General features: G+C 49.2%; 4 protein-coding genes across 6 annotated transcripts in view; 2 read left to right on the forward strand and 2 right to left on the reverse strand.

Moving 5' to 3' along the window:
- Nucleotides 1-30,200: 30,200 nt before the first annotated feature.
- GPX3 (glutathione peroxidase 3) lies at nucleotides 30,201-38,236 on the forward strand. The gene is made up of 5 exons (XM_029216276.1): nucleotides 30,201-30,335; nucleotides 35,039-35,192; nucleotides 36,104-36,221; nucleotides 36,655-36,754; nucleotides 37,176-38,236. The coding sequence occupies exons 1-5, from the start codon at nucleotides 30,249-30,251 to the stop codon at nucleotides 37,395-37,397; spliced, it is 681 nt and encodes a 226-aa protein (XP_029072109.1). The 5' UTR covers nucleotides 30,201-30,248; the 3' UTR covers nucleotides 37,398-38,236.
- Nucleotides 38,237-38,773: 537 nt separating this feature from the next.
- TNIP1 (TNFAIP3 interacting protein 1) lies at nucleotides 38,774-90,606 on the reverse strand. Of its 3 annotated transcripts, none has more exons than XM_029216274.1 (18): nucleotides 90,559-90,606; nucleotides 69,345-69,516; nucleotides 68,035-68,169; nucleotides 66,337-66,422; nucleotides 64,578-64,658; nucleotides 61,732-61,923; nucleotides 57,110-57,204; nucleotides 55,369-55,489; nucleotides 51,599-51,688; nucleotides 49,912-49,977; nucleotides 49,632-49,763; nucleotides 46,912-47,040; nucleotides 44,592-44,723; nucleotides 43,312-43,437; nucleotides 42,700-42,765; nucleotides 42,128-42,319; nucleotides 41,234-41,324; nucleotides 38,774-39,537 (listed from the first exon to the last, which is right to left on the reverse strand). In XM_029216274.1, the coding sequence occupies exons 2-18, from the start codon at nucleotides 69,478-69,480 to the stop codon at nucleotides 39,503-39,505; spliced, it is 1,905 nt and encodes a 634-aa protein (XP_029072107.1). In that variant the 5' UTR covers nucleotides 69,481-69,516; nucleotides 90,559-90,606; the 3' UTR covers nucleotides 38,774-39,502. The 3 variants fall into 3 exon arrangements, with proteins under 3 accessions (XP_029072107.1, XP_029072108.1, XP_029072106.1); XM_029216275.1 differs by lacking the exon at nucleotides 90,559-90,606 and adding an exon at nucleotides 84,548-84,742 and having other exon boundaries at nucleotides 41,234-41,320; XM_029216273.1 differs by lacking the exon at nucleotides 90,559-90,606 and adding an exon at nucleotides 84,548-84,742.
- An 11,508-nt stretch (nucleotides 90,607-102,114) lies between these two features.
- ANXA6 (annexin A6) overlaps nucleotides 102,115-113,489 on the reverse strand; it is a 53,213-nt gene continuing 41,838 nt past the window's right edge. The window contains 3 exon segments of the mRNA XM_029215849.1: nucleotides 102,115-102,898; nucleotides 109,496-109,618; nucleotides 110,970-111,028. Coding sequence (XP_029071682.1) covers nucleotides 102,839-102,898; nucleotides 109,496-109,618; nucleotides 110,970-111,028 — 242 coding nt within the window. The 3' untranslated portion in view covers nucleotides 102,115-102,838.
- Nucleotides 104,553-107,674, forward strand: LOC114891638 (N-acetyllactosaminide beta-1,3-N-acetylglucosaminyltransferase 2-like). Its single transcript, XM_029215850.1, is given in 2 exon segments — nucleotides 104,553-106,000; nucleotides 106,036-107,674. Coding segments are annotated over 2 exon segments (1,188 nt in total). The 5' UTR covers nucleotides 104,553-105,049; the 3' UTR covers nucleotides 106,273-107,674.

Consider the following 113,489-nt stretch of genomic DNA (forward strand, 5'->3'; position numbering starts at 1 on the left):
AACCCAGGCCATGGCAGTGAAAGTGCAGAGTCCTAACCACTGGACCACCAGGAAATTCCCTATTTTTTCTTCTTTTAGCAAAGTATGAATTGTAACAAAACATAGGGCATCCTAAATAAGAATTCTAAAGTATAAAATAAACTTTTTTCCTGTTGTTTGTTGGCATATATAAAAGACTCCTGCTACTTCTTGATCAGTGATAAGAGTATGTAAATGTATTATTATTTACATAAAGTATATATGAGATAGATATCATATGAGAGTGAGCAAAAGAAAGTAGCCATGGTCTCTTACAACACTCACTACAATTTAAATAGTTGTTTTTGGTGACTAAATTACCCCCTTTTTTTTTTTTTTTGGCGGTACACGGGCCTCTCCACTGTTGTGGCCTCTCCCGTTGCGGAGCACAGGCTCCGGACTTGCAGGCCCAGCCGTTCTGCGGCATGTGGGATCTTCCCGGACCGGGGCACGAACCCATGTCCCATGCATCAGCAGGCGGACTCAACTACTGCGCCACCAGGGAAGCCCAACCCCTTTTTATATACTGTTATTGTCCCCCCAGATCCATATGTTGAAGCCCTAACTCCCAGTGTCTCATAATGTGACTGTATTTGGAGATGGGGCCTTTAAAGAGTAATTAAGTTAAAATGAGGCCATTAGGTGGGCCCTAATCAGTCTGACTGGTGTCCTTATAAGAAGGGATTAAGATACCAGGGATACAGATACAGAGAGGAAACGCCATGTGACGAGACAGCAGGAGGGTGGCCTCAGAGGAAACCAACCCTGCCTGCCCCTTGATCTTGGACTTCTAACCTCCATAACTGTGAGAAAATAGATTTCTGTCTTTTAAGCCAGCCAGTCTGTGGCATGTTTTTTTGGCAGCCCTAGCAAATTAATATACACACTATTATTCATTTTCACTGGATTACTTCATAAGTTTGAGTATACAAACTATAAATACTACACAATCTAACAATATGATTGGAGGCTTGTTGTACTATGCACCATTTCTATCTATTTGGCATTTCCTAATTCACCTGTGATAGAATAGTAAGAAATACTTTTCATTAGGATTTTACAGTTCAGAAATATAGGGACTTTTTTCAGAGAGAATTATTCATTTAAAAAAATAAAATCCATTCAATGGTGGTGGGTAGATACCCTGTAAATTTCCATGTAAACATCCATGGCATTAGAAATCAACTTCTCCCTTATTTATTAATTTTAAATGCAGCCTCATTTTTTCCTAACGTGAGTTTTAACAGAAAATTATGTACACATGTGAAAAACATACAAGAGGTGGTATAAGAGCTCTCGTTCTGCAGGCAGCCGGATTCTAGATTCTAGATCTACTTTGAGCCTTATTTTCTCTTCTGTGAATTAGAGATAACAATGCCCTAATTTGTTGGGTTATTGCAAAGATTATACAAGATGGTATATGTACAGTATTCATAAGATGTTAGCTATTTTTATGTTTTTCAAAGGTACAACTGGAACTTTAATTCTAATTAGAGAGATAGACAAGGAAATGATTCACTGTAATCAGGGCTGTGATAGAGGGAGATAGAAAGGACTTGGGGGAGGGGGTGTCACATGCATCATTCTGTTTCATTCTCGCAAGAATATGAGCCTGGAACCACTGCCCTACATTGCCCCTATATTAAGTCACTGATTTAGTGGTTGGTCCTAGAAGTGTATTGCCTGTGTAACAGAAAATAAAATATGTGACATTGGCCTAGCACTTGGGCAGTGAGAAAACATGTCAAAGGCTGAAAAGATGATGACAAACTGGCAAAACAATTGGTAAAATTGTCTCCTCTACATACACCTACTGTGCTAACAGCTCTAGAAGATATTAGAAAACAGAGTGTTAGTAATATTTGCTCACTGATATTAGCTGCATTTGGCAAGCTTTTACAAGAAAGAGATAAACTCTGGAAAAATTAGTGATTGACAAGCCAAAATAAAAGCAAATAGTCCAGAAATTTGGGGCCCTACAGAATTTTTTTTTAAATTAATTAGTTTATTTATTTTTGGCTGCGTTGGGTCTTCGTTGCTGCGCGTGGGCTTTCTCTAGTTGTGGCGAGCGGGAGCTACTCTTCGTTGAGGTGCGCAGGCTTCTCATTGCGGTGGCTTCTCTTGGTGCGGAGCACGGGCTCTAGGCGTGTGGGCTTCAGTAGTTGTGGCACGCGGGCTCAGTACTTGTCGCTCATGGGCTCTAGAGTGCAAGCTCAGTAGTTGTGGCACATGGGCTTAGTTGCTCTGCGGCATGTGGGATCTTCCCGGATCAGGGCTCGAACCCATGTCCCCTGCATTGGCAGGCGGATTCTTAACCACTAAACCACCAGGGAAGTCCCCATACAGAATTTTTTTTTTAATTATTTCTAGACTTCTAATAGTTGAGAACGATTTAAAAGGTTTTGAGAATCAACAACCTGATAAACCTTTCAGTGAAATAAGTGACTTAGAAAAAAGATCTTGTTGAACTCTGATATCTTCAAAGTGTCTCATCTGCCCACCCCAGCTCCATGTTACAGGAGCTCAATTTTAGTCAGCTCCAACTGAGAAGACTTGGGCTCCCGTTCCCAGCCTAGCTCTTTCTTATGCAGTAGCTCTACCCAAGACAAGGTAGGCCAAGAATACTGGGGCCCTGATCCACCCCGCTCCAGGCTTTATGTTTGTAGGGCAAATGTTCCACACCAGGGGGTGATGGGGGACCGAAAGCTGAAAGGACAGCAGGCTATTTTCCCAACCCCCATTTATAGAACAGAGGTTCCATACGGGGAGGAGTAAATCAAAAAGACCTCGGGCTTCCATTTCTCCTCCCAAATCCCGCTTGCAGGGAGGAGTTTCCATGCCAAGAGGAGAAACCGAGAAGCTTCCTCAGCTCCAATGCAATAGTGTAGACATCTGTCCAGGGAGAGAGGCAAGAGGAAGGACTGGAAGCTCCAGAGCTCCACAGAGGGACCTGACTTTATTTAGTACACAGTGTGGAGAAATGCTTGACTTCAGACATTGTTGAAAACAGAGATCTTAGTGGCAAGCAATTAGAATTCTATTCCATAAAATAAGTAGCAACAAATGAAATAGCAGGCCACCCGAAAGTTTAACAGAGGGAACCAGAGAGATAGCTTAAAAAGTGCCCTGGAAGATCACAGTTATCCCTGTCTGGAAGGCTGTGCACACATCTAAGTTTCACACTCAGAACCAACCAGAGCAGGCACTTGAAAGGTATAGTCACTAACTGAACATAGGCCAGACTTGAAAGAATTCTCTAAGTCACACACAGATCCATTAGCAGAGAGTGGAAGCTTTACTGGCTCAAGGAACTTAGGGACACCTCTGACCAATCACTGGCTGAACATTACAATAATTTGGGCCCAGGGGTGACTTCTTGGAAGCCCGGCTTGGGGTGGGAGATGGGGGAACTGAGCAGTAACATCAGAGATTATACACGGTGGAGGAAAATAGACGTCACAAGATTAGTCCAGGCAAGGTACTTTAAAAAACTAACAAAATAAAACAGAGCAAATTCACAAGCTCTGAAGGGGATGTATCAGAACCCAAAGTTCCTACAATATAGTATCTCAAAAACTATGAGAGATGCAAAGAAACAGAATAGTATATCCCTTGTACAGGAAAAACAGTGGCAATAGAAACTACCTTTGAGGAGGCCCAAATGTTAAACTTTTAAGGCAAAAACTCCCAAAAAAGCTATTATAAATATGTTCAAAAGCTAAAGGAAACTATGTTCATGAAAGTAGCTCATGAATAGAGAATGTCAATAGATAAAATTATTTGAAACAACCAAACGAATTCTGGAGTTGAGAAGTACAATACCTGAAATAAAGATTCACTGTAGGGGATCAACAGTAAATTTAAGTTGGCAGAAGAATGAGTGAATTTGAAAATAGATCATTAGAGATGATACGATCTGAGAACAGAGAGAAAAAAAGAATGAAGTAAAATGAACTGAGCAGACTTCTGGTTTCTTATCTGACAGAAAAATCTTAGAATTTGTCACTATCATCTTCACAACCAGAAAAAAAATCTGAACAAGTTGGAAATCAACAATTCTTCTCACTTCCTGTAGAGAATTTAGGTTACAGGACAAACTCCTTCCCTGAAAACTAGAGAAAATGGAAGATACTGAGAGGTTACTAGGAGCAAGCTCACCAGAGGAGCCAGTATAGGTAGGAACACTTAGATTGTAATTGATGAATGGCTGGAGACTCTGTGTGAAGTAGACTGAGAGTTAAAAACTCTGAGGGTTCAGTCTTACGGGGACCTCCACACTTTCATGAGTCATCTCCAGGAACCCCCCCAAGTTCTTCAGGTAACGATCAGAAAAAAGTTCCTTCCTGCCTCTGACGGAGGGAGCAGAAATGTAACCATTTTGAAATATACCCAGAGGATTCTGTTCTTTTTAAGATAGGACTTGCATCCAAAGAAACTGTTTTCACTAGAGCCTAAGGGAAGAACTATTTTTAAGAAGGGGTTTGCATCAAAAGAAACTATTTTAACTTGAGGGAAGGAAAATATTCCACTCCTCCCCTCTCTAGTCTTTGACATGGAGGAAAAGAAATATCCCACACGGGCCCCCTTTAACCTTCATGTCTCACCTGGGGGGCAGGAGAAGCTAAGAACACTTGTAAAAGTCACAGCCTCAAATCACAGCCTCACTAAAAGACTGGCGCCTAATCATAGGATTATAGAATTCTCCCCTCCCTCCACATCTTACCATCACATCAATCAACCTGTATAATAACAGGGGGTTACAGCTAAAATAACTGCAAAGCTCAGATGCTATTTGAGCAGAAGTGTTTAGAGAAAACTAAAGATAACACAGGAGACAAAAATAAGGACACTGGAGGAAATTTTACCTCTCACATCTACAGCTACAACAAACAAAAAACTCAGCCAAACTGCTAGCCATGTAAACATAAAATTGGTGTTGGAGAATTGGTGTAGAAAAAACCTGCACATTTGGCGTCAGGAGTCGTGTCAGAAAAAAGATACCAGACCCTTCAAAAGTTTAAGGAGAAATGCTCTCTCAAACAAAATTTGAGGGAACTTGTTGCCAGTAGACCTGTCTTGCAAGAAAGGTTAAAATATCTTCCCAGAAAGAAGGAAAATGATATAGGTCAGAAACTCAAGATCTCGGGACTTCCCTGGTGGCACAGTGGTTAAGAATCCATCTGCCAATGCAGGGGACACGGGTCCGATCCCTGGTCCGGGAAGATCCCACATGCCGCAGAGCAACTAAGCCCGTGCACCACAACTACTGAGCCTGCACTCTAGAGCCCATGACCCACAACTACTGAAGCCCGCGTGCCTAGAGCCCTTGCTCCGCAACAAGAGAAGCCACGGCAATGAGAAACACGGGCACCGCAACAAAGAGTAGCCCCAGCTTGCCACAACTAGAGAAAGCCGGCATGCAGCAATGATGACCCAATGCAGCCAAAAATAAATAAATTTAGAAAAGAAAAGAAACTCAAGATCTCCATAAGGGAAGGAAGAGTGTTGGAGAAGGAATAAATGAAGGCAAAATACAATTTTTTATTTTCCTTAGTCTTAATTGATCTAAATAATAAGTTTGTTCAAAATAATGGCACTATATTGGTTGATTATAGCCTATGGGTAAGTGAAAGGAATGACAGCAATGTCATAGGGATGGGAGGGAGGAATTATCTTTTAATCTGTGTCTTTATATTTAAGTGAGTTTCTTGTAGACAACATGCATTGCTTGCTGGTGGGAATGTAAAATGATGCAGCCACTTTGGAAAACACTCTGCAAGTTCCTCAAATGACCAAACATAGAGTTACCATAGCACCCAAAAACTCCACTCCTATGTATATACCCAAGAGGAAAGAAGACATATGTTCATGCAAAACCTTGTACACAAATGCTCAAAGCACTACTCTTCACAATAACTAAAAGGTATAAACCACCTAAATGTCCACCAGCTGATGAATGAATAAGCAAAATGTGGTATATCTATGTAATGGAATATTATTCGGCCATAAAACAGAATGAAATACACAACACAACATAGATGAAGCTTGAAAACATGCTAAGTAAATGAAGCCAGTCACAAAAGACTACGTATCACATGATTCAATTTATATGAACTGTCCAGTATAGACAATTCTGCAGAGACAAAGAGTAGACTAGTGGTTGCTTAGGGTTGGAGGAGGAGATAAGGGGATTATGGCTAAAGGATATCAAATGTCTTTCTGAAGTGATGAAAATGTTCTGATATTGACTGTGGAGATGGCTGCACATGTCTGTAAATATACCGAAACCATTGAATTTTATACTCTAAATGGGTGAATTGTGTGGTGTGTGAACTATATCTCCATAAATCTGTTTTTAAAGATTGAAGTGTTGGGCCTATAACATATAGAGGTATAATATATTTTACAGTGCAAAGGAAGGGAGAAAGAAAGAAGTTCTAGGGGAGTAAGGATGTGACAACAGGTGGTAACTTGAAACCACAGGAAGAACTGAAGTGTACCAGAAATGATAAATGTTTGGGTTTTTTTTTAAAGATTATTTGTGTGCCTCCTTTCTTCTCTTGGTTTCTTCAAAAAACATAAAATTAGGGACTTCCCTGGTGGTCCAGTGGTTAAGACTTGGCACTTCCACTATGCCGGGGGCATGGGTTCGATTCCTGGTCGGAGAACTAAGATCCCACGTGCCCCGTGGTGCAGCCAAAAGGACATAAAATTATATAAAGCAACAATTATAACACTGTACTGTTGGGTTTTAACATACATAGACAAAATATATATTAAATAGTAGCACAAAATTGGGCAGAGTGGAGCAAATTTTCTATATATCACTGGAATTAAGTTAGTATTAATCTGAAGGAAATTATGATAGAGATTGTCTAAATCCTAGAGCAACAAATAACAAATAGTTTAAAAATCAATAGATACTCAGCCCTCAAAAATGGAGAGCCCAACTTCTCAGTCCTTACGTGTATGCTATGCCTAGCGATTTCCAAAGTGAATAGTATGGAAAGAAATGGGGAAATAGTAACTTTACAGTGGAGAAACATGGACCAACACTACCTTAGACAGATGACCAATGTCAATATCAACACTGATAAGTCATGTTGATAGCATGAACCCTTGATATAATATGATGAAATGGTGCTTTACCTCTGTGGTCTTCCTCCCTTTGCAGTCTAAGCATGAGAAAAACATCAAGAAAATCTCAACAGGGGGACATTCCACAAAATCCCTGACCAGTACTTCTCAAAACTGTTGAGGTGTGGCTTCCCCGGTGGCGCAGTGGTTGAGAGTCCGTCTGCCGATGCAGGGGACACGGGTTCGTGCCCCGGTCTGGGAAGATCCCACATGCCGCGGAGCGGCTGGGCCCGTGAGCCATGGCCGCTGAGCCTGCGCGTCTGGAGCCTGTGCTCCGCAACGGGAGAGGCCACGACAGTGAGAGGCCCACATACCCCCCCCGCAAAACAAACAAACAAACAAAAACTGTTGAGGTTATGAAAACAAAGAAAGTCAGAGAAACTGCTTCAGCCAAGAGGAGCCTAAGGAGACATGATGGCTAAATATAATGTAGTATCCTAGGTGGAATCCTGGAACAGAAAAAGGACATCAGATAAAAACTAAAGAAATCTGAATAAAGTGTGGACTTTAGTTAATAATGATGTATCACCATTGGTTCATTTATTGTAACAAATATACCCTAGTAATGTAATATGTTAATAGTAGAGAAACTACTTAAAATAATGGAATCAATGGTCTATAAAGTCTTGACTTTAGATCTACACGCTAGAGAATCCACAAATGGAATCACTCTCTAGAAGTTGCAAAGACAGCCCTGTAGAGTGGAACAAAAGAGGCAGGGTAGGAGGGTGCTGGGCCCCTTCCTTTTTCCTTTAGCAGAAATTACTTGAGAAGCATCCTGACACCTCCCCATACACAGGACATGATGGATAAAGAGAGTTGGCAGGATTGGGGAGACCTAAGTGTATGAAGATTAAAGCATGATACACCTGTAGAAGATGGTATGAAGAACGGCATGAAGTCGTTGGGGGGTTGATGTGTCTAGGTGAACGCATGAGCAGGAAAGGTTTTCTGTGATATATTTCTGTTAGGTTAGAAGATGGAATGCACATGTGAAGGGGGAGGCAGGGGAAGCATGTGGTGGTGGGAGTGCATGAGTCTGGGATTAGAGTGATTTTAGAAATAATTTGAAGCCTGGGTCTTACCCCGTGTTCACCTGTTAGAACAGAAAAATCCCTTGGGGTAGGACAAACCTTGATGAAAGACCCAGACCTCCATCTCTTTCTCCCCCGAGTGACTAGTTTTCCTTCTGGCCCTGGTCTGCTGCAGGGCAGAAATCTGCTGAGTCTTCTCCCCTCCCAGGGAGTTATACCATCATGCAGCCTTGGCTCTTGGAAAGAGTCACCATCTTGTATTCTAATATGGGTCCCATATATTCTAATATGGATAAGGCCATATTGACCACTCCGTTCATACTTGCATCTCTCCCCACAAAGGCATCTGCGTCTAGTGGCTAATAGACTATTTCTCTTTCTAAAAAAAAAACTTACCCAGGGTACTTTATTCATGTCCTTTCTTCTCACTGGAATTTGCCTGCCTTATGGAACACAAAGATGGTTTTTGTGGTCTTCTTATAAAGTAGGTCACGTAGACCTACAGGTGGGCTGTATTCACTTTCTCTAAGAAGATGTCACTTGGCTTGGGAATACCAACCAACCATGTCTGAAATTCCAGACACAAGAGAGCCCAGAGAACTGGGTGAGGCTGCCTATAACTGCCTTGACAACTAAACCACCGATGGATTAGAATTTTTTAAATCACAGCACCGTGGAAACAGAATCACAGAATTTTGGATCTGGGTGACAGAAATCTCACATAATCCAACGCCTTAACAACAACGAAAAATCCTTATTTACTGATTGGAAGAAGTTTTTGCCCATGGAAATTGTTTGTTTGTCTGAACTTGAATACACAGGACAGGAATAGAAATATCTTTTTGGTTGCTTGATGAGAAAAATAAAATAATCTTGAAACCCTGACAAACAGAAGCTATGCGGGAAAAGGAAAATTATTTGATCATAAGAGTCAAAAGCATTTACTCTATCAGGGTTTGAAGGTGCTGAAAGTGGAAAATTGAAGGTGAATGAGGTGGGGTGAGGAGATCAAGACAGCTACTTCCTTCATCTCTTCCCTTGAAATTTCTTCATAATTAAGACTTTCATTCATCTACCTTTGGATTTAACATATGAAGGTATGAACTTTATTTTAACATGGAGGTGTGAATACCTCTACTTCTGAAATCAAGTTATAATCCCAGTCTAGTGGCAGCTTGCCTGGTGTGTCTCATGACCTTACGTAGACAATGGATACTTAAATATGACACCAAAAGCACAAGCCACAAAGTGAAAAAGTAAATAAATTGGATATTATCAAAATTTTAAAATTTTGTGCTTCAAAGGATACCATCATGTAAGTGAATAGATACGGAAGAAAAGAATGGGAGAAAAAATGTTGCAAATTATATATATGATAAGGGACTTGTATCTAGAGTATATAAAGAACTCCCGTTGAAAAGAAAAATAACCCAATTTAAAAACAGATATAGAATCTGAATAGACATTTTTCCAAAGAAGATATACAAATGACCAATAAGCACATGAAACGATGCTGAACATCACTAGCCATCGGGGGAAATGCAAATCAAAACCACAGTGAGGTACAATCTCATATCCACGAAGATGGCTATAGTTGAAAAGATGGACAACAGTAACTGTTGGAAAGGATGTATAGATATTAGAACCCTCATACACTACATTGCTGATAAAAAGGTGAAATAGTGCAGCTGCTTTGGAAAACAGTCTGAAAGTTCCTCAAAAGATTAATTCACTTCTAGATATATATCCAAGAAAAATGGAAACATATATCCACACAAAAACTTGTACACAAAATATTTATAGCAGCATTATTCATAATAGCCAAGAAGTGAAAGAACTTAACTGTCCATAAACTTATGAATAGATAAATAAAATATGGCATATCCCTCCAACGGAATATTATTTGGCTATGAAAAGAAGTAAAGCACTAATGCATGGATGAACCTTGAAAAATTATGCTAAGTGAAACAAACGAGTCACAAGGACCGCCTGTTGCAATATTCCACTTATGTGAAATGTCTAAATTAGGCAAATCCAGAGTCCAAGTATATTGGTGGTTGCCTAGGGCTGGGAGGGCTGGGGAGGTATGGAGAGTGACTGATAATGGATACAGAGTTTCTTTTGGGGGTGATGAAAATATTCTAAAATTGATCATGGTGATGGTCGCACCACAATACACTAAAATATACTAAATATGTATACTAAAACCATTGAAATGTACACTTTAAATAGGTGAATTTTATGTATGTGAATTAAAGCTCAATAAAGCTGTTATATAAAAATGAAACCAAGATCTGAGTGTGCTTGCTGGTATTGTAGTGTCACAGCTTCTAGGCCCTCCCAGCTGAGAGAGCAAGATACATACGTGTTTATACTAACCCATGGATATACACATACCTATAAATATCTGTATATGTACCCATCTCTACCTCCATTAAGCTAAACATGATTTCATACTGATGTCTCCAACTCTAATCCAATATCACGTAGATCATTCTAGCCTTCCCCACTAGCTTAACTGTAACCTCTCACTCCTGGGTCGCACCATCTGCCATCCATTTATTTAATTGTTCAGTTCCAGTATGCATGTGTAGTAGTTCTAGGATTATTAACCTGAACCCCTGTGGAAAACAACTTTAGCAACCAGAGTACAGTACTTGTGTGTAGTTTACTTGCCTTTGGTCTTACTTCTCCACTCATATCCCAAGTTTATTATTTTTCCATCACCCCCTACAGTGAAGTTATTTCATACAGAGATTCTTTTATCAAAGTTTAAATTCCATCATGAGATCCCCCTACTGCCTAAATTATTTTTTTTAATTATTTATTTATTCATTCATTCATGGCTGTGTTGGGTCTTCATTGCCGCACGCAGGCTTTCTCTAGTTGCGGTGAGCGGGGTCTAGTCTTCGTTGCAGTGCGCGGGCTTCTCCTTGCCGTGGCTTCTCTTGTCGCAGAGCATGGGCTCTAGGTGCGCGGCCTTCGGTAGTTGTGGCGCACGGGCTTAGTTGCTCCGCGGCATGTGGGATCTTCCCAGACCGGGGCTCGAACCCGTGTCCCCTTCCTTGGCAGGTGGATTCTTAACCACTGTGCCACCAGGGAAGTCCCTGCCTAAATTATTTTTAAAAATTGATTACATAAGGTTCAATTCTTGTGCTGCTAAGTTCTATGGGTTTGGCAATTTCATAGTGTCATGTACATCCATTATTATAGTATCATACAGAATAGTTTCACACCCTAAAAATCATCTGTACGTCACCTATTCAACTCTCTCCTCCTCTTTCAACATCCCTGAAAACCACTGATGTTTTTACTGTCCATATAGTTTTTCCTTTTCCATTATGTCATATAAATGGGATCATACAGCATATTACCTTTTCAGATTGGCTTCTTTCATCTAGCAATATACATTTAAGAGTCATCCATGTTTTTGTGTGGCTTGATAGCTCATTTCTTTTTGTTGCTGGATAATACTCCATTATATGGATGTGCCAGTTATTTTTTTTTAACTTAAAAAAAAATATTTATTTGTCTGTGCCGGGTCTTAGTTGTGGCACGCGGGATCTTCATTGCCGTGTGTGGGATCTTTAGTTGCAACATGTGGGATCTTTAGTTGCAGTACGCGGGCTCTTAGTTGCAGCATGCAGGATCTAGTTCCCTGACCAGGGATGGAACCCAGGCCCCCTTCATTGGGAGCGCGAAGTCTTAACTGCTTGACCACCAGGGAAATCCCCAGGTGTTTTTTGTTTGTTTGTTTTTTGCTTATTTTTGGGTGCGTTGGGTCTTCCTTGCTGCACACGGGCTTTCTCTATTTGCAGGAGTGTGCTACTCTTTGCTGCTGTGTGTGGGCTTCTCATTGCGGTGGATTCTCTTGTTGCGGAGCACGGGCTCTAGGTGCTTGGGCTTCAGTAGTTGTGGCTCACAGGTTCTAGAGCACAGGCTCAGTAGTTGTGGTGCACGGGCTTAGTTGCTCCTTGGCCTGTGGGATCTTCCCGGACCAGGGATCGAATTGCAGGCGGATTCTCAACCACTGCGCCACCAGGGAAGTCCCCCAGTTATTTTTAATAGACTTGATGCTTTTGAGTAATTTCAGGTTCACAGCAAAATTGAGAAGAAAGTACAGTTCCGCTACACAGGCACAGCCTCCAACACTATTAATATCCTACCAGAGTGGTACATTTGTTATAATTGATGAACCTACATGAACATATCATAATCATTCAAAGTCCATAGTTTCTATTATGGTTTACTCCTGATGCTATATATTCTGTGGGTTTTTACAAATGTATAATGACATGTATCCACCATTATGGTATCATATAGAATAGTTTTACTGCCCTAAAAAATCCTCTATACTCTGCCAATGCATCCCTCCCTCCCCCTAGCCCCTGGCAACCACTGATCTTTTTTAAATGTCTCCATAGTTTTACCTTTTCCAGAATGTCATATAGTTGGAATCACACAGTATATAGCCTTTTCAGATTGGCTTCCTTCACTTAGTAATATACACTTAAGTTCCCTCCATGTCTTTTCATGACTTGATAGGTCATTTCTTTTTAGTGCTGCATAATATTCCATTGTCTGGATGTGCCATTTCTCTTCAGTTCCTTTTTTTTTTAAATCATATATAGGTATTGAATTTTGTTGAATACATTTTCTGCCTCTATAGATATGATCTCATGGTTTTTCTGATTTAGTCTGTTAATAGGATGAATTACATTGATTTATGAATGTTGGACCAACCTTGCATTCGGGAATGAAGTCTATAAGATTTCCCTGGGGCTTCCCTGGTGGCGCAGTGGTTGAGGGTCCGCCTGCCGATGCAGGGGACGCGGGTTCGTGCCCCGGTCCGGGAGGATCCCACGTACCGCGGAGCGGCTGGGCCCGTGAGCCATGGCCGCTGGGCCTGCGCGTCCGGGGCCTGTGCTCCGCAACGGGAGAGGCCACAACAGTGAGAGGCCCGTGTACTGCAAAAAAAAAAAAAAGATTTCCCTGGCTTGCAGATATTATCTTGATTTCTCAGTGCTCTGGACAGAAGCAAAGGGCAGGAGGACACTATGTCGTAAGCTCTGGAGAGTAGGCTAACTCCGCTGCTTGTACAAGTCTGTGACTTGGAACTCTGAGATCACACTTCCTGTTTAATGGGGAATGAGGTTCTGTTTGCAGTGAAGACACCAAGCACCTACACTTAAGCTTGCCTCATATATTCATGGCTCTATAAATGGCTGTTCTCCCTGAAGCCACTGAATGTAACTGTCAGTTATGACATTCACTGGCCCTCTGGTACTACTGGAATCAGCTTTTGTCATTCAAGTTTTAAAAGCTCTCTGGACAGCTGGGAAGGTAGTATTGCTCACTGGTTAAGAGCACAAGTCTGAGTCCCTGCATCCAGTTCTTTTAGGTATACACCTAAAAGCGGAATTGCTGGATCATATGGTAATTCTGTGTTAAATTCTTTGAGGAACCACCATACTGTTTTCCACAGTGACTGATGACCTACAGTTTTAAGTTCAGATTTTTCTAATATAGCAGAAAGAAAAAGAAAACAACCAGAAGTAAAATTGACCTTCCCTCGTGGAGCCAGATATACACACTTCAGTTAAAGACTAAAAGTAGTATCGTCCCTCTCACTGATATGAAAGTATTACTTTTATATAATTTAAATTTTGTTTTAAATAGTGACTAACAAAAAACGTAAAATGTATAATCTTCATATGCTCTGGCTATCCATTAGGTGGCCCTTGGGTGCTGAATCTTTGAAAAACCCTGGGTAAAATGCTGAACAAATGTGTATCCAACTTATTTGCAACCTCCTCCAGGAAGTTCCTCAGCTGCCTGACTCCCAGGAGGTTCTTTCTGTCCCCTGAGCTCCAAAGGTCCTCCTGGTCTCCAACACTTACCACATTTGTCCTCTTCATGCTCCAGTGTTCCCCCACTCTAGACTAGAGCCCTAGAGGACACACTTGCTCACTGGTCAGTGTCTCCAGCAAGGCCTGGACAGTTCTGGAATTTTGTCTAGGCTGCATGTCTGACTGGGGCTGGGAACAGAGGGTCAGATTCAGGACTTCAGATCAGCCTGGCCAAGAACCGTGGATGCACAGCTCCCATCGGCCCACTTATGAGAGGCTCCCAGAACTCCAGCCCAAGACCCTTTATTCCCCTTGGCTTGCTGTTCCCACCCTCTCCTGCCCAGGCTCTCTGCATGCAGCAGCCCAAGGAGCAGATGTTTATCTGTTACCATTTGACTGTTGATGCTGCCTCTCAGTGGGATCCGCATATCTGGGGTTGGCTTCAGCATTAGTTTGCTGTGTATGAGCATGCACTGCATTGGAGCATGAAATATTTTTAGAATCCATGACTCAGACTACTCCCTGATTCAGATTGGCCTGTCACAACAGGTAACTAAGGGGTTTCTTGTTTTACAGGTAGTTTCCCCCACAATTAAAATTTTCTAATAGCAATAAGGTCATTGTTAACAACTCAGACATACAACAGTAGAGAAGGTGAAAAGCAACTGAATTTCACTACCCAACATAAGCACTATTAACATTTAATGTACTATCCTTTCACATGTGTGTAGACACTTACAAAACTGTGCAAAGTTTGTGTTTATAATTAGGGTTTTACTTAGAAGGACACCCTAGACATCTATTTCATTATACTCAAATGGCTCGATAATTTCCCCCGTGTGCATGTATATGTAGCCAAACTCCTGTTTGAAGGCCTGGTTTGTTTTCAGTTTTTCAGTGATATAAACAATGCTGAGATCAACCTCTGGCTCCCAGATTATTTATATTGACTGATTTTAACATGTAATTTGAAATTTTTCCACAAGGGGGAAGCAGGCTACTGTGAGAAGACAAACTAAGATTCAAAAAACAAAAACAACTAAAAAGTTCTTACTCTTTTGCTTTCAGGAAAGAAAAAAAAAAAAAGGAAGAAAGAAAGTTCTTTGGCACACAGAAGCTCACCCCAACCTTGTGAGGCCGGTGGTAGTATTTTCCTCATTTTATGGATACGGAAACTGGGTGATGTATATGGATTCTTACCGACCAGTGAGTGCCAAGGTGGAATTCAAAGCTGACTTCTGGTTCCATATAGCTGGCTCTCTTTCCTTCACAGCACTTCCAAATTGACACTGGCATTCTCCTTACATTCAGTTCAGGTCTAGGCACTGTGCTGGGGACACTCTGAGGCATGCAGAAATGAATCAAAGGGACTTCCCTGGTGGTGCAGTGGTTAAGAATTTGCCTGCCAATGCAGAGGACATGGGTTCGAGCCCTGGTCTAGGAAGATTCCCACATGCCATGGAGCAACTAAGCCTGTGCGCCACAACTACTGAGTCCATGTGCCACAGCTACTGAAGCCTGCGTGCCCAGAGCCTGTGCTCCACAACAAAGAGAAGCCACCACAATGAGAAGCCCGCGCACCGCAACGAAGAGTAGCCCCCGCTCGCCACAACTAGAGAAAGCGCGTGCACAGCAACGAAGACCCAACGCAGCCAAAAATAAATAAATTTCTTTTTTAAAAATGAGGGACTTCCCTGGTGGCGCAGTGGTTAAGAATCTGCCTGCCATTTCAGGGGACACAGGTTCGAGCCCTGGTCCAGGAAGATCCCACATACCACGGAGCAACTAAGCCCATGTGCCACAACTACTGAGCCCACGTGCCACAATTACTGAAGCCCACATGCCTAGAGCCTGTGCTCCACAACAAGAGAAGCCACCGCAATGAGAAGCCCACGCACCACAATGAAGAGTAGCCCCGACTCGCAGCAACTAGAGAAAAGCCCGCGTGCATCAACGAATGCGGCCAAAAATAAATTTATTTAAAAAAAAAAAGAATTAGAGGATCCCTGATCCTCAGGGGGTCATTATCAGGTGTGAGGACAGACTTAGACATAAGAAACTGAATGACTAGATGCCCACTAGAATAAAGAGAGCGCAGGAAGTCAAGAAAGTCCCTTTGATGGTGAGACCAAGCACAGCTTTATAAAAGAAGCATGATGCCAATAAGAGTTAAGGTTTATTTAGCATTTACTCTAGGAGGCACTGTGCTAAATCCTTTATATGCATAATCTAACTAAAAGTTCCCCACAGATCTGGAAGGTGTTAATGTCCTTTTTATAGGGAAGAAAATGGATGCGTAGAGAGGTTAAGAAACTGGCTACTTGTGTCAGAACCCTGGAACCCACATCCTTAATGTGTATTTGGCAGGTCCTAGAAGGAATGGTAGACCTTCAATAGGCAGAGCTAGGAGAGAGACTTCTAGGAGGGGAAACAGAGAAACAAAGTCTTGGAGGCAAGAAATACGGGCACATTTGGGAATGCAAGGGGATCGGTATGCCTGGAGTGTGAAAGAGGAGGGATCTGCAGAGATAAATACTAGAGGGAGAAAACTGAGCCAGATTGGAGAAACCTGTGAAGAGCAAGCCAAGGAGATCCTACTGTGTTTTATAGTGGGGGGAACCAACCAAAGAGAATGACATCACCTGTGCTTTATGAAGATAAATTTGATGCGTTGCATAAGGGAACAAGGAGACTATTAGGGGATTGTTAAAATAATATCCTGGCCAAAGGTAACCAGAGAAGAAATGAGAACCGAAAGACATTACTGAGATAAAATCCACAAGATATGACATCTCATTAGACAATGGGGAGAGAGGAGAGAACCATCATTACGGTTTACACGTTTGGGCAACTGGGAGAATGTAAGCGTGTACACCAGGAGGGGGCCATGGGGAGAGAAGGTGTCTTTTCCTATATAGGATTGAGGAACCTGAGGGACTCCTGGGTAGAGATGTTCAGTGGGGAGTTAGGAGCAGGAAGCTGGTGATTTAGGTGTGGTACCCGAGAATCAGAGGAAATGACTGGGGGCAGGCCAGGGAGAGTCTATACCTAGGATTCAGCAGGGGATGTTTGTACCCTGATAACCTGTAATTCCACTGTCAGGTTTCTGTTGTAGAGAAAAAAAAATCCCAAGTGCACAAGAAAGTGTGTGAAGGATGTTCACAGCAGCATTGTTTGTAGCAGTGAAAGGTGGGGTGAGGGGAGGAGTGAATAAATAAACCATAAAACAGCCACACTGTGCAGTGGTTAAAAATTAAATCGATAAAAAAATGCTAACATGGACAGTTTTCCAAAACAGAGAGTGGGAGAGAAAAGCAAGTTATAGCACGATAATAATAATGTGTAGTGCTACTTATGAAAAAAGAAGAAAAGAAACTAAACAAAAAATGTTGTCACATATATTTTAAATATTGTGTGTGGGTGTGTGTGCACACAGAGAAAATTCTGGAAGGATAAACATACTGTTAATTATGCTGGAGGAAAAGAGTTGCGAGGAAAATGAAGAGCAAGAGGTGACCTAAATGGGAAGGAAATCCAAAAAAGAGGGGGTATATGTATACGTGTAGCTGATTCACTGTGCTGTACAGTGGAAACTAGCACAACATTGTAAAGCAACTGTCCTCCAATAAACATTAATTTTAAAAAATGAAGAGCAAGAGGGGTGAAATGGGATTTTAGCCTTAGTTTTAATTTTATAAGAAGAATGCAATCATAATGACTTATGTGAATAAAAGTACTAAAAAATATATAGATTCAATGGGAATAAGAGAGAATGGAAGAGATGGGGACATATTCCAAGGCTATGGGGGGTAGGGAAATATTATTGGGAACACTGGGAGAAGTTTCTGGAAGTGCAAAGCGGAGGGGGGGATCACAACACGTACCGACTCTGCAGAGGCAACCAGCAGGATGAGCGCTGTGAGCTCAGCTAGTTTTCAACACCTTTCAATTATCGCCACAAGCTCCTGTGTCCTGGAAAGGTCACCGTGTCCCACCACTAGCCTTGGAATGAGCCGGTGTTTGTTGTTCTTTCCTGAGTTGTAAATGTCCTATGACTTTTCATCCAATTCTTGTGTTTGCACGTGCCCTCCCTTTCCCAGAAATCCCAGCATTCTTGGTGTTCTCATTCCAGTCCTTCAAGCTACTGATGAAGTCCACTTCCTCCTGTTCCAATCCCAGCCAGTTCCTGCCTCATCTCTTGTCCCCCATTCAAAAATATTCCCACTCCAGGTTACTTACAAGAACATTGTGGGAGGCCTTTTATGGAATTTTTCAAGAGACACCTGGCAATAGATGTTGCTAACACTGATTGAGCACAGAGAGGTGCCGGGCGTGGTACTAAACTTTATAGAAAGTATCTCATTTGATTCCTCCAGCAACCTAGTAGGTCAATACAATTATAACCCTCATTTCACAGCCGAGACTTGGTGTGTAGTGGTAAGCATGTAGTGGGTGAGGGTTAGGACAAAATCCATAAGCGATTGAATGGGGGTCAGAGAGATGGGGGAGGTATAAGGGACTGGGTGAGGGAACAACTTCTCAGGTGCTGGACTGGGGGTCGGGGGGGTTCATTTTGCCAAGTGCCTTTATAGCCATGATTTCATTTGGTGTCACCACATTGATCTAATGATGGGGATCATTAGGGAAAATAAAGAGTGAATCAAACTTTAATTCCCTTAAAGTGGCAACCATTGGGTCAAGGGCTTTTCCGGCCTATTAACCCACCGTGCTGACTTGAGCAAGTCTGCAAGGGGGTGGAGGACAGACAGAGTGGGGACTGTCTGTGGCTGCTTTTGGCACAGTTCTTTAAGGATCATCAGGTTCCTAGCAGCTGCTCCTCCCCGTCTGGAAACTCTTGGCCAGGCAGCCCCTGCTCTCCAAGCCTGCCCATTCCAGGAGATAAAGCTAAGTGGTGGAGGAGCCAGTTTCCTGGGGTTAATAAACAGGCTGTTTATAGCCAGAAGCAGTCACGGGGCAGGGACAGACAGGCTGGGAGGTCACGCTCCTTCGCAATGTTGAGGTTTCTCATAAACATTCTCCCAGTGAGCCTTCTGGGATGCAAGGACAACTCTGGGCCCGTTGTCCTTGCTGGGGGCAGAGTGCCAAGACACCCACACCTCACTTCCTCCTCCTTTCTCCCCACTCCCCTCCTCTTTCCTTTCTCCTGTCATTCCTTTCCTATCTTCTATAATGAAAAGAAAATACATTTTCACAATAGACACAACCCATAACTTTGGGCAGGTAATCCATCCCTCTGAGTCCCAGTTTCCTCCCTTACAATATGGGGGTAATGACAGGGCCCTCCCTGCAGGAGGTATGGAAAGGTCTCTAGCACTGTGTTTGGCACACACAGTAAGTATTTAAAACACATTTGTCTGGACTTGAGGACACGGGGAGGGGGAAGGGTAAGCTGGGATGAAGTGAGAGAGTGGCATGGACATATACACACTACCAAGCGTAAAATAGATAGCTAGTGGGAAGCAGCTGCATAGCACAGGGAGATCAGCTCAGTGCTTTGTGACCACCTAGAAGGGTGGGATAGGGAGGGTGGGAAGGAGACGCAAGAGGGAGGAGCTATGGGGATATATGTACACGTATAGCTGATTCACTTTGTTATACAGCAGAAACTAACACACCATTGTAAAGCAATTATACTCCAATAAAGATGTTAAAAAAAAAAACAGCACACATTTGTCTTTCCCTTTTTCCCTCTCCACCCCATCCCTTCTCCCTAACTCTGGTCCCTGCCCTTTTCACTTTCTAATTTCCTGCCCCAGTCCTGCCCCAACTAACCCCCCTACCCCCCCACCCCGCCCCCGGGCACTTTCGGCCCCTCTGACTGTGCTTCTGCTGCCTGGGCGGATGGGAGAGGCAGTCAGGCTTGCCCTGAGGAGGGCGGCCCACTGTAGGGCCAGCCAGCCAGCCTTGGCACTTACCACAAGGCCACACCCTAGCCTCTCTGCTTTTAGTAAATAGCCCACAGGATTTGGGGGTGGAGGGAGGATGTAGAAAGGGAGCGTCGAAGATGCTTTACTCTTTGGCTTATTGTTGCCGTCAATGTGACTATTCCAGTGGCTTAATGGTCAGAGGTCATTGCGTAAGTTACCATGGGGTAACTTTTGGGCATTACCGAAGGGGACTTTGGGCAAGTCCCCTTCACTCTCTGGACTCAGCACAGCGTGCAATAAAAGTGGAGAGTATCAGGCCCTGGAGCCAGATTGTTTGAGCTGGAACCTTGTCTCCACCACTTACTAGCTTGGGTTACTAACCTCTCTATGCCCCAGTTTCCTCAATTTTAAAATGGAATTTATATGTATTTTATAGGGCTGTTATGAGGATTAAATAAATTAGTCTGTTTAGATCACTTAGAACAGAGCCTAGCCCATAGAAGGCATGCAGTTAATCTTAGCTATTCTGTGTAAATGGGGAGGTAGAACAGGGTGGGAACAACATTATGTCAAACATATTTCAATTATTAAAAAAAAAAAAAGCTTTAGTATGTTAAAAAAAAAAAGCAAAGAACGGGTGGTGTGCACGTGGGAAGAGCAGGACATCCTCTCAGAGTGTTACAAAGTCCTGAAACCTCACATTCCTCCCCTTTGTTGACCTCTGGATGAGAACAGATCAGACTCTTGTACACAAGATTCTGCCTAAATAAAGGCAAAGTACAAGGATTAAGGGACATTCCCAAATCTATGTCTCCCCTTTCTATTTCTCATTCATTCATTCACTCATTCATTCCTTTTCTTTTTTTTTTTTGTTGCGGTACGTGGGCCTCTCACTGTTGTGGCCTCTCCCATTGCGGAGCACAGGCTCCGGACGCGCAGGCTCAGCGGCCACGGCTCACGGGCCCAGCCGCTCCGCGGCATGTGGGATCTTCCCGGACCGGGGCACGAACCCGTGTCCCCTGCATCGGCAGGCGGACTCTCAACCACTACGCCACCAGGGAAGTCCCCACTCATTCATTCTTAAATAACTATTAATTAAAAACCCTCTGTGTGTGCCTGGTACTTTTCTAGGGCTGGAGTTGCAGCAGAGAATAAGACATAGTCTCTGACATCATGCTGCTTACATTCTAGGTACACAAAGTACTTGACTGTCCCAGAGAGACCCTAGGAAACTAGTCAAAGACTTTCAAAGCCAGATAGAGCCCTTAGAGGTCATCTGGTCCAACTTCTCACGGGGCAGAAAGGGCAGAGACGACCAGAGACACTATAAGGACTGGTCTGAGATCACAGAGCAGTGCTGAGTTGTAGAATTGCAGATGGAGATTTGAGGGGACAATGGGATGGTCAGAGTCTGAGGGTCAGAGCCCCAGCCTCCATGCCCTCAAGGATGCTTGTTTCAGGCATCCCCTGCATGGCTAGGATACTTGGGGTCACCACTGGCATCTTTAATAATAATAACCAGGGGAACATATTGCACACCCTGCACCAAATGTGTTCACAGGCATTCTCTCAGTCCACATAAAATCTCCATTTTACAAATGAGGAAAGATGCCTTATCCAAGGTGAAATAACTAGAAAGGGGCAGATCTGGGGCTTGCATACAGGTTTCTCTGATGCCAAAGCCAGCAAGACTCTTTTATGCTTCCCAGTGCCTGGGGCTTAAACCCACAGCCCAAAACAGAAGAATCTTTCATTTGTCTGACTGAGCTGGCCAAGCAGATAACACCAATGGATGAGCCTGGACTCCCAGTCATCTTTCCAACCCTGTCCACCCTGACCCACAAGCCACAGAGAGAGACCAAACCCTGTGTGAGAGAGATATGTCCTTTCTTTTGGAGGCCCTGCCTTAATGTCATCTGTCCCCACTAATTGTTTTTTCAACTTTGAAAGATTATAATATATTCTCTGGAAAACATTCAGCAGTAGGAAAGCCCTCCCTGGGCTCTCCTACTCTCTCACAGGTCCAAAACTCGTGGATGGTTCCAGAGATCCTTGTGTTCTGGAAAGTTCCCTGGTCAGTCCTTAGGGAACACAGGTGGCTACAGAGGAAGACCCTGCTCAAGCATGGTTCTTGATGCCTGGGCAATTTTGAGGGGAAGATCACTTCAAACTCAGTCACAAGGTTCCCACATTTCTTGGGAGAGGAAGAGCCCTTCTCCAGGAACTTTTTGCTGCATGCCAGGCTTGACATCTTTGAACACGACAGGTATGGTCCTGATGTCTAGAGTTGGGGGAGAAGCCAGTAGCTGGTTTTGGAAGAGGCAGAGAAGTAAGGCTTAGAGCCGGGGGTGAACCTTCAGGACCTGACTTGCCCAGACTTCATCCAGAGCCTTGACTTGGGAGGACCATGAATAGATGGAAAGTGGGAGGAGAAGCAAGGCAAGGTGTAACCTGAGAAAGAACTTCTACCTCTCAAAAACATAAAGTCTAAAGCTGAATTCGTCAACTTAACGTTGTATAAGAAGCACCAGGAGCAGGGTAGGCAGCAGTGGGAATGTCTGTCAGTGGAGTCTAAGGACCATACACTTGGAGTCGAAGGAACTAGATCATCTCCAAGGACCCTTCTGGGCTGATAGTCTAATGAGGTTGAGAGATCAAAGCCTGAGAAGTAGGAGAAGGCCGGATTCTGACCCAGATGCCCTAAAATGTTTTGGAGTTCAGTGTGAGGGCCAGGTTATTTCCCATGGACCACAGAGCCTTAAGGAAAAGGAATTTGATGTCCAGACCTCAGTTAGGCTTTCAACTCCAGGGTCAGGCATGATCCTTCTCCCTAGTCCATTTCTCACCCTCACCTGCACTTCACTTCCTGAAGAGACAAAACTTTCTGAGCTGCAACCCTCCCCTATGGAGGGTGGGGAAGGGGAGTACAAGGGACACTCCCAAACCTATGTCTCCCCTTTCTTTTTTTGCATTCATTCATTCATTCATTCACTCTTAAACAACTATTAACTAAATACGCTCTATGTGTGCTTGGTTCTTTTCTAGGGCTGAAGTTACAGCAGAGAATAAGACATAGTCTCTGACATCATGCTGTTTACATTCTAGGTGGAAGGAGAATGGGATAGACCATAAGTAGGTAGATAAATAAATGAATGAGAGCACTTAAAATTGTGGAAAGTAATAAAAGAATAGCAAAACAAAATGATGGAGCGGGGAGTTTTCTTCTGTCTATTGTCCTCAAAATAAAGTCCAAGGCTGCGAAAGCCCATCTCCATCTGCCCTTATTTACCTCTCCAGCCGTACCTCTTGTCACTTTTCACCTTGAACTCTTTGCTTCAGCCGAGAAAAACCTGCGTATCAAAGTTGGAAGGGGCCCACTTGACCCTTGATCCATTGGCTCTTTTAGCCCCAAACACGATCTCTTTTTCGCTACTTCTTTCATGTCTCTCACCCAGCTAACTCTTGCTCCTTCTCAGTCACTAGTTACTTCCACCTGGAAGCCAGCCCTGCTCCCACGAATCCAGGTGAGGTGCCTCTCTTTGTGCTGTGCTTTCTCCTTCAAGAGCATCTGTCACCCTGTGTAGTCAGTTTGCTGTTGTCCCTGCACCAGATCGTGAGCTCCTGGAGGGCAGGAATCACATCCTGTTCTCCCTGAATCATAGAATCCTCAACAGTTGGCACAGTGCATAGTACGTAGTAGATGCTTAAGAAACACCTGTTGGGCTTCCCTGGTGGCACAGTGGTTGAGAGTCCGCCTGCCGATGCAGGGGACACGGGTTCGTGCCCCGGTCCGGGAGGATCCCACATGCCGCGGAGCGGCTGGGCCCGTGAGCCATGGCCGCTGAGCCTGCGCGTCCGGAGCCTGTGCTCCGCAATGGGAGAGGCCACAACAGCGAGAGGCCCGCGTACCGCAAAAAAAAAAAAAAAAAAAAAAAAAGGAAGAAACACTTGTTGAATTAATTAACACTCAGTTTAGTAAGTTTTAAGAGCTCATTAATATGAGGAAAAGACATGGACAAGGCATGGCTTTGGAGACAAAGAATTAATTGGAAGAAAAAAATTATAATTTCTCAGTCCTTTATGGAGTTCATATTCTAGCATCTTGCAGCTCTAATACTCCACCAGAGCCTCCTAAAAGGCTTAAGAGCAGTCAGGGCAGAAATTATTGACCCCACTTAACAGCTGGAGAAGGTCAAGCCCCAGAAAGGTGAATCTACTTTAGCAGAAGTTACCCAGCCTGGTGGCAGTAGAGTGCATCTGAACAAGTTTAGGGCCCCAGAGACATCAGGCCCAACCTCTTCATCGTACAGGGAACATGGATGGGGGTGCTAACAGGCAGACTCTGAACTAAGTGTCCTGGCTCATCTAAAGCTCAAAATAACTGCTTGAGGGTGACAGTGGTGGTAGCCACAAAGGAGGAGACAACATGATTTACCCACAGTCCACCCTCACCCTGTAACCCAACCCGACTAGGCAGATTCTCCAGGCCACCACTCCATTTGTCCTCAGGGACTCCTTCCTGGGGTCAGTTCATGAGACACTGCACAGTCAGAGACTGACTAGGATGGACAAAACCTTAGAATTCTAATTTGTTTCAGAGTTGGGGACGGCAGGGCTCAGAGAGATGGGACTAGCCTATGGCACCTACGGAGATAGGATCAGGACTCCAGACTCTCAGTCCAAAACTTTCTCAAGTATACCCCTGACGTGAACCTCTGAGTTGGGGAAGGGGTGACAATGATGTGGACCAGACCTGGCCATTTGTTATCTGCGGTCATGTTGGGAGAAGTGAGGGAGGAGGGGTGATGGGCTACCCACTCCATCTGCTTGTCCTACTCTAGAGTTTATTAGTTCCCACTAGTCCTCATTGGTTTTGTGCATTGTCAGTTAACCAGAGGAAGTAGAATATGGGTTGTCCACTGTTTAGTGACTGTTTATGAGGGTCATTATTGCTACTCCAGCACAGTAGTCTCCCAGCCAAACAACAACATAGAGAGGATGGAGGGCAGGAAAAATGAGGCCAGCAGAGGCATAGGTAGGGCTCCCTACTGCTAAGAGATGGGGAAAAGGGTACACATTTTAGGTTCCAAGAGAAGGGAAGGGACATTTTGTCTGAAAGCTTGGAATTGTATGCAGCATAGGTGTGACTCTTGCAGATGCCTGTCTTTGCTGTGGGTCCCTGGACAAATCACTCAGCCTCTTGGAACCTCAGCCTCTCAAATCAGAGGGTTGAATGAGATAGTTTCTAGGGACTCTTCCCGTTTTTTATAATTCTCCCTCCAATGACGTGGGCATTAGAGGAAGTGAGAGTCATTAACTCCATTTCAGGTAAATTCAATAAACCTAGTATTTGCCAGGCCAGGTCCTGCTGAAGTTTAATTGCAAGATCTGAGGAAAAGAGTTAACATGCAAGCCTGAAATTGTTATGCTTAGAAAGATCTGCTTGCACAATTGGCCCTGGGTTGATGTTCAGCGACGTTGATTTCAGGAGGATTTCCACCATTCCCAGAACTGATAAGAGTGGCTCACTATGCCTAAACTATTTGGACAAACAATGTGGCTTGTGCTGAATTCCTGCTCTCCTTCTGGGAGTCTGGCATCTTGGTACATGCTAGGCAGAGGATGCCTACATGGCCAGCCCCCAATAAAAACTGAGCACTGAGTCTAATGGGCCTCCCTGGTGGACACTTTACATGTGTTGTCACACTTTGTTGCTAGAGGAATTAAGTACAGCCTGTGTGACTGAACTGGGAGAGGCCTCTTAGAAGCTTGTGCCTGATTTCACCCAGTCTTTGTCTCATGTACCTTTTCCCTTGGTTGATTTGTTCTGTAACCTATTACTGTAATAAATCATAGTGTGAGTATGATTATATGTTGAGTTCTGTGAGTGCTGATGGAAAAATCATTGAACCAGGAGGTGGTCTTGGGGACCTCAGACAGGGGATAAGCCTAGATTTCACAGAGACAACTATAATCCTATAGCAATGTTTTATGAATATACAGCTTAAACCCAGCACGAGCCAATAGAAACATAATGTCAGTTGTGTATGTAATTTAAATTTTTCTATTGGTCACATTTTACAAAGTAAAAAGAAAGAGGTGAAATTAATTTCAAGAATATAGTTTCTTTAATCCAATATATAAAAATATTAACGTTCAACACGTCATGATATAAAAATTTATCGAGATATTTTTACATTCTTTTTTTCTTACTAAGTCTTCAAAAACCAGTGTGTATTTTACATTCACAGCACATCTCAGTTTGGACTAGCCACATTCCAAGTGCTCACAAGCTACATCCAGCTATTGGCTGCCATGTTGAACAGCACAGGCTTACAGATAATGACAAGGACTCTGGAAACAGGACATCTGGGTCAGAATCCTGGTTTTGCCACCTACCAGCTGCATGACCTTAAGCGAAGTGATTTAACCTATGTGTTAGTTTCTTCATCTCTAAAATGGGGATAATAATGTTAGCTACCTCATGAAGTTACAGGGATTTTTCCACAAGTCAATAAATCTAAGGCAGTACCTGGTACATACAGGATGTTGGGTGAATGCTGGCTGCTCCTCTTATTATCCAAAAGGTTGGCCTTTGAGGTCAACTTGTCCAACTCTTTGTTCCATAGATGAGGAAACTGAGGCCCAGAGTTTGGAAGGCACTGTTTTGAAAAGCAGAGGCTCTAGCCACCTCTCTTCCTGTCCCCTGGCTAGCTCTAAGACAGCACCTGCCAATTATTTAGGAAACCAGCAGCTTCAGGGTTCCGCCTAGGTTCTGCAATCCTGTCTTGATTGCAAAACAGTGCCACCATTTGAGTTGGCACTGAAGTGGTGGGGCTGGGCCTCCCTTCTGCCACCGCCATCTGGACCCATCAGTTGGGCTGGCTGACTCCGTCACTGAGTCCAGTGCTTACTCAGCACCCATAGGGCTGGCTTCCATTGTTTTCACTTTTTACGCCCTTCTTATTTATTAACTCATGTTCTATCTTCCTCAAAGACTCAGAGCATCAGCACTTTTTAAAAAACCTCCTTTTAATCATCTACAGTCCCCATCCACCCACCAAGCAGGTAGATAGGGAGCTCCCCAAATATGTCTAAAAAAGAGAGAGCGAAGGGGTACTGGGTGCCCACTTACCTGGGATGCAGTAGGGCATGTTCTCAGGCTGGGAACAAAACTGGCTTATGACTCCTCTAGAGTATCTGTCTCCACCCTTCCTTTCCTGAGACCCAGATGAAACCATCTGCTCTCCTCTGACAAACTCACACATCTCAAATCTTACTAGCAGCTGTAATCAGACCAGTTCCGTGGGCTCAAACCTGACAGCACATGCTGACCTCAAGATCTGTTTATTCCGTTTGCCAAATAGTGTTTTATTTGGCATTTGTTTAATTGATAGATAGTTACTGAGCATCTACTGTGTATTAAGCCCTCTGCAAAGTGGTGAGAATGAAGCCTTTGTGGACCTTATGATTTGTTGTAGAAAACAGAAAAAGAAGAAATGATGGTAAAGTACAACAAAGGCTTGATGCAGAAAATGTCAAATACTCTAGGAACTATAATAGAATAAAGCAAGGGGACCTGAATAAAACTCTTTCCACGGTGTTGACATGATGCTGAAACCTGAAAATGGTGGGAGAGAAGCAGTAAAAGAGAGAGAACATGGAGAGTTCCAGACAGAACTCAACAACATAGACAAGACCTGGAGGTGAGAGAGAACCGCATGTTGGAAGAACTGGAGAACAGTCCAGTACAGCTGGGTAGAGAGAATAAGAGGAGTGTGGCAAAAGATGAGGAAGTGGCTGGATTTGGAGGATACTGTCTGAAGCGCTAAGGAATTTGGACTTTAACCTGAGGGCAAGGGGAAACATCCTGGTGGAGAATAACATCTTTCAAAACATAGGGTTCCTGGGAACAAATCAACCAAATGTGCTAGAAAGGCTTATGGTGAAAAGACTGGCAAGTGTTGTTTTCAACCTTGTCTTCATGATCTTTGTACTGAGGCTCAGACCTCCTTTGAAAGTAGTCTGCAGCATGAAGGCCCAACCCAACGGCAGGCCATGCTCCCTCAACCTCCCAGCCCACTGTCCATGAGATCAGTACTCCCGAGTCTGGTGCAGCACAGGTCTTCCTTAGACCCTTGGAACTGTAGAGCCACAGAGACCACCATGGAGAGATTGTCAAAGACTCTTGTCTAACAGATTGACCAACTGAGGCCCAGAGAAAGAAGGTAACTTGTCTGTGGCCCCACTGCAAGCCTCAGGCTCTGACTCCTTCTTGTCTCCCCCAGAGAAACCAAACAGCAGGGCTAGGACTAGGGTGAGGCAAGTCAGGCACTCAGGGTGCACCATTTAAAGAGGCACTCGCTCGCGGGTGCCAGCTCTGCACTTGCCTTACCCTTGTCCTGGCTCTGTTGGACACACTTCGAAGGCAGGGATTGTAACTTTCAGAAATCTTTTTGACATCTTTCATCGTGTTGACATGATGCTAGGCACAATCTTTTTTTTTTTTTTTTTTTGCGGTACGCGGGCCTCTCACTGTTGTGGCCTCGCCCGTTGCGGGGCACAGGCTCGGGACGCGCAGGCTCAGCGGCCATGGCTCACGGGCCCAGCCGCTCCGCGGCATGTGGGATCCTCCCGGACCGGGGCACGAACCCGCGTCCCCTGCATCGGCAGGCGGACTCTCAACCACTGCGCCACCAGAGAAGCCCCTAGGCACATATTTTGAGGGATCCTAGATGCCTGCCGATGCTAATGAAGAATGGATTTCTGACAAACTGATATGTATACAGATGTTTGTATCTTTGGTTAAATATGACCTTCAGGAGACACCAGAACAAAGTCAAGAGGGCCTGAGAATGGAGTCTAGACCTGGATTCTGGTCCCCTGTCTGCCATCAGTTTGCTTTGGGAACTTGGGTAAATTGTTCCCCGTCTCTAGGCTTCAGCAAAATGAGGTGGTGGAATAAATAGCATTTACTGCCTACATGCTCTGTGTCAGCCCCTGTTCAAATGCTTCTGTGCTTTAACTCATTCAAAGAATTCCCGGCCTTCAACACTCCCTTCACTTCAACAGGCTGTGGTTTGAGGTAAGGAAGGCTTCCCAGAGAATGTGGGATTGAGACAGACCTTCCCAATTCCCACGGGGATAATACTATCTTAAATCATAGTAGAGGCATGGTATCTCAAGGCACTTCTCCATCAGAAGACAGAGAATCACCTGCCTCAGAATCACCTTTGGAACATGTCTGAAGGTGGAGCCTCAGCCTCTGCCGCTAGAGATTCTAATGCACTGGCTCTGAAGAGGGACCTGGGAATCTGTATGAACATCTTCTCAGGTGGCTGGTAGTCTGATGTGGGAAGCACTGATCCCAACGCAGTCCCCTATCGGTGGAGAGAATCATACCTAGACAGCACAGACCCCGAGCTCCCTGAACTGATCATCAGCATCTTGAAGCAGAGAAACGAAGTCATGGATTGATTAATGCTGCAAATATTAAGCACGTGTTGTGTTCTAGGCCCTGTGCCAGCGGGTGATTATGGTCCCTACTCTCAAGCGACTCCTGGTCTAGGTCTGTCACTTATTTTTAGAAACAAGTCATCTAGCCAGAACCAGAAGAGACTTAGAGAGCATCAGCCAATCCCATCATTACACAGTTGGGGAAACTGAAGCCCAGAGAGGGAAAGCAACATGTTCAAGGCTACACAGGGAGCAAATGTATTTTCTGCTCTCAAATCAGCTGAGGGATCCCAATGTTCTTCCCAGGAGAGGGCTGCATTCAAAATCCTAGGGCATTCACCCTTTGCTTTTTAAGCACTAAACCTACATAGAGTAAATAAATGTTCCTGGAAGTCTCACTTCAGATCTTGCTGACATTTTAGGTTCTTAATATCCCTTCAACCAGAATGGAGGCAGGAGGGAACAGGGAACACCTTGCGGGTGCCATCAACTCTTCGGTGCTTTTCAAAGCCCTTTCCCCGGCTGTGCTGAGGACACTGTGCCTGCCTCTTCCAGCACTTTAGAGTCTAAAGAAGAAGAGGGTCCCGCCTCACGGGTTCACAAGGAACTGGCTCCCATCTCTCTGTCCAGACTTGCTTATGTCACTGTCGCCCAGGGCCTGGGGAGGGGGAGAAGCGGAGGGTAAGTTGTGTCCGCCCCTGAAATGCCAGACGCCCTGCGATTGGCTACAAGGACTCCGGCCCGGCCGCGGATTGGTCATCGCTGAGGGCTTGAAAGGTGGATGAGAGCGGACGACACCTCAGACGGACTGTGGCCCGGGATCAGACAGCGTCTCCGGCGAGTCCGAGACGCGGCCCCCGCCCACCATGGCCCGGCTCTTCCGGGCATCCTGCCTTCTCTCCCTGCTCCTGGCCGGCTTCGTTCCGCCGAGCCGAGGACAGGAGAAGTCGAAGGTGAGTGAGCCTCGGGGATGGGTGGCCGGGGGATCGAACGTGGTCCGCAGGTGTCCATCTCTCGGTGGTGAGGCACCCTTCTTCCCGGGCTCCCCACCAGTAGGGTGACACCTAGGTGCGAGAGACGCCCTAGCTCCCGTTGCCTCCCTCTTCAGCATACCCAGACCATCGTCAGACTCTTCGCGGTTCCACCTGTTGGAGACCTGGGTGCCCCGGGTGGGCAGAATGAATGAGGGAGCAAGGGTCTTCTCTCCCGGTCCACACTTTCATCCCCACGGCTACCTGCGGGTCGCCTTGCTACCTCCAAGCCACCGTCTGTTTCTGAGATGTTCCCCTCCAGTGGGGCCTGAAGGGGGTGGGGGGCACAGAAAATGGCCTGGAGACTCAGCGTCTGGGTTGGCTGCAGAGGTTCCCAGGGAGAATGGCTGGCAAGGTGAAAGGGAAGGAACGCGCGGCTGTGTGGTCCCCGTCTAGCCCAAGCATAAACGCAGGTAGAATTCTGGGATACTGGTAGAAGACGCAGAGGTCTGTGACAGAAGGAGCTCTGAGCTGGCGGCACAGACGCCCAGGATGCTGACTAGATTCGCTTTTCCTTTGTGGACCTCAGTTTCTCCACCTGTAGCAGGTGGGAGGACAGGGCACAGTGAGGCTGATGATTTCAGAGGGGTTGCTTGGAGAAGCTGCAAAATCCACACGCTGTTCTCTGAAGTGTCTCCTGTTCGGGGGCAGCCTCACTACTAACCACCCACTGCCCATCTTGGCCTGAGCGAACCTAGTAGTTGGAGAAAGCTGGGGACTGCCAGCTCGATAGGAGGGGCAGAATTCTCCTGAGCCTCAGTCTATCCCCAGCAAAGTGTGTGGCCCTTAGCTAGAGTGGAGATGCTGAGGCCGGGAGCAGGGGTGACCACACATGCTTATCTCTTTGGACAGTATATGCCAAAGTGGGTGCTGTAGATCTCTCCTCTTCCCCAGGGTGGGGAGGCAGAAGCCAGTCATAGACCCAAAGAGAGAGATTTATGTCTCCAGCATCCCAGTACACACACACACACACACACACACACACACACACATAACACTTGTATAAGCTGAAGAAGAAGCTTTGCACTTGCTGTGTTTCTCAAATCTTCCAGATCTTAATTCTAAGATCTTATGACTCCATGATTCTGTTTCCAAAATCGTATCTACTGTTCAGGAAGCCCATTCCAAACACAAGGTTTCTTCTGTCTGTTTCTATCCCCTGTCCTGTCCTCAGCCTAAATTCCAATCAGTCTGCTCCTGCTTGGAGTCAGCCTTGAGACTGGATGGTTATGGGGCCACTTCCTCTAAGCCTCTGGCTTTGTATCCAGTCCTGTTCATAATCTCCAACTCAGAAGGTATTTTCCAGGGCAGGGATGGTACTGAATTTCAATATTGGGGTGTGGAGTAGAAGTGAGGGTAGACCATGTGTAGGGCAGTATCTTGGAGTCCTATAACCTCAGTTTGGGGAGAAGCAGAGAAGGGAAGATGGGCCCTGCTTCAAGAAGGCTGGAGGTAAGAACATGGATCCCACGAATAACTCATCATAGCCATGTGTTCTCTGTAGAACTCTGGGGAGTAGATGGATTCAGAGAAAACAGGATGGGTATGGTCTAGAAAAGTCTTAGGGTGAGGTGTGATCATATCAGATACAACCAGCTAGGACTTGCTAGCTAATGACAGTCTGGGCATGCCTATTTCTCCTCCAGGTCCTGAGAGGGCTGAAATGTCATAGCCCTGGGTTCTAGGACTCAACCACTTATCCTACCCCAACTCCAGGGCCAAGCAATGGGGCAAGGGGCAGGTGGAGACTGGGATGGACAAAGGGTGAGAGCCCCAAAGGGATGTTTGCCTCCTCCCAATTCAAAGGGAGGGGCTGGGTAACAAAGGGAATCCTCCTTTCCTTGCCGTGTCCCCTCTCCAGTCCGGTTTAAGACTGCCCAGCCTCCCTGTCCTTCCTCTACAAAAGGACTTTGCAGAGACTAGAGAGAATAACAACCGCTGACGTGCGTGGGATCCTAGTAACCGCTGGTTTCTAGGTGACTAAACCAGGCAGAGAGAATCATGGAACCACCGGCTGACAGTCAGGGCTGAAGAGCCCTCAAGACAGCACTGAATCTGACCCCACCTCACAGCTGTGGAGCCAGAGCCCCAGAGAAGGGACAGGAGTCCTCACACAGAATCAGAGGCCCAGCCAGGCCCAGAACTCAGGTCTCCTGCCCCCAGCCCAGCTCTCCTCTCACACTTTCACACTGATGGGAGTGGGCAGATGGGTGAGGAGAAAGACACAGGACCAGCAACCCAAGCCAGCTGGGGTCCTGGCGGGGTCCCCCCCTCCAACTCTCAAGCCATCGAAACTCTCCTGTCTTGTGCAATTGTGGGAGGATAGAGGCACCCTCACTCCCTCTCCCCCCCTCCACCCACAGCTCCTCTGACATCCGGGTTAAGGTGCAGGGTTCTGGGACTCCATGGGCCCAGAAAAGGGGAGGGGGCTTCCGTAAGGACTGGACGTGTGCTCAGTGGTGAATGCAGGCCATGGCTTCCCCCACCATAGGCGCTCTCTGACCCCTCTCGGTCGGAACTCACAGCACTGGCTTCACTGGCCCAGTAGAAAGGATGGAGGCTTTGTCACACATCCCTTCTCCTGTAAACACCCTGCCCAGTGCATCATCTTCGTCATACTGGCTGGGGGACATCAAAGCCCTCTTCACAATAAGGTAGGAACGTCAGCACCCTTTACCCTATCCCTTGATGGGTGGGTGGGGCAGGGGGTGGGTACAGATTTCCCTCTAAGAGGCTTGCAAGACAGTTTTGACCTGCTAGTAAATTCTCGCAGCCATTTTGGGAGGCAGGTGGTATTATCCTCTCCCATCAGCAGATGGAGGCTCAGACTGAATGTGACTTGCCCAGGGTCACACAGCCAGCAAAGACTCAAATCTAATGAGAGGAGATTCCCACCCTGAAACTGGTTTCATTAGCTGATCCTCCCGCTGTTTACAAGCTTCCATTATTTAGACAACCTCTTGGCTGTTTTTCTCCCCATTTCACAGTTTGTTTTCAGACTGGGGTGGAGTAGAGAGGCAGGCGGGAGGCCTTTCCTTCTGGCTGCTAGACCTCTGTGGCCAGCTAGGGTGTGTTTGTTGTGCCCTGGCTGTTTGTATTTTGAGGTGGAGCTGACCCCAGCTGGGGCCCACGAAGCCCAGGGGCTGAAGGAACGTCAAGCTTAGGTCTCAGGCCGGCCTCCAGCAGCCACTAGAAGTCACGGGGCATGGAATATTAGACTCACGTGTAGCAGGGAATTTGTACCGGAGCCAAGAAGAGAGCTTGCAGCTGTCAGGGAATGGCCGCGTGAAGGGAGTTCCGGCTCCCCTGGTTCAGTAGGCTACGGAGTCTTCAAGACAGAGCCTGCTTTTTTACACCCTGCCGGGGCCATGCCCTGGCAGCCCAGACGGCTCTCTTCACGCAGTTGGGCAGAGGTATAAGTGGCTGCAACAGCAAGTCTTCCAGGATTGGTGGGAAGAGAGGGCGTGAATTCGCTTCTCTAACTCCAACCACCTGGCTCTGTCTCTCTGGTCTATAATGCTAGTTTGCATTCGATTTGTTTATTGTCTTCTCAGCTCTTCTCAGATGTCCAGGCCAGGATGACCTGCCCAGCTGCTAATTATGGTAGTGATGCCATGACACTCTTTCAAGAGTAGACCCAGATTTTTGTAGTCTGTACCAAAAATTGGCAGAGATGAGATGGGGCAGAGTGGGGTAAATGGAGCGTCCCGCTTGCCGGCAGTAATCCATTCCCTCCTCTTCCCCTGAGAGTGACGCTGTCAAGCCATGGTGGTTGAGAACAGCGGATCAGATTCAAGGTTCTCATTTTATACATGAGGAAACTGAGGCCCACAGAAGAGAAAGGGCTAGTCCAAGACCACACGGGGAGTTAGTGGCGGAGTTGGTCATGGAATCCAGGCTCCCCAACTTGCAGCCCATTTAATGTTCTCTCTACTAGTTCTGGAGGCTGACCGTGGAACAGCTTGGGCAGAGGAAGGTATAATGGTCATCGTCACAGCTGCTCGCCCCCAGGGAACACTGAATCTATGCCAGGCAGTGGGGCATTACCCTGACCATCCCATTTAATCCTCATGGCAGGCCTTGCCCCATTCCTGGCTACTATCCTACTTCCCTATTTTCTAACAGCCTCAGTTTTCCAGTCCCCCAGATCGGGAACCTCTGAATCACCACTGTCCATACTGCTGCCTCCTCATTTCTGTTCAGTTCTTCCTTCACGATGGTCTAGTTCAGGCTCTCATCACCACTTGCCTGCATTATTGCAATAGCCTCCCCGTCTCCACCAGCCCATCCAATAACATAACACCAGCATTGGGGGGAATCTCCCTCAGAGCCTGCCCAGTGACTGTTTATAAATTGACATGTGATGCAGAAGTAATGACCAAAGTAAGTATTTCTCCAAGTCTCCATAGCACCCACCAGCTCATTAAGTGCTTTCAAAATTATCGTCTTGTACAAGGAATTAGGAGACCTCACTTCTAGTCTGGTTCTAATGCTTGGAGTGGTCTTGGGCAAGTCAAGACCACTTGGGCAGATCAGTTCCACCTCCTCCCTGTTATCTTGCAAAGGGTGGAGTCCAAGTTCCCTTCCAGCTCTAACCGCTCCCCGGCACTGGTCTTCTCTTCCAGATGGACTGCCATGCTGGGGTGGGCAGCAGCATCTATGAGTATGGAGCCCTCGCCATTGACGGGGAGGAGTACATCCCCTTCAAGCAGTACGCTGGCAAATACATCCTCTTTGTCAACGTGGCCAGCTACTGAGGCCTGACGAGCCAGTACCTTGGTAAGAGCCCATCCCTCTTCCCCTGCTTTATTTGGGGCTGTTTCTGCCAGTTGGGCACATTCCAATCAGAGGAGCTTTCCCCGTGCAAGGGGGACGGGGCGACGGTGATCATGAGATTCCAAACTCCATATCTTAATCCTACTGTGTTCCATGGTTCTTTGAAAATGATTATATAAGCCCGAGGTCTGATCACCTTCAAACGTGTTCTGGAAGATTCTCAGTTATCCTTCATCCCTGGGCACCTCAACTGCTCTAAAAGCAGGAGGAGGGAGGAGATTGGGTTTGTGCCTGGAGTGTCCTTTCACTGGAGTAAGAAATAATAGCTTTGTCTTGCTGAGAATTCCTCACCTGTCCTCAGCCCCATCTGCCTTAGTGCTTCTCTTGGCCCCTGGAAAGCAGGCAACTGGCCTGAGTCCCCAGAGTACGGGTGTTAGTGACAGAACCAGGTGTTGCACCCAGGTTTCATGATCCCTTGTATCCTCACTTCTTTCTCCTTAGCTGGGTGAGAGTCAAGAGCCTGAAGGAACAGGCACGCGAAAGGCATCTGACAGCACCCACAAGAAAATGCTTTGGGGCCTGGGGTGGGGTGTGAGAAGGAGGCATGGGCAACCTGACCTAGAATGTTCTGCCTGGCAATCATTGGACCTTGGCAGTGGGTGACTGATTACTCATTTGATGAACCATATTGCTCTCTTTTTCCCCAAACCTCCAACCTATCCAGATTGGAATCCATAGCATGGGACTTGAATCCCAGCATTGCCACACTCAGTGGATGATCTTGGGCAAGTCCCTTCCCCTGTCAGCCCTCAGTGATTTCAGCTGTACAGCGGGTGAGCAGGTGGAGTGGTACACAGGCGGGAGGGCTCCTCATCAGGCTAGCCCAGTCTCTTCTCTCTCTCTCCCTGGCCCAGAACTGAATGCACTACAGGAAGAACTTGCACCATTTGGTCTGGTCATTCTGGGCTTCCCCTGCAACCAATTCGGAAAACAGGAACCAGGAATGAACTCGGAGATCCTAGCCACTCTCAAGTGAGTGCTAACTCAGTGTCCTGAGAAAGCACCCCAGCCTAGCCTCCAGGCATCTCTTGCAGAGGCCCCTACTCATGATGGATATTTATCAGCCTCCAAGAACTACTCTCCCCTTCCAGGAACCCTGTTTAGTGGAACGAGTGGAAGAGGGGCCAGGAGAGGGACAGAGACAAGGACAATGGTTGTGAGCACATGACCGGGGAGGGGGAAGGGGAGTACAGGTGGAGGGCAGGGGTTATTGAGAAGGTACCAAACTGGAAAAAGACTGTAGACCCACATTATGCCTGTGCCCATTCAATATTCACTGGCTCCCACTGCCCACTGTAGAATAAAATCCAGACTCCCAACACCCCCTCCCCTGTTCTGTCCCTTCCTCTCATTTCTGAGCCCTGTGCCCATTTCCCTGGGACCCACATAAAAACATTGCTCTTAGGTATGTCCGACCAGGTGGGGGCTTCGTCCCCAATTTCCAGCTCTTTGAGAAAGGGGATGTGAACGGGGAGAAAGAACAGAAGTTCTACACATTCCTCAAGGTGAGTACACAGCCACCTCTATCAGAGCCTCTCTCTGCCCAGCTGATGCTGGCTCTGGACCAGGCTGCAGCCGCTCCTGTCTCCAGCCCACATAAAGACAAGGCCTGTGCAACCCTCCTCTGCTCCTGCGCTCTTGGGGAATTTCTTGGCATCTGATTATTACTCCAACTAGAGGGCTTTGCAAACCCTAGGGTCTCATCAGCCCATTTTACAGATGGGCCCCAGAAGGGACAAGATTAGGGTCTCACAATCTGCTAGAGCCAAAACTGGTTCTGGGATTCAGTTTTCTAACTCCCAAACTGGTGCTCTTTTCTCAGTGTCAGGCTATTCTCCTTCCTCCAAGAAGGCCTGGGAGGGGGGTGGGATAAGAGGGTGGGAGGGGTCCCAAGCAGGGTTGACTCTATTCTCATCTCTGCTCCAGAACTCCTGTCCTCCTACCTCGGAGCTCCTGGGCTCACCGGACCGCCTCTTCTGGGATCCCATGAAGGTCCATGACATCCGCTGGAACTTTGAGAAGTTCCTGGTGGGGCCGGATGGTGCTCCCATCACGCGCTGGCACCACCGCACCACGGTCAACACTGTCAAGATGGACATCCTGGCCTACATGCGGCGCCGGGCCACCCTGGAGGCCAAGGGGAAGTAACTGAGGCCCACCCCACCCCACGTCCACCACGCAGGGGCTGGGGAGGACTCTGTTCAGGAAGGAATCCATTTCTCCACCCACACCATACTCCCACGCTAGACCCCTTATGATGACGCAAGGCCTCAGCTTGACACGAACGTGTGCATACAATTGTGTCTGTACTGCTGTGCACGTGGGTGTTTGCACGCATGCCTACAGCTGTGTGTGACCAGGTATGTGCACACACTTAAGTGTACGGCCACGTGGGCTGACCTGCATGAATACCCAGGAACGTGTACCGTGTGTGTGGCGACAGCTGTGTGCCGTGGAGAGTGCCAGAGAGTAACTCCCCTCTTTCCAGTTCTCTGTTCCAATGACAATTCACTTCCTTATGAGCCCAAAGAAAAAAACCAGCGCTAGATTCAACTGTTCTGCTCTAACCTGGACCTCAACCCTTGGAGCTGGCACCTCCCACTGCCTCCAAACACCACCCCTGAAGTGCCCAGAAGTTTCTGGGTCTGTCACACTGCCCGACCTCCCTCCTCTCCATCACACAGCCTCCCTCCTTCCTGAGGGCCCTGCCAAGCCCCCTACCCCACCCCGCAGTGTTCCCTGAGAGTAGCCAAGGCAGATGTGAGAGCAAGGGCCACGTTCCCCGTGTCAGGGGTGGCATCTCCATGAAGGAGGGGCCCAAAGCCCTTGTGGGCGGACCTCCCTTGAGCCTGTCTGAAGGGCCAGCCCTTAGTGCATTCAGGCTGAGACCCCCAGGCAGGGATGCCACCCCCGCTCCTTTGAGGGATGTGCCCTCTCCTCTCACCCCGACCCACTGGCATTAGACTCACCCCCGTCTGCCTAGTAAAGGCCTTTCTGCAGCAGCTGAGCCTACTGTGATGCTTCCTCGGTGGGGCCACCCTCGCCGGCGGGAAGGGAGAAGAGGAAGAGGAAGAGAAAAGGAATGAAGGGAGACCTTTGGGCTCTTGCTTTTTGGTTTCCACCTAGGCCCACTCTGCTTCCTCACTCGGCATTTGGAGTTTATAAAACCAGCTCACATCTACTCTCATCCCACAGTTCTCCACGGCAGCTAGGGCTCGGGTGAGGTGTTCATTTGACAGATGAAGAAACAGGCTTGCAGAAGGTCCAGGCCTTGCCCAATGTCTCCTGACAAGTGAGGGGCAGGACTAGAATGTAAACCCAGGTTGCTTGACCCCCAGCCCCTGGATGACCCTCACGGAGGCTCTGAGCAGGGCCCCAGGGGATATCTGCCAAGAGTAACGGTGATGCTCCTGGGGGTGTCTGGGAGGAATGGGGTACGGAGGGAGGGGGCCAGGAAAGCAGCATGCTGGTTGACTAGGAGGGGAACATTAATCAGGGCATAAAAGAATACCAGTCACAAAATGTTAATCTTCAACTTGGATTTATGTCCAAGATTCGTGCAAACAGCTGCCCGGGGATCAACAGCCACCCCAAACCGGGCCTCCAGCACCACAAGCCTCCAGCTAAGGGCCTGGCAGCTTCAGGCTGGGGCCCCTCAGCCGATGTGGCTGGCATGGGCTTCATCCCAGGCTGCAGTGGGGCTGGCAAGGCTGCCGTGGGCGGAAGTGGAGGGCCCAGGAGTAGAGCATCCCGTCTCTTCTGCCCCCAGAGGCAAACCCGCTCTTCCCGCAGCTCCTCAGAGGCGGAGGGGATGTGCACGGGGCAGGTCCTGCTACTGCAGAGCTTGAAGCAAAAACTAAACACACACATGAACTGAACGTGGTCCCCAGAGGGGCTGCCGGACCACTTCTGGGGGAGCTGTGGAAGGAAGGGGTCTTGACCGCACCCCACTTATTAACATCCGCCAGCAGTTGCTGCAGAGGACGGCAGGTCAAGGCCGGGTGACGCCTCTCCCCACCCAGTGGCAGAGTAGTGAGGTTTTCCCAGTCACTCCAAAGGAGAGGCCCAGATGGACGCCTTCTGGATGGAGCCTCCCCAGTCTCTAAGCAGTGCAGGTTGGGGCCAGGGCTCAAGCTGGCCATCCATCTCAGCCTCCCGAGCGGCTGAGGCTCGGAGAGCCCGTGGCCTCTAGTTTTCCAGTAAGCTGAAGTCAGCTGGCTCTGCAAGACGAAGGTGGAGCCAAGGGACTGGTCTCACTGAGGTCCCTCACGGTCATTTTTGGTGGGTTCTAAATAAACAAAAATTTTGAGGATTTGAAGATGAGGTGGTACAGCAGGTTTCAAAGTCCTATGGAAACCAATATAGTAAGAGTGGAAAGAGACCAGTGAGGGTTGTTGGGTATCACCAAGTGCCAGGCCCTGGGCTAAGTGCCTTAGGGATATCTGTCATTCAGTCCTTGCCCAGCCCTATGAAGCAGACACATTATTATCCCTTTATGGGGTGGGGGGGAGGGAACTGGGGCACAGAGAGGTTTTTAAAAACTTGCTCAAAGTCCCAGGTCTAGGAGGTGCTGGCGCCTAGTCAGTCTGGTTTCAGATCCCAGAAATGGAGTAGTTCCGGGGGAGGGGACAGTCCTGCCCACTTGGCCACCCTCTGCCCTCATCAAAGCAGGTTCCGAGGGGCTCCACAGAACCTCTAGGGCTCCGCAGGGAAACATCAGAAAATGACCAGCCCAGTACCTCCTCCTTCCAACCACGAGATCCTCCACACCATAGCCCTCTAAGTCCCCCTGTAGTCTCTGCTCCCACTCCTTCTGCAGAGGGGCACTCGACCTCCTGGCACAGCTGCGACCCTCAGAAAACTCCTCTTCCTGCTGAGATGGACTTGGCCTCTCTATTGCTCCCCTTAGTTGCAATTCTGCTCCCAGAAGCCCCACAGGCAAGGCAGTGCCTTCTGCCCCATGAGAGCCTCGCAGAAAGTGAGGGAGTGACCAAGGACCCAGGGTGCTCTTGTGACTAGCGAACAGACCTCCAGTTCCCAACTGTTTATGGCGGACACCGTGGCCAGAGGGAGCTTTACAAAATGCAAATCTAATCTCTCATGCCACTCTGATTTTATTTTATTATTTATTTTTTTGGCCGCACGGCAGGGCTTGTGGGATCTTAGTTCCCCGACCAGGGATTGAACCTGGGCCCCCTGCAGTGGAAGCACAGAGTCCTAACCACTGGACCGCCAGGGAATTCCCATGCCACTCTGATTTTAAAACGTCCAAGGACTGCACATCATCCGTAGGATAAAGACCAGCCCTCCTGCCGTGGCCTACAAGGCCCTCTCGGCCAGGACCCGCCAACCTCCCTGACCTTGCCTTGCCCATCCCCCCCTTCCCCACCTTGTTCCTGGCTCCAGCCACGCCAGCCTTCTCTCAATCCTCAGGTTGGCCACAGTTCTTCATCCCCTCCCAACAAGGCCTTTGCATTTGTCCTTTCTCTGCAAGAACACCCTTGGCTTCTGCCTCTTTACCTCGTTAATGCCACTCATTCTGAGGGTCTCAACTCAAACACCATGGCCCCCAGGCTGGGTCAGGTCCCTCTGCTGTCTGCTCTCATAGAAACCTGCTCTTCTTCCTTCAGGGCACTTGAGTGCAGCTGTATGCCCATTGGTGTGATTTTAACCATTCATTTCTGCCCGCCTCACTAGACAGTAAGGCCATAAGGGCTGGGACCACATCCGAGCTTCCCCAGAACCTCGTACAGCACACAGCATTTAGACCCTGAACTGTAATGAAGGAGGGAATGGTTTCAGCCCCCTCATGATGCAGTCAACATCCCTTTCTTCTCAACACTATTTCAGAAAGCTGGGCCCCCTCCTCCACCCAGATCAGAAGGTAGCAACATCGTCGTCCCCAAAAGGGGGCGATGCTGGCAGATAAGAAGTTATCTCCCCCCCATGGAAGACAAGGCCCCTTACCAGGGGATCATGCTCACCTGGTTCCGTAGGCCTGGCCGTGGGTGAGCCCATCACTTGGGAGCTCTGATTGTGTATCCCTCCACAGGGCAGCCGCCAGGTGTATTCTGGCTGCAACAACACTGGTGCTTAGTAATCAATCACCATACTTGAAAATTACAGTAGCAGATACTGTGCCGGAATAGTACTAAGTTCATATTAATCGAGTATAACTGAATCCTTACAACTACCCAGGTTGCCACCCCCATTTTACAGGTTAGCAAACTGAGGCTCAGATGGGTTAAGCAACTTGTTGAAGGTCGTCCAGTTAGGCAAGTGGCCAAGCTTTGATTGGAGTCCAGGTCTCTATAATCCTGGAGCTAATCTCTTAAGCCCCGCAGTACACTCCAGTGTTTAAAGATGCATGTAAGGAACGGTCATGGGGGAGAAGCTGGATGGAAGGCAGCTGTCACCAGGTGAGAGCGGGGGTGCCTGAGGGGGCTGTGGCAGAGGCATTGCAGAGGATGGGACAGGTGACAGCAGCTCTTTGGAGACAGAATGATAAGCAAGAGAGAAAAAAGCAGCCAAAAAAATGGAAGAAAAGAGAAAAGGAAAGGAAACTGAAAAGGGAAAAGAGAAAGAAAAGCAAAGGGAGAGAATGCATGGTGAGGATCTGGTACCTGGTTCCACGCGGAGGTTATAAAGAAGGCCAAACCCAAACTCCAGTACCCCTGGCCTGGTGGGCGGGAGAAAGCCCTGCTTCTGGGCCCACTCCCTTACTTGGTCCTGCCCCGGGACAGCAGGCCGCACACCACAGTGCTGTTCAGAAGGGGCCGACGATGCAGCTTCTGAGTCCCTCACTTGACCTTGCCCTCTGGAATGTGTCTGGGTGGCCTGTGTGTGTGTCCTGGAGTGAAAGAGGGGCACAGACTCACCAGGTGGAAGAGGCGCGAGTTGGGAAGCTGGGGTGGGTGCTCCATGGCCGTGGGGGGAGGCGGGTAGCGGATCTGGGACCAGTCCTCAAAGCCACGGTGTGGCGCAACGGGGGGCACGGGTGGGTAGGCGTAGGGGTAGGCCCCGTAGAGATGCTCCAGGTGGGGCTCCAGGTGGTAGCGGTCTGCCGAGGTCTGCAAGAAAGGCTGACATCTGGCTCTGGCCTGTGACAGGCTGCATGGGCCGTCCCAGTGACACCCATCCCGTCTCCCGTTCTCTACTTAGAATCTCAGTTCTCTAAAGACTGGCACGTGGCCGCGGAAGGCTGGCACATGCACACAAGAGTGGCACGTGGGCATGGAAAACTGGTACACGGGCACAGAATATCAGCTATGATAACAGTTAGTGTGTCCTGAGCACTTATTCTGTACCAAGTACTGTTATGAATGCTCCACCCGCATTACCTCATTAGTTAGCTGGGCACCTGAGCAAACGATGCCCCACCCCAGTGACTGCAGCACCCTGAAGGAGGTAAAATGCAGTAAGTGCTGCTTCCTCCCTCAAGCCTCCTCACCTTTGCTTTCCTCTTCTGCTGTCTCAGGGCATCTTTCGCCCTTTCCTCATCTTTGAAGGCTTTTAGCTGAGAGAAGGAGGGAAGGAGAGAAGACCGTTAGCCTAGGTGTTTCCTGGCCAGGCCTGGATCCAGGGCCTAACCAACCACAGGGTTGACCAGCCAACACATGAGGCACCGCTCTGGGCTGTCCTGCCTGGCCCAGCCCTGGGAAAGGGCCCTATGAGACACAGCACAGCTCAGGCTGCCGGCTGCAGGTAAGGCCTGCTCACCCATCACTGGGGGTGGCCTGAACACAGGTCAGGAGGGTTGCGTGAGCCTTACTGCTTCCGTGCTTTTGCATTAACACCTTTTAGTTCCAATGTGGGAGAGAGTGGATGGCTCAGAGCTAAATCCTAAATTTGCTCTTTTAAGGCATGAAAACTGATTGTGGAAAATCAGAGCTACAGGTCAGAGAAGGGAAGGGCCTTTCTGAGGGCCACAGAAATGTCGCAGCAGAGCTGAAAGGAGTATCAGTGAGTGTCCTGACATCCAGTCTCACCAGGGACCCTCCAATCCATGCCCCCTCCCCATGAGGACAGCCAGCTGCCCCCTCCTTGGTCCAGCTCTTGTCACCTGGGCATGTGACAGGGTGACCTGGGCTTGCAGTTTCTCCACCTGCTTCTTCAGCTCTTCCTTCTCCTCATTCATGCGCTCCCGGTCGCTACGCTCCCTCTGGAAGTCCTCCTCAAAAATCTTCACCTGAAGGGGTGGTAAGGGGTGGGGAGGTGGGGAGAAAGGGATGAGGCAGGAGGGGCAGTTCTGAGTGGAGGCTCAGACCTGCTCAGGCCTAGAACCCCGGGCTTCCTGATGGGAGTCAGACATCAAAACTGGTTTCACCACATCTCAAAAATCCCTGTGGGGAGGGGAACAGGTGTACCTCTGGCCCCCCACCCCCACATTCAAACAGAGTAGTTCTGGGTCTGTCTATCTTATATTCTGGGCTTCAACATAGGGCTTTATTTGAAAAAAGGATCCATGCCAAAAAAGAAAACAACAGGTTGACAGCCATCAACCAGTCCCATCCTCTCCTTCTGCTGAGGCCCACAGAGAGGTGGAGGCCACAGAAAAAGAATATGAGTGGAGGACTGGAGTTCCAGTCTCCTGGCTCCCAGAGCAGAGGGCCTACAAACTCTCCCAAGGCTTTGGGGTGCCCTGGCAAGGAAGGGACGGGGTGGGGCCCTGTCTCTGCCTCTGCAGTTTCACATCCTTACTGCAGATCAGCGAGAAGCCGAGCAGGCTCAAAATGAGTTAGAAGGATCGAAAGCATGGCACCGAACACCATAGAAACACGTGAGAGAACCAAAACCTTTTCAACTTCCTTTCAATTCTCTGTGTCCCTCAAGAAGAAAGTCTGCATTTTATGCTACTGTGTCTTTAACAGGTTTCTAGTACTTAACTTCCCTTAAATAAAGGGAGAGACGACTCAAGCTCAGAGTCTTCATCAGGCAACAGTGTCTAGCTAGAGTTCAACCACACTATTTTACCTTTTACTTTATTTATTGCTTATAGTTACTTTCTATTTATGGTAAATAATAAACAGGTTTTCCCATTTATAGTAGAAATTTAAGCTCCCTTTTAAATATATTTTAAAATTTGTTTTCAAAATATTAGGTAAATAATAGCACAGCTGGGGCACAGAAATGTTTAAGCCATGATGGTGGTAGAGGAATGACCTACATAGGGATACACTGGTAGTGAGGATAAGCCTATATCCAGACAGGGGTCCTGGCCAATGGCCAGAAAGTGGATGACAGATTACAGTTCCCACATGGTTCAAGGCCCATCCTGGGCCCTCAGGAATGCTCCAGCTCCCACTGGGCACCGCCTACCTGACCTCTTCCCGCTAGCCTCACCTGCTGTTTCAGCAATTCATTCTGCGTGACCAGCTCCTGTTTCCTTAGCAGGCCTCCAGCTCCTTCCGGGCTCCCGAATGCTGCTGCTGGAGATGAGGGGGAGGCCTGGATACTCAGTGCTTCCTCCAGGGCCTGGAATCGGGAACAGAGGAGACGGGCCCATCAGCAGAAAGCCCCTGGAAGTCAGGCCTCATTGGAAGGGTCAGGCCTCACTGAAAGGCCCCTTTCCTGATAACAATAATAATAACCACCACTATTTAATAAGTGCTATCTTATTTATGAACACTATACACACATCATTTCACTGAATCCTCGTCACAGTCCTATGAAGAAAAGATTGTGACCATCACCCCCATTTTATGGATGTGAAAACTGAGGTTCAGAGACCTGAAGTGATTTGTCCAAAGTCACACAGCTAGTAAGTGGCAAAGCAGGGATTCAAAGCCAGTGTGTGCTCTTAACCAGCAGCCTAACCTGTGGTCTTTTTGTAGAAGGGAGAAATCTCCTTTCCTGAGGATGAGTGGCTCAATTCTTAGCACCCAGACCTAGAAAGAACACTAAGCCCTTTGGGGAAAGAAATTTCAGTCTCCTCGACAACTGCCTGCCCTGTGCTTCTTCAGCTTCCGTAACCCATTCCCACCAAGCCAACCTCTCCATCCCCAGCTCTTCTGTATTAGATTAGCCTGGATTTTAATTTTGACTTCATTAATATTTTACCTTTCCAACCCTGAAAATGGGCTGAAACATCACCAAATAGCATTTTGAAAATTTTAAAAGCACCCCTGCTTTACCATGTCCGCAAGATACCTTTCCTTACGTAAACAGTGTGCTTACATTCTCTTAAAAGTTTTCCATTGACTGATTTTCTCCTTCAACCCTGTCAACGTGTTGCTTGAGAACTCTGGAACACCGCTCAAGACTGAACACCCTCATCACCACCTGGACTTTAGCTCCCTAGACAGCAGGGCCTCTGCTGGCCATGCGTCAGCACTGCTCACAGTGCCTCCCTGGACCTTGGGGAGATAAAGGAAACCTTCCCCAACTTGGACTTGGGCCCCACTTGGTCTCCAAGACTCCCCCAGAAACATGAGGAAACTGCTGAGCCAAGAGTAAATTCAGGATGCTCAAGGGGCGGCTATGGCTGCACTGCACCCTCCTCCTCCGTCTGCCCCGTTTTTCAGATGAGCAGGCTGAGGTCCAGGGACAGGGAGTGTCTGTCCCCAGCTATGCCACAGAAACCTGGAGGGCACCGACCCTGTCTGAGTCAGCCCTACAACCAGCAGCATGTACGACATTCTGCCTGGATTTAGACCCCCAATTCCCCCAGCTCAGGACAGATCACTCTTTTCCCTGAGAACAGGTCCCAGGGCCCCAGGCTCAGCGTCATCAGCGCTTACCAAACACCAAAACCAAACAGAAAAGGTCACCCCGGGGCCTAGGGAATGCAAACTCACAGCAGAGCCCACTGTGGGCAGGAAAAGCAGGCAGAAGGGACGGGAGGAAACGCTGGGCACAGGCTCCACAGCAGGAAAAGCTGAGCCTTAGGAGAAAGTTTCCTTTCAAAGCCCCTCCTGTCAGCTTGTTCCTTGAGCCCCTGCACTGGAAGGCGGGCAGGGGCTATAACCTGAGACCAGAAACAGCCCCCAGCCCAACCCGGCCCACTGCCTCTCACCGTGGCTCAGAGAAAAGGGTTCCCGCTTTACCTGGGCTCTCCCACCCCCACCCCGAGCCCCATATCTCCCTGGATCCCCCTTCTCGAGGGCAGGAACCTCAGGCCAGTGACCAGCCATTCCCTTCAGTGAGTTTTTCCTGAGCACGTACGGGCCTGGCGCCAGGTGCTGGGGGATACGTACTCTGGTGAAGACGCACACCTCCCACAGTCAGATGGGAAGACAGGTCATCGGTAAGTAATCACAAGAAAATGCCAGAAGGGGTGTGAAAGAAGCTGCCGGTACTTTAGACACACAGAATAGGGAGCTCAAAGGAGACTTGGGTTGTGAAGGCCTCACCGAGGAGGCAGTGTTAAAGCTAAACCTGAACGATGAGGGGGTGGCACGTGGCACTGTGTGAGCGAACAGCACGTCCAAGGGCCCACAGGGGAGCAAGCATGGGGTCGTCCCAGCCTGGCACTCAGCGTGCGGGGAGGGGAAGGGAGAGGTGGCGGAAATCACGGGGCAGCACCGAGAGCCTCAGCGCCTTCGTCCTGACCCAGGAGTCGCCCCTCCTGAGCTGAGGGTCTGAGGCACCGGCCACAGGGTGGGCACCGCGGCTGGCTCAGGGAAGCCCTGACCGCTCACCAGACCATAGTTGATACGCCCACCTTGTTGAGCCGCTGAATCTCCTTTTCCTGGTACTCCCGCTGCCGGGTGAGCGGGCTCAGCTGATCCTGCAGGTATTTGACCTTCTGGCGCAGCTCCTTGGCCTCTGCTGTCAGCTGCTCCTTGTCGGTCTGCAGGGAACACAGGACTGGTAAGCAGGGAGCCTCTCCAGGAGGCCACTCTGCGCGCGGCCATGCCTCCCCTCTCGCTCTCACTCTGCTGCCCCACTATGCTCATGCACAAGGCCCCAGGCGACGCACCCGGGTGAGAGCGGTAAGGTCTACATGGTCCTGTCCTCAAGGAAGGGGGGGCTCAGTTGAATGAAAGGCCCCGGGTTCTGCCACCAGCTCCTCCAACAGTGAGCTGAGCCCTTGGGCGCTGTCCCAGCCCTCTCTGGTCTAAGCTCTCCTATCTGCCATAGGTAAGGGGTTCGTAACAGGAGTCACAGGTGGGCTTCAGGAGGTCTGTGAGCCCCTAAACCGAGCACACAATTTTTTTTTTTTTTTTTTTTTTTTTTGCGGTACGCGGGCCTGTCACTGTTGTGGCCTCTCCCATTGCGGAGCACAGGCTCCGGACGCGCAGGCTCAGCGGCCATGGCTCACGGGCCCAGCCGCTCCGCGGCATGTGGGATCTTCCTGGACCGGGGCACGAACCCGTGTCCCCTGCATCGGCAGGCAGACTCTCAACCACTGCGCCACCAGGGAAGCCCCCAAGCACACAATTTTGACTGTGCAACTTTCTAGGGAGAAAAGCCACAGTTTTCACCAGATTCGCACAGGGGTCTTCTATGACGCACAGAAAGTGGTAAGCCACCGAAAGTCTCCAAAGGAGCTTTCAGCTCTTACAGTCTCTGAGCCCAAAGGATATAAGACCCTCATAGAAATAAATGCAGCACAAGGCAGAATGGGTTCCTCCGCGAAGAAACAAAGTACTACTGTGAGGTTAAAAGAAAGAATACTACAGCTGAAAAGAAACCAGGGAAGGCTTCAAGGTGGAAGCACTGCTTCCATACCTACTATGGAACAATCCAGGTTCTTCATCGCAAAGAGCCACATCTGGAATGGCCCTCAGAGAGCATCAAGTCCTAGCCCCTTTACACGACAGGAAATGACTATCCAGAGAGGGGAGGTGACTTACCCAAGGCCACGCTGTGAGCTGGGGCTAGACTAGAACCCAGGTCTCCTAATTCTGGTGTTCTCTGTCCCCTTGCAAGTCAAAGCGAGTGTTTAAAGTAGAAGAGGGCAGCACAGTGCAGAGGAAAGACCAGACACACCCATATTAAACTGTCTATTTCTGTGTGTTTATTTGTGATAAGAGGCCTGGAAAGATACACCAAAATGGTAACCACGGTTACCACTGGGAAGAGCCTGGAATTGGGATGGTGGGGGTGGTGAGGGGAGACGGTCCAGGGAAACTCTCACTGTATCTGTATCGTGTGAACATGTCAATATCCTACAAACTAGCTGGTGAGCTGCTTTCAGCCAAAGATGGCCAAGGGCAGCCTTGGCTGGATCTTGTGGGAGTTGTTGCGGTCTCCCCGCTTAAGAGGCTCCCGGGTCAGCACGGCCTCTATGGCCATGTGTCCCTATCCATAGGGCCACGCTTTTGTCTTGAAACATCCCGCCTTTCCCCCAGCTGACAGGGAAGAGTGTCAGATGCCAGGAACTTATCCCACCCACTAACGTGAGCCAGGGTCTGGCTGTGACAATCCCAAGCTGTGACTGTACACTCACCAGAAAAGACAGGCAGTGTCCTCCCTAACACACATCTCCAAGGTACGGGGCGGTCGCCAAGGCAGGCTGACCGCTCGGAGAAGGCCCCTGGGTGTTGCATACTGATGGGAAGGAACTCTGCTGGAAATGGCCATTTCTAAGTCAGGCAAAAGCAGCCCCTACACAGTTCTCATGAAGGAGAAGGCATGGTGACAGAAATAAAATCTCCAGAGAGCCTGGGGGTCAAATGGCCTTTCCTCTTTAAGCTGCTCCAGGATCCTGAAGGGCCTTGGCCGGTGTCAGTCACACACATGACAGATCAGATGCTACTTCTTCAGGGGACCTGTTCCTGGGCCCCCCACAGAATGAATCCGGGCCCCCTTTATGCTCTCGCCCTGATCCCTGTAACTTCTCCTGTGTCGTACTTAACACACGTCTACTCATTTGCTTCTGTAATTAGATGTCCCACGTCTCTTCCCCCGAGGGCGGGGTTGACTGTTCACTGCTGAGTCTGTGTGCCCAGCACAGTGCCCAGGGCATGATCTGTTGAACAGTGACCAGAAGAAGGACTGAAGGAAGCTCTGTCTAATGCTGGAGCCCCTCGCCCACAAACAGCCCTCACCACTGTACACATTCGGCAGCGCCCAGCTCATCAAGTGTACTAGAGCAGGCCTGCGGAATCTCTTACATTCTGTGCTTCCCTGTGCAGTTCCCTAGATCATAAGATTTTAACTGAACCAAAGCTCTTCGGTCTAAAAACAAGAAAAAAAATGAAAAGAATAACTAATCCAATCTCAATTTTCAGATGGGAAACTGAGGCACGGGGAAGGAAAGTGCTTTTGCCTCCGGCCACACAGCCCTTGAGTACTGGAGTACTGGAGTCAGAGATGGAACCCGCGTTCCATCCATGAGTCCCACCCCTGATTGTTTACTCCCCTAGCTCCAGACTGCTGGGGAGGAGAGGGCTGGCCCCCCGGAGCTGAACCTGTGGGACCAACAGTCACACTTGCCTCCTCCATTTCTATCTTGGACTTGGCCAGGAGGAGCTTGCGGTCAAAGTCGCGCTGCTTCTGCTCCCGCTCGGCCTCCAGGTCAGTCACCTGCTTCTGCAGGTCCGCCAGCTTCTGGCGCAGCTCAGTGATCTGAGTTCAGAGGCAGAGAAAGGGAGTGTGTGAGGGCCGGGGTGAACGTCCAAGGTTCAAGGCTGCTGCGAGGGAAGCAGCATGCTGCCCAGAGAGCCCAGCTGTGAAGCAGGGCTCCAGCCTTGAGTTCCCATCACCCCCACAGTACCTTCTGCTCATACTGCTGCTTCATGGACCGGAAATGCTGGTCCCATTGCTTGTTCACTTCCAGCAGCTGCGGGGGACAGATTGGGGTGGGCAGGAGATAAGCAGAGAACGACCAAAGAGAGCCAACTCCTCCAACACCAGCTTTGCAGGCGTGTGCGGCGTGCGTGGACAGCAGCTACACACACTGCCTCGATCCTGCGCTTCTCAGAAACGCTCCTCAGAGCAAATCACCTTTATCAACCGTCACATTTTACCCTTGCCGGGAAGGCAAGACTAACACCAAGACACAGAAAGAGTATATAGTTTTTATTGTAGAATTATGAACACACACCCATGTGGAGGGCAATTTGGGACTCTGTATTTAAATTTCAAATTCTCGTTCTCTTTAACCAAATAATTCCACTCTGATAAATGTAACCAAAAGAAGCACTTGTACAAGTGTGTAAAAAATATGTGTACTGCTGATCATCTCAACAATATTTATATTGCAAAAAAATCTAGAGGTCAACCTGAGCATCAGAAACAGGTTAAGGAAATGATAGAATAAACAGAAAATGGAGCACTGCACAGCTCTTCAGAAATTCCGGTGCCTAGTACATTGCCTCCGTTCTGAGATAATACTAATTATTTGTCATAATCTTGATATAACAATAATTCGAGGAAGAAAAACAACCTAATATCATTAAATTAACAATGGAAAGGGCAGCCCAAGTTCAGAAACATTAAAATATGATAAAAAGTACTCAGAATTAAAGAAACACAGGGTATGTTTTACATATAAATAAATACCCTCAAAGATATAGTTAATTTTAAGGAAAGAAAGGAAAAAAGCAATCTGCAATGTGGTATGTATGATATTTTTACAAACATCATACATTAGTAAGTATACAGACAAAACTGAGGAATATGCAATGAACTATTATCAACTGTGGTCATCTCCAGGAGGTGAGATCCTCGATCTTTTTATAATGAACATTATATAACTTCTGTAATCAGAAAAAAAAAAACAAAAACCTTACAGTAATACAAAAAGAAAACTAAAATGAATATGCATATAAACAAAAGACCAAGAGAACATGACTTTCAGATGTGCTGGAGGACCAGGGAGGGCAGAAAGGCCCAGGGACTGGGACAAGGACGGGGCTGTGTGGAGAGGAGGGGCTCAGAGAATAGAGAGGATGGGGCTCCCACCTCTGGTCCAGAAATACCGGGGGTGGGGGACAGAGGAAGACTATGCACGAGACACAAGGAAAGAGCCTCAACTTCTGGAGACTCTCAACTGATTAGAAGCAGTGCTGCAAGCAGGTATGGGATCTCTCTTTCTGTGACAGTTCCTCCCTGAACCAGCTGCGTGGTGACAGATGAACCCCAGGCTCCCCATTCCTGATGCTAAAACTTGCCTCTTATCACAACCTCTCTCCACCATCCAGAGTTTACCATGGGAGCCTTCCTGAACTACCCCCCGCAGCAATTTTAGGCCATACCCCAAATGCCACCTCCTCAGAGTGACTCCTGTGGGTAGGGGAACTGATCAGGAGACAAGAGCCAGGGAAAAGCAGCATCTCTCACCCATGGGCAGATGGTTCAGTAGTCACCATGGCAACGCATCACAGAGACCTGGGCCTAGCCGGAGCCAGAGGGCCAGGGAGGGTCTTCCCCGACCACCACCACTTCCTCCAGCCACCTACCTCCGTGCGCTGCTGCTCCAGCATCCTCACCTTCTTCTCAGCAGCACCCAAGGCTCCCACCTCTGGGACTTTACCTGCTGTCACACCAGCCTGAGGAGAAACACAGAGGGGCCTTCAGCAGAGCCTCAAGTAACAATTCTCTCCCCTACTCAGTGCCCCTCTAAGGCTGCTCACCCATGAGACCCAGCCCTCCGTCTCTTGCCTCTCTACCCTCCCACCCACCAGGACACTGATACTTGTCCCATATATGACTGAGTCCCTTCGGGAAGTCCATGGAGATCATTATTCCCCCTCCCTGACCCTCAGGGGCTCCCAGACTCTTCCCTCTCCCTCCCCCGCCCCTCCATGGCCACTTCTTTTCCTGCTCAGGCTCTACCTCTAAGGCATTGCCAGCTGCCCTCTCCTCCCCTACCCATCAGCCAAAAATGCTCCAGCCTGGAAGGCAAGAGTTACACATTTTTTTTAACATTTTATAAAATGTTTATTTTTAAAATGTTTTTAAAAAGATACACAAATAAAGATATGTGTGCATGTGTGATTAGTACATGTATTTCCCAGCTCTGACCTCTGACAGGGCCTAAAGCAGTGTCACTCCAATAGCAATGAGCACAGATCTTGGTTTCTAAATACCATTCTCTAACAAAAAGAAACAGAGGACTCCTTGGAGAAGTGGTTAATTTCAGGCCTGGGGCAGGGAAAATATAAGGTGATTATGGAGCGACTTGTGGTGCCAGAAAGTAAGGAAGTGCTCAATCATAATAATAATAATAAGAAGAAGAAGGGCATATCAAATGGGCACAGGAGACAACTTGAAAGAGCTTCCTATGACCAAAGCTGGAACAATTTGAACAAGAAAACAAATTGCAATAGTGCTGGATTATAAGCCAAAGAATAAAATAAATATCCTTGAGTCCCTATTAATAGAAAAAAATAAATGAATAAACAGATGGGGGAGAAGAAAAATTCCAATTAGTAAATAGAGAAGGAATGAGGGAAGCACAAAATCACCATGAGAAGACTATGTTAATAATCACTGCAGGTGAGATCCGCCAGTGGATACTAAAATTAGTGTAAGGAGAAACAGGACATCTGCAGTCTCAAAGTGTCTCCTCAAAAGTAAATATTTATTAACTACAAAGGGAAAATTAGTCCCTTTATTACGGAGAAAGCTGACAGACACCCCTTTAGCCAAATGATCAAGATTGAATGTAAAAAGACACATCGATATCATGTACCCTTGACATGATGCAAGATGTCGCTCCAGTGATCTTCTTGTCCAAATCCGTAACATCAGTCTAATCATAAGAAAACATCAGAGGAGCCCAAGTTGAGGGACATTCTACAAAATAACTGGCCAGTATAACTCAAAAGCCTCAAGCTCATGAAAGAACCACTGGGCGCTGTCACAGACAGAGGAAACTAAGGAGACAGGACAACTGTTGATAAATGCAATGTGGGATCCTGGATTCGATCCTGGTACAGAAAAAGGACATGAGCGAAAAACTGGTGAAATCTGAACAAAGACTGTAATTTAGTTAATAGTATTGTGCCAATGTTCATTTCCTGGTTTTGATCACTGAACCACGGTTAGGTGAGATGTTAAGGCGATGGGGAGATGGGCACTCTCTGGGCTACTTTGCTACTCTTCTGTAAGTCTAAAATTATCTCAAAATAAAAAGTTAAAAAAAATTTTTTTATACATAGGAAGTGTTGGCAATTCCCTGGCAGTCCAGTGGTTAGGACTCTGCGCTTCCACTGCAGGGGGTGCGGGTTCGATCCCTGGTCGGGTAACTAGGATCCCACGTGCCGCATGATGCTAGCAATTCAGAAATTGAACACCAGCTCTATCTCCAAGGCCCTGCTTGATAGAGGCCAAGACCCACACCCTTTCTTGGCCTCGATACAAAGAGATCAAACAGGATGGGCCCCAACCTCTGACATCCTGTGGGTCCGACAGCATTTGTCCTGGAGTCGTTGCCCACATTCTCTTTGTTCCTTGCCTTCCCATTCCCGTCCACACTCCCCTGTGGCTGGTGGGGGGGCAGGCACGGTGCTGAGTGAACTTGTGAGGCTCAAGCGCCCCTACAGGCTAAGCTCTGTAAGTACACCATAGAGCCCGGGAGTAAGGAGAGAAGGCTGGGGGAACCCTCCAGGGACAGTCTCACCTCCTTTAGGAAAAGTGAGAGATGGGCCTGCCCTCACTGGGGAAGGAGGAAGGGGGGTGCCGTGCTCCTGGGTGCACCCTTAACCTCCACAGAGAAGAGAGGCATCAAATCTGCCATTAAGAGCAATAGCCAATGTTTACTGTTTACCACGTGCCAAGTGCTAAACCTGCTGTACAGGCATCACATCACTGAATCCTCCAATGACCTTCTGAGGTAGGTGTCATTATCTCCATTTCACAGAGGAGGAAACTGAGGTCAGAGAGGTTATGCAACTTGTCCAAGGTGGCAGCACTGACCAGAGGTAGAGTCAGCACTCAACCCACATGCAACTCCAGGGCACAGGCTTCACCACTGCCCAGAACGCACGCCTCCTACGGGACCTTCCTCCCCGGCAGGGCAATAAGGGCATCTGGCCTTTCGAGAAGTCAATGATATTAAGGGCTTTGGAAAAGTGAAGAGGCCTGCCCACACACTTCCGAGAACCCAGGGGAGATCAGGAGAGTCCACAGGTCACTTCCTCAAGAGGGCAGACAAGGCAGGCTCTGACTTGAGGGGTAAACGGAAGCAGAGAGGGGCTTCATGGGCTGGGATTCAGAAGGCCATTCATCGGCATGTTGCCCTCTCACACCCCACATCTGCCTAATAGCAGGTGGATGCAGGAATCTAGACGATGTGATGTCACAGGACCTCTCCAAACCTCCTGCCATAGCTGTCTCACGGAGTAAGAGTCCCAGCCCTGCCTCCCTGACATGTAGAGAGGACGCGTCCAAATCACATAATGAGTTTGCAAATCCCAGGTAAACTCTACATTGCCACATAGTAATAAGGAATTAAGTTATTAGGATAATTATTACTATTACACAAGTGTGGGGTTTGTTAAAGACACTGAGTCCTGCTGTACAGCCATTAAACCCCATTAAAGAGGAAAAACACGTCAGTAAAAAGTTGGGACTCAGCTCCGCAGCACAGCACAGACCAGGCGAGGGGCCAGCCAGCTCCTAGCTGGGAGCTGGATGTGAGCCAGCACTGGGAGCTGTGGTGGGAAGGGGGCAGGTGGGCCAGCCCAGGGCATTAGCAGGCCTTGCTGGGTCAGCCCACACCCTGTTCTCTGTATGTCAGAGGCTCCCAGGCAGGAGCTTAACAGAGTCCCTTCCGGGGCTTTCTCAACCTAACACCCTAATACCACCAGGGGTATCTGAGACATTAAACTGATTTTTGGGAGCCACCCTGTAAGAGAGACCTTGACAAACTGGAATGTGTTTAGGGGATATGCCCAGACTGCACAAATGACACGACACCACCTTTATAAGAAATGACCCAAGAAACTGCAGCTATTCAGCCTGGAGAAGAGAAGGCATGTGGGGGCCAGGGAGCCAGAGTCACAGCCAGCAGGCTGAGCGTGCGTCCCAGGGAATGGGATGCTCCATGTGGCTGGTAGCAGAATAAGGGCTGAGGAGTGGAAGCTACAGGGAGGTGGACTCTCAGGACAAGCCAAGGAAACGCCGTCTAACAACCAGAAGCTTCCAGCAGCGGGGCTGGCTCACTGCCTCTGGAGGCTGGGCACCAGCCACTGCAGTGCTGGGGAAGGAGTTTCTGACCACATACCTGCTGCTGTGCGGCTGCCCCCTTCTTGCCCGTGCCTTCCGTCTTTGGTGAGCCTGGCCATCTGGAGGCACCATCTTTGCCGCTGCTCATCAACAACTTCCTGAGCTCCAGGTTTTCCTCCCTGGTTGGAGGCAAAGAGAGAGGTCATATTGCTGGCCCTGGGTCGAGGATCCTGGGGACCTCAGACCTGCTAGTCATCTGAGTTGCAGCTGAGACGTGGGGAGTAAGGCGAGTCCCTGAGACCTGCCCTCAGGTGCAACCACAAAGGGCATCCTTACGCCACTTTGCTCGGCTTCCCTAGAAGTCTCTGATGCTCACCAACAGGGTTTCCCCAACTGTGAGACGTCTGTATACATGAGATCTCCAGGATACATCCACACTGCATTAAAGAACCCTGGATCACACTCTGAGAAAATTCCACCCTTTCCAATTATCCTCAGACGTCCTGTGCGGAGCATGGGGAAAGTCTCAGTTTGGTGCTGGTAGGTCCTGAGTGCCTCTCTAGTGCTTGCTAGTCTCCCGTGTTAACAGAGGAAGAGCAGCCTTCAGCCTCAGAGCCTTGAGCGGGCAATTCGCCAAAACGAATTAACATCCTTCCGTTTTTGTTGTGTTCATTACTGGAGGTATCTTCTATTTATTCCAGGTCATGCTGTTTTCCAGTTACTCTAGTGCAAGTTTTCATTATAATAATCTTAAGCAAAAACATGATGCAAATGAAATTCTTAAGTAAATAATAAGGTGGGTGATACAGGACGTAAGAAAAATGGTGATGTGGACTCAGGTATGACTGAGATATGGAAACTATTTCTTTGTATTCTATTTGCCAGCTGGTTTCCATGTGATAATAGGAAAACAGAGAAGTAAACTGGCTTTCCCAAGGTCACACAGTGGGGACTTGCATCCTCACCTTCTAATCATGGCTCTTTCCTCCAGCCTGGGTTTTTGGATCCATGGATGGAGTCATTATGGCTATAAAACTCCAACTGCTTGGCCATCCAGAAGTCAATAAATACATGCTGATTCAAAACGACACAGTGGATCAGCAGTCACACCTGACTCCCTCTGGGCCTCACAGGCCTCTCCCTGGACCTCAGTTTCCCTCTGCAGGGTGAGGGGTTTGGCCCACATGATCTCAAAGGGCCCTTCAAGCTCTGACAGTCAAGATCAGTGCCTCTCAGGTGTGATCCTGGGTCTACCTACATCGTAATCACAGAGGCCTACTGGAAAATGCAGACGCCTAGGTCTCGCCCCAGACCCAATGAATCAGAATCTCAGCATGGGAGTGTCAACTTGCAATGCCTTTCCTGACCCTCAGTGATTCTGGTGCACAGTTAAGTCTGAGACCCAGTAGTATAGCCCAGGTGAGCAACCCCTGACTGTTCTCAGGAAACAGAGCAGGTCAGGATGGTGACCAGCAGGGGGCAGCAAAGTCCAGAGCCCTCTCTTCAACAGCCAGCTAGCTGCTGTTAACAGGCGGAGGGGGTAAGCTCCCAAGGAAGGAGTACACTTTGTACAGACCTTCTTCTGAAGCTCTCAAGGCACTTTATACACAAACACTCCCCAAGGTATTAAAAGGACCAGAGAGGAAACACCCAAGGAGAAGGACCAAGAGACCTGACATCCAAAGCACGGCTCTGGGCACAGGCCTTGGAGCACTCAGCCCAGAAATCAGTGCCATGCACCACCGTCTTCCTCCTGCCCATCCGACTCCTCACCCTTCCTCTCAGGAGCCTGGACTTACCGGAGCCTCTCAGCAGCCTGATCCCGCTGTTCCAGGCCCTTGTCCAGCTTGGCCTTCAGGGCCTCATTCTCCTTCCGAAGCTGCTCACACAGGGTCTGCAGGGCAGAGAGGGAGATGCGGGCAAGGTAAGGGAAGGGGTGCACCCCAAATACAGGTTGATGCTAGGGGGCGGGAGGGGCACTATAGCCACACCAGGTCCTGACACGGTATCCCCTTTGCAATGGCCTCAACCAAGCCCTCTTGGGATAGCAGGAGCCAAGCCACAAGGCTCACCCAGGCTCCTCTCTGCATCCTCTCCCTCAGGAGCCAGCCATGAGGACGCCGGACCAAGAATCAGCCACAGCGCCTTCGGTTCCTCCAAGGCAGAGAGCACCATCCCTCCTCCTCCTTCACTGCTGTTCCCACAGCCTAGAATGCTCTTCCCCACCAGCCTTCCCCTGGCTGACTTCTACTCCTGCTTCAAGTCTTAGCCTAAACGTCACCTCCTCCGAGAAGTCCTCCCTGACTCCCACATCTCAGGTGAGTTAGGTCACCTCCATTATCCTCACTCACAGTCCCCTGCTCTCAACCTTCCTGGTACCTCTGACAATTACAGCTAAAGAACCATCAGTGTCGTTACTTTCTTAATGTCCCCCCCACCCGACTAGTCCATGAATTCCCAGACGGCTGGGATCCTCTTGCCGCTCTCTTGTCCATGGCGGGATCCTCAGCCCAGGGCCCAGCTCAGCTCGACACTTTGTTGAAGGAATGCAGGACTGATTGGCTGAATGGACCTGAGTCGTAGTACGCCTAGAGCTTAGGCAATCGGGAGAGTACTCAAGGCAGCCATGGAGCAAGGTTGTCAGCCAGCAAGTCAGAAGACAGGGCATCGGGTCAAGACCTCACCAATTCCCAGTGTGGCTCAGGATTCCCTCACTTCTGAGACACAGTTAGTTCCCCCACCTACAAAGTGGGGCAACTGCTCCTCCCCTGCCTCCTTGATAGGGCTGCTATGAGGACAAATGAGACCGGGAGAGTGCAAGTGCCTCGTGAGCTGCCAGGCGCTTGGTAACCTTTGAGGACATGTGTTTGAAGTGCTGCAAGGTGGAGGGGGCATGGAAGATGGGAAGCCAGACTCAGGGCCTCACAGATGGAGGGAAGGGAGGTTCTCACTAGTAAGGGTGATGCACCAGGTCAGTACTAAGCGACTCAATCTCTCAACAAATCCATAGTGAGCACCTAACCCATGACCTGTAAATGGCCAGGTGCTCTTCCACTCACCACCTCGGTGGAGCCTCACAGCTTCCCCAAAGCTACGTAACTCATCTCTATTTTAAATGTAGGCTAGGGAATTCCCTAGCAGTCCAGTGGTCAGGACTCGATGCTTCCACTGCCGAGGCCCCGGGTTCAATCCTCCGTCAGGGAACTAAGACCCCGCAAGTTGCACGGTGTGGCCAAAAAAAAAAAAAAATGTAGGCTAGTGCAGGTGAAATAATGTACATGAGGTTTTACAGCTCTTGGGAATCACCAAGGGGATTAAACTCCATCTGGCAGATCCTAAATGGTACCTCTTTCGCCTGTGATGAAAGAGCAGAGAAGGGAGGTGGCAGGCTGTGAGCTGGGCTGAGGGCAGAGACAGTGAGCGATATTCACCAGACCTTCTACCTGCTCCCTTCCATGTCCATTTCCCAGACTTGCTGTGACCATGTGACCAGTTCTGGCCAACGAAAGGTGAGTGGTAGTGACAAGTGCCACTTCTGAGCTGGCTCATGCACAATTCTCTGGTCTCTTTTTCCCTATCGCTGCCAAAGGGCACAAGACGGCTGGGGCCTCAATGTGATTGTGGAGCAGAAACAAGCCCCTGCCACACAGAATATGAGGGAAAACTTTCATGTTATCCAGGGAGATTTCAGAGTTGTTTGTTTCCACAGCAAAACCGAGCACTTTCTGACTAACCCAGGAAAGACTTGAGAAGGCTGGATGGAGAACACAGCCTGGAACTGGTGAGTGGTCAGACACGGAGGAACAGAAAACCATTATGACTGGCTGCAATGCCCAGCAGAGGCCTCATGCCATACCTGGCCTTGGAAATGCTGAGTGAACCGAGAAACAAATCAGTGAATGAATGAGGAGGAACCAGATTAATCTACCTCCACTCACAGGCTGGGCAAATACCCAGGATACAACAGCCCTGAGTGGGGCCTCCAGGGAACAGAACGTCTTGCTGTGGTCTCTAAGGGAAGATCAGGACAAGGCCTCATGTGCTGTCCTTCTAGGCAAGAAGCAAACGCTCTGGGCACAAAGCAGACGGAGAGAGGTCGTCACAAAAGTCATCACCTTCCATCAAAGGGGTTAACAGAGCTCATGTGTGAGTTCATTAGTTCATTCATTCATTTGTTCATTCATCAAATGTACATTCAGCACCTACGAAGTGCCAGACACTGGGATGCAGTGGTGAATATGACCAACAAGGTACCTGCCCCTCTTGTGAGGCCTACATTCCAGCAGGGAACACAGGGGAAAAAACCAAACACAAAATAAAGAAACCAATTAATAAAATTATTACAAACTATAAGAGTTAAGAAGGAAACAAACAAGAGCCTGATAAAAAATAATAGTGGGGGCACTTCCCTGGCGGTTCAGTGGTTAAGACTCCGTGCTTCCACTGCAGGGGGCACGGGTTCAATCCCTGGTCAGAGAACTAAGCTCCCGCACACCACGCAGCACAGCCCAACAACAACAACAACATCTGAAAAAGAATATTTGCGTATGTGTGTATATGTATTTATATATAAAACTGAATCACTGTGCTGCATACCTAAAACTAACACAACATTGTAAATCAACTATATGTCAATAGAAAAAAAGTTTTTTAAAATAACAAGGGTTGGCAGGACCCCTTTTATGAGGCCCAGTATCAATCCTTATTTCAAAGCTGAAAAGTTGTGACTCCCCTGGTGGCGCAGTGGTTAAGAATCCGCCTGCCAATGCAGGGGACACGGGTTTGAAGCCCTGGTCCGGGAAGATCCCACATGCCGCGGAGCAACTAAGCCCATGCACCACAACTACTGAGCCTGCACTCTAGAGCCCGCGAGCCACAACTACTGAAGTCCACGCGCACACGCCTAGAGCCTGTGCTCCGCAACAAGAGAAACCACTGCAACGAAGAGTAACCCCTGCTCTCTGCAACCAGAGAAAAGCCCGCACGCAGCAACGAAGACCCAATGCAGCCAAAAATTATGTAATTAATTTAAAACAACAACAAAGCTGAAAAGTTGACACTCAAAGTGATCCCACCACAAGCAATGCACCAAGCAACGCACCAGGTTCGCCTCCCCAGTGGCTCAGCCTTGACACTTGACATCTCTGGGCCTTGCTGACACCTGAAGGCGGTCTCCCTCGGCCTGGCCCTCCAGGCTCCAATCACTCCTCCAGCCTCCCAGTGTGGTCCCTCACCCAAGGTGGGGGTGGGAATCCTCTGCTCCCCCCATCTCTCCTCACACCTGTCTCCAGCCTGGACGCCCCTCCTGCTTTTGTCAACCCAGGCCCTTCCCAAAGCTGCACACAGTGGACACCCCAGCACCTCATCCGTCAACTGGGCACTTGAATGTTTGCTGACATGAGTGAGACAACAGGGCGGTGACTGGCCCAGAGGAGGGTCTAGGAAGGAGGAAGGCTTGGAGTTACAGCTCTGTCACTAAGGTGACAGATACTCAGGTCCTGAGCAGGTTTTCTCGGAGCCTCAGTTTCACCATCTGTGAATCTTTCCCTACCCCCAAGCCCTCAAGGCTCAGATCTCCTGCCCAGTGTGGATGACCCATCACCATAAAATCTTAACAGTGACCACTTTTTGAGCACTTACTATGTTCTAGACTGTACAAGGGGCTTCATTTAATACTCAGAGCAATTCCACGAGGGAGGCATTTCCAGCCCCATGTTACGAATGGGGACAGTGAGGGACCGAGAGGATAAGTCACTTGCCCAAGGTAAGAGAGCAATAAAGAGTCTACTGGCCAAGGACCATATGGTTCCAAGGCCTGGCCTGGCCTAGGAAGGAAATCTGACTTCATTCCCACAGCACAGGAAGAGTTATAAAAGGAAGCCTCCTCCACTGGGGAGGCAGGTTGGGATGGGAGTTAAGAGCATGGACTTTGGAATACCACAGACCAAGGTTCAAATCCCAGCTGCACCATCTACTAACTGGGGGGCCTTAGGCAAAAACAAAAAAATCACCTCTCAAGGGCTGTGGCCCCACCTGTGAAGTGTGGATAATGATGGTCCTGACTCAGGGGGCAGGGACAGTAACATACAAGGGGCCGGCCTCTGTCCCCTCCCTTTCCCCACCTGTATGTGAAGAACAAAGGCAAGGCTGCTGCCAACCTACCACATCCCCAGCCTCGAGAGTAACCCCAACCATGAAATCTGCATCACCCACACCGTTATTTCCCGGTTTCCTGCCTCTTCCTCAGCCCTTCTCACAACTTCCTTACCCTGCTCACTGCCTTGAACAAGAAGCCCAAGTCGGGTCCCCACCCTCACCCTCAGAAGTCCCCGTGGTACCCTGGACTCGCCAGAAGAGCTGGAGGAAGCAGGGGGGAACCACATGGCAGACCCCAGGCCACCTTCCCTGGGCCCGGCCTCACCTGCAGGATGGAGGTGCGCTGCTCGTTCTTGTGCACCTTGGAAGCCAGCCGGTTGAACTCGAGGGCCATGCGGCCCAGGTGCGTGAAGAGCTGGCTGTGGTCAGGCTCCTCGGCGCACACGCTCAGGGTGGTCTCCAGGCGCTGCAGGTGCAGCATCAGGTTGCTGTCCTCGTGGGGCAGGGGGCCCAGCTCCTGGCGGGGGGAGGGGACGCGGGCCGCTCTTCACCACAGTCTGAGTAGGTGCCGCCAGCCTTTCTCCCTCTGCTTCCCCATTCCTCATGACTCAGTTTCCCCCTCTGATCCCAGCTCAGCCGAGGGACATTCTCCAGTTATGCAGGTTCCCTGTCTGGGGCTGACTCACAGGGCAGGACCCGGGACTCCCAGGCCACTGGTTGGCTTACCAGTGCTGGAGCCACCTTCCTCCCACACGTTGGGCCTTGCTGAGTGCCTGTGGGTAAATCACTCATCCACAGGGCCTCAGAATCCTCACCTACTACATGTACACATCCCTTTTCTTCTCTTCTACCCCATAGGGTTCTTATGCAAGTGAAATGACACATGAAAGCAGCAAGCCCAGGAAAGGGGTATCACTCAATACACAGCACTGCTTCTTCAGCTTAGGAAGGCTTGACCAGCAGACATCAAAACTGTCTGACTATTATGTCTATACATGTGTCTTCTTGGGAGTGGTCCAAGCATTCATCAACTTTTCAGAGGACCCAAGACTCAAAACACATTAGGAATCATAGATAGTTCAAAGAATCCCAATCTAGCAGAGATTTGAGATAGGAAGCAAACCGTGGGCAATATAGTCCAATCTCAGAATCTATCACTCCCTGTCTCTCTCCTTATCTCTCTTTCCTCTGTCTAGAACACTCTTGGCAAAGACAATGCCTTAGCTATGCGAACACCACGTCCAAGGACCCACAGGGGTAGCTGACAGCTGACTGCATCAAGCCCCTGCCAGGCGTCCGAGTCCCCCTCTTCCCCTGCCTGAGACCCCACCCATCAGGCCCCACGCCTCTTCGGGCTTCATTCCTATAGTGTCCCCTCTATTCATCCTTCCCAGCACCCCCGTGTTTCAGCTGCTCTAGCAGGCCTCCCCTACCACTTATGGCAGTCGCAGGCCATCAGAGCTACAGGGAGCCTCAGGGTTCCAGTTTGGAAACGAAGCTTCGGGGAGAAGGAGGCTGCTCAAAGTTGCCCAGTGAGCCAGTGGCAGAGCCAGGACTGGAACGTGGGCTTCCTGACTCTCCATCTATGGCCACTTCCCTCATCTGAGCTCTGCAGCAGTGGAAACGCCCTGACAGCCACAGCGTGCCGTCCAGTGAATGCCTCCATAACACTCTTAGCACCTTATTCTATCAGAGGCTCTTCAGTTCTGTCTTCATTCCCCCACTGCCTCTTCCCACACAGGATATGAGGTGGTGAACGGTGCTCTGTTGAAGGCTGGTGAATTGTTTCATCACCCTGACTTCTCCGACTGGCCTACAAGCTCCCAGAAAGCAGGGAGGCTGTCTTGTCTTCGCTCAGCACAGACTAGGCACATGGTGGGGCTAAGGAGGAACCTATTAACGAGGTGAAGGCTGAGGTCACAGAGTGTAAATGCTTTCTGAGCAGGGGGGTCTTGCCTCCTTGGCCAGCTTCTCAGAGCCCTTGGGGATAGAACAGGACAAGGGGACAGAAGTTCCCAGGGGACAAAACACAGGCCGTTTCTGATACTCAGAGCAGCCCCTCATCACTGAAGGCATGCTAGTGTAAGCTGCATGACAACTTGATGAGGACCTTGCCCTGGGGACTGACAGACACAAGATGCAATCAGTGAGCTAAAGAGCAACGCTTTTTTTTTTTGCCTTGTTAATTCAATATTTTTAATTTAATTATATTTTCACTAATTTTTTGGCTTTTAACTTAAAATTTTAACATTTTAATCAACTATTTGTAGCTTAAAAAGTCAAATTGTTTTACAAGGTTTATAATGGAAACCAGCAGTTTCCTGTCTCACTTCCCTCCACGTCCCAGTTACCACTTCCCAAAGCCATTCACTTCACATGCAAAGAGCAACATTTGTGCCCCAAATCCTTGGTAGAATGAGGCAGTGGAGACCAAGGTATCAGGGAAGGGTTATACCACTTATTGCCTATATAACAATCAAAAAATCTCAAAGTGAGGAAGGAGGAAGGAGGAGGAGAGGGCAGGACTTGAAGACTTTTGAAGTACGTTCCACACCTTTCTCAGTGGTTCTCCAATAAGTCTGCCATTTTAAGAGAGAACAGGACAACATAGTTGGAATAAAGGCAGCAAGCAGGGTAAAGTAGAGAATGGGGATGCCAGGTGGACACCCCAGAGCTGGAGGGGAGTGTGTGTGTGTGTGTATGCGCGCGCATGCGTGCGTGTGTGTATGTGTAAGTGCAAGGTTTAACCTCCTACCTGCATGCCCCAAAGGGGAGCCTGGGAGCAGCCAAGAGCTTGCACAGAAGGGCCACATCTGCCTCAAGCTGCTCTGGGTTTCTCTGACCCTTTCTACCCAGGCTACGAGCCCACAGGCCCAAAGGCTGAGTCAGAGCCTGTGGAGGTGCCCAGCGCTTGGCGGAGGCCAGCAGGGCTGGCAATGTGCCCGGGCTTTCACAATGGTCGGGTGCTTGTGTGGCTCACACGGAAGTCACCAGCCACGGATTTGCATATGTGAGCGAGAAGCACCCCCTGGTGCTGGCCCCTCAAGCGTATCCCTAGTGACTCCGGGGTGCCCAGGGGATATAAGCGGGTCCTGTGCCTCTCACGCGGGGCCAGGTGACTGAAACAGAGAGGAGACGGGGGATATGCCCAGGGACCTGCCGTCCACTCACCATGGTATTTCTGGTGTGCCCACCGCTCTCTGGTGAAGAATGCCCCTCGGCAGGGACCACTTCAAATTCAGAGGAGGTGCTCTGTGCAGAAAAAGGCGGTCAGGGGCTGCCTGAGAGAAAAACACCTCGCTCGTCCTCTGGGGCCCCATGGCTGAGAGTACAGCGGGGTCAGAGAATGGAAGGAGGAAACCCCTTCTCACGTCCAAGTCCTCTGGGCAGGAGGAGAGCCGGCCCAGGATGAGCTCACAGACCACGAAGCAGGAATGAATCCCAGCAAGTCAGCCCGCAACCCACTGTGTGACTCAAGGTCACATCCCTCTGTGGCCAGTTTCCTCATCTGTAAAACAGGGATACTGGACTAGCTGACTTTAAACCGCTAGCACTTTAGGATCGTATCTTTCTTAATGGCTTTGCACTTTTAAAATGTTTTCATGAACTCCATTTTTTCTCAAAGCAACCCATGGAGTGGTCAGAAGGTTATATCCCCATTTGTCAGATGAGGAAACTGAAGGCATATCATTAATAAATGCAAAAGTAGGACTGCATTCCAAGGACTGCAAATCTAACATTCCTGCTATGGCACCAGAGCTGTCTCCTGGGCCTAGGTGTCTCTGACTGGTCACCTGGAGAACACAGACAACAGTTAGTGTGGCCACAGCCATGGTGGTCCTGTGCCAGCCTTGCCAACCCAGCCCCAGAGATCCCAGGGGAGTGGACTGATCTGGGACAAGTCCCAACAAGACATCCACAAATTTGGAGAGACTTTTTCAGGACACACCTAAATCCAGGGAGGCCAAGGACTCCAGTCTCCCCCACATCACCCATCCACTCCAAGTAGAAGGTACTGGTTGTGCCACCAGAGGATGGGCTGATGGTCCCTCTGGACCAGCAACTGGCTCTGGGATTGCTGTTAAACCTGGTCGAACAGCAGAAGCCCCATGGCCACCAAGGGCCCAGCTTTGGATCTCGGCGCCACCCTAGACAGCTTCCCTTTCACCTCTACGTTTCCTCAGGGGTCTGCGTGACCTCACAAAATGTTCTCCTCTCTCCGGATCTGATCTGATCTGTGGGATGGAGACTCTAACTGATACGACTGGGACTTCCCTGGTAGTCCAGTGGTTGAGAATCTGCCTTCCAATGCAGGGGACGCAGGTTCAATCCCTGGCTGGGGAACTAAGATCCCACATGACGCAGGGCAACTAAGGCCCCGTGCGCGCGCACGTGCCACCTACAGAGCCCACGCATCACAGCTAGAGAGAAGCCCACGCACCCCAATGAAAGAGCCTGCGTGCTGCAACTAAGACCAGATGCAGCCAAATATAAATAAATAAATAAATATTTTTTAAAATTTAAAAATAAAAATATATGATACGACCACCTGGGTGCCTTCCAGTCCTAGGATACCAAGCAAAACTTCTCAAGGCAAATGTGCAGAAGACAGTTTCTGAGCCCCTGCTGAGAAGGTGAGTTCGCTGTCACATCCGCCTACTTTCTGAGCACCGCGCAGTCGACACATGCTTAACATTATGCAAATGGGAGGAAATCCTTGTACATATCAGGGTCTTCCTGGTAAGATTTAACTCTGACCTTCATTTGAAAATGGGTAAACCGAGGCCCCAGAGAGATTGAGATCAACTTGCCAACATCACCCAGCAAGTCAGAACCCAGGTTTCCTGACCCCAAACCTCTCTCTTGCCGTTCTGCCAATGGGACCTTGAAATCCAGGCAACTTTCAGCCATGACTCCAAAGGCAACTTACACTTGCTGGAGGTTTGGGGACTGGCTCTGGCTTGTCGCTGGGGTGTGCAGGGTCAGCGGGGGTTGCTGGAACATCTGCATCCTTTCCTGGAGAATTGAGAAAACATGGGTGAGCAGCAGGGAAAGGGGAAAAGCCCAGATGCTGCCCCCTTAAGGACAGCCTTGGCCAGGAAAGTTCTCAGAGTTCCCTACACGAGTCTGGGAAAATGGGAGGTGGTCCCAGCAGGGCCCGGTAGCCTGGGAGAACGACTGGCTCTGGAATGACGGGGCAGAACCTGGGCAGAGAGACCATCTTCCCTGGATTTGCTGGGAAAATCCCAAGGTGGCCACTGCTCCTTGCTACCCTGGACCTGCCTCAATGATGACAAGGATGACAATTTACAATTAACAAAGTGTTTTTATATTTATTATCTCAGCCAATTCTCAAGACGGCTCTGTGTCCCCATTTTAAAGGTAAGAAAACTGAGGCATGGAAAGGTCACCAACTGGCCCACGGTCACACAGTTGGCAACTGCAGACAGAACCAGGACTCAAACTTAGCTCTCCTTCCCCGAATTCTTGGCACTCTGGCCACAGGGGGCCCCTTGAGGGGAGTTGCACAGCTCCCTCTAGGGATAGGCCCGGCACCCATCCAGGACTCAGAAAGCGCTACTGAATCGACAAGTGGAAGCTGGAAACATCCATTGCCTGCAGAACAGTGGACTCTGTGAGCATCACCTTCCTCCATGTGTCCATTCACTAAATATAGCCAGCAGCCAAATGGAAGGTTGGCACACTGGCATGGGCTGAGACCGTAAGGTGGGGCTGCAGCAGGAGGCATCTAAGCCCCATGTCGGGGGGCACCTTTTCCTCCCTAGACCCAGACCTTGTCCTGGACTTGGAGACATGCCAGGGAAATGCATGGTGATCACACACAGGACTTTAACCCTAAGTCATAGTCAACGCTTTCCTTTAATAGGTAGCATATGGGGCTTCCCTGGTGGCGCAGTGGTTGAAAGTCCACCTGCCGATGCAGGGGATGCGGGTTCATGCCCCAGTCCGGGAAAATCCCACGTGCCACGGAGCAGCTGGGCCCGTGAGCCACGGCCGTTGAGCCTGCGCGTCCGGAGCCTGTGCTCCGCAACAGGAGAGGCCACAACAGTGAGAGGTCCGTGTACCGCAAAAAAAAAAAAAAAAAGGTAGCATATGGACCTGACATCTGGAAGACACTGCAGGCTGATAGGCAAATCTAGTTCTTCCCCAAGCCTCAGCTTCCTCACCTGTAAAATGGAAGGAGGGGAGCCAGACCAGAGAGCTTCTGACTCAGATGCCAACTCTAGTGACCCAAAGTGGCTGCCTGGAGCATGATGCCGGGCACATAGTAGCTGCTCATTAAATATTTGCTGAATAAGTTACGCTGATAAAGATCCTGAGTCCACATCCTGGGTGCAGTGGATTGTTGTGATCCATTTCTAATGTCTGCCAGGGCCTCAGGACTGCTGAGTCACCAGCTATCTTTGGACAAGGTTATTTTGAAGTCCTTTCCAAATCTGACCTTCTGGGGGATTCTATAGTCAGAACATGACTGGGAGGGATGGCCTGCGGCCTAAGGATAAATGAAGGAGAGGTGGATTTCTGATTAAGAAGGGAGTCCACGGTTAAGGGATTAGAAAGTAAGGAGTACGGGCAAGGCAGAGGACCGCCTGGGCTCCTCTTGTACCTGTGAGCTCAGCCAGGTGGTCGAAGGAGGCCAAAGAGGGAGACGGCGGTGGGAGCAGCTCACTGTCCTTGACCAGCTCTTCTGCCTTCTGCCGCAGCCTGGACGCTTCCATCTGGGACTCTTCCAAAAGCTCCCCTGGGGAGACAATGGGGGAAGGAGGAATAAAAGGAATTACTCAGTTCAGGACGCTCGTTCTCCCATCCCTAGCCTCTAAGCCTCCTTCTACCTGGGTTCTGGAGCTGCAGGCCCTGGGTTTCACTCCCTGCATCACCTTGTGGGCTGAGTGGGACACACGTCATTCTAGCCCACAACCAGAAAGAGGCCTGATGAGGAAGAGCCCTGCAACCAGGGGAAAAGGAACAGAGGGGAATCTAGAACAAACTCCTGGTCCCTGGCACCCTCTTCTTGCCTCACTCCCACCACACCTGGCTGGGGACTCCACAAAGCCAGGGGCTCTTTTAGGCCCGCCATCATGGTCCCGGGGGGCTACCCACAGCCTACGGCCTGCAGTCAGGGACTGCTTGAAGGGAGGAGACCCTCCATAACATCAACCACCCCTCTGGGCCTCGTTTGCCTTCTTTTGTAAGTGGAGACAGGGAAACTCCATCCCTCCTCCCCAAATCTGTCATTCCAGGGAGAGATCTGCCAAGCAAGGAGAAAGCATTTGGAAAATTGGGAGCTGTGTTCACCCCCAAAGCCTAAGCCCAGAGAAGGTGGCAGCAAGGCAAAGGAGGAGTTCGGAGGAAAGAGAGTCCCCTCTGGATGGGGAAATCAATGAAAGCCTCTCATGGAGGAAAAGACGGCATCTGAGCTGGGTACTGACAGATGGGGACCAGTCAGTCATGTGGAGGTAAGCAGGCTTGTTCTGGGCAGTGGCAACAGCTTGAGGAAAAGCCAGGAACAGAGAAACCAAGGGGCCTCCTCCCGCCTTGCTTCAAGCCAAGCTCAGCTCCCTGCTCTAACACTTGGGGACCGTACCCTGGTTGCCCTGGTGATGCCAGCTCTCCCCATTTCTGGTGCTTCTGGAAGATGGGCCATTCTGTTTCCCTGTCTGCTAACTGGGCCTGCCAGCTCCCTCTCCGCCACCCCAGGCCTCCTTCTCAGTCCCTCAAGGTATTCTGAGTCTTGTCATCATGGTTCTGGGGTGCTAGGGACTCAGGGCTGGGAATACTGCCACCGTGCTACAGAAGTACACAAAGACACAGCTGTGGGGCAGGAGGGAGAGGGATGACTTGGGCAGAAGCATATACCAGCTGGCACTGCAGGCTGCAGGGGGGAGGCTTGCAGGCAGAGTGCAGGGTCTGCTTTACCTAACATCTTTATCCCTTGCATTTTTTCCTTCAGTCTGGAATTCTCCTCCACTAGGCGCTCAAAAGCTGCGGACACCTCGCCCAGAGGTACGCCGCCCCCAGGGTCGTAGATCCGGTATGGTCCTCTCCCTTCCATGATGGTGGCTCAGCCCCTGCCGTGGTGCCCGCCTGGCTGTAAGGACAACAGCAGTATGTCAGGGGGCTGGCCAAGCCACTGAGGCGTCCTAGTCAATCAGTGCCCCAGAAGGCAGTCACCATAACCCAGAAGAGAACACAGCACTTCAGACTGCCTGGCCACAGTACAGCAGAGCAGAAGAGTCACCTCCTTTGATCTGGAAACTTTGCCTCTATTAATGCAACCTAAGAGTGGCATCAGTTTCTTTCAGCAGCCTCACTGTACCACCGGTTCATCTGGAACAGCAGTCAACTGTGAGGTGCAATGTGGAGTACAAGGAAGAGCACTGGCCTTGGAGTCAAAACACTTGAGCTCATGTCCTGTTGACAGGGTCCAGAAGAAGAGGACCCTGCATCACTGCATCTGCAGCACCCAGCATGGTGTTAGCTGTGACAGGAATGCCCAATAAACACTTATCAAATGAATAAATAGTCCAGCTATTAACTCACTGTGGGATTGTGGGCAGTCCCTTCCCCTCTTGGAGGAGGGGAAATGAAAGTCTTACACTAAATCAGTGATCTTTAAAATGAAATGTTTGTGCCCAAAGGGATAAGCAAGTCAATCCAATCTGAATTTCCATTTATATGTGCACTATCTTTTTTAAAAGAAAGAACAAGAAGAAAACCCCCTGACTAATATTTACTATATGAATTGACACTGTCAACCTCCTCCTTCCAGTTCTAATGAACAGATGGATTTTCCATCAAAGCACCATCTACTTGTGCAGCAAGTGCTCTGCATTACTCTGTTCAATTTCACCAGCTTTATTTCATTTGAAACCACTGTGCAAAGTGATTTCAGAATCCGAGTTCTGTGACTTAGCAGAGAAACTTCTTTCTTGCATTCATTCATTCCACAATTATTTATTGAGCATCTATTCTGTGCTGGGTGCTAGTCTAGGTGCTAGGTAATTATCAGCAAACAAAATAGACAAAAATCCTTCTTGGAGCTTACATTCTAGTGATGGAGGTAGACAAGTAGATACATAGTGAGAGAGATGAACACAGTATTAGGGGTGATAAAAACATCTACGGACAAAAATTAAGCAGGAAGTTTGAGGCAGGGACTTTATAGAAGGAGGTGAGGGAACTAGCCATGCTGATATCTGGGGGAATAATATTTCAGGCAGAGAGAACAGTAAGTGCAAAGGCCCTGAGGCTGAAAAACTGATTCAGCCTCCAGCCCTACAAAGAGCTTACTAACCACGAAAGAGCTCCAAAGGCCTCCACCGGGGACTTCAGAAGGACTTGGGGCCCCGAAACCTCCCTCCCAAGATCACCACCCCCAGGGCCAAAACGATTTCAGTCACGAGTCCTCAAAGGCCCTTTGAGCACCCACAAGTGCTCACTGCAAGAAAAGAGTAAAAAGGGACTAATAATAACAGCCACCATTCATTAACCTACTTGCCAGGCACTGCATTAAGCCCTTCAGATGCATTACCTCAGTCAAACTGCACAACAACCCTAAAATACAGAGTAAATTATCCTCACTTTATAATGGAGCCTTGGTGAGGTTAAGTAACTCAGCCAGGATTACACAGCCAGCAAGTGAGGGCCAAGATGAAAATCCAGTTCCCCCTAAGAAAGCCGAGCTAATCACCTGCTATCCTCACACAGCTGCCAAGACTCAGGCCAGACGGGCAAAATGCAAGTTCAAGCCTATTTGTAGGGTAACATGGGTACCTTCTGGGCTGTTTCCCCTGCCTTGCAGCACAAGAGATAAACAAGGATTTTGCCCAGAGGGTCCACATTACCATGGGATGCCATGAGCCAGGAGGAAAAACAAAATTCTGGTGAGAGGGACCTTTCCCCCAAAGACTAATGAAAAAGAGAAACACACACTTGAGAGGCACCCATGCCCTGCTGAGCCCCACAGAGGCAAAGGACAGCTGCCCACACACACAACACAAAAGTCACCAGCCAGCTTAGGGGGGACTTATTTTTAACTTAAAAGGTCAATGTTACACAGCAGAGCAATAAAGCTTTGAAGTGGTCACTGAATTAAAAGACAGTGTGGGTAAGGCACTTGACACAATGACTAGCATATAGCAAGGAGCTTGAAATGTTGGTAGACGTTGGGGGCATCCTTCCTCTATGCTCCCCTTTCTCCTGTGTGCCTCTCCAGCAAGCCCTTACGCCCAGTATGGAATATATATGACTGGGGTAAGCCTATGTGCATCTGACTGAGAACCTCCTGGAGGCAGGGGCAGGCTCTCCTCAGCTCTGTTGCCAGCACAGGCCTGGCACTTGGGAGGTGAGCCGTGATTAAGAGCTGAATGGAGTTCACAGATGGGGAGACCAAGAGCCGGAGGGGCCGTAGCCACCTTTGGTGATAAGTGACAGCAGGTGTCCGGGTTCCTGCTCACCACTCCACACTCACCCTACATGGAACTCACAGCTGACATTATGTGATGATTTGGGAATGTTTTTACTCCACATCTGGCTTGCCCAATAGATTAGAAGCTCCACGAGAGCAGGGGCCGAGATCACCTGGTCTACCAGGGTATCTTCAGAGTGGTCCAGAATAGAGCCCCAAAAAACCTCTAATCAGAACAGAGAGACAGAAAGGGCCAGAGGAACCCTTGACCCTACGCCCACCTCCTGACAGGCCATGTGCAAACATCCTGAGAGCCTAACCGTGATCCACGGACCAGAAGCACCTGGACAGCCATATATATATACTTCTAGAATCGAGGCTGGCACAGCCAAGATCTCTCAGAGATGCCCAGATGTAAGGCCAAGCGACAGAGCAGGATACAGGATACAGGAATTGAAACCCCACCTCCACATCCTCCAAACCACGCATGCTCTCCCTCTGCACTGGGGAGCCAACAGGGAAGCGGATTCACGGGAAGCAGCGGAGGGGCAGGCAGGGCTATTCTCCTGACTCCAGCCTGGGCAGCTGGGGGGCAGGGGGAGAAACAGGCTACAGGCAGAGGGAGCCCAGACCAAACAGTCTACTGTGAGAAAGTCCTCTCTGGAGATCAGAGGAGCTGCCCAAGGGAGGGTCTGGACTTCTGGAGGAAAGAAACACAAAGACAGGAATGGGGAATTTCCACGTCCTGCTGACCTCATGCCCAGATGGTCAGTGGCAGTTCCAGGATGACCGCCGGGCAGATGGGAACTCTCCTCCTGGTCTGTATGGTTTTTAGGCCTTTCCTGGAGAGGGGACTCTTTCCCAGGATGACAGAGCTGGACAGGAATCTCCAAGGGCAACAAGGCCAAGCCCGTTACCAGGCGCCCCAGGGGTCTCGGAATGCGGGGCCGCATCACTGTCCTGCCTCCCTGGCTGACAGCACATTTCCCCTCTGTCACAGACCGCACGAGTGGGTGTGGACAGGGGAAGGAGGCGCTGACCACCCACACGCCTTGCATGGGGCAGTACGGGAGCTCAGCGCCTAGGCATCCCGGGGCATGAGCTCACCTGACCCTCCCTCATGGTGTGAGGGCAGCAGTCAGGCTCCAGAGCAGGAAGACCAAGGTCACACAAAACGTCAGGATGGAGCTGGAAGGTGCCTGCTCTCTCTCCAGTCTGCCAGCGCCCCCACCCTCCATTTCTGCTCCTGTGCTGCAATCCCACTGCAGAGCAGAGGCCCCATCCACATTCTTGCCACGTCTGGCCTGGACTCCATACCCACCTGAGCCTGGTTCCTTTAAATTTAAAGCTACAGATCAGGTGACCCGCCAGCAGTGGACACCAACCTGCCTTCCGAAAACAGAAACCGTCGGTGGGGAAGAGGCAGCCAGCTCAGACCTTCTTCCAAGACAAGATCTTGGCTCAGGGCAGGGGGGTGGGATCCCACAGCCCACCCTGAGAGGCCTGGGGGTGCCCGCTGGAACCAGAAAGTCCCGATTTAGGGGCAAAAAAGGGCCCAGAGAGATGGCAGGCCAGGCAGCGACCACAGAGTGAAACGACGGAGGTGATCCTGTTGAAACTGAAGGAGCCACCAGCCCAAAAAAAGAGGAAGAGCCGGCGTGACAGGACGACAGGTGAGCAGCTAAGGGGATGGGGGGGTGGGAACGTGGGCCCAAATCACAACCTCCACCCAAGAGGATGATGATGGTTGAAAAAGGCTAGATTCAGAATTAAATTTACATTCCAGCTTCTGCACTGAAATGCTTCAGCCCATCAGAAGCTGCCTTGTGATCAGCCATGTGCCGGTGCCAGAAGTAGGGGCTCCTAGGTATGAATGAATGATAGTAATTTGCATAGCCAGTAACATTTGCAAACTACCTAGAGTTTCCCAAGCATTGTTTTTCTGTCACAACAGCCTTGGAAAGAAGGCATGGCTGATGTCTGTTCGACAGATGAGGAAACTGAGGACCACACTTGGGAACTTAGTCTGATCTAATGCCCCTGGGCACTGGCTGCACCCTGAGGTCAGTTAGACGCTGCAGCTCTGGGGGAAGTGAAGTTCTCCCCGGACCAGAGGAAAACTCCTGAGTAGATCTCTGGTACTGGGAGTTGGGAGGTCACGGTGGCCAGCAGCCTCATCCCCAGGCAAAGGCAGGGGCTGGCAGGGATGCTGGTGGGTGGGGGTGACAGCGTGGTGAAGGGAAGGGGTCTTCAGGAGGAAGGCACAGGACAGGAAATCAGAGGTCCTGATGTCTACTCTCTTGCCCGCTCTGATGGGCGTGGGCAAGCTGTCCACTCTCTGTACCTCAGTTCCCTCACAGGCACAGGGAGGAGCCTGGACCAGAGAGAAACTGGGTGATGACTTAAAACTGGCCTAAGGATCCATGGAGACCCAAGCCTTGGCTTGGGAGCCAGCCACAAGGCAAGGAAAGAGACGGGACCCAGCACACTGGAGATAAAACAGCCTTGGAGTCAGGAAGAAAGGGGCCCAGTAGGGTGGGATCTGGGGGTAAGCAGGTGAGGCACGCAGGGTGCAAAACAAAAGGGGGCGCCCAAGTGCACGCAAGAGACCCTGAGCGGGAGCCCTCCTTACACACTGCACCTGGGGCCTCACCTGCGCCTGCCTCCCCCTGGTCCAGCTCAGCTCTGCCCACCCCTGCAGGCTGTGTGATACTGGACCAGTCCCTCACCTTTTCTGAGCCTCAGCTACCTCATCTGCAAAACAGGAATAATAATAGAATCCACTGCAGGTCAGATTAAGGAAGTTAAATGAAATAATATATGTATAATTGGAAGGGAGTTCTCACTTTCTACTTCCCAATTGTTTATTTAACAAAGAAATGTATTCATTTTGTAATAAGATTTCCTAAACAATAATAATAATAGTACCTCACTAAGTACCTGGCACTCAGTAGGTTCTTAGTAAAAGGTTGAGGCAGCCCCATAACTGTGCCCAGCTGATTGGTTATGGCATCCACTTAATTTCTGTGAACTGCAAATAACTGTTAAGCAGGGACACTGGGACAACACCATAGCTGGTGAAGCTGAAGCTACAAGAAGCCCATGGACCAAGGCGATGCTCATGAAAGATCAGGAATCATCTGAGTCTCATTTTCCTCAATTGCAAATGGGAATATCTTGCAAGTCCCCCAAGGGCTAACGGGAAGTAAGGCATCATGAAAGCACCTCGCAAACTGAAGCAAAAATCTGTCCACATCTACACTTCGTGATGACCTCCAGTCCTCCTCACCCATTTCACAATCAGGGAAACTGGGGCTCCAGGTCCATCCATCAAAGAGCAGGCAGTGCCCTCTTGATGGCTGTCAGCAGAGAGACAGCACCTATTTAGATGGTTTGTACCCAGGGAGCCGCCTTAGCATCCTCCCCAGTGAGGAGCCAAAGATTTAATCAGTCTTTCCAACCAACTCAGTAATAAAGAGGCTGCAGGCATGGGGTGTAATATGAGGAACAGGTGGGGCTCAGGAATCGTAGGATCTAGTCAACGTACACCAAGGCAAATATCTTCCATCACCCAGCCTCAGTTTTCTAAAAGGAGAGGTTAGCAACAATAGCAATAATACAACAAAAGGGGGAAGACTAGACAAACTTTAAGGCCCCTTCTAGTTCTAACTTTCCAGAACTTGCAATTTATTGTCATCCCTTTCTAAAACCTTCTGACCTTGAAAAGCCTGCTCTCCCCAGCTCCAATCCCTCCCAATGCCCAAGCAGGTTTCCCTGCCTCATCGATCCTCCTGCAGTGCTATCAGGGGTGCTGTCGCCTCCCCAGGAGCAGTGAGAAACCCCTGAATGATGTCTGCAGCCTTTCCCCAGGTCCTGCCCTCCTCTCTGGCCTGCACCCAGGCTCTCCAGCTCAGCCCGAGAACTGTGTCCTTCAAACATGGCACACGTCTCTGTGTCCTTCTTCCCCTCCTCCCCTCCACTGACTCACCCACAGAGGGAGCCCCACTGCCCCCACTTAGCCTCCAAGACCCAGGCTCTACACTATCAGCCTAGGGACAGTGGGGAGGACCAGGGCCATCAGCTGGCTGGAAACGCTGCAAAAGTCGACCAAAGAGCATCTAACTAAAGCTGGGAGAGGGCCTGACAGTTGTGTGCTACCATATGCCAGGCACTAGGCTGGCATCATTACCAACATTATTACCTCATTTTCTTCTCACCACACAGAGATAAAAATTCTTATCCCTGTTTTCCAGCAAGGAAACCAATCCTCTCGGCTAGATGGCATAATCTCTATTTTTCAGATGAGGAAGCAGACTCAGAGAGGTTAAGTCACTTGCCTAAGGACACACAGCCGGTTAGTGGCAGAACAAAGAATCCAGCCTTGATCTATCAGACTTCAACGTCGGTGCCCTTTCCACTGGCCTGCACTGACTGAGGGGCACAGGGCTCTGTACCTCAGGGGGAGGACACCAGTCCTGCCTGTTGTCCCACTATCAGGAACATGCCCCAGGTTCTAGGTCCCTACCTCTATGTGTTGCTAACTTTGCCTCAGGTACCAGTCTGCCCTTGATTGCCAGCAGTCAACAAGGCTTAGACTCTCAGGATGAAAGGAAGCTCAGGGGAAATTCGGTCCTGTGCTTATCTGGTCCCCAGGGGAGCCAGGGGACTCTGGTTGACCATCTTTAGTGACCCAGACCAACTTCCTCTTCCAGGAGCCTCCCCTGGGCAGCCAGCATTGGCTGTAGTTAGGCTACTCCCAGTTCTGCTTCCACTGACCCTTGCTCTGCTTCCTGGGGTTCCCTAGGATAAGGAACAAGATGACCCTCTTCTCCATCTCAGCCCTGAGGAGATTTGGAACCTGCAGCATTCTCTCAAAGCAGTTTAGCCCTTGTTCCCTGCATCGTCCTTTGTAGGGACTGGCTTCCAGACCCCTCCGCATCCATCACTTCAACCCTCCACCCCCACCCTATCTGCAGCTGGCTTTGAAACTGGACACAACACTCCAGGTGTGGTTTGCCTGACCAAAGAGAGCAAGTTTCACCTCCACCCTTTCAGGTATTATGTTTCTACTGATGTCGCCTTGTGGACATTTGCTTTTCCTATAGCTGGCTGCCCACACTAAAGGATGTCCTTTCTCAATGACGTCAACAATCAGGCTTGTATGCCTGATTGGCTGAGAAGAAAGTTCTCTTGTAGAAAAGTATGCTTGAGGAGGTTTCAACTATCTAAAGGGTCAGAGGTAACTGACTGGGTAATCGCCTATTTAAGTAAGCTAGGAATCTCTGTGTCACTATACACAGAGACTGGACAAAGATGTGCACTGCCACACACTTTGTAACAGCAAAAATGCCCTGAATGTTCATCAAATGGGGGCTAGTTTAATAAACTACGGTGCATTCATTCAATGTACTACTTACACAGCCATCAAAAAGAATGGGGCAGACTGCTTTGCAATGACAGAAAGGTGCCCATAAAATATTGTTAAGGGGACTTCCCTGGTGGCACAGTGGTTAAGAATCTGCCTGCCAATGCAGGGGACACGGGTTCGAGCGCTGGTCCGGGAAGATCCCACATGCCGCGGAGCAACTGAGCCCGTGTGCCCCAACTACTGAATTCCGTGCGCCTAGAGCCCGTGCTCCACGACAAGGGAAGCCACTGCAATGAGAAGCCGGCACACCACAATGAAGAGTAGCCCCCGCTCGCCACAACCAGAGAAAGCCCATGCGCAGCAACTAAGACCCAACGCAGCCAAAATAAATAAATAAATATTTATTTATTAAGAAAAAAATTGTTAAGGAAAAAAGCAAAGTATAGATTTATATGTATAATAGGATACTATTTATTAAACAACACACAACTACGTGTGCATATATGTGTGTGTGTGTGTATATGTATACATATATGTATAAAATCTTAAATGTGCACAGATAAAGGTCTGGAAAGATACACACCGAACTGCTGCTAGGAGACAGATCTAGAGAAGGACTTGGGCTAGGGGACTGTAATCAAAAGAAACTTTTTTTTAACCTAGTTTTTTAACTCTTTACAATGGAATCTAGTCCTGTTCTATTTTTAAAATTAATTTTAAAATACAGGTGGAGAGAAGGAGGAGAAAAGAACACAACTTTCATTTTTTACGTTTGGTATTGCTTGAGTTTTTGGAGTTTTTTCTCTAATGAATACATGTTATTTTGTAACACTTTTAAAGGGAGAGTTTAATATTTTGTTTGTTTTTAATTTAAGTGGCTTGACGGGGCCAGAACAAGAGGAAAGGGCTATTGTTCTGGCACCAAATGAGGCTGGAGGGCTGCGGGCAGGGATGAGAGCCTCCTTATTATGAATCTGCTTCACGTGGACAGACAGGCTATAGGGACTGAATCATAAATAAGGAGGGAAAGCCCAGGGACAAGTTTTCTAGTCAAGGAATGTGGTAGATGGAGACCTGGCAACTGTAAAGGAGAGTTTCAACCTGGAACCCGCCAGAAAGGATCTGGTTTCAGGAAGGTCAGGGCTGGGCTTGAGGCGACAAAGGCGGGAAGAAAAGCACCGGACTTTGGTGCTGGAAACAAGGGCGAAGCTTCCCACCCATTGCCTGTGGGCCCTCACACGGGGACTTATACCTGTTTTGCTGGAGAGGAAGCCGAGTCAAAACAGGTGCAGATCTGGGCTCAAGGTGGCACGGTTCCCAAGGGACAAAGGAGAACAGCCCCACCTGATCATCAGTCCCCAGCCTGTACTCCCCACTGCCAACAGCCCCCTAAGAAGGGCTGAGAAGGCAGCCCAAGCAACCCCAGCCCGCTTTCTTTCGCCTCCTCACAGTTCCTGGGATCCACAGGTACAAATACTCTGCGCCGAGAAGCCCGGCTCCCCTCCCAGCAGCTGTGACTCCCTTAACCTAGCAGGAGCACATCCACTATCAGCCACAGGGACAAAGAGCACTAGGCCCAACCTTGGGACAAACGGGAAGGGAGGGCTTCCCTGGTGGCGCAGTGGTTGAGAGTCCGCCTGCCGATGCAGGGGACCCGGGTGCGTGCCCCGGTCTGGGAGGATCCCACATGCCGCGGAGCGGCTGGGCCCGTGAGCCATGGCCACTGAGCCTGCGCGTCCGGAGCCTATGCTCCACAACGGGAGAGGCCACAACAGTGAGAGGCCCGCGTACCGCAAAAAAAAAAAAAAAAAGGGAAGGGAGACTCGACTGTCCTCCTGTCTACCTGACCCCAAAATGCCCAAAGCTGGTTTATCCAACAAAGGCTTTCTCCAGCCCTGTAACTCCCTCCTCCAAGGGGGAAGATGACAACTTTTGAGAATTCCCCTCATACCAAATATGGTGTAAAGAGGGTTTAATGGGTTCAACTCCTGGTTCTGCTCCCTCACCAAGTGACCCTGAGCAGTCCTCACTTTCCTGGTTTCTTCCCCCTATGGAAATGCTGTGAGGACCAACTGGGAACACTCTGTAGACTATCCCAACAGGAGCCACGGTGGTTAGGAAGAGAGCTTCTGGGGGCAAGACTACCCAGATAAAAGCCGGAGATGTCCTATTTTAATAGCAAAGGCTGGAAACAACCTAATGAAGAAGAAAATGAATAAAGACACCGACGCCATTTCACACCAGGGAATGCTAATACTATACAGCTGTGCAAAACAAACAGGCACCCGCTAGAGACACAAACAAGGATGAATCTCACAGATATAACACTAAGCGAAACAAGCAAGTTGCAGAACACAGGCAGTATGATGGCATTTAAATAACATTTTAAAACAAACAAAACAATACTAAATATTGTTTACAGATGTATATGTTTATAATAAAGCTGTAGAGAAATACAAGAGAATAAGCTCTAAATTCAGAACACTTGTTTGCTTCTGGAGGGGTGGGGAAGGAGATGATCGGGGAGAAATTTCACATGAACAGAAAATACGTTCTTTCTTAAGCTGGATGGGTGGATGCCCAAGTGTCTGCATGTTACCTCTGTGTCTGAAAGATTCCTTCGTGTTTTCTAGAAGTCAGGGCTGCCGTCCTCAGACCCCCCACTCCTCTTCCCAGAGGTTGGGGTGGGGAGTGGCAGCACCTCAGAGGCAGCAGTGGGGGTGTGGCAGGAACTGGGGTCCCTCAGACCACTGAGATGAAGCTGGCCGTGAGGAAGGCACAGGACCGGGGTGTGCTGGCCAGCTGAGAGCGGTACAGGCGTCCTCCACTGCGGGTGGAGACAAAACCAAGGGCCCCTGACTCATGGGACACCCCCACGCCCGCCCTAAAAGCACCAGCTCTGGTCTCTGAGTAGATGACTCCCTGGTGACACGACACCCCAGCCCCCAGCCTCCTCCCCCGCCCCCCCCACACACTCACACATCTGCCTGGGCCACCGGGTCTCTCCACTCCACAGGTGCTCAAGGACACAGGCAACAGCCTCGGGGTGGGCTCCTTGGGGAGAGGAGAGTTCAGCCCCACCCGGGGACAGCCCCCAGACAAAGAGCCAGCCGCCCCTCAGCCCAGTCGTCCATTCCTATCGGAAGAGCGACTGTCCCGGGCCGGTCACGGGGAAAAACAAGGACTTCCTCCCGCTAGCGGCTGCCCAGGTCTGTCTCTGCGGGCCAGGGAGCCTTGCTCCCCACAGAACGAGGGGCGCTTCTCCCTGCTTCCCTGTGCCTTCCTTCTGGCCACTCTCCAGGGGGCTCCAGACACTCTCCAAAGAGGAACAGGGAGAGGAGGGACAGGTGGGGAGTGGGCAGCAGCAAGAAGCCGGGAGGGTGGGCACAGAAAGGCCTGGCCCTGTGGGAAGAACTCGGCAACTACCGGAGCCATAGAGGGCGGCCCAATCACTGGGCTACAGTTTTCTGGAAGTAATGCCCTAAGACGCCTGCCACTGCAATCCCTTCGTTTTGCAACTGGGACACCAAAGCCAGCAAAGGGAGGAGGACCTGCCCAAGGCTGCAGGGACGGCGGTGACACAGAGAGGAAGCAAACCCAGTCTTCTGGTGGTCAGCTGCACGCTCTTTTCACCACACCTCCTACTGCCCTCCCTCTCTCTCGTCCTGCACCCCTCCCTCCATGTGGTCAGGTGAGCAGTGAGGGAAAAAAGAGGGACGAGAAAGGAGGTGGGCCCACAACAGGGAGCCACCTGTAACAACACTGGAAGGGGCCGCCTACAAGGCAGTTCACTCCTGACGCTGCACTGGGGGTGGTCAAGCGGAGGCTGGCTGATCACCTGTTGGGGTGCTGGGTGCTGTTGAGGAAATTCGGGCCAGATGTCCTCTGCGGCCCTCCCACATGTCTACTGCCACTACTCCAAACAGGGATGGAAAGACGTCTGAGACAAAACAAAGGATGACCCATCCAGAGAGGACACAGCATGGTCCAGCGGTGGCAGAGGGTTAAAGGCAAGTCATCCCGAAGCATGAAAAATCGGACCACCTGCATCATCTCCTACTGAAATCCCTTCAACAGCCTCATGATCAGCCTCATTAATAAGATTTAACGATGTGCGGCAGCCAACGGCGATTGATCACTTACCCCATGCCAGCCCTGTGCTGAGTGCTTGACACACACTGTCTCATTAATTCACACCACTCTGGAAGTAGCACTTATGTCACATAAACTTATAGAAGAGGAAGCAGACACGGCACACACCCAGGTGTGCTGAACTCTAAATCAGGCACACTACACCACGGGTTCTCAGAGAGCAGCTGGACCGGCAGCATCAGCATCACTGCCACCAGCTGGATCAGACACCCTTGGGGGCGCAACCCTGCAATCTGTTTAACAAGCCACCCAGGGGGCTCTGATGCACGCCTGGGCTTGCCAATGCTCTGATCACTTCCCAGTGCTGCTGACGGGGAAAAACTGACACTTCTCTGCCTGGTAGTCAAGACCATTGGGTTTTTCCTAGCCCAGCTGGTCAGCTCCCCCAGTGCAGCAGAGCCTTAGCCCAAATCCTCTTACCCTAAGTTGCAGAAGGGGCTCAGGCCCCACTCTGCACCTCATCATCTTGCCTGGGCCTGGCCTTGAAGTCGCCTCCTTCCAGAAGCCCCCTGACCATCTGGCACCCCCAAATTGCTCCACACCCCAGTCAGACTTACTGCCGGGCACGTGCTGGCACACTACGCCTTCCAGCTAGCGCTCACGGCACATTTCGGCCCAGTCCACAACGAGTTCCTGGAGGGCAGAGCCAGTACCTTATTCACCTGAGTACCACGCCACTCCACACAGCACCAGGCCGGAGGGCTGTCAGGAAATGTTTGCTGACTCTCAGGAGAAAAGAAAAATGCCTTGGGAAGCAAGTTCTGGCTCTCACCCTGACTCTGCCACTACCTCTCTGGGACAAGTGCCTTCCCATCTCTAGGACTCAGTTTTCTCATCTGTGAAATGCACCATTATTCTAGTTTCTTCTATTCTACTCATCTGCTGAACAAACCCAGCAAAGCCTTACCCCAGACACTCTTTATCTAGTATCAGGAACGCACACGTGAAGACTAAAGAGGTCCCTGCTCTCACCCTTCTATTCTAGGAAAAGAGGAAGACAACAAACAAGCAAACAGTAAAAATTACTGTATACCTGACACATACCGTGTCTACACACATACTTTCTCAACTGCAAATAAGCAAGATCGTTTCAGGGCATGATGAATGTATTAAAATATATATATAATAGTAATATGACAGAAAGTGAAAAAAGGGGTTACTTTGCATAGAAAGGTCAGGGAAGGCCCCTCTGAGGAGGTGACATTTGAGCTGAGACTTGACAGATAAGGAAGAACCAGCCATGAAAAGAGCTGGGGAAAGGTGTTCCAGGCAGAAGGAACAGTACATACAAAGGCCTCAAGGCAAGAATAAGCTTGGCCTGTCCGAGGGGAAAAAAAGTGGGCTGCTGTGGTTAAATCACAGTGAGTGCGAGAATAAAATAGTACCCAGTAGCACCCAGAGAGGGAGGCAGACAGCCGACCTCCTACAATTCTGAGGTGTTCAAATCAGGTCGGCCAACCCAACCCAGAACATCCGGGGCCCAAGTCACAGGCAGCACTGGGGGTTAGGGTATGAGTCAGACCCCACGGCTTCCTGGGGCCCCAAAGGCCCTGGTGGGGGAATAGGGGCAGGCAGCAACCCTCAGCGTGAGTGCCATGCCATCCCCACGGACACACATGGGTGGGAGAAAACAGGGTCACATAAGTATGTAGAACACAGGACACTCACGGCTGCAGCCTCCAGAGGGACATGATCAAGTGCTTCAGTGAAGTGCCAGGCCCTGATCACATTATTTTCCCAGGACACAGCCAGGATAGTGGAAAGGAAACAGGGCCCAGGGTTCAAGGCTTACTAGTCTTGGGCAAGTCTTAACCTTTTGGGGGTTCAGTTTCCTCACCTCAAAATTGAGGCTACTACTAGTGACTCTCTCCTAGGGTTGCTGAAAAGAGTAAATGAGATACTAAACATAAAGCACTGTGCCTGGCACACAGTATGTGCTGATAAATGTAAGCTGTTATTATTACCATTATTGGTTTTTCACTGCCTCAGTTCTCTCTGCTGTAAAACAGTGATATTAATACACCATAGGATTGCTATGAGTTTGTGCTAATAAACATTCCAGCCTCCTAATGCAATATCCATTGTCAGGAATGAAAAAAAAATTGAGAGTCCTCTTTCCGGATCTCTCGTCAGGTGCTGAATTCCCCTCTACCCTACCACATTGTTTGGAAAATGAGTAAGAGCTGATTAAATTCTATTTTGACAATACTGTGAAATAAAAATGATGCATTAGGAATCCATAGATTTCTCTGCACTGTCATTCTGCAAGGGGGTGGGGATAAACGTTGCTGATTCTTCTGCATCATCCACAAAAGTCCCCCCCTCCAACCAAAACACGAAGTCTCACTCAGCTGCACAAAATTCCCACCCACAAAATTCCCATACAATTAATGAATATATAATACAATCACTTTCATGTACACACAACTTCACACACTCTTGCAGACAAATGTTCTACAGCGGAAAACTCAGGCATATGTAGAAACTCCACACCCCAAATCGCTCCCCAAAATTCACTACAGCTACCCTGCAAATGCACCCAAGTGTTGTCTCCGACAGTGGGCAAAATATGTTCAACAGAAACAGTATAGCACAGAGTCTGGAGTCAAACGCCAGCATTCAAATCCTGAATTTGCAACTCTCTAACTGTATGACCCCAATCTCCAAGTGCCTCGGTTTCCTAACCGGTAAAATGCAGATTATAATAATCATACTCGTTTTGAGGATGGAAGTGGCAATCAAACGAGCTTAATACATGTAAAGAGCTTAGTTCAGCACTTGGAAAGCGCCCAGTAAGAGTTATTTTCCTCTTCATTACGTGTGCACACGGCTTCCAAAACTGGTCTCCCACACTATAAACAGACCCACGCCCGCACACACACCCTCCAACCCGCGGGTCAGCACACCCAGCACACAGCCCGCCTGCAGTTCCCAGACACGCTTGCCCACTCAGTGCGCACGCGCGCCCACCACCCTCCGCGCAGGTTAGGGATTCCCCACTCGGCCGGACCCGGCCGCCCCTGGAGGTGCCCTAAGCCCGGGGACCTCGGGCGCCGGAGCCCAGGAGACAAGAAACCCAGGCCACCAGTCCGGGCCTGACCCCCCTGCCACGCCCGGTGGACTACCGAGGCTGGGACCGGCCCAGTCCCAGACTCCCTTCCTTTCCATCCCCGCTCCGCCCGGCCGGCTTACCTGAGGGTGGGGACCCGGGGAGACAGCACCCCGCTCTCCGCGTCCAGCCCGAGTCCAGGGACGCGGTAGAGGCCTGGGCCAGTCTCTGGCCCCGCAGCACTGCACAGGACCCCGGGTCGGGGCAAGGGGACAGGGCCGGTGACTAGGAAGTGCTGGGGGCTGGGCCGCCCCACCCCCTGGGAAAGTCCCCAGTGATTGACAGGCCGCTCGCCCAATCACGCTGCGCCATCTGGGCGGGTCCGCAGCCACCGGGGTGGGACGCAGAGAGGTAAACAGGCGCCGCCGGAGCAGGCTGGTTTCTGGGTAGCCTTTGCCGCGGGCTGCAACCTCCGCAGGTCTGGGCAGTCCCTCGCGGCCCTCCCTGCTGCGGAAACTCCGGGCGCCGGAATGAGGCTGGGGCCACCCTGAAAGCCGGAATTTCAGAGTAGAGACGAGCCTAAGAGACCACCCACCCTTTCCTTGCGCCGAGGGGCACAGGGGCCGGAGCCCGGGGTGGGGGGCGGGGGGGACTTGCCAAACGGCATGTAAGCATTTGTAGCTGAGCCAGAGCTAGAGTTCGGGGTCCTAGAGTTCGGTCCAGGGCTCCCCCGGACTTCTTACAGAGCTCACAGAAGTTCTGAGGTGAAAGTACCCTTAAAGAATCTCATTGTCACAGCTGACATTTTTTGCGTACTTACTGCTCCAAACTTGGTAAGCACTTTGCATGCTTTATTTATTCAATTCGGTCAGCCACCCTAGTGAGATGGTTTTTATCCCCCACGTTTTTTTAACCATAAATAAATTAATGTACAAGGCGCGTGGAGGTTAGATGACCTCAGTAAGTGGCTGAACCAAGATTGAAACCCAAGTGAGCAAATCCGTAGCCCACTTTCTACACGGTCTACCTATATGTGGGCCAGATCATGCAAACAGGCTGTGAGATTTCCCAGACCAGGAAGGAGCAGTAACTTGGTTTACGCTTGGGAACACTTGTTTTTTTAAGCCCACCATTTTATTTAAAAGAGGGTAAATTTTAATTTCAAAAAGTGTCAAGTCCTAACCTTCGAATATAGGACAGCTCTTCAAATTGGGTTAATATAGCTTTATGAAAAACTTATTCCGAAAGATTCATTTCACCGGAACTATTGAAACCTTAGTCATTGACAGGCCCTCATCCTCAGAAAGGATTTGGGGAACTATTTCATACAGGCCCTCATTTTACAGGAGAGCTCTGTAAATTAACTGTGACTCTGTGTGAAAACACACATACACACACACACACACACACACACACACACACACACACACAACCTACGCAACTATATGCCTAATCCAAGAACTCTCCTTTCAGGCTTTGTGACATCCTGGGATGTTTTTAGTTACTTCAAAGGGGTTATCAAAGTCTCAAAACGATATTAATTCTAGTTCATTTTAATTATGAAAATAAGTACACATATTTAGAAGAGAGGGATGTGAACACCAAACAAAGCACCACTGAGTGTGACCAATCACCAGGAGATTACGATCTTGGACTGGTTCATACTGCAGCTCTCAGGCATCACCTCACCCATTTGTGCGCTGCCCCCGCCCGCCCTGTCCGGTTTTCTTCCTGCTCTTGTCTGTAATTCCCAGTTTGCTTTTCCTGGAATGCACTCTTCCTAATCCCAACCAAAGTCCTTCTCATGAACACTGAAATTTACTTTAAAAAATGAAGAGTCTCCAACTGTTTGCATTTTGTTTCCAAACTATTTCAGCTGTTTTTGTAAATGTCTGACCTTAGAGAATTATGCAAATGGTTTCATTCCCCAAAGTGCTGGGTGATTCCTAGAGGTGGGCTTGTTGGACAATGCTCTAGTATGGCACAAAAAGGCCACACGGTCATCTTTTTGCCCGATTCCCTCCTTCTGGATAATTTTTCTTAACAACTGCAATATGTGAGAAGATGCATCTCTTCGAAGTCATGACCACATCCACCTCTTCCATCCATTTCAGTCTGAGTCCTAAACATTCCATGTTAGGGGCCATTGGACCGTTGATCACAATCCCCTATTTGGCAGATGGTAAACTGAGTCCTCAGAGTAGTAAAGAACTTACTTAAGGCCACGCACATGGAGTGGTGAAACCAGGGTTGGAACCCAGGTCCTTGGCTCCCGGTCATATGTGCTCTTTCCACTGCATCATGTTGTCTTTACAGTGTCCTGATTTTTCTTACTTTCTTACAGAAACTCAACACTCATGATGAACGTAGGCCATGGACCTAACTAATGGGGTTCTAACCATTCAACCACTGCCTTCCTGGGTGGCCTCTCTAAGTCTCTGTTCCTCTCTAAAAAATGGAGATAATGATTACCTACCCCTTAGGTGATCATGAGGATAAATGAGATAAAGTAAGTAAAGCCCAAAGCTTGGCACACAGTAGGCATTCAAGAAAAGATAGTGGTTTGTAGATGTGGATTGCATGCATTGAGTAGAACTTCACTGTTAAACCCAGGAATGCAACCTCCCCAGGCTCCATCCCACCATCCACAAACTCTCTGGGACCCTAGACTCTGGGGGCTAGGCAGGGTAGGAGACGGGCCCCCTAGCCTGGCACCCCCTTCTCCCCCCAGCCCTGGAAGGAAATTTCCAAGCTGGGAAGCTGGGCCTGACACTGAGAACTGAGTGACTTAGTCAGCTGGGAATCTCTTGCTCTTCCAGAGTGAGGACAAGCAGCAGTGCAAAGCCCCACCTGGCAGGAGAATCAAAAGGCCTGTGTGTTGTTTCGTTGTTTCATTTTGTTTTAAGGCAGGCGGTTTCCCAACCTCTTTTCTACCGCTCCCCCGCCCCCTTCCACCACCTCCACCAAGGCTGCTCCAAAGTTTCACACCTAAATCCACATTTGAGGGATATGAAACACATACCAAAAAGCCCTCAACCTATAAATTATTTAGCTCTAAATCAAGGGCCAAAAAAGGAGTGAAAGCTGCATATTAAAAACATTAGAAGGTAATATTTATGGCATATTTGCTGTGTGCTAGGTCTGCACTTTCACATATCTCCCAACCAGCCTCTGAGGTCAGAACCATTATCACCCCCACTTCACAGATGAAACTGGGGCTCTGAGGTGTTAGGTGACTTCCACAGGGTCTTCAGCAGCAACAGATCACTGGAACATGAAGATCCCGGTTCTTAATCTCTTCACGCTCTTGAACATTATACTATGGAGTCTTGCCAGCTAGCAAGGCACAGAACTCAAAATGCCAGTCCTTAAAGAGTCCTTAGAAAGGATCAAGCCTTTTTCTTACAGGGATGAAGCCACTGAGGGCCAGGGAGGGCCAGGGACTTGTCACAAGTCTTACAGCAAGTTTGGGATACTACTTAAGTCTCCTGCTCCTGGAGCAATGCTATTTCCACACCTCTCAGTCCTGGAAAACAGAGCTTCTAAGACAAACGAACATGTGCCTCACTCTGATAGGTGAATTAGTGAGTCTGGGCCTTCGCTAGGGGTGATGAGCAGCTAATGAACTAAGAAAGGAGCAGTCCTGGGTCTGGGTCCCTTCCTTAGATCTAGTCCCACATCTCCATAGCCGGAGGCAATCTCAGGAATGGAAAATCCTACAATGGATTCTAGGTGCTTTTTTGGTGTTGGGTGTGTGTGTGTATATGAGAGGGAGATTTCAGTGATAAATGAGAAATGCATGTCAAGCACATGGTGTTGGCTGAAATTGTATTAGGTAATTGTATTTGGGGGTAAAGTGTAAATAAATGAGCAGTCTATGGTCTCTGCTTCCCACCCTAAGCCCCAGAAAGCATTTAGTTCTATCTACATCCCAAATAACTGCATGAGAGGATGGATACAACGGCGCTAAGAAATCCATAACTTTGGGGCTTCCCTGGTGGCACAGAGGTTAAGAATCTGCCTGCCAATGCAGGGGATACGGATTCGGGCCCTGGTCCGGGAAGATCCCACATGCCGTGGAGCAACTAAGCCCATGTGCCACAACTACTGAAGGCTGCACGCCTAGAGCCCATGCTCTGCAACAAGAGAAGCCACCACAATGAGAAGCCCGCACACTGCAACGAGGAGTAGCCCCACTTGCCACAACTAGAGAAAACCCACGCACAGCGATGAAGACCCAACATAGCCAAAAATAAATAAATAAATAAATAAAAATTTATTTTTTAAAAAAAGAAATCCATAACTTTTCACATTCATTCAGCACTTTAAGGTGAATTAAACCGTTTCATATTAACAGTTTGCCCCACTTCCAAGAGGCATGTCATGCAAGGGTTAGGAGGTGGACTCTGGAGTCTGATAGACCCTGGCTTGGATCACAGTCCTGCCACTTACACCTCACGATGACTCTCCTCCAGTTTCCTCATCAATAACAAGAAAGTTAAAACAGTGCCCAATACACAGCGTAGAAAGAATGAAACGTCACAGAACCTGGCATCAGTGAGAGGCAACAATGATACTTATGATCAGCCCTATAGGGTGGGCAGGGATCATTCATCTACTCTTTCCAGTGAGGACCTCAGGGCCCAGAGCTGTGGAGGAACTTGTCCTAGACTTCACAAAGTGTTCTTGGAAACACCAGGCTTAGAAGGCATTTCTCCAGGGTCTTTCCTGTTTTCCTCTTTTTTCATCCTAACTTGTTTCCGCTGCGTCCCTGGGCTTGCCTCTTACTCTAGGCTTTCTAGGGCACCGCTGGAGGAGAGGAAAGGGCAAAGTGACAGTGGGGGAAATTCCCGCCTGTAGCAGACGTGGCCTAGCCAGGCCCCTCCCACAGTTCCTGGGAGCCCCAGGCCAGCTCCTCACCCTCTGGCCTCCCTGTCTCCAGCTCAGAATGTCAAGCAGATCTGAGTTTGGATCCAAGCTTGCCCCTTGTCATCCTCCTGGAAGTGGGAAGAGGTCAGCCAGGCTCAGCCCAGCCCCTGAAGGAGGCAGACCCATGGGAACCAGAGCATTTCCTAATCCTGGGAAGCCCTGACGGTGCTGTTCAGCCTCACCCTAAGTCCTCTCCCATGCACCCTCTTCTAGGGCCCCTCCCACTTCTCCCTCCATTCTTCTCCAGCCCAGAAGCCACTGTGACAGCGACTTGGCCTCCACTCCTTGCCCCTTCTAGCCAGGGACTTCCCTGGGCTGGGCCTCTGACCAGCTTTGGAAAATCTGGACTGACTATGATCAAAGAGGAGGCTGCATCACCACTGTCTGCCAGCCCATCACCCACTCCTAGTGCCTCGGGCTCTCTCTGTGTTAAAGGCTCAACCACAGAAAGGTCCAGCTGACCCTGGAGGAGAGCAGGTGGGAGAGCCCTCCAGACGTCCTTTCTCCCCCGTGTTACGGAGGGCCCCAGCCTTCCACCATGTTCCCAAGGGAGGCAGGGCCAGACTCCCACCTGGTCTCTTCCTGTCTAGCTTTAGACCACTGAAGTGCCCAACACATGCCCACACACTCACCCTCAAAAACTCACAGACACATAATCATGTAATGACCCAGACACAGACGCCCACGGACACACTCACACACAAACACATAGACAATGCTCACACGCTTTTGCTCACACAGTCGTACACACAGGCACCTCGGGAGACGTGACACATGCTCACAAACGTAGACACACGTTCTCACACATGCACACACACACATCTGCCTTCACACCTGCAAACCTACCTAACCCCTTTTCTTGGGAGAAGGATAAGACAAAAATAGACCTTTCTTCTCCTTCCTTTTGGAAAAATTGGCAGCGACCAGAGAGAAAAAGACTGGCTGAGAAGGCAGGGCAAGAAGAGGAGGGCAGGAAGAGGAAATAAGAAATGCAGGGAGAGACGCAGGAGGAGAACCAGGCCAGGCAAGGAGGTAGAGGCCCAGAGACCAAGCCCTGAGCGGGTGAGGGAGCTGGGCCGGGGCAGCCACAGATCCCAGCTGGCAGGAAAGCGGAGGGGGGCCAGGTGGCTCGTGGCTCAGCCAGGAGGGTCTGGTGGCCCCAGCAGTCTTGTGCGGTGAGTCCTTGCCCTGTCCTGGCTCACGGCCCCCGGGCCGGGTCACTCACCTGGGGAAGGGCAGGGGAGGACGGGGTCTGTGCAGCGGGGCTGCCACCCGAGAAGGCTCCTCAGCTCACTGCGCTTCTGCAGGAAGGAGAGCTGGGCCAGGCTGACTTTTAGGCAGGAGGGGAATTCCCCACAACAGAGACGCAGGCAGCCCCGCAGACTCGACTGAGGCCCATCCCGCCCCCTGGCAGAGCACAGGGCCCTTCTTTGTCAGTTCCCCACCTGTCACTTCCCAGACGGGCTGTCGCTTGCTGTGAATTCCAGGGCAGGGAGGGGGCTCTGGGTAAGAGCCCGCCCGGAAGCCTGATGATTCTGTGGCTGGACTGGGAACTGGCCCAGGGGCAGAGGCAACCCGGCCGGCCCACCCTGCCCCAGCGTCGGTTCTCCCCGAGGACCTCGATCTCTTCCTTTGCCTAAGGTGGGGGGATTCCAGCACCCAGGGTCCTGGCCAAAATCACCAGCCGCCCAGTGCACATCCTCTTGCCCATCCCCCCTCCCCGTTCCTCTCCCATCTGTTTCCACTTAGTTTCTTCTCCACAGGGTAGGAAAAAGCCCACTCCTTCCCTCTGTGCCGGATCTCATTGGGATGTTGAGTGGGGCCTTAGAGACCTACCCACCAATGAGCAGCCCAGCTCTGCGCTAACTCCTGAGGCTCACTTCCCCATCCTGAGCCTCAGTGATCCCCTGCTGTAAAATGGGGATAATGAGTCCTGTTTTGCCCACCTCCTGCGATGGTAATTAAAATAAAATGATAGTTTACAGACATTCTTTGTAAACTATTGACTGCTTTACAAGCGTACGGTCTCAGTTCATTATCTGCTGAAAAGATGCCTAAGGAGGAGATGGATGGGGACCATCTGGATGAGCTGGCCTTTCTCCATCATTCCCGGTCCTGGAGTTTCATCATTCTTGCACAACATTATAGACCACTGAAGACCTAGGAATGGACAAGTCACACCCACTTTCTGCCCACTCAGAGCTCACAGGCTCTGGGCTGCGCTGTCCAGTACAGTAGCCATTAGCAGTACATGGCTATTTAAATATAAATTCGTTGAAATTAATAAAATTAATAATTCAGTTCCCCAGTAGCACTAGCCACATCGCAAGTGCTAAAGAGCCATGTGTGGCTACCACCTTAGACTGCACATGTACAGAATATTTCCATCACTACAGAAAGTTCTATTGGATAGCTTTGCTCTGGGGGCTACAGGCAAATCAATAGGTAACTACAGTCAAGTGTGGCAGAGTTATATTTTGACAGGAGGAATACAAGGAGCTATAGGAGCCAGGACAAGGGAGTGTCTGGTCAGGATTTGGGATCTGGGAAGTCTTCCTAAAGGAAGGGACACTTTGGCTGAGACCCGAAAGTAGCCAAGCAAGAGCATAAGGAAGGGTGTTCTCAGCAAAGGGAATAGAATATGCAAAGAGAAGAGAGAGTACATTCAGGGAACTGAAAATTGTTCACTCTGAGTGGACCATGGAGTTTGAAGCAAGCAAAGGGGAAGTAACAGAGGTGGGTCTGGAGAAATACCCAGGGTCAGATATCAAGAGGCCACATCAGTCCTGGGCAGGACATTGGGAGGTAGGGGGACAGGGGGTGACGGAGTGGGAGAGCCCACTGACTCTGATCCTCAACTGCTTCTGTGCCCTTCAGATTGGGATTGCCCGGGGAATGCTAGAGACACCTCCTGGCCCAACAGTCTCACTTTACAGATGTGGAAGTAAAGAACAGACAGGGGAAGTGACTTTCCAAGTGAGTTAATCGAGGGACTTCCTGACTCCTAGTCCAGTGCTCTTTCCCACACCACACTCAGTCCCCCAGTTGCACAGGCTGCTTTTTAAATGTTTCAATAGCCACATCTGGCAAGCAGCTACCATACCAAACCATGCAGAAAGTCCTACAGGACTAATGACACCAGTCCCTGAGCTAGACCAGGCGCAAAGGGTGATACGCTTCCATGCATGTAAACTCTTTTCTCTGCGGGGAGTAAAAATATACCTTCTCACACCCACGTTGTCAGATGCTCCCATCTCTGTCCTCTGATACCAAATTGCAAGGCCTCCCTTACTCATGTCCCCAACAGCTCAGAAACTGGCATTTGGGATGATGGCAGGACTCAGCATCAGGGAGAGAGATCTTGCTCCTGGCTCCCTTTGTGAAGCCCCCTGAGTCAGCCAGAGCCTTCTGTGAAATTGAGGAATGTCCCTCCCTAGAGGAAATGGAGTTTCAGATTCCTCATTAGTATAATGTGTAACTCAGCCCTGATGTTCCGGGATTGTGATATTTCCCCTATACACAGTAGTTTCTCTCCAGAGGCCACAATCATCATAGATCCTCTGTGAATTCACAAAACTCAGCTTAGACTGGGTCCTGCTCCTGGAGTCCTAAATGGTGGAGGGAACTTAAAGGGCTAAGGAGGCTCAAGTAGCTGGACCCACATGAGCTGCAATCTCCAGTTAGAACACTTGGTTTGCGTACCCAGTGGGAAGATTACCTCTGGGCTTTCCCTGCTCAAATGCTGAGAACAATCAGCTTCTCCCACCTTCTCTTCCCCTTCTTCCTTCTTCCAGCCATGGATTTCCTGAAATTGCCTTCCCCGTTCAGGCCAAGGGTTAGACATCAAGGAAGAAGAGGCCCTTGGACTGGGTATCGGAAGGCTTGAGTTTGAGTCCTGGCTCTGCTGTGTGGCCCTGGGCAAGTTCCTTCCCCTCTCTGGTCCTCAGCTTTGCCTTCCATAACATGAAGGAATCAGACTAGATGATTACGAAGCGACCTTCCCTTCTGACACTGTAAGGAAGTCTAAAAGTTCAAAGGAAGGAGAAATCAGAGCAGGCCAAGATGGTCAGGAAATAATAACAGTAATACCTGATACTTAAGATTAACATGTACCAGGCATGGTAGTAAGTGCTCTTCAATGCGTTCTTTTATGCATTCCTCATCAGAACCCTGTGAGATTGGTACTGCGGTTTTACAAAGGAGGAAACTGAGGCTTATAGTGGTTTAAGCCAACAGCTACTAAGTGGCATAGCTGGAGTTCAAACTCAGGTAATTAATGTCTCCAGAGCTTACCTGGGGGAGATGAGAGCTTTGCTGAACTTCAAAAGATGGGTGAGATTTGGATATACAGGGGGAAGCTCTCACAGGCCCACTCCTTTGCTACTTAATTAACCGGACACCCCGCCGCCCACCCCACCCTTAATTTCCTCTCCCACCCTGACGTCTCTGGTCTCGTTGCTGATGTTGTGGGAATAGCATTGAGCCCGTCTCATAATAGTCAATCAATATTTATTTAGCGAATGAATAGATTTGACTCTGTGGGCTTCCTGATTCATCAATTCTGTTGAAAGCTCCCCCAGTGCTATTTGAACCTAGACCAGGACTCTGGGCAGATTTCTGGATCCCACCATAGACCTGAGGTATCAGACTCTCTCGGGGATAGAGCCCTAGAGATGGCACTTTAAATAACCTTTCAGGGGTAGTCTTAGTACTTAGCAGTTTGAGAAGCCCAAGCTCCCTAAGCTGGGTCTTCCAGCTCCAAAGTGAGAATCACCTGCTCAGATACAGGCAGCCAAGAACTCACTGTCATGAACTAGCGGGAAGTACCAAGTATGCTAGCACTTCTCTGGGTCACCCAAACATCAAATTTGTGACTTTTGCAAAAATGCTTTGAGTCCACAAGCATCCACTAGGTGCTAGGCCCATTGCTGTTGCTGACTCACTATGTGACCTCAATAGAAATTTCCTCTCTCTGTCTCTCACCTTCCTCATTTGTGAAAAGTGGTCAATTCTCTTTGCCCATTTGTAACCAGGGAATAGCTGTGTGCATAGAGGTGTGCCCATTAGGATGATTTCATAAAGAATATCATAGGTGAGGGGTTTGTCAACTTTAGTGTCTGTCAGAATCATCTGATCCATTTGGTCTTGGGTGGGGGCCTTAGATCAGTGTTTCTCAATCCAGGCAGCACATCAGAATCACCTGGGGAGCCTTGTAAAAATACAGATGCCCAGGCCCCAACCCAGAGTAATTACAGCATAATCTCAGGGGGGTGTGGCCTGGGATCGGTATTTAAAAAGCTCCCCAGGACTTCCCTGGTGGCGCAGTGGTTAAGAATCCGCTTGCCAATGCAGGGCACACGGGTTTGAGCCCTGGTTCAGGAAGATCCCACATGCCGTGGAGCAACTATGCCCGTGCACCACAGCTACCGAGCCTGCGCTCTAGAGCCCGCGAACCACAACTACTGAGCCCATGTGCCACAACTATTGAAGCCCGCGTGCCTGGAGTCCATGCTCTGCAGCAAGAGAAGCCACTGCAATAAGACTGCGTGCTGCAACGAAGAGTAGCGCCTGCTCGCCACAACTAGAAAAAGCCCGTGCACAGCAATGAAGACCCAATGCAGCCAAAAATAAATAAAAATAAAATAAATTAATTAAATTTAAAAATAAATAAATAGATAAAAAGCTCCTCAGGTGATTCAAAGTTGTGACCACTGCCCTCAAAGTTCTTTTCTAACAGTTGGTTCTGATGCAGGTGGTCGCACGACCTCACTGTTTCCTTTGTTTGTACCAGGGAAGGTAGCTTCTCAGTACCAGGGTCAGAGACCAGGAGGAGAACAGATCTTAGCATCTGGAGAGCTCTATCCCTCTTCTGTGGGTCACAGGACATCATACATGGTGGATGTGAAAGGAAAAATTAAAACTCAAACCAAGTCACTACGAGGAGAGGAGGTACATATAATTCTGTCAACACCTGAAAAATGGAATTCAGGGATGCATTTTGCAAAATTGTTGTTTCCAAGGAAACAGAAACAGGGCAGGCGGTATGTAGCAAGAGTCAAAGGAAGAAGATCCAAGGACAAATGTTGCAAGACTGCCATGCTGAAGGAAGTGGTTTCTTAGCATATCAGCTCTGGAACAAAGCTTTGAGATTATCCAGACCAACCCCCTGGCCAGACGGAAGGAGAACCTAAGGCCCAGGGAGGGGGAGGCATGTGCCCAAGGACGAGTTAGCTTTACAATCCAGGCTTTCAGAACACCTCCTGCCTGCTGCCCTTTGTCCCTCAAGCACGTATCACTTCTGCTTTTGTTCCAGATTCCCAGCCCACCGTCTACCCTCACACCCTCCTGGATAGCACCCAGGATCAAAGGATGGGACTAAATCTATGAGCCTGGATCTACACCGGCCAGATGACAGGGATGAAAGCCAGCGGGAGACTGGGGGGAGCTGGAGAGGAAGGAGCAGTGTCTGATGATGCTGCCTGACCTCAGAAAGGAAGCCTGGTCACCAGGGGGAATTTCCCCGGGTGAGGTCTCATGTCTACGCAAATATTGCACTCCAATTAACCTGGACCCCAAGATGGGAGAGAGGCAGGGGAGAGAGGGGACCCTGGGAGAGACAGGGAATTGGGAAGGCAGGTAATAGGGCCTGAACTTCCCAGGTACCAGGCACTGTGCTAGGCTCTTAATCTCATTTTGTTCCTGAAACATCCTCCGAAGTAGGAAGGTTGGGAGCCTGAGACCCAGTAAGGGGAAGGTACATTTGCCCATGAGACAGCACAGCACTTCTGACCCTGAGGGAAGAGGTCACGACGATGATGGGTCTGGTGCTGTAGCTGCTGACTAAGGTGACAGTAATGGGGCCCAAGTCTGAGAAGTCTGGCAGTTTCGTTTTAGGTTTCCATCTCACTCACCTGGGGAGTTTTATTCTGGAAACAGTGAAAAGGCATCAGGAATGTAGTGACCCTGACTTCCTGTGGGCAAATCCGAGTCCTCAAGTTTTCCCAGGTTCAAGGGTAAGAGGTTGGGAGTGACAGCTGGCGCTGTTAACCCTTTCACCACCATCTTCTTCTAGAACACTCCAAGAGAAGTGGAGAACGGGCTGGAGGCTTTTGAAGGAAAATCTCTCTCTCCCTCCTGCACCTTTACATTTCACTCACCTTGAGGCTCACTTCCTCCAGGAATCCTTTCCCGGGGATTCTGCTCCATTGCAAGGCTGACCCCCCAGCTCCTCCAGGGAGCTGGTCTTGCCTCCCCAGAGCTCAAGGCAGGGTAGTTAGGCCCAAAGTCTGCCCGCCAGACAGCCTGGTTGTTTCTCCTCCTATTGAAGAACAGAACAAAGAATATACACAGGAACAGGCAGGTCACAGGTTCCTGGAGTTGTGTGCTGCACAGCAAGGCTGTGTGCCAGGAAAAGCATGAGCTCACACGTGCCCTAGCGAGTGTGTGTGAAAAGCAAGTTTGGGTGCTTGTGTGAGGCCCTTCCTGTGTGGCCAGCAGTGCATCTGTGGGCAGCGGTGTCTCTCTTTCTATTTGTGACCAACCGTGTTTTGGAGGCCTAATCATTTTTCTCTCTATGGTCAAGAATGTGTGTTTCTGATTCTGGGTATACAGTGTGTGTCCTTGTGGCTGTGTCTGGTGGTGAATTGGAATTGTGTGTGTGTGTGTGTGTGTGTGTGTGTGTGGTAAGTAGTACTTATGGGCTTTGAGTGGATACCCGATGTGTGGGAAAGTGGAAATGGAGATCCCTGGCCCAGCACAGGCTTGGGATCTCTGTGTCATCCCCCGCCCTCCCTGCTCTCCTATCAGGCCCTCCCATCCCCACCCATGGCTATCTCCAGGTAGAGGTCCATGGCCATCTCAGTGGGGTAGCCACTAGGGGGTTCTGGCTACAGCTGGCAGCACTGAAGGCAGGTGGTGGGGCTAGAGGAAGGGGTGGGACCATCCCACAGAATCTGTTAACTGCTAGACACCTGGGCCTGGGGGACGGGCCCATTCCCAGATGGCTCTGGTTGAAGGCCTCCTCAGTCCTCACCTAGCTGAGCGGAGGGCGATGGGATGGCCCGCACCAGGGGCCTTGGCCTCTTCCTGCCTTTAAAGCACTTCCTGCTGCCTCTGGGTTCCCAGGTGATGACACCTGGCTTCACCTCGGCCTCCCTCTCTCGTTCCCCATGGCAGGTCAGGCAGTTTCCTTGGTTTCTTGTTCCCTCTTGTGTCTTTCTTTTCTCCATCTCTGCTTCCCCCTACCCTGGCTCGGGTCCTCATCCCTCCACGTCAGGGGAATAACTGCAAGCCTGTCCGATGGTCTCCCAGCTGCTGGGCTGGTCTCCTCCTCCACGCAGGGCCCCAGAGATGGCTTTCTAAAGGATGTCTCTGATCATACTACTCCCATTCCCAGCACATTCAGGGGCTGGCTAGGGCCCAGAGGGAAAGGGCCACAGTCCAGCCCAGACTCTCCGTGACCTTCCCAAATGTTGTCTTCACGCTGGGTGCGGGGCCCAGGACCTCCACGGGCACACCCCGCTGCCTCCAATTCCCACCTCTGTACCTTTACTCAAGTTGTCCCTGCCTGCGACTCTCTCCCTCCTTCAATATCTTTTACTATTGAGAGCTTCTCTACCCATCTTTTGAGGTGCTTCTCACATGCCCTCTTTCCAGGGAGATTTTTTAGGCCTCTCTGTGGTTCATCTGTGGCCTCTGCATTTGGTACCCCTTCCTACTGCGTGTTTGGTTGAATTTTTCTTATAATCTTTCCCGACTTAGCTCTCTGAAGGTAAGGAGAACAGTTGTAGGGACTCAGTTAATCATCAGAGGCTCTTTTTTTTTTTTTGCGGTACACGGGCCTCTCACTGTTGTGGCCTCTCCCGTTGCGGAGCACAGGCTCCGGACGCGCAGGCTTAGCGGCCATGGCTCACGGGCCCAGCCGCTCCGCGGCATGTGGGATCTTCCGGGTCCGGGGCACGAACCTGCGTCCCCTGCATCGGCAGGCGGACTCTCAACCACTGCGCCACCAGGGAAGCCCATCATCAGAGGCTCTTGAAAGAGACTCCTCTCTGTCTTTCTCTGCTCTGAAATGGAATCCAGCCTATTTATTAATAACAAAGAGGTGATATTTATTGAGTCTTTGCTGTGTCCTGGACAGTGTCCCCAGAGATAGACATGCATTGCCTTAGTTCATCTTCACAACAACCCTGTGAGATAGAAACCTTGGTTGTTCCCATTTTACACATAAGGACATCAAGGCATAGTGAGGCCAAGCAACTTATCTACTTCTCAGTGGTTGGCTGGCATTCAAATCCAGGCTGGTCTGCCTGCCTCCCTCCCTCCATAGATCTAACTAGGCTCAGTGACAGAACTAGAATTTCCCAATTGCCTAACTGCAGCTCTGAAGATTTACCGCTCTGGGTTCTGAAATTTGGACTGCGCAACTTGACGCTTCTCCCTCCTGTTCTCAGCTCTGCCATCAGGAGGAAGAGGGGGATGTGTCACCAGAGAGAGCAGAGCCGGAATCAGGAGACCCGGGTGCTAGTTGCAGGACTAGCCCTTGCTGACAGCGCGGCCACAGTCTGCTCTCTGGGCCTCGATTTCCAAACTTGGGAAATAAGAGGGTTGGTTTGGATGATCTCTAAGACCATTTCCGGCTCAGTCAACCCATGACGTGCTGTCTTCAGGCAATTTGCGTCACCACTTGGACCCTGAGTTTCCTCGTTAGTAGAATGAGGTGCTCACCCCTGCAAAGCAGCAGAGGATAACTGAGGAGGGGAATCACTCCAGTGGGATCACTCTGGTGACGGTGACTCGCGGCTCTCAGCAAAGCTGGGCACAGCAAGTTATCGGGGTGCTGTAAATAGCCAACAGTTCCCACAATGTTCTCCAACAGCAGGAAATGTGATGGCAGCGATTCCCAAAGAGTCGCTCTCTGCTCAGCTTAAAAGGGCAACCTCCTCCCAACCAGCCACTTCCTTCAGACATTTCCTCCTGGTCCCAAAGACCAAGGTGGGCGCATACCAGTCCAGAGCTGCCGAGAAGCGTTTGCCCCGAGAGAAAAGGCACGGCTCAGGGCAGGAGAGGAGCCGACTCTGGGCTGAAGCCCTCTCAGAGGGGAAGACTGAAGAAAGTGGAAGGACGTGCAGGGTGTTGACAGAAGCACTGGACCGGGGCCAGGACTGCACGGTTCCAGTTTTCTGCCGCTGAAAGGCTATGTGACCCTAGGCCTGCTGCTTCCTCTCTGTGAAGTGATAGTTGTCTGTCTGGCTGAGAGGGAGGTGAGAATTTCTGAGGGTCCCTTCCACACTAGAGCATCATGACCATCCTCCTGTGTTCCCACTTTGAGACAGCAGCGGTCTGGGCTTCTGCTTTCTCTTTCCTTTTAGTTTTAATTTAGTCCCCACCACTTCTCTCCGTTGAACTTTGGCCACAGAAACAACCTCCAGTGTTGTTTAGTACAGTTTTGGAGACGGCTGGATGGTAGGGACACTTGAACATAATCTTTTAAGGATTAGGACCACAACGGTCTAAGTTGTTCTATCTTTAGCATCTTGCATACGGCATGGCACATAGGAGGCATTCAGTACGCATAAGGTGCATGAGTGGATGGATGAATGAATGAATGAGGTGCCTTGGATTCAGAACAGTGGTTACTCCCTCCTCTGCCACAGCTCCAAGAAAAAAGAGGGGTTTGCTCTGCAGGTACCTGGGACTTAGCGCAACTGTTGTAGTAGCCTCCCAACTGGCCACCCTCCCTTCATAGTCTTTCCTTAAATTCAGAGGCTTACCTTCCCCGGCCAAGAACCTCCAAAGGCTCCCCCTGGGTTATGAGATAAAATCCTGACTTACAAGGTCCTCTAAGTGGATGCAAACTCCCATTTCTAATCTCATCTACCTCCCCTCAAAACGCTGAGGGTCTCCCTCCTACTGCTGACCTATCCCAGAATGCAACATACCTTAACTGAAAATTCAAGTTAACAAGTGAAAACTGCATGATGAGGGATTAGTGTGGTGTCCGGTACACGGCCAGTGCTCCGTTTGAGCTATCCTTCCTGCTTTCCAGAAATTCTAGAAATTCCTGGTTTCTCCACTTGTGTATTCCCCTCAGCCTCAGCCTCATGAGGTCTTCCCATGGCCTCAGATTCCATCACTCTTTCCTTTCCATCCCCAGCCTATTTTTCCCTCGGAGTTTTTTTTTTTTTTTTTTTTGGCTGCGCTGTGTGGCATGAGGGGAATCTCAGTTTCCCGACTAGGGATCAAAACCCGTGCCCCCTGCATTGGGAGCACGGAGTCTTAACCATGGGAGCAGCAAAGTCCCCCCTCGGTGCATACTTTTTATTTTTTTGTGGGATCTTCCCGGACCGGGGCACAAACCCGTGTCTCCTGCATCGGCAGGCGGACTCTCAACCACTGCGCCACGAGGGAAGCCCCCCACTCGGTGCATACTTTTAAGGCGCTTCCATATTTGTCTTCTGATGCCTCTGTGATGCGCGGCTGACGACTTTTTGAAAACAAAGCTCAAGGAAACGTCTTGGGAGCCACCTCCCGGCTTCTACAATGGGGCCTGGCTCAGGGCAGGTAGTGCTGGCAGCTGACTCCGAGCCAGATGGCCCCAAACTTCTACGAATCATTTCATTTACCCCACAAAGGCTGTGCCACAGGTAGGACTGGGACCTGTCTTACAAACGAGGAAACTGAGGGTCACAGAGATAACATGATCACAGCCAGTTAGTGGCAAAGGTCTGACTCCACAGCTCTGAACCACTGTGTTAATTTATCTTCGGTAACAGTTCAATTAAGTTGGGCAAAGAGTCAAACAAGCTCTCGGCTGACCCTCATGGGGGTTTGGGCTCACAGCGTGGTAGAGGGAAGGAAGTGGGGAAGACACAAGGTAAACTGCCTGACTTTCAGACTCATTACGTCAGAGATGAAGAAAGGGCTCTTCGAGACTGTTAGGTCCACCCCCTCACTGTACAAATGGAGTCACTGAGGCCCAGTGAGGGCAGGGGCTGGTCCAAGGTCACACAAGACCAGACTCGGGACTTCCCTGGCGGTCTGGTGGTTAAGACTGCGCTTCCATTGCCAGGGGGCATGGGTTTGATCCCTCGTCGGGGAACTAAGATCCCGCATGCCATGCACAAAGCAGCCAAAAAATAAATAAATAAATAAGAAAAAAAGAAAATAGACCAGACGCAGCACATTTCCCAACGTCCCCACGCCATTCCCTGCTCAGCAGCTACAACAAACACACGCTGAACTGCAGGAGAGGGCAGGTCAGCCGGGCCAGGGAGCAGAGCCCTCCAGCCAGTAGGCACCCACATGCCATGGTCACTGGATAACTTTAAATCCGTGGTCGCTAGATAACTTTAGATCTGAGTCCCAGAGCAGAAGCAGAGCTGGGGGAAGGGAGATGGAGAAAGTGCAGCTGACCTCCCGTTGATCACTGATCTTCACAAACTGGAAGCTTTCCACAGGCCTCCCCAGATCACGATCACATCTGGTGCCCCTGAAGAGTTCAAAAGAGGAAGTCTGGGCTCGGATGTCATGGATGAAGCGTGCACAGAGAAACATCCTGGTAGCAGAGGGAGGAGAGCGGACGCGAGACCCAGACCCGGCTGCGCCAGCCTTCCCAGGCTGACCTGAGCTCAGACCCTCATTTGGGATTCCCAGGAAGGGATGGGAAGATAGAAAGTCACTCCTGGGCAGGTTAACACCTCAGCTCTAATGGCAACAATCTGGGCTTGCAGGTTCTAGATCAAAACCACAGATCCCTCTTGGAAATGTATTTATGTGTCTGTATGTCTCTTTTTATTTAAAGAGAGAAGAAATGGAAAGGGAATGATTTGGAGGCACATCCTAGAATGTCAATGTTAGAAAGCCAAGATCTTTTTGTCGAACTCTCTCATTTTGTAGCCAAGAACAAGGAGACTCAGGGAGGGAAAGAGACTGGTGCAAGGTCATAAAGCAAGTGCGTGGCGGATACAAATCTGAACACAGGTATTTGGACTCCTGGTTCAGCGGTCTAGCACAATAACCGGGACAGAGGTGGTGGTGAAACGGTGGGAGGACTGTCAGTTGGCCCGAAGATATTTCTTCCTCCCCCACCGCCCCCAGAACTGGCACCTGCCACCACACCCCACCGTGCAAAGCACACACATCACTCGCTTCACGTTCAGAGCCTCAGAATGTTTTTGGCTTCGACAAAGCCCAAACCAGGGCAGGGACTGTGACAAGGGACGGAAGCTGGGAAGGCAGGAGGAGGCAGATGGGGAGAGGAGGTGGACGGGATCAATGGCTACGGTTCTTCAGCCACTCAGACGTGAGTAGGAGTGACCATGCCGTGCCCTTACTGGCTAGTGGGAGTGGGAGCTTTTCCTAAACCCCAGTTGAAGACAAGAGCCCACCCTGGCCCCTCCCCCCACCCCTGTCCCTTTTTTAGTCTCTGAAGCTGGAGCATCAGGCTGGGTCGTGGCGGGGGGATGACCACTTCTTAGCAGAGGTGCCCGCCAACGCCGGCGGTCCTAATCCTTGCCTCCACAGACAGCCAGCAAGGCCTTCAGGAAGTGACCGGAGGTGTCGCCCTGGCAGGGACAGAGGGAGAGCACAGTGAGTGAAACAATCTTGATGACCTCAAGGCCCCCTCCTCCCAGCCGCTGGCAGCCTGGATGTCTCCCTAGTACGTAAATGTGACCATGTCCCTTCGGTGGCTCCCCATCATCCTCAGGAAAATGTCCAAGCTCTAGGCCTGGCTTCAAGGTCTTGTGTGGTCTGACCCTCATGAAGCTCTGTGGCTTCACCTTCCCCCTTCCTTCCAGGAGCATCTTGGTCATCTTACTACCTACATACCTACCATTGCTCCACCCAGCACGCCCTCTACACTGCCCCCAAATCCTGTCTGCCATCAGATGCCCCCTCCTCTGTGAAGTGTTCCTGCCTCTATTCTTGTCTCCTCCCATGGCTGCCTTGCACCCTGCTAACCCTCCCCCCACGGCCACTAACACAAGTGTTACGGCAGTGGTCCCCAAACTTTTTGGCACCGGGGACGGTTTCGTGGAAGACAATTTTCCCACGAACCATGGTGGGGGGCGAGGGGAGGGGGATGGTTCAGCGGGATTGCGAGCGATGGGGAGCGACAGGTGAAGCTTCACTTGCTCACCCGCCACTCACCTCCTGCTGTGCGGCCTGGTTCCTAAGAGCCCGTGGACCAGGATTGGGGACCCCTGTGTTACGGGATTCCTTATTTGAACAAACATTATCGAGCACTTACTGGGTAACAGGCCCTTGCAAGAATTTATGTGACCATCATTGGATTTATGTTGTATTGTCTGGCATACGACAGGGCTATGGGGGGGAGGGAACAGATTTTCTCCCTCTTTTTAGGGGGCTCCTGTCATTTTTATATTTTTTGTTTCTGTAATTTTTGATATATGATTAAAAATAATATATCAGGACTTCCCTGGTGGCGCACTGGTTAAGAATCCGCCTGCCACTGCATGGGACACGGGTTTGAGCCCTGGTCCGGGAAGATCCCGCATGCCGTGGAGCAACTAAGCCCGTGGCCACAACGACTGAGTCTGCACTCTAGAGCCTGCGAGCCACAACTACTGAGCCCACGTGCCACAACTACCGAAGCTTGCGTGCCTGGAGCCCGTGCTCCACAACAAGAGAAGCCACCGCACCAGAACGAAGAGTAGCCCCCGTTTGCCACAACTACAGAAAGCCCAAGGGCAGCAACAAAGACCCAACACAGCCAAAAGTAAGTAAGTAAGTAAATAAATAAATAAAGTTATGTATTAAAAAAAGAGAGGAACTTTCCTCTTAAAAAAAAAATCATTGTTGTAAACAATTCAAATCAAAGGATTATACAATAAAAGTCTCCCTCCTACCCCAACCCCTAACTTCCTAAATCAAGAGGTAGCCACTGTTGTATTTACTTGTGTGATTTTCTAGCAATGCTTTTCCATATGCATATACAAATATGTATATATGTATAACGTCCCTTTTCTGCAGAGCATTCATACTATTCTGGGCCATAATTTTTGACTTAGAGAAGATCCCAAATCAGCACATAGAGCCTCCTCATGCTTTTTCACGGCTGTACTGTACTCTATCATATGGATGCACTGTAATTTATTTAACCGGTTCTGTATGAAGGGCTTCCAATCCTTTGCTACTATAAAAGAACGCTGGCATAAATATTCCCATACGTGTCTTTGAGAACACGTGTGGCTACGTCCGTAGGATAAATTCCTACAAGTAGAATTATCAAGTCCAAAGTATATGCATTTAAAATTTTGAAACTGCCAAACTACCCTTTAAAGATGTGCTACCAATTTACATCACAAGGAGACATCAGCTCATACCTGTCAGAATGGCTATTATCAAAAAGACAACAAATAACAAGTGGTGAGGATGTGGGGAAAAGGGAACCCTCTTGCACTGTTGGTGGGAATGTAAATTGGTGCAGCCACTATGGAGAACAGTATGGAGGTTCCTCAGAAAATTAAAAATAGAACAAACGCCGGAGGTGAGCTGAGCCGGGGCCAAGCCGAGGCCAAGCAGTCCCGCCTCAGACACCACCCAGCCGCCCATCACGGGTGCAACGCATGGAGCGAGAGCAGCGGCGGCGGTCGCAGGGCGGAGCCCCGCGGAGCTGCCTGGACGCGGATGCCGCTGTGATCGCCCGTCCTGGCCCCGCCGAGCAAGAGCTGTTCCCGGACAAGATATGAGAAATGAGTGGTGGAAGTCGAAGAATAAAGTTGTTGGGAATCCTGATGATGGTAAATGTCTTCATTTATTTGATTGTGGAAGTCTCCAAAAGCAGTAGCCAAGAAAAAGATGGAAGAGGGGAAGTAATAATACCCAAAGAAAAGCTCTGGAAGATATCTGACCCTCCCAAGGCATATTGGAACAGGGAACAAGAGAAGCTGAACAGGAGGTACAATCCCATTTTGAACATGTTAGCCAACCAGACAGGGGAAGCATAAGGATTTTCCAACATAAGCCATCTGAATTATGGTGAACCTGACCTGAGGGTCACATCAGTAGTTTCAGGTTTCGACAGTTTGCCAGACAGATTTAAAGACTTTCTGTTGTATTTGAGATGTTGAAATTATTCACTGCTTATAGATCAACCAGGTAAGTGTGCAAAGCAGCCCTTCTTATTGCTGGCGATTAAGTCCCTTACTTCACATTTCGATAGAAGGCAAGTGATTTGGGAATCTTGGGGCAAAGAAACCAATGTGGGGAACCAAACAGTGGTGCGAGTCTTCTTACTGGGCCAGACCCCCGCAGGGGACAACCATCCTGACCTTTCAGTTGAGCTGAAATTTGAGAGTGAGAAGCACCAAGACATTCTTATGTGGAACTACAGAGACACCCTCTTCAATTTATCTCTGAAAGAAGTACTCCTTCTCAGGTGGGTGAGCACTTCCTGCCCAAATGCTGAGTTCAAGGGCGATGATGACGTTTTTGTGAACACCCGTCACATCCTGAATCACTTGAATAGCTTATCCAAGAACAAAGCCAAAGATTTGTTTATAGGTGATGTGATTCCCAGTGCTGCACCTCGTCAGGATAAGAAACTGAAGTACTACGTCCCGGAAGTTCTTTACACTGGCGTCTACCCGCCTTATGCAGGGGGAGGTGGATTCCTCTACTCCAGCCACCTGGCTCTGAGGCTAGTGTAACTGGCCAGGTCCAGCCACCTGGCTCTGAGGCCAGTGTAACTGGCCAGGTCCTTCTCTACCCCATCGATGCTGTTTATACTGGAATGTGCCTTCAGAAACTTGGCCTCATTCCAGAGAAACACAAAGGCTTCAGGACATTTGATATAGAAGAGAAAAACAGGAATAACATTTGTTCCTATGTAGGTTTGATGTTGGTACATAGTAGAAAACCTCAAGAGATGATTGATATTTGGTCTCGGTTGCAAAATGCTTATTTAAGTTGCTAAATTATGTACAAACTAAATTTTGCATAGAAAGATGTATCTCGAATAGTTCCCATGTTATGTTCTCTCACATTAGAGGTAATTTCTATGTAATACCATCAAAATTGCCTGTATGAGTAGTATCCATATGAGGGTCTCTAAACCTTTCAGTGTAGTACTTTCTGAAGAGGGAAAGCAGAAGATCCTAGTTTTTTTGTAGGATATGACAGGACGAATGGTTCTGACCCTTCCTGCTGGCTAGTGGTCATTGTTTTCTAACTTGTCCCCCTTGTCATCTGAAATCATGTTTCTGGAATTTGATCGTGTTATCTTTGTTTTATTTTTGTTTTGCTCTCATATGATGATAACCCTATTTCCCATTATAATGAGTGAACTATCTGTGATTTAGGTATTCACAAACCTATTGGCTACAAAGACACTGTTATATATGACTCAGTGCTTTCTGTGAAATGGAATAACATTTTCATGAAATTTGGATGAATTTTTAAAAATTGTCTAGAAAAATTTGACTTCTTTCAAAATTTCCTGCCGCTACAACATTTCCTTGTGTTAATCTAATCAATCAATTTTGCAAAATGGGAATCACTGTGTGACATCCATCCAGTTTATCTTGTTATGGTCTTATGGTCATAATGAGGAGGCTTAACTATCTTGTATTTCGTTTGCTGGGTGGTATCGTGATAGTTCTCTCTTTTTCAGTATTTGAAAATAATGAGTATGATTCCATAATCTTCAAACTGAAGATTGAATTGACCCTGGCAACCATATTGTGTTTATGATTTTTCATTGTGAACCAGGAAAGCGTATGTAACTTTTGAACTTTAAGTGAAAAGACTGAAGTGGCAGACCTTTTTATCAGTGGTTTGTCAGTTTAAAACTGCAGAATTCTATTCTTGCCATATGGTTATGTGTTGCTTATACAAAATTATTATCCTGAGTAGTGACTACTTTCCTGTCTCAGTGTAGAAGTGCCTGTGTTTTTATTTACTGTTCAGATCAAATACCAAAACATTTTCTTAAATATATTTTGTGTAATATTTTATTTGTATACAGTGTTGTTGATGAATTATTTAACTAGAGCATGGTATTTTAAGTAGTAAGTATAACATATGTTAGATAAAGTTAACTGTCATTTTTGAATTAAAAAAAAATTTTTTTGGGGGGGGGATATGAACTAGAGTTCTGCCAAACTGTTGCTTATATATACTGTCTTGTAACATGCTTTCTTGAGATATTTTTGTGTTATAGATATGAAGATTCTTACCAGATGTGATACTGGGGACTGTAAGAAGATAGAAATAAAGTCACCATATTTTTAATTGTCATGTGAAGAAAAAAATTAAAAATAGAACTACCATATGACTCAGCAATTTCAATCCTGGGTATTTATCCAAAGAAAACAAAAATAATTAGAAAAGATAGATGCATTCCTATGTTCAGAGCAGCACTATTTACAATAGCTAAGATATGGAAGCAACCCAAGTGCCCATCAATTGATGAATGGATAAAGAAGATGTGGTACATACATACAATGGAATATTACTCAGCCATAAAAAAATGAAATGTTTGCCATATGTTCACTTAGAACATATGCTAAGTGAAATAAGTAAGAAAGAGAAAGAGAAATACTGTATGGTTTCACTTATACTCAGAATCTAATGAACAAAATAAATGAACATAAGAAAGAAAGAAACAGAGTCATAGATACAGAGAGCAAATAGGTGGTTGCCAGAGGAGAGCTGGTAGGGGGAGGAAAGAAAAAGGTGAGGGAGATTAGAGGCACAAGCTTCCAGTTGCAAAATAAATGGGTCATGGGTAGGAAATGTACAGCGTGGGGAGTACAGTCAATAACTACTATCTTTGTATGGTGACACGTTGTAACTAGACTTATGGTGATCATTCTGAAATGCATAGAAAAAAATCACTATGTTGTATAACAGGAACTAACCTAGTGCTGTAGGTCAATTATACTTCAAAAACAAACAAACATACAAACAAACTCATAGAAACAGAGATCAGATTTGTGTTTACCAGAGGTAGGGGGTGGGGGAGGGGCAACTGGATGAAGGCGGTCAAAAGGCACAAACTATAAGACAGATAAGTATTAGGAATGTAATGTACAACATGATAAATATAATTAACACCGCTGTATGTTATATATAAAAGTTAAGAGAGTAAATCCTAAGAGTTCTCATCACACACACACAAAAATGTACTATTTCTTTAATTTTGCATCTATACAAGATGGATGTTCACTGAAGTTATTGTGATAAGCGCTCCATGATGTATCTAAGTCAACTCATCATGCTGTACACCTTAAACTTATATAATGCTATATGTCAATTATATCTCAATAAAACTGGAAGAAAAAAATAATGAAGATGTGCTACCAAGTTACATTTACACCAAGTCTGTGTGAGACTGCCTGTGAGCTTCCTCATGGTCTTGTCAACCAAGTATAGCATCAAACTTTAAGAAGAAATGGGCTTCATAAATGAAAAAAGTCAGATATAAAAAATCACATATTACATGATTCCACTTACATGAGATAATCAGAAAAGGCAAATCCATAGAGACAGAAAGTCACTTGTAGGTTGCCTAGGGCTGGGGGTGGATATAGGTAAACAGGTACAAGGGACATCAGTGGGGTGATGAAAATGTTCTAACACTGGATTGTGGTGAAGGCTGTACAACTCACTAACTTTACTAAAAATTACTGATGCCCTTAAACGAGTAAATATCATAAAATTTATGATACTTAAATTACACTTCAATAAAATTGCTTTTAAAAAGCCAAAAAAAAAAGCTCTTTTTTTTTCTTGCGGCACGTGGGCCTCTCACCGTTGTGGCCTCTCCCATTGCGGAGCACAGGCTCTGGACACGCAGGCTCCGCGGCCATGGCTCACGGGCCCAGCCGCTCCGCGGCATGTGGGATCTTCCCAGACCGGGGCACGAACCCGTGTCCCCTGCATCGGCAGGCGGATTCTCAACCACCACACCACCAGGGAAGCCCCAAGACTCTTGTTTTATTTGGAAATCTTTATAAGCCTTTGATCCATCCATCTGAAATCTATCTTGGTATAAAGAGTGAGGCAGGTCTCCTCTCATTTAGCAATGTCTTGGCTGTTCTACGAGGTAACATTCTGGGAATAAAAAGGACTTCTAATCTATGTTCAAGCATCTGACACTCACCGCTCCCCCACTGACCTCTCACCCCGCCCCTCACCTCAATGGCTTGGTGGAGAGACTTGTCATATTTCTCAATGAACTCCCACCGGATGTTGAGCAGGTCGATCTCACTCCGGGAGACCATGATCCTGGTGAGGGTCTTCTCCTCTGTGCCAGCACCCTGGTGGAGCCAGGTGACAGGGAGAAACACAGGGCAGGAGGAGAAACGGGGTTAGGTCAGGCAGGAACTCATGGGTGTCCCTCTGCCTCTCTCCCTTTTCCCTCCAAAACCAGGATGGGACATCCTGCCCCTCTCTTCCACAAACAGTCCTGACTCAAACTCCCCTGTACCAGGACTGGCCAGACAGAGGCAAGAACAGCCTGTATGAGTTGAAGAGTGTGCCCCCCAAATTCATGTCCACCTAGAACCTTACAAGGTGATCTAATATGGATATAGGGTCTTAGCACATGTAATTAGTTGAGGATATACTGCATTTGGGTGAGCCCTAGATCCAATGACTGGTGTCCTTACAGGAAGAGGACACATGGACATACACACAGATAAAGATAGAGACTGGAGGGGCTCATGCTTAAGTCAGGAAACACCAGGATTCCAGACGCCCACCCGAAGCTAGGAGAAAGGCATGGGAGAGTTTCCCCCTCAGGGCCTCCAAAAGGAACCAGTCCTACCAACACCTTCATTTTGGACTTCTGGCCTCTAGAATCGTGAAAGAATACATTTCTGTTGTCACTTAATTTGGGACAGCAGCCCTGAGAAACTAATACAGGGCCCAAGGAGCAGACACAGGACACGGAATACATGGGCAGCCAAGGCCCACCTCTGCTCCCCAAGGAGCTCTGAACGCCAGCTGAGGAATCAGAGCCGGCACATGGCGGGGGCTCAAGAGATGGCTGTCATGTTTGTGGACAGCAGGCTGACAGGGCTCTCAGGCTCACTCCCACCAGACTGCCTGCGCAGGCTCTGTCAGCAGCTGAGACTCCACTTGCTGGGCTGAGAGGGTGGCCAGAGTGGCTTGGGTTTTCAGGAAGCCAGGGCTAGTCCCAGAGCTGAGCACTTGCTTCCTTTCGTGATCGTTGGTCATAGGAGACACTGTGTCATCTGCTAGAATGTGAGCTCCAAGGGACAGAGACTGTCCTTTTCAGCCCTGAGTCCCCAGAATAAGTTTCTCAACCTTGGCGCCTGGGACCAGATCGTTCTTTGTTGAGAGGATCTGTCCTGTACGTTGTAGGATGTTTAGCAGCGTCCCTGCTCTCTACCCACCAGATGCAAAAAGCAACACTCCCCAAGTTGTGACAACCGAAATGAGTCTGAACGTTGTCACGTGTTTCCCGGGGGGCAACGTAACCCCGGGTTGAGAACTACCCTCCTAGAACCAGGCACGAGGCAGATGCTGCTACATACCAAATGGGTGGAAACAAACCCAAGTCCTGATCCAGGGGATGGCGCACGTCTGTGTTTGTGGGGGCAGAAGTGCTCGAAGGGAAACGGACAGACAAGTCAGTCTTCTTACCTTCATAGATTTGTAAAGTTTGTCGGCAAAGAAGAGAGGCTTATTCTTGACACTTTGAACTGGTAGGAAGAGGAAAGAGATGCAGGGAACTTGGTCAGAGGAGATGTGCCCAGACCATGGGCTGCTACTGCTGCTAGAGAAGTAGCATCTCCTCTATCCGCAACCTGGGCCCAGGATCGTTGTCAACGCCAGGGTCATATCCAGGGCCTGACACTTTCACTCCCGCTTCCTGACGCTGCCTCCTCTGTCTCATCCCTAGACCTGGCTCTCACTGGGTTGCAACTCGCTTCCTGCTAAGGTGCTTGCAGCTAACTAAGGCTAGTAGAGGACTCAAAGGGAAGAAACCACTCGTGAACCCAAGGTACAGGGCCTCAAACTTGTAAGGGCATCAGAATCAAAGAAGAACTTGTTTAGAACTCAGGTTTTGGGCTCTACCCTAGAGACCCAGATTCAAGAAATATTTCAAGCAGAAGTTCTCAAAGTATAGCTCCCGCAAGGCATCCACATCACCTGGGAGCTTGGTAGATACGCACATTCTCGTGCCCCATCCGAGATGTGCTGAATCTGCAACTCGGAAGGTGGGTGACCAACTCATCCCACTTTTCCTGGGACATTGCTGGTTTTAGCACAAACCCAGATGGTTGGTCACTCCATTCTGGTGCAGCCTAATGTTTGAGAACTACTGATTGAAATATGCCAAAGAATGTCTGTCAGTATAATTTAGGGCACGGTGCCAACCCCTAGGGCTGCGTGTTGCCCACTCTTGCCCCATTGGCAGCCCCCATCCCTACCCCAGATACTGCCTGCCTAACAACCTCCCACACTTTCGCAAGGCCTGGGGGTCTCTAGTCCTCAGCGGCTGCTGGATTTCAAGGCTCCAGAGCTCACGGGGGCGGGAGGGTGTCTCAGATAGCTTAAGGAGGAGGAATCAGACGCCAGGACCAGAAAGCCAGAATGACTCTGGATATAAAAGTGTCTCTATCAGGAAGGCCGGGGGCGAGAGACTGGAGCTGTGCATCCCAAGGGCACAGTCATGCAGGAGACAGGCCTGTACCCTCCCCTGCAGCAGGCTCGGGAACCGTGGGAAAGATCACATTACATACCGACCTTCCCAGGTCCTTATGTAGCTCCCTACCACCTCCCAGACAAACCCTAAGCTCCTTGGCCTGAAAATCAAAGTTCCTGCCTGCCTCTGCTCTCTCATTGCCTCTGTTGCCCATTCTCTGAACATTCTGTGAATTCCTTTGTGCCTCTGTCCTCCTGGTAAGGAGAAGTCTGCTGTCTGCCTTCCACTACTTTACCTCCCGAATCCACATCCCCAGTCCCATCACCTCCCCCAAGGAGCCTGCCCTGACTCGGAGCCTGCCCTGACTCGGAGCCTGGGGCTCAGTCAGTGTGGTTAAGGAGCAGACTGGGCAGGAACTTCCATCCTCTGCAAACGTACCCGAAAACCTTCCCCAGAACCTGAAGCCTGCCACCTGCCTCAGAGGACCCCGGGGCCTGCCGTGGGATGGAATGAGGTGGAGTGGTGTGTCGGTATGCACACTCGTGCACACGCGCATACACATGGTCTAGGTGGGAGGAGAGAGGACAGAGGGAGAAACACGAGGAAAGCGAGGTCTAGATGTGTCTCCATAGACCAATTACTCTGGTGATTAATCCTAGCGTGAGCTTTGGGCTCGGGCGGCCTCTGGTGTGAGTCCTGCCTCCACCAGTGACATGTAACCTTTCTGAACCTCAGTGTCTCACTTTGTAAAATAAGCAGATAAAAGCACCTCGTAAGGATGGATTCAACCAAAGCTGTGTGCAACTGGCTTCACACAGTGCCTGGCAGGAAATAATACTAGAAGCTAACGTTCATCCAGTGCATTCTATGTGCCGGGGGCAATGCTTTTAAGTGTTGTATAATTAACTCATTTAAATCTGTGTACTATGATCACATCCACTTTACAGAGGAGGAAAACTGAGGCACGGGGTTTCTGTGACTTGCCAATGGATGTAACTGTACAGATAGTAAGTGGCACGGCTGGGACTCTACCTGGATTCATTATGCTATTCTGCCTCCTAGGTATTGTTCCCAGGTGGTAAAGACCCAGTGAAAGTTAAATGATAACATCACAACAATAACACCTCTGCTCCATGTGTTCTAAAACACCTTTTCCTCGAATTTGAAGTCCCTGAAATCAAGATGCATCCTGTAATTGATGGCAATTATGTAAAAACCTTCCACTGACACCTCCAGATAAGATGAAAAAAAAATGTGCATCAATACAATGCATTCTGTAGTCATAAATAAGATACTGCTAATCACTAATACTAATAAAAACAGTTTGACTTTTGCTCGTATCTACTCATCCGTTTATACACATGGAGAAATTGAGATCCAAAAGGGAAAGACTTCTTCAAAGGCAAGAACTCAAATTACACAATAAGAGAGTAACCAAAGAGATCCAGGTGCTGGGAGGAGGGAAAGGTGTGTGTGTGTGTGTGTGTGTGTGTGTGTGTGTGTGTGTGTGTGTG

This window comes from Monodon monoceros, unplaced genomic scaffold (genome assembly GCF_005190385.1).
Source record: "Monodon monoceros isolate NGI ecotype Baffin Bay Population unplaced genomic scaffold, NGI_Narwhal_1 Super_Scaffold_12, whole genome shotgun sequence".
In the NCBI taxonomy this organism is placed as follows: domain Eukaryota; kingdom Metazoa; phylum Chordata; class Mammalia; order Artiodactyla; family Monodontidae; genus Monodon; species Monodon monoceros.

What these genes read in the sequence shown, in the direction of transcription:
- TNIP1 (XM_029216274.1), bottom strand. Translation starts at nt 69,480, where the DNA reads ATGGAAGGGAGAGGACCATACCGGATCTACGACCCTGGGGGCGGCGTA. An exon ending in AGCAGAAGAGGAAAGCAAAG is followed by an intron (nt 42,320 to 42,699) that starts GTGAGGAGGCTT and finishes CCTTTCTTGCAG; the next exon opens with ACCTCGGCAGACCGCTACCA. An exon ending in GGCCAGGCCTACGGAACCAG is followed by an intron (nt 39,538 to 41,233) that starts GTGAGCATGATC and finishes TTGTTTATTTAG; the next exon opens with AACCCACCAAAAATGACCGT.